General features: G+C 39.5%; 3 protein-coding genes and 2 pseudogenes across 6 annotated transcripts in view; 3 read left to right on the forward strand and 2 right to left on the reverse strand.

Moving 5' to 3' along the window:
• The first annotated feature begins 5,252 nt into the window (after window positions 1-5,252).
• Window positions 5,253-6,095, forward strand: LOC114895524 (annotated as a pseudogene).
• Window positions 6,096-19,384: 13,289 nt separating this feature from the next.
• CCNE2 (cyclin E2) lies at window positions 19,385-33,599 on the forward strand. The gene is made up of 12 exons (XM_029222777.1): window positions 19,385-19,464; window positions 20,404-20,443; window positions 20,540-20,636; window positions 20,724-20,777; window positions 21,708-21,859; window positions 23,131-23,266; window positions 25,508-25,654; window positions 26,938-27,033; window positions 28,529-28,663; window positions 30,399-30,510; window positions 31,269-31,426; window positions 32,070-33,599. The coding sequence occupies exons 2-12, from the start codon at window positions 20,430-20,432 to the stop codon at window positions 32,181-32,183; spliced, it is 1,215 nt and encodes a 404-aa protein (XP_029078610.1). The 5' UTR covers window positions 19,385-19,464; window positions 20,404-20,429; the 3' UTR covers window positions 32,184-33,599.
• Window positions 33,317-84,546, reverse strand: INTS8 (integrator complex subunit 8). Its single transcript, XM_029222776.1, has 27 exons — window positions 84,281-84,546; window positions 81,952-82,126; window positions 79,990-80,130; window positions 79,596-79,667; window positions 72,011-72,062; window positions 71,000-71,182; window positions 67,884-67,991; window positions 66,260-66,415; window positions 64,052-64,152; window positions 63,497-63,638; window positions 58,750-58,820; window positions 58,190-58,365; window positions 56,901-57,034; window positions 55,150-55,260; window positions 53,446-53,647; window positions 49,895-50,016; window positions 45,709-45,893; window positions 45,234-45,267; window positions 44,524-44,580; window positions 44,371-44,432; window positions 41,830-41,948; window positions 40,652-40,755; window positions 39,601-39,651; window positions 37,671-37,744; window positions 37,526-37,590; window positions 37,318-37,361; window positions 33,317-33,705 (listed from the first exon to the last, which is right to left on the reverse strand). Exons 1-27 carry the CDS (start codon window positions 84,408-84,410, stop codon window positions 33,589-33,591), a joined length of 2,988 nt encoding a protein of 995 aa, XP_029078609.1. The 5' UTR covers window positions 84,411-84,546; the 3' UTR covers window positions 33,317-33,588.
• A 28,242-nt stretch (window positions 84,547-112,788) lies between these two features.
• On the forward strand, window positions 112,789-118,662 carry LOC114895327 (annotated as a pseudogene).
• A 7,072-nt stretch (window positions 118,663-125,734) lies between these two features.
• The window catches only part of DPY19L4 (dpy-19 like 4), a 59,631-nt gene continuing 41,186 nt past the window's right edge, over window positions 125,735-144,179 (reverse strand). For all 4 annotated transcript variants that reach the window (XM_029222722.1, XM_029222721.1, XM_029222724.1 and 1 more), the window contains 7 exons: window positions 143,525-143,644; window positions 138,292-138,412; window positions 135,924-135,980; window positions 135,142-135,224; window positions 132,449-132,581; window positions 128,953-129,111; window positions 125,735-127,107 (listed from right to left, as the gene is read on the reverse strand). In XM_029222722.1, the coding sequence (XP_029078555.1) occupies window positions 126,943-127,107; window positions 128,953-129,111; window positions 132,449-132,581; window positions 135,142-135,224; window positions 135,924-135,980; window positions 138,292-138,412; window positions 143,525-143,644 (838 nt within the window). In that variant the 3' untranslated portion in view covers window positions 125,735-126,942. The remainder of the gene's footprint in view (window positions 127,108-128,952; window positions 129,112-132,448; window positions 132,582-135,141; window positions 135,225-135,923; window positions 135,981-138,291; window positions 138,413-143,524; window positions 143,645-144,179) is intronic.

Genomic DNA, 144,179 nt, shown 5'->3' on the forward strand with positions numbered 1-144,179 from the left:
TTTTCTCTGGTCCTTCCTCTCTCTTCTCCTTCTGGGACCCCTATAATGTGAATGTTGTTGTGTTTAATGTTGTCCCAGAGGTCTCTTAGGCTGTCTTCATTTCTTTTCATTCTTTTTTCTTTATTCTTTTCTGCAGCAGTGAATTCCACCATTCTGTCTTCCAGGTCACTTATCTGTTCTTCTGCCTCAGTTATTCTGCTATTGATTCCTTCTAGTGTAGTTTTCATTTCAGTTATTGTATTGTTCATCTCTGTTTGTTCTTTAATTCTTCTAAGTCTTTGTTAAACATTTCTTGCATCTTCTCAATCTTTGCTTCCATTCTTTTTCCGAGGTCCTGGATCATCTTCACTACCATTATTCTGAATTCTTTTTCTGGAAGGTTACCTATCTCCACTTCATCTAGTTGTTTTTCTGGGGTTTCATCTTTTTTTTTTTTAATTAATTAATTTATTTATTTTTGGCTGTGTTGGGTCTTCATTTCTGTGCGAGGGCTTTCTCTAGTTGTGGCAAGTGGGGGCCCCTCTTCATCGCGGTGCGCGGGCCTCTCACTATCGCGGCCTCTCCCGTTGCGGAGCACAGGCTCCAGACGCGCAGGCTCAGTAATTGTGTCTCACGGGCCCAGCCGCTCCGCGGCACGTGGGATCTTCCCAGACCAGGGCTCGAACCCATGTCCCCTGCATTGGCAGGCAGACTCTCAACCACTGCGCCACCAGGGAAGCCCTGGGGTTTCATCTTGCTCCTTCATCTGGTACGTAGCCCTCTGCCATTTCATCTTGTCTATCTTTCTGTGAATGTCGTTGTTTGGGGGTTTTTTGATAGTAGTTATCCTAATGGGTGTGTGAAATGATTTTAAATATAGTTAATCATGAGGATAACAGTGATGATTGAGACGCATTTGTAAACACAGGTGGTAAAAAAAAGTCCCTACATGAGATGGTGAAAATGTGTGATCAGTCAGTGGCTAGCTTTGAACCATGAACATTTATCAATGAACATGAGCTTATGGTGGTTTTCATAATTTAGGAGGGACTGCTTAGATGGAAACCTAAATTAATGAAGCATTTGACCTGGGAAAAAGTGCTTAAAATGGCCCTTAGGGGCTTCCCTGGTGGCGCAGTGGTTGAGAGTCCGCCTGCCGATGCAGGGGATGCGGGTTCGTTCCCCGGTCCGGGAAGATCCCACATGCCGCGGAGCGGCTGGGCCCGTGAGCCATGGCTGCTGAGCCTGTGCATCCGGAGCCTGTGCTCCACAATGGGAGAGGCCACAACAGTGAGAAGCCCGCGTAGCGCAAAAAAAAAAAAAAAAAAAATGGCCCTTAGTCCTGCTCCTGCAATCACAGGTGCCACTCCAGCTGCTGCTGGTGACAGGCACTGAGGTTCCTCTAAGATGCTCAAGCAACCAGAGGAGATGGATGTTCATGGTTTGTGTATGCACCAGCACATTTAGCTGAAATCGAACCTGCATAAATTTAAAGATTTATAAAATGTTTTCTTAGAAATGAGGTTACTAGAGTATTTATATTCTATATTTATCCCACTATTTCATTTAGTGGTTTGTTATTTAAATAAACTATACACTATTTGTCCTAATAAATACTTCACTACAGAAATATTAATATGTTTGACTATCGTGTGCTGCCTCAGACCCTGTTAGGGCTACTACATTACATTACATACTACTTCTCAAGAAATCTGAAAATTTCTGAATTCCAAAACTCACCAGGTCCCAGGGATTCTGGATTATAGATTGTGGACCTTCTTTTAGTCAAAAAGCAAACAACGCACTTGTGAGACATCATTCCACTGTTCCAGTTTAAAATCCTTTTTGAACAATTTCTAACATCTGCCACACTTGGCTGTCCAGATTTCTAACTATAGGCATCTACTCTATCTTTCCCTCATAGGATAAAGACCTCTGTTATATTCTGGCACTAATACAAAAACAAAACTTACTTTTTACACAATGAAACTGAAAATTTTAACCATCTTTGGTGGTAATACTTCTAGACTGTATCATACTCTAATTAGGGGCCTTTACAAGATTATATGAAGCATGAATTAATTTCTCCCTAATAATCCAGCAGCATCATTATGAAGATCAGTTATTAATTGTGAAAACAGGGCCTGGCCCCAGACCATCCGACTTCCTGAATACTTGTGTTTGTATTTTAGTCTTCCGTGCACCCCTGGGCTCAGACCCTCCTGGCTGCTCTCTGGGTAACTGCCATAGCATCATCACTGGAAAAGCTTGTTTGGGTTACCTAAAATAAGAATAAATGATCCAGCAGGAGCTTGAACTTCAGACATCAGTTTTGGCTACTCAGAGGCCCTCTTCCCTCCTCCCTACTTTGCAGCTGGATTACTAATAACTGAGGTACCAGGTAAATAACCCCGGAGGGCCAAGGCACCATTGTACATTATTCTACATCTCTATAAGGATTAAGGGAGCAAATAAGAGTCACTAAATCACCCCTTTGGTAGGCCAATGCCACACTTTGCACATCAGGATAACACACACTGGTAGCACAGCGAACACATTTTGCATGTGTTTTAATATTCTACTCCAAATTGCTTGTGTAGAGGGGAAAACATTTTAGATGGATTACAATGTGCTACATGCTTTGTATACTTTACTTCCTTTAATCAAACACAGTGATGTAGATATTATTCCCCTTTTACAGATGAGGACGGAGGTTAAGTACTTTACCAAACCTCTCACAACTATTAATAGACGGAAAATAGATTATAACCCATCTATGTCTCAAACCCTCAAATTTTTTTCACTTTATTAAAAAAAAAATCACAAAATCAATGCATGCTCGTTATAACAAGACAAACAACACAGATATGCTGATGTCTGTTTCCCAAACCTAATTCTACCCCCGAGGCATACATTTTATTAGCTGTGAGCAGGGATGGAACCTGGGCCTCCACAGTGAAAGTGCTGAATCCCTAACCATTAAGCCACTAGGGAACTCCCTGACTCACTTTTTTTTTTTTTTTTTTTTTTGCGGTACGCGGGCCTCTCACTGCTGTGGCCTCTCCCGTTGCGGAGCACAGGCCCCGGACGCACAGGCTCAGCGGCCATGGCTCACGGGCCCAGCCGCTCTGCAGCATGTGGGATCTTCCCGGACTGGGGCACGAACCCGTGTCCCCTGCATCGGCAGGCGGACTCTCAACCACTGCGCCACCAGGGAAGCCCCCGACTCACTATTTTTTGACTTTACTATAGTTCAAAAGTGACACGCAGTCAGTGAAACTGTACTCGAATTTTGAATGTTGATCTCTTCCCAGGTTAGCGATATGTGGTCTGATACTCTCGAGATGCTGGGCAGTGGCAGCAAACCACAGCTGCCAGTCAGCCACACCATCACAAGGGGAAACAGCCAATATTCTGACAACCGTTCTGTACCCTGACAACTATTCTGATGCTCACTTTCAATAAAGTATTCAATAAATGACATGAGATATTCAACATTTTATTATAAGCTAGGCTTTGTGTTCAAAGATTTTGCCCAACTCTAGGCTAATAGAGTGTTCTGAGCACGTTTAAGGTAGGCAAGGCTAAGCTATGAAGTTCGGAAAGTTAGGTGTATTAAATGCATTTTCAACTTACAATGGGTTTATTGGGATGTAATCCCATCGTAAGTCCAGGAAGATCTGTAATCACGTATACACACATATGAAGATTTTCTTGCTTTTTCCAAAAGTAATTCCATGAATGTTACTCTGTGACTTTATGACTATATGATATACTCTGTATTACAGATAAACCATAATTTATAAAACATTTCCTGACAGAAATTCAAGGGGTTTTTAGGTTTTTGCAATTACAAACAGAGCTTTAATAAACTTTCTTGAACATATAACCTTACAAACTGGAACCTTGATTTCCACAGGCTAAATGAACAAAAATGACAGTACTGAATGTAATCTCTGTATTTTTTAATAGATAGCTGGCCTCATTCCCAAAAGGTACAGCAATTCATATTTACAGCAGCAACATACGAGCGCTCGTTTTCTCACCCTCTTGCCAGCACAAAATATCAATCTCTCTACTTTTTGCCTATTTGATAGTCGAAAGGGTATTTCATTGCCTTTCCTTGATTACTGGTAAAATTTAGATTTGTGCTCTTCTGTTATCAGATTTGACTCATAAAAAAAAAGTGTGACGTGCAAAGCCGAACAATGGAATCTATCTTCTCTAAGCCCTGGTAGTTATTCTTACAAGACAGGGGCAAGATTCTGTTGGATTCTGTGCAAAGCGCACCGTCAGTTAGCCAGCAGGGTCTATACCCAGGGCATCATAGAAAGAAAGGAAAACAAAATTGGACTCTGAGGTGTAGACAGTTCAGAAACAATAAATAAATGAAGAGGTCAGTGGCATTATTTTTGTTAACTTTCAAACTTGGAAACCTTTATCAAAACCAGGTCTTACAGGGGAGGGAGTAGGGAACCTTGAAGACTGGATGGCTCTTTTACAACCCTTGCCCCTCACCTGCTAGGTAAATAAGAAAGAGGAAAAAGCAATGACACAAAGGGGGAGAGAGAAGAACCCTGTTTCCTTCAGCGAGGGCCAGGCTCCTGTCAGAAAGGGCCGGGTACCCGGGGCCTCTGATGCAGGAAAGCAGAGGGGAGCTTGGTCTCCCACAAGCTCAGTCCACAATCTCCAACTGAGAGTGAGATCTGAGGACAAGCCAGAAGTAGTCAGTGGAAGAGCCAGCTTCGGTGTAATGGCTTCTCAAATCGGAGGTGTGCCTTTAGACACGTCATAGAAATTCTCCAAACCTTCGTTTCCTATTTTGAAAAATGAGAGAGGGGTTTGGAATTTGTGATGTGTAAGGCCACTTCCACCTCTAAGATTCTGTAATTCCAATGATACAATGTTGACAGTGTTCTAATAATTCCACCTCATCTTCAACTGGTATCCATGAAAAAGTTGAAAGATCATACAATTTGGAGTCAAGTCTAGGGTCCAAGTCCCAATCTGCCAACTATGTAACATTAGAGAAGCCCTGTAATTCCTCTGAGTCTTTTTCCTCATCTATAAAACTGACAAAATAAATCTCATAGGGTTGTGGTAAGATTCAAGTGAGGGGATATTTGTGAGGGTACTTATAAACTGTAGAGGTTAGAACAAACATAGCAGAACATTCTTACTAAGTCTGATCCCCTTCTGCACTACCCAGACAGGGGTCCGTCCATACGGCGTTGTTCTGGATTCCCATTGTAACTTAAAGGGAAACTTTCACAATGTCCGGAGCCCTTGACCTCCTGCAAATGAAGGAGGAGGATGTACTCAAATTTCTTGCAGCAGGAACCCACTTAGGTGGCACCAACCTAGACTTCCAAATGGAACAGTACATCTGCGTCTACAACATAAATCTGAAGAGAACCTGCGAGAAGCTTCTGCTGGCAGCTCGTGCCATTGTTGCCATTGAAAACCCAGCAGATGTCAGTGTCATATCCTCTAGAAATACTGGCCAGCGAGCTGTGCTGAAGTTTGCTGCTGTCACTGGAGCCACTCCTATTGCTGGCTGCTTCTCTCCTGGAATCTTCACTAACCAGATCCAGGAAGCCTTCCGGGAGCCAAGACTTCCAGTGGTTACTGATCCCAGGGCTGACCACTAGCCTCTCACAGAGGCCTCTTACGCTAACCTGCCTACCATTGCTCTGTGTAACACAGACTCTCGTCTGTGTTATGTGGATACTGCCATCCCATGCAACAACAAGGGAACTCACTCGGGGGGTCTGATGTAGTGGATGCTCGTCCGGGAAGTTTTGTGCATGCGTGGCACCATCTCCCACGAACACCCATGGGAGGTCACACCTGATCTCTGCTTCTACAGAGATCCTGAAGAGATTGAAAAGGAAGAGCAGGCAGCAGCTGAGAAGGCTGTGACCATGCAGGAATTTCAGGGTGAATGGACCGCTCCAGCTCCTGAGTTCACTGCTCCTCAGCCTGAGGTGGTGGACTGGTCCGAAGGTGTGCAGGTGCCCTCTGTGCCTGTTCAGCAGTTCCCCACTGAAGACTGGTCTGCAGCTCCCACCGCTCAGGCCACTGAATGGGTAGGAACAACCACTGAGTGGTCTTAAGCTGTTCTTCCGCAAACTCATAAAATGGAAGTAGGTTGACAGAAAATAAACAGTTTCCAAAAAAAAAACCCCAAAAAGTCAGTTTCCAAAAAAAAAACCCCAAAAGTCTGGGCCAATCATTTCCATTTTTTAGCTCAATTTAAAATTCACTAATCAAATACTTAAATCATTCATTCCATAAGTACTGACAGAATGTCCCCTGTTTTAGGCACTAGAGATACTTTAGTGAATAAGACACTGGAGGTCACTGATATCATGGAACTTGAAGATGTTCTTTTAACATCTGCATCAGAAAAGGAAATCTGGACATATAAATATTTTAGCAAGATACATAAAAGGTAAACAAGCTGTGTCCGGTATTGTAGAGATATGAATTCAACAAATATGTATGGAGCTCCTACTATGGTCCCAGACATAAGGCCTAGGCACTGTTCTAGGTGTTGGGAGACTCAGCATTGAACAAGACAGACCAAGTCCCTGGCCTTTTGGAGCTTACATTCCACCAGAAGAATTGAATCAATCAGACTATCACTAATTATATATGGAAGACACAGCCAAAAAAAAGTATGAGGCCGATGTGAGAGGTATGAACATAGTTCTGGAGCCAGAGCTTCAGGCTCCTTTTCCTAGCCACACTCAGTTTCCCCTTATCGAAACGGAAGGCACAATAAACTCTAACTTGCCCTCCTCATGCCTCATTTCTCCTTCCAACTATTCAGCTTGGACAAGTTAACAGCCTTTACCAAGTAATGAGACGTTAGGGCGTAGAAAATAACCACGACTATTTTTCAGCTGTGGTCAGTTGTTATGGCTTAATTAGGTTTTCAAACAGCATTCATGCACTCTGCAAAAGTGTGATTCAGCTCGATCCTCTTCAGGTTCCTTTGAATCTACCCGTGACTCACTTAACATAAGGACTCCCACAGCCAATAACAGACTACCGGTTTCCATTTAACCTCTAAAGTATTGATCATTGTGCTGTATATTCAGCTGTATATTCAACAACTGTGGATTCTTTTATATGAGGCACTGTACTAGGTCCTTGCTTCTGGCATTTACAATCACATTTGAAAGCTTACGTTAGTTATAAGTCATTTGCATTTCTCTTTTAAGACAGTATGAGTAGATACCATTTGATTAAATGAGATATAGGAGCTCCCACGAGGGAGACATCACTTCTGACTCAAGCAACTAGGGACGAGGAGGTTGCAGCTCTGATGAGAGCCTGCTTTACCCTGGACATTTTATGTAGATTCTTCAACTTGATGTGGAATGCTTCACAAAGAACTTGGAATCTAAGACCTTGAGTGATGGGAAGAATTAGGAAAGGCAGAAATGAAGTTTCAACTGAATACTAAATGACAGCCCAGTGCTGGCCAGGCACAATGCAAGGTACCAGGCACCCAATGGTGAACAGTGTGGACCTTGTGGTAAAGGGCTTTCAGTGGGGGATACAAACAAATAAACAGGCAATTACAATCACTATATGGTGTGATGTGTGTTACACTAGGTAAAAACACCAAGGTGATGGGAGAACACAGTAAGGTGTATTTGTTAGGAGTCTTTCAGCTGCACTTAATCTAAACTGTGATCGACTGGCTTATGTCACCGGGAACCTCAGGGTGGATCCAGGACTTAAACAAGGAAACTCTCTCTCTCTCTCTCTCTCTCTCTGTATCACCATATCCTTTAATTTTGCAGATGGTGTGTTCTTCCAGATGAATATTCCTTGACACAGTGACACCAGAGGCAAGAGGCAGGCTTCCCAGCTAGCTTTAGTGGAAGGAAGTCAGGGAGGGACTCTGGCCCTACTTGGACCATTCAGCTTTCCCTGAAACTGTTGCCCAGGGAAGGGGCACCATGATTAATAAGCTGGGTTTATGCATCTAACCCTGTTGATGGGCGGTAGAGAAAGGGAGAAATACATGCTGGGTCACCAAAAACAATGACTACCATAAAGAAGCCCCTGAAGGGAACACTGCAATTGTGGAAAACAGCTAGAACACAGAGGAAGGAACGTGCATGGTGAGTTCCCTGGGATGGTGGGAGATTAGTCTGGCTGGAGCCGTGGTCACATCTAAGAGCAGGGAGAAAAACCAAGGTCAGCCTGTGGAAGGCTTCGAATGCCTGGCTAAGGACTCTAGGTCAGCCTGATGGGTACGTGGTGACAACTTTGTTCAGAATCTTTCCAATTTTCCTGAAAATCACTCAGGGCAATGAGAACAAAGGTATGAAACGCCTACATGCTTACATCTTCAGTAAAACAAGGAAGTGAGAAATTTCACAAACTTCATATGGTGTGTAGCATCACCCTCCCTCCCCGAACCAGCACAGGAAACCATACGTGCGGTTTAGCAGGTGCCTCAGGGAAGACCAGAAATGGCACAAGAGTCCAGAGGGTGGAGGTACAGCGATTCTCAGCAAAAATTCAACTCAGGAGAGTGCTCAGCCTGGGTGGGAATAGATGTGAGCAGGATTAAGAAGGAAGAGGGCAGGAATACGGGGAGAGGAAGAAATTAATCCGTAAGTGCCTGGAGGACCCACGGGTGCAGCTTAGGAAAAAGAGGAGAGCAGGCTGGCAGGAAGGGGCAGAATGCCTGGAAACCAGTGGCTGGGGGAGCAACCAGGGGAGCTCCAGACTAGTTGTAGGAGCTCAGCTGAGTCAGGTTAGAATCCTAAACTGAGAGGAGGTCCCGTTACAGGTAGGTGCCATAAAGTAAAGTACACATCCCCATACCGACAGAAGGAAGCCTTGAGCTGAGAAATGAGGAAAGCTCCCTTGCTCCTATCATGGGATTCTCTTGCCAATAGTTGTTTTGGAAAAATCTAACTCATTCCAAAATGATAAAAACTTATAACTCGGGCTTCCCTGGTGGCGCAGTGGTCGAGAGTCCGCCTGACGATGCAGGGGACACGGGTTCGTGCCCCGGTCTGGGAAGATCCCACATGCCGCGGAGCGGCTGGGCCCGTGAGCCAAGGCCGCTGAGCCTGCGCGTCCAGAGCCTGTGCTCCGCAACGGGAGAGGCCACAACAGCGAGAGGCCCGCGTACAGCAGAAAAAACAAAAAAAAACCTTATAACTCAACATCCAATCCAAGGTATTGTAAGAAAAACATCCGTACAAAGGTACCGTCAGAAGAAAATCTGAAAAGGGGTAACAAAACCTCCCTGCAGACTAAGAGAACTCATCAGAGAAATGTGGCCACAAAGCAGAAGAAAATTTTAACCCAACATCCTATTATGAATTTTCGAAAATGTAACGAGGCAGTGGCAGCTATGCAGGGAGCTAACAAAGCAGAAATAACTCAAGGAAGGGACAGTCAGGTCAAGGAACGGAAGGTGACAGACAAGAGGAGGACAGGGAACAGAAATGGGTAGATTGACTAAATAAGTGTAAGAAAAATAAATACAAAACATTTCAGATACAAAAACCAAATTAGAAGAAACACAAGAGAGAGGACACACCACTCTAAGGGACACCATGGAAGATAAAAAGAATAGAAATAAAAGTGAAGAAGATAAAATGGGAATGAATAAAAGTCATTAGAGAGGGAGTGATAGGGAAGACAGGCAAAGGAAATAACACAAATGTAAAGTCAGAGCTCCTGAAGAAAAAACCCCAAAACAATGGAACAGAACAGATATTTTAAAATAAACTCAATTTTAAGTAGGGTTTGGAACTGGGATTGGAGGGAGAGCTAGGTCCAGGTCACAGACCTAAATTTAGGAGCGAGGTGGGGAAGGCAGGTCTGGAAGTCATGTGCAAGGCTGTGGTAACCGGGAGCAGGTCAGGGTGCTGTCTGCCCGGCCGTCCTACCTGGGGTCTCTGGGGAGCTTCCCCTGAACCGTGGCAGCCGCGTGAGTGAGACAGAGTGGGAGTGAGCAGCTCTGCTCCCACAACCGGGCTCAGCCCAGTCTCCACCACCTGCAGAAGCAGAGGGCAGGGGCAGCACCTTAGATAAGGTGAACCAAAAACTACAGAGATTAATATAAGGAACATGTATCTAGCACCCAACTTTATAAAATCTTAACCTTTTACCATATTTGCTTCAGATGTTTGTTTTTTTTTTTTGCTTCAGATGTTTTTAAGGAAATACAACTTTACAGATATAGTTGAAGCTAATCATGAACCCCTCTGATCCCATTCATCTCTCCAACCCCCACCTGAGATACCACTATCCTGAAATTGATTATTTTTGCAAAGCTTGCTTTTATGCTATTACTGCATAAGTATCCATAACTATATATAATATTTCTTTCACAAGCTTTCAAATTTTATATAAAGGTATCATACTGAATGTTTTGATCTAAAATATGCCCCCCCCAAAAAAAATTATGTTTTTGAAATTTATCCATGTTGATACATGTGGCTCTACTTGATTTTAACCATAGCACAGCATTCCATAATATGAATACACCACAATGTATTTATGCATTCTTTTGTTGCTGGGCCTTTGGAAAAGGTCTGACAGTTATCTTATAAAACTAAAGCATATACCTACCCTAATGACCCAGCAATTCCCCTCTTAGGTATTACCCAAAAGAAATGAATATGCTTGTCCACAAAAAAGAAAGAAGCCAGACACAAAAGAGTGTATATGTGAGATTCCATTTATCCATATATATTTATATATATGTATATATATAAATATTCCCTAGTACAGAACTAGTAAAACCAATCTATGGTGGAAAAAATCAGAATAGTGGCTGCCTCTAGGAAGATGGAAATGGGAATTAACAGGGAAAGGAAACTTTCTGGAAGTGACAGTAATGTTCTATAATTTGTCAGGAGTTTGGGTTACACAAGTGTATCTGTTAAGAATGTATACTTAGTGAGAGGGAGGGAGACGCAAGAGGGAAGAGATATGGGAACATATGTATATATATAACTGATTCATTTTGTTGTAAAGCAGAAACTAACACACCATTGTAAAGCAATTATACTCCAATAAAGATGTTAAAAAAAAAGAATGTATACTTAATATTTGTACTTGTCATTGAAATTTTACCTCAAAGGAAAAAAAAACTAAACAAATACTGAACAATAGAGAAAAGACAGTCTCTTCAATAAATGGTGCTGGGAAAACTGAACGGCCACATGTAAAAGAACGAAATTAGAACATTTTCTCACACTGTATACAAAAATAAACTCAAAATGGACTAAAGACCTAAATGTAAGACCTGAAACCGTAAAACTCCTAGAACAGAACATAGGCAGAACACTCTTTAACAGTAAACTGCAGCATTCTTTTTTTGACCTCTCTCTTAAGGCAAAAAATAAATAAAGCAAAAATATACAAAAGAGACCTAATTAAGCTTAAAAACTTTTGCACAGCAAAGGAAACCATCAATAAAATGAAAAGACAACCTACTGAATGGGAGAAAATATTTGCAAATGACGTGACCGATAAGCAGTTAATATCCAAAATATATAAATAGCTCTTACAACTCAATATCAAAAAAAAAAAAATTTAAAAAATGGGCAGAAGGCTGAAAAGACACTTTTCCAAAGAAGATAGACAGATGGCCAACAGGCACATGAAAAGATGTTCAACATCGCTAATCATCAGAGAAATGCAAATCAAAATCACAATGAGATATCACCTCACACCTGTCAGAATAGCTGTCATCAAAAAGTCTACAAATGACAAATGTTGGTGAGGATGTGGAGAAAAGGGAACCCTCCTACACTGCTGGTGGGAATGTAAACTGGTGCAGCCACTATGGAAAACAGCGTGGAGTTTCCTTAAAAAACTGAAAATAGAACTACTATATGATCTGGCAATTCCACTGCTGGGTACACACCCAAAGAAAATGAAAACACTAATTCAAAAAGGTACATGCAACCCAACGTTCATAGCAGCGTTATTTACAATAGCCAAGATATGGAAGCAACCTAAGTGCCCATCAACAGATGAATGGATGAAGAAGATGTGTATATATATACACAATGGAATACTACTCAGCCATAAAAATAATGAAATTGTGCCATTTGCAACAATGTGGATAGACCTAGAGGGTATTATGCTTAGTGAAATAAGTCAGAGAAAGACAAATACTGCATTTTATCACTTATATGTGGAATCTAAAAAATAAAACAAATGAATATAACAAGATAGAAATGGACTCACAGATACAGAGAACAAATTAGTAGTTACCTGTGGGGAGAGAGAAGAGGAGAGGAAACTACTATGTATGAAATAAATAAATACAGGGATATATTGTACAGTACAGGGAATATAACCAAGACTTTATAATAACTTTAAATAAGCTATACAAATATTGAATCACTATGTTGTATACCTGAAACTAATATTAGAAATCAACTCTACTTCAATTAAAAAAAACAAAACAAATATTGAAGTCTGTTAATGGGTAAGTGTATTGATAACCCCAACTTCTTTTTTTTTTTTTGTAAATGCATCAAAAAATAAAATGGAATGATGGCTGGAAGAGGGATGAATAGATGGAGAGATCAAGCATAGCAAAATGTTGATGAAATTTAGGTAGTGAGTATATGGGTGCCCATGATAAAATCCTTTCAATTTTGCTGAACATTTAAAATTTTTATAATAAAAATTTCCTCCTACATTTTTACATTTAACTTGTCAAAAACCAACTCTTGACTTCATCCTGCCCTAAAGCCACTTTTCCCTTCATGTTCCCCATTCCAATAAGTGACAAACGTTCATCTAGGTGCTCACCTTTGGGTTGTCTCCATCCCACACATCTAATCCATCACTACATCCTTTCAGCTCTACCTCCAACATATGTCCTGAATGCAACCCTGCAACCACGCCCTGTTCCAAGCTACCACAGTCTTCCACCTGGACCGACTGGTCTACTAAGTGGTCTCCGTGCTTCTACCATCCCGTTAGAATTTATTCTCCATACAGCAGTCACGCTGATCATTTTAAAACGCTTCCTCCTGCTGCCTCTTCTCCCACTCTGTCCCTTGCACACTCCATTCCAGCCATCCTGACCTCCTTGTTGTCCATTAACTATGCCAAGCTTCCCCTGCTTGGAATGTTCTTCCTCCGCATCCGCACGGCTTGTTCTCTCACTGCACAGCCTCTCTGCTCAGCTGTCACACCAGAGAGGTCCCTGAACATCTATCTAATATAGTACTTCGCATCACTTCCCTTACGCTGCCTGTATTTTTCCTCTGAGTTCTTATTACTATCTGACATGTTTGTTTTCTATGCCCCGCCCCCCCCATACTAGAATTAAGCTCCGAAGGGACAGGAATTTTTGTTTACCTTATTACATATTATGTCCTAGTGTTTGCTAAATTAATGAATGCACCAGGTAAAATAGCGCCTCCTCTTCGAGTCCATCCCATATCCCTCCCTACCTCCTACAGCTTAAGTAGTCCCCTCTCTCCTGTTAGAATATTTTACCTTTTCCATAGTGCTCATTGATAGTTATTTGTTACACATCTGTTCTCCGTCCCCCACACCAATAGAATGTAAGCTCTTGTGGACTGTCCACGCCCTGCAGTTAACGACAACAGCGCCTGGCCCAGAGCAGGCTGAGCCAACCAGCATCCCCCCTGCCTGTTTCAACCTCCACCCGGAGCTTCTGGATTTCCAACGCTGCCGTTTATCCCTGTTCTTTCTTCGCACGGTGGACTGTCATGAACCCTGTGGGGGGGCTGGACCAATCGTCGTTAGGGTGCCCTCTAGCTCTCACACCCTACGATGCCTTCCTTCTCAAGGGCCTCCCTCTGAGATGGCGGTCAAGGGCAGCTGCCGCAGAGCCAGCGCTCTCGGCCTAGTCTCCGTGGTGCTTCTGCAGCCTCCGAGGCCGGGAACAGTTCCGCCTCTAGAGGGCAGAGCTCAGCCGCGGCCCTGCTGGCCCGCCAAGGTGCCAGCTGCAAAGCTATCAAGGGAGCGGTTACTGGAGTCTAGTTAGGAGGGCCGCCCCCTGTGAGCACACCTCTACTGCCCCCGCCATTCATCCCACAAAGGGCGCTGTGGTCAGCCAGGCCCCAGGCCCGGCGTGAGGGTCCCAGCGACGGAGGCGGCCCCCGCCCCCAGTAGCTCCCAGCAGCTTTGGAAGGGCAGTGGTAGCGGCAAGAACGAGAGGGGCGCGTTGGAAAAGGTGTAGAGAAGAGCCCTCCCTCGTGCAGGGCAGGACAGCTTCTACAGAAGGCATATTTGCATATTAACAGATACCTGGGAGTTAGCTAGGGAAGACAGTGGAGGTGGGGAGGAGAGGTACAGGTGCAAAGGCCAGAAGTGAGAAGGCAGGGATGTGCAGAACAGCACCCAGGTGGACTTCCTGGGATCGAGAGGCTCTGTGTGTTAAGTTAGGGTCTTTGGCCTTTAACCCAAAGTGATCCATAACAGGCCGGTGGCTGCGTGGGCAGATCTGTGCTTTAGAAAGAGAGCTTGGGAGATACACTGTAAGGCAGAACTGAAGGGGCAACACACGTCAGGAAAACCAGTTAGGAGATTACTGCACTAGTTGAGAGAATGGAGTCCTGAACTAAGGCAGAGGAAAAAAAGAGAATTTGGGAATGATGTGATGGTAACTGGGGGCAGCACAGCGAGGGGGGGGTGGGGGGCTGGAGCCAGACTCTACTATGGGACTCGGGCAAATTACGTTTGTGCCTTGGCTTCCTCATCTGTAAAGTGGGAGTGACAGTAACAGTCCCTGGTTCACAGTGGTGAAGGATTACAGGAGTCGATACAATGTAAAAGCTCAGAGTAGAGCTTCACAACATCTTACTCAGGAAGTGCTAACTGTAATTATGGAGCTCAGAAAAAAGAAGAAAGGAATGCCTAAGATGACTCCCAGCACTCTGGTTTGGAAACTAGGTCTGCAGTTCTCAAAGTGTGTTCCATGGATGTCTGGGGGTCTCAAAGACCCTTTCAGGGGGATCAAAAGGTCACAACTATTTTCACAATAAAATTAAGACATTTGTGTTTTTCACTGTGTTAATGTTTGCTCTGATGACGAAAGTGCAATGGTATATAAAACTGTTGGTGCCCTAGCACAAATCAAGGCAGCGGCACCAAACTACACTGGGAGTCATTGTACCACCACTTGCCATGTAAATCATGAAGCCAGTTTACTGAAAAATGTCCTTGATGAGGCAATAAAAGGAACAGTCTGATGGGCAATCCAGTATTAAAATTTGGAAGGATTTTTCTCCTATAGTTGTGTTTTGGCTAATAGGGATAATAAGCAAGTCTAATCAAATGGGGGAAAAAGTTTTATTCCTCTCCTATTACGTGAGAAATGCTGATTATCATTTAGCCACATTCATTTTCAACTTCAAATCAGCCCTATAACAATAAACAGGTATTACCCTGACCAAAGGTAGAACAACTTGAGCAACAAGATGAAAATATAAATAAATCATTGAATGACTTAATAAACGGGGGAGAAGAGACAAATCTCACACACAGAAGAATTCCAAATAAATTATGTTCACCCTAAAGGAGGGTGAACATAGCATTCCACTCATTAGGAGTGGGCTGCACCCAGTGACTTCCTTCCAAAGAGTAGGTATAGTATGGAAAGGGTAGGGGATGGGGGGCAACTTTACAATGGAGAAACCTGACAAACACTACCAGGTGATCAAGGTCAACGTCAGCAGCCATAAACCATGACGATCGCATGGACCTTTGATATGATGTGATGAAAATGACACTTTACCTCTGTGATCTTCTTCCTCCAAACCCATAACCATCTAACCATGAGAAAGTCTAACCATGAGAAAAACTTCGGATAAATTCCCCTAGAAAGGTATCCTACAAAATATTAATATTTGACCAGTACTCCTCAAAACTGTCAGTATCATCAAAAACAAGGAGAGTCTGAGTGAGAAACTGTCACAGCCAAGAGGAACCTTAAGGAGACATGACTTCTAAATGTGGTATCTGTATCCTGCCACAGTAAAAAGACATTAGGGTAAAACTAAGGAAATCTGAATGATATATGGACTTTAATAATTATTATTAGCTTTGCATTATAATAATATAATGCATAGACATTGGTTCATATGGTAACAAATGCACCCCACTAATATGTCAATAATGGGGGAACTGTGCTGTGGTGGGGAAGGGTAGAGGACTACATAGAAGCTCTGTTCTACCTGCTCAATTTTTCTGTAAATCTAAAACTTTTCTAAAAAACAGTTTATTAATTTTAAAAATCCTAATATTAATTGGGAATAATTTTCATCTATCACTCTAACCTTACAGAATTAAAGTTCTATAATGGGATATCTTATCCATAATTCAATTCAGTATTTACCAAGGTCCTATTATGTATGCATGCCTCTGAACTGGTGGGTACTGGCTATAAAAAAAAAATGAACAAAACAAGGTCCAAGGCCTAGTTGGAGATAAAAGACATTTTATTTGGTAATTATTGTCCTGGGAGGTGAGCATGACTGAAAAGCACAGAGAAAGAGGTCTGGGAAGGCTTCACAGAGAAGGTAAGGCACAGAAAAGGTGCAGAAACAAGAAATAACTGGGCTGGGCCTGATTTATTTTTTAAAAAATCTGTCCTTCTAAGAATCTTTTTTTTTTCTTTTTCCTGAAAATGAGAGCACTGTAGAGGCCAATACTTTATTTACCATGGTGTTTTAACTTTGCATCTTCAATGGAGAAAGTATACTTTAGAAAATGCCAAAGTTTCTAAAATTATTACAAGTATAAAGGGATTTCATACATTTCAAAGTAAGTGAATTTTAAAACTGGGATGAGTAAAAGAAGAGGGAGCTAAAAATGAACATATACAAATATGAAACAAAGAAAACATATTGAAAGATGAAACCTAAAATAGGTACCCAGAAGGACAACTACAAGAACAAAACTCTGGGAAACAGCAATTTCATAATTCAGCTTCCTGTTTTATTCAGGATCCTTAAAACTACTTCTTAATCTCTATGGGTATAAATGAGTAAGGGGGGTGGATAAGAGAGTGAAGATAGCACTTGGCATCTGCTCTATGACAGGTACACATGCAAGAGAGGGTCTCTATACACAGTATAAAATTTAATCTTTGAAACAACCCTTGAAACGAGCGTCTTATCTTTTCTAGAGGAAACGCATGCTCAGAGGGATCCAATAACTTACAGCCAGAGCAAGATGGGAAGTTCCCTCCATCTGAAAGGTAAGCACATGCTCTTTTTAGTCCCAGTTGACCAGTGACCAGGTACCTGTAATACGGCAGAATTCACTCTGTCCGTTTCCACACAAAGCAGTCTTAGGATTGTTTTTAATTTCTCCTTTACTAGGATTGCACCCTGTTCATTTCATAGTCAACGGCATTGTCCAAAGAACACTTCTAATCACGGTGTCTCAGTTACACGTAATCTACTAGTCGGCCCAGTGATGGGCGTCAACACTGTAAGCTTGGTTTTCGGTTTGACTACCAAATTCATTCATGGAGGCCACCAGTTTTGCTTATGTTCAGGTCACCCGCGCTTGCTGGAAAGCCTCCCATTTCTTATTATCACGCTGTTAGCTCTCTAAGCTTTACACCGGAACAGCACGGCGTTTTGAGGTGACTACAAAAGAGAGCCAATTCACCCCTCCGAGAAAGCCGTCAAAGCATCATAAATAGTATGACGTTTCTTGGGACTGACAAGATTCTGGGTCTTTTCTGATTCCATGTCACCTTGAGCAAGACTCTTATTTCCTCATGCGTAAATTTGGGAGAAAAACAATTACTTTGCCGGTGCCTCGAGACTGTGGAGGGAAAATCTTGAAAGAGGACTTTGCCCAAAGAGCACTCGTTATTTCTAGGCTCTGAGCCCCGCACGGGCGGAGCGACACAAAAGCGCAGGGCGGGGACCCCAAGACGGTCCCCCCCGCCGCCTCCTGGTGCATCTCGGGAAGGGCTCCCGCCTGGGCCGCAACGCCGGGTCGGCGCAGGCGGCCCGGTTTCCCCGGCCTCTCCCAGCGGCTCACTCGAGTCAGGACAGAGAGACAAACACGGCCTGCCCGCTTCCGGCCCGAGCTGCCGCGGGTTCAAGGAAGCCTTCGCAAGGCTCCTCCGCCCCGGGGGTCTTTGTTCCCGCCGACGTCCCCCAGCCCCACTGCTCCCGCCGCAAACCCAGTTTGCGGAGTATCAACGGCATGGAGATGTCCAACCTTGGTGTGCACTGGAGCGGGGCGTTAGTAGAGGCAGCGAGGGAACCCAAATTTTGGATACGGGGGAAGAGGAGGGAAACGCGTCGGACCGCCTCCTCCCATTACAGCTCGGAGGCGGTCGGCTCCCTCCCGCGCTGACGGCTCGCGCGGGCTCTGCAGGGCGCGCTGGCGGCGGCGGCGGCGGGGCGGGATCCGAGCCTGCACGTGGTGGAACCGTTCTCCCCGCCCGGCGTGACCCCCGGAGAGCCACTGTTCTCTGGCGGAAGGGGCAGTGCCGCCCTCGGCCCCGCTCCGGAGAGGTGTTTACCCTTGGGGGCCCCAGAATTGGAGGTTGAGAGGAGAGAGGGAGCGCGCGGCTTGGCGCGAGCGTTTCCTGCGCTGGAACTGCTGAGTGGGAAGCCGCCAGGCAGTGGCAGGGCGGCGGGGTGCGGATGACCCACCCACGGGGAGGGTAACCGGCTCGGCGGAGAAGAGAGCGGGAAAACAGGGTTTGATACGTACCTCGGTCCGCGGGCTGGAGCAAAGTGCACGACAGGCATCCCTGAGCATGGCTGCCCTGGGGTGCCACAGCCGGCTGCCGGTGGTCCCAGGGGACTAGGTGGCGCGCGGGAACACACGTGGCCAGCCGCGCGCCCGGCTGTGTTTACGTTCTGCAGCCGCTCCACGTTGTGCTGCAGTCCTCGCCTCCCATTGGCCAGCTCGCCAGCCAACGCTGCGCTCCTCCCGCAGGGGCGGTGGTCCCCGAGTCTCTTCAGAAAACCCGGGTTCTTGGAGGCCTAGGCGGGACAGCTAGGGTGCGCTAAGGCATGGCCACTTCCTAGCCACGCTATGCTCGCCCGAGCCGCCTCCACCTGGCCGTACGCCGGGGCCGGGCCGCGGCCTGACACCCGCGGCGTCCGAGAGTTGAAAAAGGGAGGGGACAGAAACGTACTGGCGGGAGATGAAGCCGAGCGGCGGGGAGCCGGGCTGCGGAGGAGGAGCCTCTGAGAGACTCCCTCCCGCCGCACAGGCAGGTGAAGTTCAGGTGACCGCGGACCGAGGGCTTAGGCGAGCCGGCTGTGCGGCCCCTCGAGGTGGGCGGGCGCGGACTCACGGCAGGGTGCGCCGCGCGGGCCTGCGGACTGGCGCGCGGGGGAGGGGAGCGCACTGTCCGGAGGTGTCAGTCTGAGGCGCATGCGTGCGGGGCGGGCCTGGCCCGGCCTATATATTGGGTTGGCGCCGGCGCCAGCTGAGAGCCGAGCGGTAGCGGGTCTGGCGGTGAGGAGGTGCTTGGGCGTAGGGCGGGATGCGGGAGGAGAGAAAGCCCCCCCCTCTGGGCCGATCCGTCCCGCGGGCGGGAGCCAAGGGGAGGAAAAGTGGGAGGGCTGAGAACTAGGCATCTGGGGGCGATGGGTCCCCGCGATCCGTCCCTGTCAGGACCCTTGGCAGGGGGCCTGGGAGGCGGCGGTGGATGGAGGGCTGCCCCTAAGTGGGAGGCCACGGAAAAGCCCCTCATTCTAGGGGCTTCTCTCTGCCATCCCCATTTGGGGAGCTATCCCGCAGGAGAGAGGATGGGGGTCTGGGTCTCCTTCACGGGGAGAAAAGTTCCCCCACAAGCCCAGTTTTCCTCTTTATTAATTGAACTCCCTTTCCATCACTCCCATCCCCCATCTGTAGTCGGGGTCCCGGTGCCCCTCCAAGCGATGGGCAGGGTCCGGTGGGGCTGGGAAGGAGGGAAAGGAGACTGAAGGACGTGACACAAGTTCCCTCCGCCCCCTGCTTCCCCGCCACCGCCACTCTCCAAATTGGCGCGGAACCGGCTTCTCCACAGTGTTTCGCCTCCACAACCCCCTCTCCCCGCGGCTCGGGCAGGATGGGAGGGGGGAAGTAGGGGCGCTGCCCAAGCCCCACTCGGGCTGTCCGGGGGAGAGACTGCAGGACGCAGAAGAGACCCATCTGCCTCCCTGCGCTTTCCGGGCGCTGAGGGTGGTTTGCAAATTTCTGAAGACGCTCTCATCCGGGCTGTTCATTTCGTTGAGGAAATGCAGGCATGTGTCCAAAAGCATGAGTCCGAAATCATGCACTAATATACTGCATAAGTCATCGTGGTAAGACGGCTCAGGTCATCTCCTGAGGGACTTAGTTATAACCTCTGAATGGCACTTGGAGAGTATGGATGACAATGTATTTGACTCTGGTTTTTCCTCTCACCTCCAGAGGTTTCATACACCTGAAAGAAGAGAATGTCAAGACGCAGGTAACGTTATTTGTCTTGGAAATATGTTTCAGAGTTGGCTGCTGCCTTTGAAATGCGTCACTTACTAATTAAGCTTCCTTTTTAAAAACTCTATAGTAGCCGTTTACAAGCTAAACAGCAGCCCCAGCCCAGTCAGACGGATTCCCCACAAGAAACCCAGATAATTCAGGCCAAGAAGAGAAAAACGGCCCAGGTGAGTTAAGGGGGGGAAGAGAGAGAGGAGAAAGAGGAAATTCCTTGCAGGGACTTTAGTTTAACAATGGCCTTTTCTATTTTCCAGGATGTCAAAAAAAGAAAAGAGGAGGTCATCAAGAAACATCAGTATGAGATTAGGGTAATGCAGAACTGGGCTAGGTTTGGGGGAAACAAATGTAGGACAAAACAGAATAGAATTGTGTTATTGCTTTGTGATAGGAAGGTTCCTCTGACACTTTTAATGCCCTTCGAGGTCAGCAGGAAGGCGCTTGTCTTTGGGTGGTTTTTATGTCCCTGAATCCTACTACAGCTACAGAGTAAGCCTTGACGCAGCTGGTTCCTCTTTGTAAATCCCTCCCTCTAGGAGCTGCCTGGTGCACCAGGGCCCGCCTAATCTGTCCAATGGACTGCTCTTTGTTCCCTCTCTGACTATAGTGGAGAGTCCTGATGGTTGCTCCTAGGGCATAAATAGGATGTGAGGTCACTGACAGACTGGCACCCAGCCCTTTGCCACCTATTCTTCCTATGTGTTGTACAGAAGACACTTTGGAAACAGTGGTTCTCTTTGAAACCAGCATTGACTGGCGAAAGTGTCCTTTAAGTATTTAAGTAATTGTTTCCACTTTAAAGGTCTTGTCTTCCTGTATTTGAAAGTAGTGGAAAAGGCCTTAACGAGTATGGGGCGGGGGTAGCTGTCTATAAAACAAGGTGCCCTGGCCACTATTGCTAAATACAGAGGGAAAATTTTATAATCTTGAAAGTGATTAATATTTGACTACACACGTGTTTTGTTGTTTCTCCTCTCCCTCAGTACCTAACGTCTTGTATTTCCAGAATTGTATTTTGTATAAAACATCCTACCTGTTACTCTTTATGAAGATTGAAATGAGCTATATGGTTTATTTATAAAATATGTATGTCAGCTTAGTCAGCAATGTTAGCTAATGACGGTGTTTGGGGAAAAATGTAGACTGTTTAGAAGTATTAGCTTTCATTTATAAAAGATCCAAGACAAAAGCTGGTTTGTCTATTTCACAAAGATATTCTTTTTATTTTTTTTAAATGACAGAATTGTTGGCCACCTGTATTATCTGGGGGGATCAGTCCTTGCATTATCATTGAAACACCCCACAAAGAAATAGGAACAAGCGACTTCTCCAGATTTACAAATTACAGATTTAAAAATCTTTTCATTAATCCTTCACCTTTGCCTGATTTAAGGTAAGAAAAATTTCAGTAATTTAATGTCAAAGATTAAAATTTACTGATGTAATATATGGTGCTATTTTGAGGTATTTTTTGCTTTCATTATTAGAAAAACTTGTAGAAAAACTGTTTTTTTTACTAGTCTTTAAGCATATATTATTTTAGCTGACAGTAATGCCATTTGCAAATGACATGGGTATTTAAAACATTGATTCTATAACATTATTTTCACTTGCTTGCTGAAGACTGTAAGCCTTATCAGAAGAACTCAATCACCTTATTTATTTATGATTTATTTATTTATTTATTTTTGGCTGCGTTGGGTCTTCATTGCTGTGCGCGGGCTTTCTCTAGTTGCGGTGAGCGGGGGCTACTCTTCATTGCTGTGCACAGGCTTCTCATTGTGGTGGCTTCTCTTTGTTGCGGAGCATGGGCTCTAGGGCACACAGGCTCAGTAGTTGTGGCTCACGGGCTCTAGAGCGCAGGCTCAGTAATTGTGGCGCACGGGCTTAGTTGCTCCGCAGCATGTGGGATCTTCCCGGACCAGGGATCGAACCCGTGTCCCCTGCATTGGCAGGCGGATTCTTAACCACTGTGCCACCAGGGAAACCCTGAATCACATTTTTAATGGAGTTTAAATAATTTATCTAAATTGTTAACATGGAAGTATTTTAACATGTACAGCATTTTCATTTGATAGATCAGCTATTTTTCTTTCTTACCAAGCCTACTTACTAAGGTCTATACTTTTTCTAGTTAATGAATGACTAAGAGGTACAACTTATATAAAATGTGTAGTGTAATAATTTATATTTGGCTTTAATAAGCAAATTAATGGACTCATACATTTAAACTCACCAGTCTTCCTCTTCTCCATACTGTCCCACCTTAACCCCACTGTAATGTAGTGATGATCTATTTGGAGGTGATTGAGACTGTCTCTGCTGGGATCATATGCTTTAAATATTTACTTTTTTAGTGTTGCTCTTGAGAAAACATCGTTATCTTAAACAGGTGCCTTTGTAAATTATAAATAGATGGGGACTAAAAAGCACTCTTGAAATCTGTCAATTTAGATTCTCATAGTCCAAGTTCTTGCTGTATAATTTCATGCTAAAGAAATGGTTTCTAAAAGTAGCAATTTTTCCTGATTTACTTTAAGAGGTTGTCCTTTCAAATTCTAATTCAAAGTTGGATTTCAGTGTTTGAAAGTTGAGTTTACTCTATGTGAAACAGGTAGCTTGTATATTATGTAGGTCACACAATTATTTTGCCCCTTTCCATAGCTGGGGATGTTCACAGGATGTTTGGCTAAACATGTTAAAAAAAGAGACCAGATATGTTCATGACAAACATTTTGAAGTTCTGCATTCTGAATTGGAACCACAGATGAGGTCAATACTTCTAGACTGGCTTTTAGAGGTATGTTCCAGCAATACAAATTTCCTTTTTTGTCTGTATGATGGAAAAACATTTAGACATAAATATGCTTTCCATGTGCCTTCATGGTATATTACCTATTGCCAGGAGCCATTCTGGGGGGCTACTCACTGTAGTTGAGGATACCAAAATGGAAAATGACTGCTTGATAAGAGTAAAATCATGAGGACACAGCCACTAGGTCCCATACAACCCAAACCCAATTCAGAAATTGTGGTATCTGAGTATCGCTGTGTACTAGGCACTGTGCCTGGTGCCAAGGATACTCAAGAGGAACAGAATTTGACAAGGTTTTGAATTCTGCTATGCAATGTAAAGAACCAGGACTAGGCTTCAGGACCCTCAGAAGTCCTCTTCTTCATCACCAAAATCAAATTATGATTTGAAATCCTAATTTCTATATCCTAAATGATAAGGAGGCCTTGAATATCCAGTAGCCCTAAGCCCTCGAGGCTCCATGTACCTTGCTTTTGTTATATCCCTCTATTCCTTTCAGAAATGAGCTGTACCATTAATCTAAAGGAATAATAGTGATCCAGAAGTCCCTAAATGCCTGTGCCCTAAATATCTGTGCCCTCTCTTGTTTAGGCCCATTCCCTTTCTCTGGATAATAATTCTGAAAGGATCTCTAAAATTACTGAAATGATTATTTATATTGATAACAAACTAATTTTACCCCAACCCCTGGATATTTGCTCTGTAGTTTCCCTGTCTTTAATATAGATAGAGACAATGAACTCCAAGGGGGAACTACCACAGGCTTTTTGGTGGAGAAACACACGGCAGAATAGATCTCAGAAGCTATCAGAAAAGTTCGTTAAGACTGCAAACTGTTGTCCTTTTGAGTCAGGTCATCTTATTCCTTATTCTGACTAGAAGGGAAGATTATGTTTCAATCGTGTGTACAAGAATGTAGTTGGATTTTGACTTTTCTAAATATCTAATGATCATAGATGCAACTTAAGCACAATTATGTTGATGTTATTTTATTTTGCCTTTTTATGTTACATTGATTTTTATTCAGTGGTTGTCTATCAAATTTATCCCTATTTTCCCTTAAATATATGATTATATATACAAAACCAAATATAATAAATCAAATCCAGCAGAGCATTAAACTCTACTTTGTCTTAATATTTCTTTCAACCTAGGAATGCAAAAATGGTCCAACATTTGAAAATCTATTAATAGTTTAAGGGAGAAAAATCATAAGGTTATATATCATAGATGTAAAAGATATTTTTTGAAATTCAGTATACATTCCTGATTTTTGAATATGCAATAAACTAGGGATAGATTTCCTTAACACATTAAGTGTTTATTAGAAACTCATGTATGTCTGTCCCTCTGTTTCCTCCCTACTTCATGAAGTTATTTTGAGAATTAAAAGCTTTCCCTATATTAAATGTGGAAATGACAGATACTACTTATTATTAATAACAATAGTGAAACATTAGGGGAATCCCATTATAGTCAGAAACAAGGAATAAGATAAAAATTTTGAAAAAAAAAAAAAAAAAGATAAAAATTTTGTCAATCACCATTGTTATTCATTCAGTTTTCTTCTATAATTCTTAAATGATGTAAGAACATTGAAAGGAACAGAGTTGTCATTTTGTAGTTAAATGTATATCTAGAATGATGAAGAGAATCAGTTGGAACTATTAGAGTATAAACTAAGCATAAAAACTTACCCATTTGGCATCAATAAAAATTAGATGACATATATACACTATTGACACTATGAATAAGATAGATAACTAATGAGAACCTACTGTATAGCCAAGGGAACTCTACTCAATGCTCTGTGGTGACCTAAATGGGAAGAAAATCCAAAAAAGAGGGGATATATGTATACGTAAAGCTGATTCACTTTGCTGTACAGTAGAAACTAACACAACATTGTAAAGCAACTATACGCCAATAAAAATTAATTTAAAAAACATTAGAAGCTTAATAGGAAAAAAGTACTCAGCCATAGTCAGCAAGTGTAAATGTATCTGGGAATAAACACAGTAAGTCTATGTGAAAAAAACCTATAAAACTAAGAGGACTGTAATAGGTTTATCCTATTAGCACATGTTAATTTTTCCCCCATTTTAGCTTTGGTATCCTAAAAAGCAAGTTGGACTTCAGAAAGTGTTCTGAAATCTGGTATGCTAAGAGGTAACTTTCTAATTTGGAGAAATTAATGGAATAATATTTAAATGGATTCTTCTCTAGGTGTGTGAAGTATACACACTTCATAGGGAAACATTTTATCTTGCGCAAGACTTTTTTGATAGATTTATGTTGACACAAAAGGATATAAATAAAAACATGCTTCAACTCATTGGAATTACCTCATTATTCATTGCTTCCAAACTTGAGGTAAGTTCTCAAAGTTTATCCATGGATATATTTACCGCAAACTTTTTTTGTCTTAACCAATTCATTAATCCCAGAGAATACTATGTACCACTTTTGATATGTTAATCCTTAGGAAAGATGAGTGAGTTTTTTCCAATACATTTTCTGAACACTATGATTTGGGTGGAAGGATAATTATCATGGTCCCCTTCAAAGTATCTGAGCCTATTATAAGTCCCTGGTTTAATTCTAGAACTAGTATCTAGGTGAAATGTTCCATGGCTAACTGTGCCAAACAAAATGACCAACGCTGTCTCTCTATACCTAGTTATAGCACTTGGATTCAATAAAATGGTCTCTGAAACCTAATTAACCAATCAAATGCAATAAATGCTATGTTAGGTTAGAATAATGGTCTATATCCAGCCTAGTATTTTTATATCTGATGATGGTGCTAGGATAGAAGGAAACACCTTTCCTGCCTGAGATTTTCCTTCACACGATCTCAATTTACTTTTCTTAAATTCAACACATAAGGATATCGTTAGTACCTTCATCTGAAATTTTTGAAGCCTGTATTGTTTTGAGGGTAGGAGAGGGACTGTGAATCATGCATTAATTTCCTTAAGTGTATTTTTCTCCTCTTCCACATTTTTCTTTTGAGCCTTAAGGGCTATCCCCAAATTCTGCCAAATTTGATGAATAAGTTTGTATTCAGTATATCCTTACCTGAAATCACATGGTGTGTTTCAGATACCTTTCTAGACTGAAATCTTGATCTTTAGCCTGTTCTCATCTGTGGCAACATCTCTTCTACTCCTCTGGTCATTCTAGTTGTTATTCTCTGAACTGTTAAGACAGACCTGTCATCAACGAAACTGCACAAATTATTGTTTGAATAACCATACTTTTGTACTAGGATAAAGTTAATGTTTTCAATTTCTAGACCTTATTTGTTGAGTATCTTGTTTTAGTCTGATATACTAGGCAATCCTAAAACAAGTTTGGCTTTTCGTTTTAACCAGTCACTGAAATGACTGGTTAAAATAGTCTAATTGTTTATTAACTAAGATTCAAACTCAGTTCTATAAAAATGTTTCAATCAATATAGTTGGCTAATTTAGATACCCAGGTATGAAAAATATCTTTAAAGGTAAGGTTGCTTTGGCTATCATAGAATTATTTTATTAAGATTTATAATCATTTTGTCCTTTAAAAATGAAGCCTAGATTGGTTTGTATATAATTCTTTTGTTTTAATCTCACTCTCAACTGTGCTTGATACTAATTAAATCTATTTTAAAGGAAATCTACGCTCCTAAGCTGCAAGAGTTTGCTTACGTCACTGATGGTGCTTGCAGTGAAGAGGATATCTTAAGGATGGAACTCATTATATTAAAGGTAATAATGTATCTTTATTATTTCTAGTTGCAATTTAATAACTGTAATTTACTAAACTCAAAGACTACAATGTTAAGTAGTCAAAACTGAGATTTTAGTATTAGGATCCAGTTCTAAGACGGGAGGGGAATTTGCTTAACCTGTAAACTCTATTTTTCTGTATCTTTCAATTCTCCTTTATTGAGAATATTATTTCTTAATTTAAAAGTGTTTAACAACACTTTCGAAACTTATAGGTAGTTAGCATATCATGTGTATATAAATGAATTCCAACAGTGATTCTCAAATCTTAGTTCTGATTTTCCACTTCTTCCAGCAGGTGGAGAATGAGAATTATTTCACTGCCTTTTTTCTTTTCTATATGCATGGGAAAGGCTTTTAATAGAAGGGTAAAGAAGCATTAAGATGTTTAATTGGAATTATACTCCAATAAAGATGTTAAAAAACAAACAAAAAAAAGAAAGTAAAGAGCTAGTTGAAAAAAAAAAAGATGTTTAATTGGGCCTTGAATTAGAGATTAAAGGGTGAATGTTAGCTACTAGAAAGTATGTTATGAAATTTGAGCATCTTGGTTTTATAAATAGGACACAAGAAAACACAATCAATATGACTTTCATTTACAAGATTATCTGTAAACTGTATACATTATAATATAAATTTGTTATGTTTATAAACATTCAGATTGATAGCTCTGTAAGAATGGGATCTTGTTGGCATGCTGATATTCTTTTCAAAAGAAATTTTTTTATTGAAATATACTTGATTTTCAATGTTGTGTTAGTTTTAGGTGTACAGCAAAGTGATTCAGTTTTATATATATATATTTTTTCAGATTCTTTTCCATTATAGGGTATTATAAGACACTGAATATAGTTCTAATATGTTCTAGTAACAAAGTTATCCAGATTCAGACCTGAAGTATAGTATGAGGATATATAATGGGAAGATGGAATCCTCTGGGTGGTCCTACAGGCATTAAGACTCTCTGTTCTCTCCTAATTATTTTTGACTTCTTATAAATGGTAAAGTCCCAGGGCTTCATGGAGAGAATCATAAATTAGGATTTGTCTTTTTTTTAGCTTTTACATGTTGAACAGAAGCCATTATAGATCACATAAAGAAAAAGTGTAGAATCAGTTCTTTGGAGATCTGAATGGAATTAGCTGTGGAGTTATTGAATAAAATTAAAAGGGCAGTTTCAATAAAGAATACGTTTGGAAGATGAGGGGCTGCAAGAAATGAGAAAAGTAGGAATGAAAAATAGGTCCAAGGAACTTTGTCAATAAAGATAACTAGAGAAGAATAAAGGGGTCTGTATCAATAATAGACTAAAACACAAGCAGCTTTAGATTGTGAGGTATCTATAAATAGTTATGAAAATAGGAAGAAATATGCCCAAAGCAAAAAGTTTCTTAAATGACTATTTAAGGAAGTACCTATATAATGTGGTATATATACCTACACTTATTAACAGGCATTTTAATTTCATTAACAGGCTTTAAAATGGGAACTTTGTCCTGTAACAGTCATCTCCTGGCTAAATCTCTTCCTCCAAGTTGATGCTCTTAAAGATGCTCCTAAAGTTCTTCTACCTCAGTATTCTCAGGAAAAGTTCATTCAAATAGCTCAGGTATTGATATTTTTATTGAATATTTGCTAATGTTTTTAATTACAGGTTTTGTTTAGGGTATTTATAGTGCTAAATAGGCAACACAACAAAATGACAGCATACTGAATTAAATTCATTCCTTAATTGACTAGAACAAAACTTCTGATGCATAAAATTCTGTCCCCAATATTTACATTGCTTACTGAAAATTCTAGAAAACAAAGTTTTAAAACTTGCATGTAAATATATTATGAGCACTTTTTACTCTTTAGGAGTATGAGGTAGAGAGTTAAATACCTCTTTTTGATGTAACATGGGGAAAGGTATTTTTCAGCCAGTTGTTTTAGGTTTTATAATAGTATGAAATTATTCTGTAAAATTATCTTACACTCGTATTTGAATATACAGGGAACCTATTTTATGTGTTAAAATTAAAATCACCTAATTTAGTTATAACATTATTTAAAACTTTAAGTTTAAATTAAACTTTCCTAGGCCAGTGTATAACAAATATTCTAAGAAAGTAATTACAGGAGGAGGGTACCATTCTTTCCTGCCTGCTTCTCATAAGTAGGACCTTAAGGCTGCTGTACCTGCCATATATAAGTGAAGAACACCCAGATTCTTATTCTGTGTAGGATGTGAAAATCTTACACATGGAACTGAAGAAACTGTGGTACTCTGGATGGGTTTAAGTAACCTACGTTGAAATTCAACTTGTGTTTTAGTAAACTCATTATGAACACTAAAACTGGAGAACCAGTAAATATATTAGAATTGGTTCATTTTGTAGAACTTTCTAATGAAGTCATATTAATTTTTTCCCTCAGATTTCCTAGCATCCCAGATTATCCTAGGCAGCTAAACGCTTTTGATAGGGCAAACCTTTGATAAGCTGATAAACAGTGTGGAAAGCTTCTAGAGGTATATAATAGTAATAATTCATTTCCAACTCCTCTACTCGTGTTTCTGTCTTCTGGACCCATGGGGACAAAAATAAGTTTTATTTCACTGGACAGGTATCACCTCAGGCCTCTGAAATCTAACCTTTTTACATAATTTCACTGATCGTTGTTCAGATCTCTTACTGCCTGGATTGTACTACCTCTCAACTCATCTGTTTAGAAACATGTTCCCTTCTTGTGTTTCTGCTTCACCACAGTCTAAGGGATTGTTCTTAAAATGTAATTTCCCTGATTTAAAATCTTCTAGTAACTTCAATAATCAGTCAGAACTTTAAAGTTCTGACTTCTTAAAGACCCTTTATGATCTAACCTAGGCCATGCCTCTCCAGCAACCCCCTTTTTTTAAAATAATGAAGGAAAGATATTCCTTATGTCATATTTTTTACCTTACGTGTTCTGACTTGAGTTCCAAAGAAAAGTAATCCTTTCTCATTTATCTTTGTAAATTCTGTTTCCTATATCTAGAACACTCTCTACCTCCCAGTCTTCCTGGCTACCTTGTATTTTAAGACTCATTTAAGCAGAAGTCTTCCCTGTCTTCCCCACTCTGGATCAGGTGCGCTTCCTAATAGTACACATCATGCTATATCGTAACAATCCTTTACTTGTTTATTAACAAGATTGAACTTCCTGCAGGGTGGCAGCTTATTTCTCTTTGGATCCCTGTAGTTTTAGCACTTCTTGGCATATGGTCCACATGATAAGCAATCTAAAATGCTAGCTGATGATGTTTAGTAGCGACATGTAGTACTCATCCTTCTCCTAAATTCTTATACTTTTTCCTCTGTTAGCTTTTAGATCTGTGTATTCTTGCCATCGATTCATTAGAATTCCAGTACAGAATACTCGCTGCTGCTGCCTTGTGCCATTTTACCTCTCGTGAAGTGGTTAAGAAAGCCTCAGGTAAGACAGTGTATTTTGTTCTCTTCTTACCCATTCACAAATTTTAAAGGGACTATTTTGAACTTAGCATCCTGCTAAACAAGAATTTAAAATTTTAATGGAAAAAAGTCAGCAGTTTAGCGATTATCTTCCCTTCTATTAGAAGTACTTTCTAATCCTCAATATATATCCACAAACAAAAAATAAGGTCAAATGGAATTTAAATCCAGTTGAAGTTAGTCAATATAATTATAGCTCCGCATTAAAGAGTTCTTTGGGTTTTGACAATTTCAATTTCCTATGTAGCAGGTACTGGCTAAGAAGCTCTAAGTCTTTTTCTCCCTCAAAATAGTCACATTATAAACATATTTGAGAGTGATAGTCTGTTTTGACTTGCTAAACTTGTTTTATTTTAATTTTTTTAAAGTACAGTTGATTTACAACGTTGTGCCAATCTCTGCTGTGCAGCAAAGTGACTCAGTTATACATATAGAGACATGCTTTTTTTATATTCTTTTCCATTATGGTTTATCACAGGATGTTGAATATAGTTCTCTGCGCTATACAGTAGGACCTTGTTTATCCATCCTATATACAGTAGTTTACAGCTGCTAATCCCACATAAACTCATTGATTTTGGTTTATATTATGTGCTTGTTTTGGTTTCCTTTTTTACATGAATTTTAAATTAACTATCTTTAAATTCTGAAGCACAAGCAAATAAGTAGGCATATGTTTCTGATGTAACCTTCACATTTTTCTAACTTTTCTTTATCTAGGTTTGGAATGGGACAACATTTCTGAATGTGTAGACTGGATGGTGCCTTTTGTCAGCATAGTAAAAAGTACTAGCCCAGTGAAGCTGAAGGTTTTTAAGAAGATTTCTATGGAAGACAGACACAATATACAGACACATACAAATTATCTGGCTATGCTGGTATGTTTCTTTCTTGTAGTTTTTTGGTCTTACTATTTGGTAAGTCACTGAAACTGATAGTAAGGCTACTACGGAATAATATTTCAAGCAGTTATATAAGATGGTAGGGGATAGAAAGTTCCAGTGGGCACACTGATTTCAAAATGTAGAAAAGCTGGGCTTCCCTGGTGGCGCAGTGGTTGGAAGTCCGCCTGCCGATGCAGGGGACACGGGTTCGTGCCCCGGTCCGGAAAGATCCCACGTGCCGCGGAGCGGCTGGGCCCGTGAACCATGGCCGCTGAGCCTGCACGTCCGGAGCCTGTGCTCCGCAACGGTAGAGGCCACAACAGTGAGAGGCCCGCGTACTGCAAAAAAAAAAAAAAAATGTAGAAAAGCTAATAAAATAACTTTGAAGTCAAAGCAAGATTTATGAAGTGTCTCAAGATTAATGCCAATAGTCCAGGTAAGAGTTTTTAAAAATACAAGTTGCAGGCAGTTGAACCTCTAAAATATGACTAATCACAGTTGCAAACACATAAAGAGAGGATTATATTAGGCCTACGTAGTCTCAAATTAGTACACAGAAGCCTTGTTTGACTTTGTTTTACCATATCAATGCTTTATCTTAGCTGTTAACCTCTGCATGATTTCTTCACATGTACAGGATGAAGTAAATTATATAAACACCTTCAGAAAGGGGGGACAGTTGTCACCAGTTTGCAATGGAGGCATTATGACACCACCGAAGAGCACTGAAAAACCACCAGGAAAACACTAAAGTTAACTGAGCAAACAAGTTGGAAGTGATGAAGTGCTGTGTAGCATTTCATAGAACTTAACTACTTAAGTCTTACAGGAAAATAGTGCTGTGGCTGTCCTGGCCGATTCAGAAGTTTCACTGGCATTCTCTGATTTAAAAAAACCACTTAAAATTGGCACTAAGGAGGAAATTTAACTCCTATATTCGCTGTTTAAAGAAACAGCAGGACTTGTTTACAAAGATGACTTCATTCCCAACATTGACTGGATAGAAGCCAGCCATGATTCATGACAAGAATTTCTTTGATACGGTGTTACTATGTTTATCTTGATAAACTAGGAATTTCATCATTGGAGTTTTTGACTAGATAAGTGCTACCTTACAGGGTACATTAAGTGATACAGTACTTTGAATCTAGTTTTTAGATTCTCAAAATTTATGAACTCTTAACTAGTGCAATTTGGTTCTTGAAAATAAAATTTAAACTTGTTTACAAAGGTTTAGTTTTGTAATAAGGTGACTAATTTATCTATAGCTGCTGTAGCAAGCTATTATAAAACTTGAATTTTTAAAAATGGTGAACTTTAATCTGTTTGACTATGTTTATTTGCCTTGCCATAACATTTTTAACCAGTAAATCTTAGATGAACATGGTGTTTAAACTGTGCTCTAAACAGTGGGAATGCCAAAGAAATTATAAACAAGATAAATGCTGTGGCTCCTACATGGGGCTTTGACGTATAAGTTGCTTTATAATAACTTTTTCGTACATCACAATTTGGGCGAAAAACTTAAGTACCCTTTCAAACTATTTATATGAGAAAGTCACTTTATTACTCTAAAAAAAAAAATCTTTAGGGTTATCTCAATTTAGTGTGACTAAGGCTTTATTTATGTTTGCAAAACTGCTAAGGTCCTTTTTAAATTCCTACATTATGAGTTAAGGACAGTGTCAAAGTGATAAAGCTTAACACTTGACCTAAACTTGTATTTTCTTAAGGCAGAAAAGCAGTAAATGTATACGACTCCTAGAAATCTATTTATTTAAAAAACAAAACAAAACCTTGACATAAGAACTTGCTGTATATAGCTACTTCTACGTAAATATTTTAGTTTTTTAAAAATGAAATTTCAGCCTCAAAAGTGGATTTGATTAGAAAAATTATACTAGATTACTAGTTTATTCTATTACTGGACATGTGAATCTCTTCTTCCTTTGAAGAAATTATAAATTTAAGCTATTGTTATGGTGTGAAGTCTTCTGTAGAGTTTTTGTTTTTAAACTAATATGTTTCAGTATTTTGTCTGAAAAGAAAACGCCACTAAGTATGTAAATATGTATTATATAAACTTAATCTTTTAATACTGTTTATTTTTAGCCCATTGTTTAAAAAATAAAAGTTAAAAAATTTTAACTAACTGCTTAAAAGTAAAGTTTTGCCATTGCTTGAAGAAACTTTTTTTTCCTTCTCTGCGCTGCCAGCTGTAACACTTCTTCTGGGTTGCTTGCGTTCAATTCTGTCTGGCCGATGGCTTTGATCTTCCAAAACAGAAAAGTGATGTTATTAGAGGTCTGGTCAAAAACAAAGTTTTGCTAGTATACAAAATATAAAACTACCTACTTGCTAACAATGATAAACTGAACCTCTAATTGTAGATGCTAAGAGGTGTAGAAGAAATTAACAAAGACTGACTGGAGCCACTCAAGGAAAAGATCAATTACTGAACCATAGTTTGTGGAATTATCTTCAGTAACATTAAGTAAATTCATGTAAATTTATTTGACTAAAAATACCAGTAAAGGGACTTCCCTGGTGGTCCAGTGGCTAAGACTCCATGCTCCCAGTGCAGGGGGCCCGGGTTCGATTCCCTGGTCAGGGAACTAGATCCCACATGCTGCACCTAAGACCTGGTGCAGCCAGATAAATAAATAAAGTATCTTAAAAAAAACAGTAAATAAACTCTACATGTAATCTGACACATTTTTACAATTAAGGCTCCTACAAAATAACTTGAAATATCAAAATTCATGTTTCAGGGCTTCACTTTTTTAATACGTAAAATATATCTAGTTTGCTCAGCACTATAATACATAATGACCCTTCTCTTTCATGATTAGAAATACTTGAGCCTGATAAAAATCCATAATAGTATTCTGCCATGGAGTGTTTTGTGAGAGCATGTTTTAGGACCTTAAAATTACCTTTTGTTTAAAGAAGTTCCTATATATATATATATATATATTTTTTTTTAAACAAAAACTATTCTGATAGGTAGCCTGAAGGGAGCTAAGACTATCCAGAAATGGTCATCAGTTAGGTTAGTGGGTAGGAGGAACTGTGGATGATGCCATTTCCACATGAAAGAATACATGTGGAAAAACCTAGTAGTGGGGTATAACTAAAGAGTTATTTCAGACAAAGTATCCTGAAGACGACTGGCTATAAAAGTTCAAAGTATAAGACAGAAATTGAAATAGGAGCCAGATATTTGAGAGAAATAACACGTCCTAGATGGGTAGTGGTCAAAACCATGAGGGGATGAGGTTACCTAGGGAGAATGCAGGGCAATCAGAAAATACCCAAGGACTAACTTCTTGGGAAAACCAAGTTTAAGGGGTAGACAGAGGGAAATACCCACAAAGAAGAAAAGGCAGAAGAGTCAGGGAGAAGAAATGAGTAAAAATGCCGGGGAAGCCAAAGGAATAAAGAATTTCAAGAAGGAAGGAGTGTAAACAACAGGATAAAGACCGAAAAGTATTCACTGGCTTTGGCATTTGGTGACCCTTGAGAACAGTTAGAGTGGGGACGGCAGAAGTCAAATTGTATTGGATCAAGGAGCTTTAAAAAACTAGGCAGAGGGCTTCCCTGGTGGCGCAGTGGTTGAGAGTCCGCCTGCCGATGCAGGGGACGTGGGTTCGTGCCCCGGTCTGGGAAGATCCCACATGCCGCGGAGCGGCTGGGCCCGTGAGCCATGGCCGCTGAGCCTGCGCGTCCAGAGCCTGTGCTCCGCAACGGGAGAGGCCACGACAGTGAGAGGCCCACGTACCGCAAAAAAAAAAAACTAGGCAGAGAAGGGATGAGAGAGAGGTGGAGTACAGTCAAGAGAAGTTTCTATTAAGGATGAAATAGTTTATAGGTATGGGAGTGGTTGACAATATAGGAGAGGAGATAACTAACTGAAAGGGACAATCACTGAAAGGATAGAATCAAAAGCATAAAAACTTGTCTTCATCAAGGAGTAGCATAAGCTTTTACTGACTAAAAGCGTGGACTTAACAATGAATACAGTTGTCAATTATTTTGAAGGTGGAAAGCAGGGACCTGAAACAGGAATGTGAAGCTGCCACTCATGGGGCCACAACTCCCAAGACTATATAACTTTCACAAGGACAGGGGCTGGTCAGTCTTTTTTCTGGTCTACTCCAAACAGACAAGGAAGTTACTGAAAATGGAAAAGGGAGAGAGGACAGGGGCTTAATAGGGTGAAAGTCTACAATATTCCCTAAAAAAGAATGCAGACCACTGACCACTGGCAGGTAAACAAAAGAAATGAGCGGCCAGCTAAGGTTGGAGGCCATGGTTTGGTAGTGGCACAAGTTTATACAGCTGTAGGATTTTTTCCAACAGAACTCAGTGGCTCAGGGGAAAAAAAGCATAAATTTTTGAACTGATTCAGGGTTGGGACTTTTCCAGATGAAGCAAAAGACAAAAAAGCAAAGATGCTGAAAATATTAATCAGAGTAGTCCCGACAGTCAATCATAGATAGAAGGGGTTCCCAAATCTGGTTTATAATCAGAACTACCTGGGAAAACTTAAAAATTGGATCCCAGGGTCTCATCTCAGATCAAATGAATCAGTATCTCTGAGAGTACACAGGCCAGTATTTGCTGTACTCAAGGTCAGTAGGGAAGGAACAGAAGTTGGAAAAGGGCTGACAGACTGGGGAAAACCTGGTCATGAACCTGAACATCTCACTGATGATGAGGAACATGGGAGCCCGGAAGTAAGAAAGGGATCGATTACTGGCACAGAGATCTTATGTAGAGCAATTCTGACAAAAAGGTCTGGCCATAGGTGGCTGATGAAGAGTAAAGGTGATAATGGAACCCGGAGTGCCAGGGGTGTTGGATAAGTTGATCACATGTCTTTTGATGCATGCACAGGAACATCCAGGTAGTTGTTTAGATGAGCTAGTAAGGAGGTAGGTGTAAGCTTCCAAGGAGAAAGGGCTTAAAAAATGATACAAGTAGAGATAGTCTAGAAATGCCATCAGGGAACTGGGAAATTTTCAGCATTGCCTTCCAGCCCTGGATAAGTTGGAAATGGGAGAATGAGTAGTCTCCAATTAAGTGGAACTGGACCATGTTCTTTTTCCTCTTTTTTTTTTTTTTGAAAGATGCTGTTGTTATTCTGTTTCCTCTAAATAATGGCCATACAATTTAGTCCAAGTAAAAAGCTTTAAAGGACACTTAATAAACGGCATATACTTTTATTAATGAGTGAAAGAGCAAAGAGAAAACATATATGGTAATAGTGACACAGCAAATGTTAGGCTTGTAAAAATGACCATGAATTTGTAATGTTTTGGTTTATAAGTCAAATTTAAATAAATAATTCATCCATCAAGTAACTACTGAGCATCTATTATTTGCCAGGCACCATTCTAGGTATCAACTGTGACAAAACCAATTCCTACCTCATGGGGAAACAGCCAATAAATAAGTAAATATACAGTATGTCAGTTGTAGATAAGTGCTATGGAGAAAAGTTTTAAAAGGGAAATGAGAATAAGAGTATTGGAGGGAAAGGGGGAGAGACATTGCTATTTTATAAGATGGTCAGGAAAGGACAATTACTTCTTAAGAAGGTGACATTTGAGAAGAGACCTGAGGGGAGTTAAAAGAATGTTCCTGCAAGAGAAAATTTCACAGGCCATTCGGTAGTGAACGTTCTTGGCATGTTCAAAGAACAGTAGGGGTACTGGTGTAGGAGAAGTTAGCAAGGGAGAGTTGAATGAATAGCTAGAGGTCAAGTCACATGTGGCCTTGCAGGCCACTGTAAGGACTTTGATGCTGTATGAGACAGGAAATCGTTTACTATTAGGGAAATTAAGCACATCATTGAAGAATCAAGGCATAAAATAACTTACCGCAATTTGTCTTTTATCTGTTTCTCCTCTTTTGTGATGAAGATCTAAATGAATTAGTTAAGAATAATAAATTTGATACTATTAAATATCACGATAGATTCTCAACTGTTCTTTGTTTTTTATTTAGAAAATACACAATATTAAATACTTCTTTAATTTACAGAAATGAATTGTTCTAACATCACACACATATGTTGATGAAGGATACAAGTCAAGTATTCCAAAATGGTAACATCCCATATGTAGTCATAGTAGGAGTCCATAGCATCATGACTGAAAAACAGAACTCAGTTACTTCCTCTTTCTTAAGCAGAAAAATTTCAACTTCATTTTATTTCAAAAACCATTCATACCTGTTTTGTTCCTGCAGTGATTTAAAGGCTGTTTTGTAGTCAATCTCTCTGAGGAACTGACATAAAATTGCCACCTACATAAAAAAAGAATTGAAAATGGTTTCATGTAACTAGTATCAACAATGACTACTGGTTCTGGAGGGGTAATTTTTAATGATTTTCATGTCAAGAGTATATTATTTAATTTAAGAGGCCTCGCAGATCAGGCTGAGTGGATCAGCTGATATGTATGGAATCCATCCAATTTTAATTGTAAAAAACCCTTACACCAGGCTTCCCTAGTGGCGCAGTGGTTGAGAGTCCACCTGCCGATACAGGGGACACGGGTTCGTGCCCCGGTCCGGGAAGATCCCACATGCCGCGGAGTGGCTGGGCCCGTGAGCCATGGCCGGGCCCGTGAGCCATGGCCGCTGAGCCTGCACGTCCGGAGCCTGTGCTCCGCAACAGGAGAGGCCACAGCAGTGAGAGGCCCGTGTACCGCAAAAAAAAAAAAAACCTTATACAAGTGTCTGTCTGCCCAATATTTTCTTCCCCTGTGACCTAAATCATAAATTTTTAGAGCTTTATCTGAATGAGAAGCCGGCAAAAAGCCAGTTTAGAAAACTGAAGGGAATGGAAAACTGCCAAACAAAGTGTCAAACATTCAAGGACATATAAAACATCCAATTAAACCTTTCACAGCTGGCAAGTACAGAAGCTCATTTTGGCAAAATGTAGGCCAGTCTGCTTAACATTGAAAACAGATCTATTTCAGTCATGTATGTAGGTCATAATGCTGATCTCTTTTTTAAATATTTAAAGATTTTTAAATTGATTATTATTCACATATCATAATGTAAACCCTTTCAGAGTAAAAAATTCAGTGGTTTTTAGAATATTCACCAAATTGTACAACCATCACCGCTTTTAAGTCTATAGCATTTCATTACCTGCCTCCCGCAAAAAAACAAAAAGCTCCATACCCATTAGTAGTCAGTCTCCATTCCTCCCCTACCTCTCCACCCCGCAGTCTCTGGCAACCACTAATCTACATTCTGACTCTATAGATTTCCCTATTCTGGACATTCCAAATGAATGAAATCATACAATACAAAGCCTTTTGTATCTGGCTTTTTTTTACTCAACATAAAACTTCCAGGATTCGTCCCTGTTGTAGCATGTATCAGTACTTCACTCTTTTTTATGGCTGAATAATATTCCATTGTGTGTGTGTGTGTGTGTGTGTGTGTGTGTGTGTGTGTGTGTGTGTATACACATATATATACACACACACACACACCAAATCTCATTTATCTGTTCATCAGCTGATGAACATTTGGGTTGTTTCCACTTTTTGGCTATTATGAATAATGCTGCTATAAACATTTCACGTATAAATTCTTCTGTGGACATATGTTTTCAGTTTTCTTGGTTATATACCCAGGAGTGAAACTGCTGGGTCATATGGTAGGTAATTCAATGTTTAACTTCTTGAGCAAGCACCAAGTTGTTTTCCAAAGAGGTTGCCCCATTTTATATTCCTACCAGCAATATATGAGGGTTCTAATTTCTCCACATCTTCACCAATACTTGTTACTATCTTTCAGTTACGGCCTCCTTGTGAGTGTGAAGTGACATCTCATTGTGGTGCTTACATTTCCCTAATGATTAATGTACATATCTACTTTTAAATATAAGAAAACATACTTGAGAATGCTTTTTCCATTTATAAAGTTCAAAGACCAATGCCTTCTAACTCACACTTTCATTATAGTTAAAATTCTGTAAACTATTTTTAAAAAATTTAAAGAACATGCAAATTCTTAAATACCATAAATTTAAGCAATTATGATACGGAAAATAAAAGCTACCTCCCAGTCCAATGCCTTATATTTATTATAAACTCTAATATTCATGAAAACAGACCAGCATCATAATATTATAAACTAACCTGTGTGTGGCAATTCAGCAAAGAACAGCACTTTATCATTCGTTTTATTACCTACAAAAACAAAATTCTGGTTATTTTCAAAAACTAGTTAATGGCAATTGTAACAAATGTACCACTCTGATGTGGGATGTCAATCGTGAGGTAGGTTGTACATGTATGGGGACAGGAGGTACGTGAAAACTGTATTTTTCACTCAATTTTGCTATGAATCTAAAACTGCTCCAAAAAATAGAACTTTTAAGTTAAAAAAATCTAAATCTAAATTTTAAATCTTATTTCAAAAGCCATTATTGTAAATATTAAAAAATGCCATTTATTAAATTATGATATTGGTGGCCTAAACCAGAGGAAAGGGTAATGCATATTGAGAGAAAATTAACAAAATTTGAGATTTAGGAGGCAGAATCAATATGCCTTGAAGGCTGAATGGATGTTGGTGGGAGGGATAGTAAAGAAAAGAGTATGACACTCAGGATTTATGCTTGGTCAACTCAAAGGGCTAAACAAAGGTGACTGCTATTTTGGTGGGGTCTTCTGTTTTTGTTTTTGTTTTGGTGTGGGAAGGTCATCAGGAGGAGAGACTGGTAGAGTAAGACGCTGAATCAGGGGACTTCTCTGGTGGTCCAGTGGGTAAGACTCCGCGTTCCCAATACAGGGGGCCCAGGTTCGATCCCTGGTCAGGGAACTAGATCCCACACGCATGCTGCCAACTAAGAAGGAGTACGCATGCCTCAACTAAGAGCCTGTATGCTGCAGCGAAGAGCCTGCAAGCCGCAACTAAGACCCGGAGTAGCCAAAGTAAATAAATAAATAATACTAAAACAAAGATGCTGAATCAGTTTTGGACAGGTTGAGTTTGAGGTGTTTTGGGGAAATCAAAGCAGCAATAGCTGTGGGCACTGGAAATATGGAGAGCAATCTGGTCTAGAGCAATCAATTTGGGAGTTACCACCATATACATGGAAATGAATAAGCTCATGCAAAAAGAGGCCCAGGAAGAAGAACATTTAAAGCCAGACAAGAAGCAAGCAAGCCTGCAAAAACAACCTACCTGGTCTGTATAAACATCTGGGGGCACAGCCTTATTAAAGAAATCAGAACACACAGCTCCTGCCTGGAGGTAATAGTGAAGAGCTGCCGAATACTGATTTGTTGCTTGAAGTAGAAAACAGAGATAAAGAATTACCTGCCATTAAATACACAGCTGGAAAAATAGGGTCTCTTTTGTGAAGAGTCAGGTATTATTACTTCATGTTTGACAAAAGCAGATTCAAACCACAGACCTAGGTATAACACTTAGCCAGGCCAACAATGAGAAAAATTGGCTTTATTTTTTCAACCACTTTAAAGTAGTTGTATAATAGAGTCTTTCCTTCTCAAACTGATTAGCCAAATATTCAGCTCAGGTTCCTTGTCAAACTTACTGGTACAGAATTTAGTATTTGGAGGTACAGCCAGTATTTTGTAGTGACTATCAATGGAATATAACCTTTAAAAATTGTGAACCACTATGTTGTAAACCTGTAACTTATGTAATACTGCACATCAACTACACGTCAATTTAAAAAATGAAAAAAATAAAAATGACTTAAGGCTGCTTGCAATAAGTCACTTAAAAAATAAAAAGCTGGGTGGCAGACACAGGAGATACATGGGGATTCATTATACTATTCTCTCTACTCTTAATTTTGAACTTTCTCTTTAAAAAAATCAACTCCTAAAAAAGTGACCCAGAAATGACACCAGTCAGAACTATAATTTGATCTGTATAGTAATAGAAATATTAGAAATTCCCTATCAAGTTGGAAAATCTATCACATACACCGGGGGGAAAAATTAGGAATCTATTTTCAAGAACACAAATAATTATCAAGAGTGCCTGGACATATTTTAGAACATTTAAAGAGCAATTTTGTAAACTAAACTTTAACCTCTTTCCTTAAGAATGTTTTACCAACTTTTTAGATGACCATTTACTATTAAAAAAAAAACAACACAGAGAAAAAGTAGTCAACATAAAACTAAAAGCATCTGAATCAAAGGCTCAGAAAAATGCATACATATAACAATAATAGTTACTTTCAATTTTATCTAGGAAGAAGAGTTAGACAATGTCAAAAACAAGACTTAAGTTTAATAAAGTATTGTAATAACAAGTGTAATGTATTTATTTTCACTTCTAAAACTGCTACGAAAACAAAACACAAAGCAACCATACATCTCACTTACCAAAATAAATGTCTGCCTGAATAATTAACCAGGAATGGTTGTTTGGGTTTATACTGAGGGAATACCGAACTAGCTCTTTCACTGTGATAGCCACGGCTTCAAAGTCCACGGACTGGAGGCTATATGAAAGACAATAAACATAATCTCTATTTTAAGAGTCAACTTCAAATGCCATACACACATTTATTAAAAACAAAAAGGCTCAGTCAAAATTTAGGTGATCATAAATACAATGCTAAATATTACTAGGAGTAAATATTTTAAAACTATCAAAACAACTAAATCTGAGGAAGTGTGATCAGCTAACTTTTTATAAGGGGCTGAAAACAATCTGATTTTTGTTTCCTTTATTTTCCCAAAATGCCAAAGAAGGCCACTCTAAAAAGTATCTTTAAATATTCGACAATATAAAGCACAAAAAAGGTCATAGGATAAAATCCTGTCTCCACTTTTTATGCACAATTTACAGGCAACAAAATTATAAGAGACAGACTCATAAAAATTTTCCAAATGATTTTTAAGTTCTGTTATCTAGAGGAAGCTACGGAAAACAAGGGCTCAAACACTAACAATACTGCTACATGGCCTTAAATTCACCTTGTGGCTTCTTGTAAGGGTTAACTAACTCCTCTGGATTAGATGTTTCACCGGGTTGGGGCAAGCCATGGCAAGGGTATCACTGCAGCTCATTTGCAAGCAATGAAGAATCCACAAAAGAGTACGGAAGGGGGCCAGCTGCTCTGAGCCTAGTTAAGCCTGGAAGTCCTGAGATGCAGAATTAGGAGGTGGAACTGTGAGGATAAAGCCAAGCGAGCACCCAAGAAACACGCTGACAGCCCCTACAGCGAGACCCAGCGGGGGAGAACAAGCTTCGGCTTCAGAAACACACCGAGGTTCAAGTCCTGGCTCTATCATCTAACAACGTTGGACAAAGTACTCCTGTTGCCCTGAAGGGTTAGATTTTACCATAACTCACCACTGTTCCCAGTACAGTGGGAAAGTCTTGTGGTGCCATTAGTAAATACCCAACTGTTGATTTACAACTAATTTATTTACAATTATTTAAATGAGTTACACTGGTTTATGTTTCCTAGAAATTACAAAATGTTAAGTCTAAGAATTCTATCTACATATCAAACAATCAATTTTAAAATAGTAACACTTAATCCATGCCATCCTCACACTATTCTTGGAGTCAATAAAGACGACTCCTCTGCTCAAGAGAAATATCTTTTCTGGTCAAACATTTAGTCACATTTTATTTTCTCTGGGTTAATTTACATTAAAGTAATTTTATCATGAAAATAATAGTTAAGCCTACTACGTGGCAGCCCTTATTCTAAACACCTAGCTTAGAAAGTTTATTATTTAATCCTCACAAGGTAGGTACTATTCTTATACCCGTTTTACAGATGAGGAAACTGGCACAGAAAGCAACTAACCCAAGGTCATATACCTGAGAAGTGGAGAGGCTGGGACTCAGTCTCTCTGAGTCTGGTTCAGAACCTCTATGATAAACCATTCTTTTGCCCCATTTATAAACACACACTGAAAAAAATCAATCATTAGTTTACAGTCTAAACTTAGGCCAAAGAAGTAACACCAAAGAGGTATTACAACCATCAATTAAAAAGGCAAAATGACCTCTACCTGATTCTTGGATTGCTATCTAATATACCAAATTTTATGTAAAAATCTGCAGTTATTTGCTTCAGGAAGCACAGTGCTTCTGTGGGAACTAAGGCTCATAAGCGGAGGGAAGGGTCACTCACCCACTTTAGACTCTCCGAATCCCTGTCAGAGAGAGAACGGCTTCCAATCTCTAAGACTGAGACGGAAGCAAATTGCTCTCATTCTACTGCCTGCTTACCTACCTACTACAATCTTTTCTTCTTCAAAAATGCCACTAAAAGCAATAAAATAAGGCTTAGATCTGCCCTTCAGGCACAAAGAAGATGACTGGCGGGGAAGGGAGAAAAGGAAAAGTAACTTTTGTGAGGAAACAAATGGACTCTCCCGAATGAGAAGTTGCTACGTGTGGGAAGAGAAAAATATAAATGGTTTCTTCTTCCAGAAAAAGAACCTTTTCTTCTCCCCCCCCCCCAAAATTCCCCCATCCGCTTACTGTGATTCTCAGGTGATGAAAGTTAAGAGAGAAGATTTCTTAAATTACTTAAAGAACTTCTTAAGGCAACTAAAAAGGGTTGGGAACCTCTGACAATCACTGTTAGAAAAACCTGATAGAAAGTCATTCTTTAATTAGCCTCAATTTTCTAATTCTACCACTGACAAGGAATCAGGACTACTGAGAGACTGTCTAGGTTCTACTTAAGGCTAGTATACCTTAGCTCTTAACTTAGTTATGCCTTATCCATAATTTTTAGGAAGATTATTACTGTTAATGGAGAAACATGAAGTTGGCTATAGAGTCCTAACAAATTGCAGCCTTTTGATCAAATTATTCAAGGTTATCTATATCAGTCAGGATGGTTTCTAAATATATAAACAGTTTAATAAAATGTAAGCTATAATACTTCTTACTTGGGGATGGAGGATGGCCAGATAGAAATGTGTTCAGCTGTAATATCATTCACAATGTCCTCCTTATTTAAAAAAAAAAAAAAAAAAAAAAAAGCATGATTTAAAAGGAAATTTCTTCCAAAGATTTTTTAGATGAAATTATAAAATACTTACCCGAACATTGTGAAGTTTCACAAAGAGTGATAAAATAATAGTCAAAACCAACGGTTCCTATGAGAAAGAAAACACAGAATCCTTAAATATTATATATATTTTAGTATCTCTGCCATCAACCTCAAGGATACCAAGTATTTTCCTTCAAAAGATTCTTACGGGTTTGAAATTACCACCTGCTTTAGTTTACAGCACACTAAAGATCAACTTTATTTTTAATCTCATGAAAGAAATGACAACACACAATTTACACAGAAATGACCAAATTTAGGTGTCTGTCCTCACGTCTTTTGAAATTGAGTAAACAGACCTCTTTCCAACTAGTACTTCCAGCTACCTCTAGAAAAAAATTGACTTTTTATTCCTTAAAATAATAAAGGATGGAATTTAAAGAGTGGAATCTATGTCCAATAAATAAATATGACGTTAATCCTATCAAGAAAAATTAAAGTTAGGCTTCACCTATCTAGCCCTATTATGAAGAATTCTTTACAGTTTAAAAAACACCCGTTCTATTCGCTAAAACATGGTAAGGTAAATGCAAAACAAACTTCTCCATTCAGACTATCCCATCCTCAAAAAAATGATCACTGAAGATAAAAAGCACACTAACAGATTACTTAAATAATCAGCATTTAAACACTCAATATTTTTTGTCATATTCTACAGAAATCAGCAATAGTAATTAGATCAATTTTTATAAAGCTTACCCGTAATTTTTTGATAAAAGAAAGCAGTTCACTCCTACAAAAAACACAAATTGTGTATATGCATTTAATATTAGAAATTAAAAATAAAAACAAGAAAGTAAATTATATGTGAAGGTTTATTCCTAACTTTCCAGTCCTGCATGTATAAAAGAGTATAATATTCTACTGTCGTACTAACCTAATAAAATGTCTTTCCTGCTTTAATCACATGTGACATCTTTAGCACCATCCAACCAAAACTGTTGACTTTGAACTCAGGTTTGATTATATTAAATGATTAATAAGTAGTCTCTTAAAGTAACATATAAGCAAGGTATTTCCTAAGGTGGCCATATCAGACAAGTCCATCGGAGATCAGCACCACAGAATTCTTACATTGCCCATCTTTATGATACACAAGGATAATGGTAGGTGTTCTTACAACAGTACAAATAGTATAAATAAATAACTAAAAAAACAAACTGATAGAACATACCGATACATTATACCTAATGTAGACTCCCTCTGCTTTATTAAACTAATTCTGCCATCATTTCCTCGTTTGTGTTGACTGGACACACTACAGATCTGAACAACAACTTCCCAAAGGTCTTTAGCAGTCCGTCTACTTTCTTTAGGGCCTGGAAGTTCTTTGCATGTAGCTGCTAAAAGCTGTCCAAGCTATAACATGAAAAACAGACAGAAAATACACAAAAGGTAATCTGTAATGTCATACCTGCTATTTCTATTATTGAGGAACATTTGAAGAAAGATAAATAACTGCCCACACATACGAAGCACAGGTATCTTATGCTGTGCCTTCTATCCAACCGCTGAAGAATTGAGAGCTCACTGTCTACTGACAGATCTGAATCCGATCTGGGAAGGGAATCCTCTGGTCCCACCACATTATAAACCTCCTTGTTTCTAAACAATTATAGTCTAATGAGAAGAAAATGAGACAATGCAAAGAGGTATGTGAACTATTCAGTGGGAAAAAACAAAACTGCTAAATACACATAGTATGATCCCACCTTAAAAAAAAAAAAGCCCATAATGGAACATATACACTACAATGTTAACTGTAAAAGCCCAGAGATGAGACTAAAATAGGGGTTAAATTTCACTCACACACACAATTTTTTTTTAATTTTAATGGAAAAAATGAGGAAAAAATATGGACATTGAAGTTGGCAGAATAAAGGAACAAGATCTAGAGCAACTTTTCTCTAAGAAAAATGACAGCAACTGGGGATGGACCTACTGCTGATGTGAGGAGGTAGAATTAAGGAAGGACAGATTACTGAAAGTGACTGATCTGAATAAAGGCAGCCTTCAGGACCAAAGGTGTAGGAAGGACCCAGAAATAAAGAATGGAAGGGCTGAAAGCAAAAGGCACAGAAAAGACAGGCCCAAAATGTAGAGAAAGAAATAGGCTTATATGCCAAATCCAGCATGTCTTTCCCTCTATAATTTAAGCAAGAGAGAGCCCCTCTATCCTTTGTTTTTAGTAATTCTTATACATCATTTCTCTTTAGAGGGTAAAGTAGCCAGGGATAATTCACGTCCATCAAGAATCCCCAGTTCCCTGACTGGACCTAGAAAAGGTTCATAATGGGGTCCCACTGCTTAAAGAAAGAGGCAGGATTATGACAAAGGTGAAAATAGTGCTTTTCCCCCAAATTTCAAACACAGAAAAGTTGAAAGTACAGTTCAATAAATACCTGAACACTTGACTTAATTTACAAGAATTCTGGTGCTTCCTAAAGCTAGTGAAAATGGTGTTAAAAACCCTAGCTATGCTATGTGAATGGAAATCAAGGGTCCCTGATCTAGAAGAACATTTCATCCTGCGTGCCTACTGCACGTACTCTTCTCTAACAACTAGAATCACAATATACACAAGTTATTTACTGCAGTTCTCAATTTCATTTTCTGTTGTCAGAGGTCACATGCTTGGCTGAAGGTTACTACATTAAGCAAGTAAATTCACTTAAAAGTAAGAATTTTCAGAGGTATTAGGCCCCAAGTCAATTGAATTCCACAAACACTCTTGAGCATCTCCTATGTGCTGGGTATCAAGCAAAGCACTGAAAATATCAAAATTAACTGTCCTCAAGAAGCTCACTGTTTTACAGGGAAGACAGACAGGTGAACAAATAATTTACTATACAGTATAAGTGCAACAAAAGAAATATGTCCACAGTACAACAGTACAGAAGTAACAAGAACAGCAAGTTTGCGAAGAAAAGAATTATGGAAAGCTTCCAAGAAACTACACAAACCGGCAAAAGTGGGAAGAGCATCTCGGCCAAATGAACACACAGAAGTGCGGAAGCCTGAGAAAGCACTGTGTGTACAAGGGCCGTGAGCACTCTGGCACCACAGACAGAGCTGGCATGACAGGGAGGGAGAAGGAGAAGCTCCCACACCTTAAAAGGCCTTGCAGGCCACGGCAAAAGCCATGGTCTTTGTCTTATACCATCATGACTGTTAGCGCCAACCTCTCCTCCTCCCACTAGCTAGTCTCTTATAATCCAAGCGCCCATAAATGCTATACATTTTCCAATATACTACACTACCTCCCATACTGATCCAAGGGAGAGGCTGGACTGTTTTTCTTATTTCAAAAGGTCATATTTTGTCACATGCGTAAGACTATTCCCTTTCCTTTTTCCATTCCTAAGAGAATGGAAAATAAAATTGATTAAAAATCACTTAAGGGCTTCCCTGGTGGCGCAGTGGTTGAGAGTCCACCTGCCGATGCAGGGGACACGGGTTCGTGCCCCAGTCCGGGAAGATCCCACATGCCGCGGAACGGCTGGGCCCGTAAGCCATGGCCACTGAGCCTGCGCATCCGGAGCCTGTGCTCCGCAACGGGAGAGGCCACGACAGTGAGAGGCCCGCGTACCGCAAAAAAAAAAAAAAATCACTTAATATTTCACTACCCAGGGATAATGACTATTAATATCCTTCCAGACTCTTCCTTATGCATCTGTATATATATTCCACATCAAATTCAAAGTTTGAAAGCGGCTCTAAATTGTCTAATTTTTAATACCTGATCCCTTACTCTAGACTTCTTAATCTGATTACTTTCTCCTCTACGTTAACAAGGGAACAAGGGGCCAACTAGGGAAGGAGACACACAAAACCCTAATCCAGATGAGACGATGAGATGCCTCAGTGGCCCCTGCAGCAAGGTCACCTCATACCCTTCCTCCTCTGTGGCCAGATCAAGGGGAAGTGCAGGAAGCAGTGAGCTAACCTAGCCCAAGGTTAGGCAACCTACAACACAATACCCCGTGCCCTTCCACACTGCGGGCCCTCAAACATGCGGCCAGCCTTCCTGGTGCACACAGCTCCACAGGACTCACAGCTAAGAGAAGCAAAGAGAAAAGCCACCGCACTGTCACAATACTAAGCAACGAGCTGCCGTTCTAAGTGGAAATGATAATCGCGAAACAAAACGGTCGTCTCATCTGACAGTTTACTACAGACGAGAGACTGCGGGGCATAATCAGACAAATACCCTAGATATTAGGAACTCCCATCTCAGAAAGTTCACTAGAAAAACAAATATAATCCAATGTCTGAAATTCCAAAGAGAAGGACGACTTAAGTATGACAATAAATTTTTATGAACGACCATAAAGAAAACAAAAAGGAGGAAAAAACCAAAAGAAATCAGTAAGTCTTCAAAGGGTTGAAGTGAAATGAGCTCAGTTTTTTAAAGGCCATACATGAAATAAGGAGGAAACAAATAACCAAAGGCAAACGTAAAAACTGGTCCAGTGTTGCAAGGTTTCCAGATAACCGTCCATTTAAGGGGCTGTGTACTGAAGATGAGATGACGGCAGGTAAGAACAAAAGGTAACACAAGCATTAAGAAAAGAGTAAGGAAATCTGAAGGATGAAACATATATTAAAAAAGTGGTAAATCATGAAATGTTTTGTTTGTTTTTTTTTAACTACAAGACCAGAAAGGGAGAAAAGTTCACTGCTTATTCAGGGTAAACGTAATATTAACACATGAAAGAAAGAATCTTAGGGAAGACCTCCTGTCTCTATTTTTGATGTTTTCTCCACCCAGAAGCATTTCCAGTCGTGCAGGGTAGGTGTAATTAAGAAAGGAGAATAAACAAACAACATACCATCAATTCACTGAATGAACAGTTTCATATGGAAATAATCACTAATAACAAACATGTACCCTAATAAGAATCAGGTATCAACTTAGAGAGTTTAATAGGCTTTGAAGAAGGGTAAGGTGCTCAAACGGAAAATGGGTGCAGCTCATCCCTAGCGCCCCCCCCCAGTTCAACCCAGCTAGACCCAGGTATTCCAGAGCTGAACCCGGGGTTTGACTACATCAATCAAAGCAAGAAAAGCTGACTAACTTCTCACTACTTTAGGATTATACCAAAATGTTGTCTATTAACGAAATAATTTTTGCTTGCATTCTCGTAACTATAGGGTAGAAGAAAAAATATTAGAGAGGGCAAACTCAAGTGCCTGAATTATCAAAAACTATACTTTTACCTACAAACCAACAAGCATTTGTGCAAACTTAGACTGAATCTTAGAAACTGGACAAGCTCCCTTAAGTAGTACAGATCTAAAGAAACTGGTCCAATAATCCCACCCTAATAATCCTTTTATTTAGAATGAACATGAATTACCTTTACATATGGATTACTCTGAAGCAGAAATGCAGGAACTTGCAGGGTAAGGTATTCATTTTCCCTCCAGTTTAACATAAAAGCAACACACTCCTCGGCAATAACTTGACGAAGAGGAATATCTAAAAAGCAAAGAAGAAAGTAGTTGGAGTTACCATCATAACATTAAAAGAACAAAGCATGGGACTTCCCTGGCAGTCCAGTGGTTACCATGCTGTGCTATCACTGCAGAGGCTGCAGGTTTGATCCCTGGTAAGGGAACTGAGATCCTGCAAGCCGCGCAGTGCGGTGTGGCAATCAATCAATCAATCAATAACAAAGCAAATAGTTGCTCAGATTCCAGCTGAACAAATCAAAAACAAGTTACAGATGAAAAAATAGAAAAACACTAATATTTTATACTTTTCTCTGGAAAGTTTAAGGTTTCCCAATAATAGGCTGCCACAGTCCCCACTATTAATCAACAAAATTCTCTACTAAGAACACCTTAAGATGCCTAACACTCTACTGTGGAAGTCTAGGAGCTGGTACCCAGCCTCTACAAATTTATAGTTTAAATGAGCAGAGAGGGATTTCCCTGGTGGTCCAGTGGTTAAGAATCCGCCTTCCAATGCAGGGGACGCAGGTTCGATCCCTGGTCAGGGAACTAAGGTCCCACATGCCATGGGGGCAACTAAGCCCACATGCCGCAACTACTACTGAGCACACAGGCCACAACTAGAGAGCCCGCGTGCTGCAACTACAGTGCCCACGAGCTCTGGAGCTCACACGCCACAACTAGAGAGAAGCCTACGGGCTGCAACTAAGACCCGACGCAGCCAAAAATAAATAAATAAATGAGCAGAGAAGAACCACACAAACAAAACAAATATATAATGGTATGGTATAAACTTCTAGCTATTTATAGAGCACAGAAATAGGTAAACCATGTTTAAAGCTGTAATAAATCCATGTTAATATGTTTTTCATTTTTTAAATAATTTTTCCTGATTAAAACATGATAAATATTCATAAGAGACAAATCATTCACTCATTCAAAAAATACGTACTATACCTGTAACAATTTTAAATAAAAAGATATGAGGGAAAAAAATCACTCAGAATTGTTTGACCATTATTTCCTTTGAAATAAATAATTATTAAATATACCTTAATATTAAATACATTGTGAATTTTTGTAGCTCAAAGTATATAATACTCAGGTTTTAATGTATTTCAAGAAAGAGGAAAAGAAACCCAATGAATACTAAATAACAACGTTAAAACTTAAAATGGGGAGAGCTATTAAACTTCTTAAGTACCTATATTTTTCAGCCATTCTAAAAAGTCTTTGCCTGTGGCTATTTATATCTCACTTCATCCCAAAAAGCGACTGGAGACAACAAAAAAGAGGCACAGGAACACACCAAAATTAAGTAAAAATACATTATTTGCACCATCTTCTTAAAGAAGGAGTGAAGATGGAAGTAAATTTAATATCCCAGTGTACAACATGTCACTGTGCATCGTGCACCATACACTTTGCCAAAGGAAGCCCAGACAGCATTTGGCTCCAAGACGTCCTTTATTCACTGGGCATCTCTCATTATTAGTGAGTCCACAATGGTTCTTAAAGAAGAATCAGCATCTAGAGAGTGGGGTTCAAACGTTTTCTTTCTTGTTCTTCCTAAGAGTACATCCTTTCCTTCTCATTTCAAACACTGCTTATAACACAAACTATGGGACAAATAGATGAACATTCAGTAAGTTAGGGGAGAGAAGGAAGAAGGGAGGGAGGGAGGGAGGGAGGGAGGGAGGAAAAAGTGAACTCCAAACTACTCAAATGCCAAAAAGGTAGTACAAAGAGACTATAATTACTTGAAGGCATTTCCAACGATTTCAAAGAGTAAAAGCACAGGCTTAAGTTGGCCTGATGAGTTCAAAACACAGTTCCGTCTCTTACTTCATGACTTCGGCCAAATTCTTTAAACTTAGTTTCTTGCTTTACAAAACGGGGATAATTAAATAAGAAGCTACTTCATGAAGCTGCTGCGAGGACTAAATCAGTTATGCACCTAAGCTCCGAGAAGAATGTCTGACATGTAGTTAGCACTCAATAAATGTTAGGGTTTTTTAAATTCTTTTTGCTTTTCATTTTAGAGAACCAATCTTCAACCTTTAAAAAGAAAACACTCTGGGGAATTCCCTGGCAGTCCAATGGTTAGGGCTCTGTGCTTTTGCTGCCGAGGGCCCGGGTTCAATCCCTGGTAGGGGAACTAAGATCCCACAAGCCGCGCAGCATGGCCCGAAAAGAAAAAGGAAAAAAAAAAGAGCTTTAGAAAACACTCTGTTGACAGTTAGTATATATTAATTAGATCAATTTTTATTGTGATACTGAAGGGCAATGATGCATTAAAACTCAAAGGTATTCTATCTATAGAGTGCTAAAAAGTTGTAATTTTTTCAAGAAATCACAATGTTATAACAATTAAATTAATTCAAAAGACCCCAGAGGGCCAGCAGCCATTTGTTTGGGCACATTATTAGGACCTTGCTTTATACTTTAATTTTACTATTTATAGTATTAAATGTGTACAGTATGATTGAAATGCTCTAAATATTATTAAATCATGTAAAAGTAAGAAACTGCTTTAACTAAGCAAGATTATATGTAACAGATAATTCTTATGATTAAAAAAACTTATGATAAGCTTCTTTTCATAATAAGATCTTTACATTTAGAACTGGACAGTCAAAATCTGTTCCTAAAGTGACCACAGTGACTTCCTGACCCACAGGCAATCATGCTGAGGGCTGTCTATGGCAGCTATGAGGAAATAAACCTTCAACATGCAGCTTCAAGGACATTTTGAATCTTTTAACATAATACCTTAAAATTGCAATATAGTTTTTGTAGTGTGTTGAATGCTGTCCCCTCAAAATTCATGTACACCTGAAACCTCAGAAGGTGATCTTACTTGGAAACAGGGTCTTTGCAGATGTGGTTAGTTAAAATGAGGTCATACTGAATTAGGGTAGACCCTAAATCCAATGACTGGTGCCCTTACAAGAGGAGAAGACATGGACACATGGACACACACACAGAAGGCCACGTGAAACAGGTAAAGACTGGAGTGATGCAGCTGCAAGCCCAGGAACACCAAAGGCTGCTGGGAGCCACCAGAGGCTAGGGAGAAGCAAGGAAGGATCCTTCTCTAGAGCCTTCAAAGGGAGTGTAGGCCTGCAGACCCCTTGATTTCAGACATCTCATCTCCAAAACCATGAAAAAATTAATTTCTGCAGCAAAAAGACCCAAAGCAGCCAAAAACAAATAAATAAATTTTAAATAAATAAATAAATTTCTGTTACTTATTTATGGCAATCCTAGGAAATTAATAATTTCCTACATTTTCCCCAATGTTTTCAAGTGAACTCCACATCTGAATTCTGTTTTAAAAGACAAATAATTTTTTCATAGATGGTAGAAAGTCCAGTAAATACTCTTTTAGGATATTCCCCACAGTTACTTGAGTACTGAATTTCTGAAATCTGGCTTTGTGAAAAAGTCTTACCAGGAAGCCTCATTTCCAGATATCCTCGCACCCTACTAATAAGATCAGAAGGCGGTCTCTCTCCAGATTGCCCTGTTCCAGCTTCATGTGTATGAATATCCAAAAGCAGCATCTCATTCAGCATGACCTGACGAAGTTTTGGTGAGAATTCTGTCACCAACTCCAAACAAGCAGCAAATAGCTGTTTAGCATGGGTAAAGTCCTATAAAAAAAAACAGCAGAATAGCCTGGATCACCTTTCCTCTGGAGTCAAAAAATACGTCTTTAAAAGTACAGAACAAAGAGGAGAAGAATTAATTTAAATGGTTAACACTGGTTATCTTGAGGAGTGAGGCTAGACTATCATCTTTTTATCATCTCTGCATTGTTGATTTATTCCAATAAATACTTAATTCTTTTGTAAATTTTTTTTTTTTTTTTTTTTGGCTGCACCACACGGCATGCAGGATCTTAGTTCCTCAACCAGGGATTGAACCCGTGCCCCCTGCAGTGGAAGCACAGAGTCCTGACCACTGAACCGCCAGGGAATTACCTGTAATTTTTAAAAAACATCCAATAAACAATCAATATAATATACATGCTATATTACTAAACAAGTTTTACATAAGTTATAAAATAACAAAACTAGGGGACTTCCTTGGCAGTCGAGGGGTTAAGACCCCACGCTTCCACTGCAGGGGGCACAGGTTCAATCCCTGGTCTGGGAACTAAGATCCTACATGCCACACAGCGTGGCCAAAAAATAAATAAATAAAATAACAAAACTAGAAGTTTTATATAAATATTACATACATATATCATACAGGTATAAAATTCCATGATTAAACACCCTTCTCCCCCTAAGATAGTCAGAATTAGGCCTTACCCCCTTCAACAAGGTTCCACATTCTAAAATTTTGCACACAACCCTATTAGCCTATATAATTGACTAATAAATAAATCAAATCAGCTATGATCCAAGCCCTTTCCTACACATCTCTTTCTAATTTTTCCAAAGAGTAGCCTTCGCCTACTCTCTCCACATGATTCTTTCACTCATACAATGTGGCTTCTATCCCCCACATCATGAAAAAGAAATAGCTCTTACTAAACAAAGATCTTCTAATGGCACAATCTACTCAATACCTTTCAGTTACCTTACTGGACTTAGGGGCTGCAACCCAGTGCTGTCCATTCCCTTTTCTTGACAACCTCTATCCCCTTAGCTATTATGACCCCACAAGTCTGGTCTCCATACCAGACTCTTTCTCACGCCACTCTTTTTGGACCTGTGCTGGATCCCCTAGGTTCTGAATATTCTGCCAGGGTGATCTTTGATGATTCCCAAATCTGTATTTCCATCCCAGACTACTTCACAAATAGATCCTTATGTAAAATCTACAAAAGTAATTTTAAGGATTTTTGTTTTTGTTTTCTTTAGCTTGGAATACAATCTTCACTAACTGAACCCTAAATACAAAAGAACTACTCATGTTCTCTAATTTTTTAAAAGACATAGAGTAGTAGCCATATGTCCAAGACCATTTTCGTATAGCTATGAGGGTAAAAGGAAAAAGAATAAACCAAAACGCCTTTTCAAATATCCTCCTAGGCCTACGACTATGATTTTAAGATCAGGAAAACACAACTGATTCTGATTCCTGGCTTCATGCTAAATTTACAAAGCATATTCTTAACCAGACGTCAATGTATGCTTTTACTCACCTTAACAGTACTGCAGTGTAAACCTTTGGCCATTAGAATGTAAACCAAATCTCTTGTTAAATTGTCTTTGATTCCCAGGATAACACCACTATAGACAGAAGGTATTTCCCACTAGAAGAAATAAAAATACACAAATACACACACATGAAGCCAAATCTAGATAAGAATCTTTCAGTAACAGTCAATCCCATTTAAAAAATCATTCAAAAGTCATTTTTGAAAGAGAAAGGAAAATGACAGCTGTATTGAAATGCTAATCAAAATGAACATAATCACTATAATGAGCTAGTAATAAATAATTAAATGGATCGGAACTTTCTGAAGGATAGACTATAGAAATAAAGAAGGAAAAAAAATTCTAGGAGTTTAATACGTATTGACTCATATGATCCTCACAACAGTATTACGTAGGTACTATCATCTCCATTTCACAGATGAGAAAACAGAGACACACAGAAGTCAAATAACTTGCCGAAGACTATAAAGCTAATTAAGTAGAGAGCTGGCATTCAAACTCAGGCAGTTAGTACCAGAACTCCCGCTCTTAACTATTATGCTATATACTTCCTCTCTATATAAATGAACACAAATAACAATGTCAATGCTAAGAAGCCCAACTAAGGTTCAGACCAATTTTTCATTTCACTGCACTTTTACGTTCAAACCCCACAAAATATACAGCAACTTCTTGCTTCTTTTTATTACATATTCAGCAGAGGAGGAGTATGCAGTTAAATTAGAAGCACTACCACAGTACTTTAATTTCTCCTGTATCTGTGGACTGCTTCCCTTGTATCTCAAGCTACATTCCACTGAAATGTTTAAAAAGCTATTTTCATTTGCAATTTCCACACGGGAAAACTTAAACAGACAACTTCAGAAACATTAGCTTGGCATTTTAAAAAGAATATCTAAAGCCAAAAATGTTCTAAAAGAAATTTTAATGAAGTGGTTCTAAACTGTAGGCTTTAGACTTCAGGAAGATAGGAAAAAACTAAACCAAAAATACTCTGTAAGCACACAGCAAGTATTAGCTCCAGACTGCATAAATATTATACCTTACACACATATTAACAGCTATACTGAAAATGCATGTAGGTGTTATGACAACAAATGAAATATAAACTCATTTTTTGTTGTTACTGATTTAATAGTGTCGATTTAATAACCTTTTTTGGATATTTCTCTGTCAATGGATGTTCAAAGTGCAATTACTCTCATGTGCAGGTACTTCACATTGTTGATGAATTGTTGACAAATAAAAGGGGTTCTTATTCCCAAAAAGGTCAGGGAACAGCTCTTCTATGAAATTACATCAGAAAACAAGGGTAAAAAAAAAAAAAAAAAAAAAAAAAGAAAACAAGGGTAATTTTCTTATCTGTTCTTTTTTTTTTCCTGGCTGCACTGGGTCTTCTTGCTGCAGGCAGGCTTTCTCTAGTTGTGGTGAGCGGGGGCTACTCTTCGTTGCGGTGCGTGGGCTTCTCATTGCGGTGGCTTCTCTTGCTGCAGAGCACGGGCTCTAGGCACGCAGGCTTCAGTAGTTGTGGCACGCAGGCTCAGTAGTTGTGGCTTGCGGGCTCTAGAGCACAGGCTCAGTAGTTGTGGCGCACGGGCTTAGCTGCTCTGTGGCATGTGGGATCTTCCTGGACCAGGGATCAAACCCATGTCCCCTGAATTGGCGGGTGGATTCTTAACCACTGCACCACCAGGGAAGTCCCTTCTTATCTGCGCTTAAGAGAGGGCCTTCTTACCTTATTAGACACTGTCCAGAATTGGCGCTCTGAAGTCATACCATGTAATTCAATTAAAATCTGTCGAATCCTCCAGGGATCTACTGATAATATCAGCTGATGCTCCAACTGGCCAATGTTGACACTTGCTGAGGCTAAGAAAGGAAGGAGAGGTTTCCATTCAAATAATGATTTGATTCAAAGGTATACATTATCCTATAAATATGAGAATGGTAATTTACTGAGAGAAATTGTGCATGTTTATAAGTATTATAAGTTAAAAGCATCTCTCATCTTGAAAACTTATTTATTCAACTTAATGCAAATTATGTTTTAACTTCACTCTCATATAGAAAGCCTAACACAATTTTTATTATGTCTTCATTTAATAAATGAATGCATTTAATAAAGATAATGAAAATAAAAACATAAAAATCAGTAGCTGGTACATGGGAAGAATTATGTGGGATATATGGAAAAATTTAACTTATATAGACAGTCTCCTACTTTGGAACATACTGTGTTATTTAAAAGCACATATAAAATGTTTTGAGCAATAAACATTAAGAATGTGTTTTCTGAAGGGGAGAAAGAGGAGGTGGAGGCATTGCCTTCCCCAGAAAACCAAGAATTGATCATTAAAATCCCTCACTACAACTCGGCTTTCAGATGTAGTCTTCAATAATGCATTTCCAGCATTTCATCTGTGTTAATATTATTCTTTCCCTTTACACCTGGACTGTTAACGCAGTTTAAATCTAATGAGGGTCAAAGCAGCTAAAAGTTCGTTCAGCCAGCTGAATTCTGTGTCCCCTATATTAAGTGTTGAAGCTTGTATTTCTTATTAATGAGCAGCACTATATTTTCTACTTATATTTATAAAATAAGAGAAAAAAATGGAAGAAAATCATCAAATAAATAAGGCAAAAATGGCAATGGTGCCAAAGCTGAATGTTTAGCTAGAAGACAGTATCACGATGATATACAGGCTGAAATGCATGCAAGCCTGTACCTTTTATCGTTCTCAACCGCTCCCCTCCCCTCCTGTTTTTTACCTTCAAGAACACAGCAGCAGAGTTACGCGGGTCTACTCCCACAGCTAAAATCTTTTATGTATCTAGGCCTATATCTCCGTGAATCAGAGACTCAGCAGAGTCCCAAGACTTAACTGCTTAGACAGAAATATGACTACAAAAGACAGGTAAATGTCTATTAATTACCAGCATTCGTGTAATCTGAAACAAATTAAGAGGATATCCTAAATATACTGAGGGGCAGAATGTGCCAACATTTTAGCTAGCAGAGCTAACCTGGGATATCATAAAATGAAGTTACTGGTTTAATGCACAGATTTACTCTAGGGGATCTCTTCCTCATCTGATCAACAAGTAGCTTTCGTTCTTCATCTTTCAACAATGTAATGAAAAGCTCATGTGAAGAAATCATGAAAACATACTGCAGGTCTTCCAACCCCAGACACACATTCCTAGATCAGTAAGAAATATTATAAAACAAAAAAGTGTATAATTTTAGTTTGGGGAAAACAATCATATTAACCAATTTTTATTAATAAACTGTTTAAAAAACCACCATTCAATAACTGCACAACAACCATTTGAAACAGCTTTTAAAATTTCTTTTTGGTCCTTATTGAAAGTTTGTGATTTCAATGCTACAATATACAAAAGGAGTAACTGACAGAATCCTAAGTTTTATGTGGTTACACGAATCCAAACCATAACTGTTCTTAAATACCAATTATTGCCTGGTTATAAGATAGGCAGGGCAAATCCAAAACGATAAGGAATAAAAGATATTTTTCTCACAGGACTAAGTTCAAAATTAAGAAAAAGAAAAGAAAGGCACTTACTTTAGAAAAGCAGCCATGTTTCCTTTCAAAGAATCTGAAGCTTTTTCTAAATTTATTGATCTTGAACATACCTAGGAATTTGAGTAATTTTTATTTGAATATGGGTACTTTAAAATAATTATACTACAGTCTGAAAAGTTTAGATTTAAAAACAACTGAATTTTCCTTTCAAACATTATCAGTCACAGATCTGGTTAAGAAATTTAAGAGATGAGACCAAAGAATATGCAGTAAAGAATAATCTATATAGCATACGAAGAAGTCCTGCCGAAATTTACAAAGTACGTTGCCAAATTAAATGGAGTGATAACTTTAAGAATCAGTAGTTCCTGTCAGAAAAGTGAGAAAAGGGTCATCTTAGATAGTTGAAAAGAATGATCGATAATAGTTAAAGTATATAGAACCAATGGTTAAGAAGATAACCAAGGTTTAAAAACTAAACAATGAAAATAAAGAGTAACAGAAACTATGAAAATATTAGTTATCTAAAAATAATACCCTTATAATATTATTCTGAGTTTATTAGATTACGTTTCCTCCGCACATATTATTTACAAGAAGTCAAAAAGAATCTATTTGCGTAAAAGCTCCCTAACCTTAAGAAATTGTCAAATATTCTCTAATATGTTGCCACAAAAATTAAATTATATAATGTTTATAGCAGCATTATTCATAAAAGCTAAAAAGCGTAAACAACCCTAAAGCCCATCAACTGATGAATGAACACTCAAAATAGACAGTGAAGAGCATATCCAGTCAATGGGATACTATTCAGCTATAAAAAAGAATGAAGTACTGATACACACTCCAACATGGATCAAATTTTTCAGGTTTTCAACATTAAGTGAAAGAAGTCAGTTATTTATATGACATGTCCAGAACAGGCAAATCTACAGAGACAAAAAGTAGATTAATAGTTGCCTAGGGTTGAAGAGATTGAGGGAAAATGGGAAATGACTGCTAATGGATAAGAAGTTCTGTTGCAGATGGGCAGAGAGGAATGAAATGTTGTCAAACTGGCTGAGGCGATGGCTGCCCAACTCTATGAACATACTAAAAATCACTGAACTGTGCATTTTAAATGGGTGAATTGTATGGCATGCGAATTACATCCCAATGAAGCTATTAAAAGAAAAAAAAGAAGAATAGTATTTTTAATTACCATGCTCAGAAACAGTATCTTGAAAGTACTTTGCTCAGATGAACAGGTTACGCTACCAGTATATAACACATCTGAGCATCTGGGAGTATGTACAATATATTTACATTCTAATAATTCTGCCCCACTGTATACATAAATTAAGTTTGCTACCATATGTAAGATCTTATGATAAATAATATTTTAGTGTACTTTCATGAGATTGTTTATTCAAATATAGAGATGCATTGTATATGTGTCGTCATGTGTTCGGGAATATGTGGTAACTCCTGATAAGCAACGTAACAGAGATGTTATGTGAATTCACCTCAACTTTTTAAAAATGAAAAATATGAAATAGGTGACATCTCTACAGATGCTATAAACACTGAAAAGATAACTAAAAACATTAATATTAATCAACTTAAAAATTTAGATAAAGTGGACAAATTCTTAGAAAAGAACTTCTCAAAACTAATCAAGAAAAAAAGAACAGCAGATGAAATCACTGAAATTGAATCAATACCAAAGATCTTCCCCCCCAAAAAATCTCCAGGCCCAAATACATCATTGGTATGTATGAAAGAAAGCAATGAGTCCATTTTCTTTTCCAGGCAAAAAGAAATGATCCACACCTCAATTTATTTATGAGGCACACATGACCTTAGTAACAAAATCAAAGACAGGACAAGAAAGAAAAAAAACTGATGCATCAATCTCACACACGAATGTAAAAAAATCTTAAAGTATTAGCAAGCCAAATCCAGCAATATATATGAAAAACAATCATCACATGACCTAAAACTAATACAATGTTACATGTCAATTATATCTCAGTTTAAAAAAAAGATCACAACCTAGTTGGGTTTATCCAGACAAGGTACTTCAACACTTAAAAATTAATATACTTCACTACATTAACCAATTAGAAGAGAAAAATTATGTGCTTATCATCATAGACATAGAAAAAGCACTTAATAAAATCTAAAAATAATTCATGATTTTTTAAAAATAAGAGCCTTCAGTGAATTAAGGATAAACAGAAACTTCCTTAATCAGATACGGAGTAACGGTAAGAAAAACCTATAATAAACATCACTCTAAACAGTAAAAGGGTACAAGCTTTTGAGACTAAGAATGAGACCAGGAAGCCCATCATAGCCCTTTCTACCAAACATTATACTGGAGATCATTGTCAGCACAGTAAGAACAAGTACACAGAAATAAAAATGAAAAGGCTAGAAAATGAAGACAACAAAATGCATTATTTACAGATAAAGACTATTTAGAAAAACAAATGAACCTACAGATAAACAGAATGTTTAAGAGTTTAGCAAAGCAGCTGGAAACGAAATCATATACGGAGTTCAACTATACCTCTATACCAATGCATAAACTATTTTCAGGTTCATAAAAAAAATAAAATAAAAAGACTTCTATGGAAAAATTAAAAGCTTTAAAGGGCATTAAAGAACGCCTAAATAAATCAAAACCTATACCAGTTCACAGATTAGAACACTCAATATTGTAAAGATACTAATTTTTCACAAATTGACTTTTAAAGGTAATATAGTTCCAAACAAAAATCCAACAGGCTTGTTTGTGAAACTTGACAATCTGAGTCAACTGTCTACAAGAAAACGCAAAAAGACAAGCATAACCAACACAACTTTGAAAAACAAGGTATGTACTTCAGATGATATCAAGACAGGGATACTGATGTATGGGTAAACAAACAGAAAAGTGGTACAGAACACAGCCCAGAGACAGGCCCACACACGTATGGATACTTGGCATTCAAGAGAGGTAGCACTGGAGATTGGCAGAAAAAAGATGGAACTTTCAATAAATGGTACTGGAACAAGTGAGGAAAAAAATGACATCAGACCCCCTACTTCATGTTAATACACAAAAATCAATCATAGGTGGATTAAAGACCTAAATGTGAAAAGAAGGCTAAGCTCTATAGAGCTTTTGAAGGTAAAATATAGGACAATTTTCACGACTACAGGATATGAAAAGCTTTCTTGAACAAGACACAGAAATCCACTCATCTTTTCCTTTATGGAAAAGATTGATAAATTTTATTATATTAAAATTAAGAACTTTTAAAATAATAAAAAGTTAAAAGAGAAGTGAAACGCAGAAAAGATACCTGCAGTATTTAAAACTAGTAAAGGACAGAATATATAAAAAATTCCTGCAAAAGAAAAAAAAAAAGACAATTCAACAGAAAAATGAGGCATACCACTTGGAATGGGTACCTCAAAAGACAAAATCTAGGGCTTCCCTGGTGGCGCAGTGGTTGAGAGTCCGCCTGCCGATGCAGGGGACACGGGTTCGTGCTCCGGTCCGGGAAGATCCTACATGCCACGGAGCGGCTGGGCCTGTGAGCCATGGCCACTGAACCTGCGCGTCCAGAGCCTGTGCTCCGCCACGGGAGAGGCCACAACAGTGAGAGGCCCACGTACCGCCAAAAAAAAAAAAAAAAAAGACAAAATCTATATGTGCAAAAAATAAATGAAAAGCTGCTAAATTCCTCAGTAATAAAGGAAATGGACGTTAAAACCTCAAATGAGATACCATCATACCAGGACTCTGACAGGAAATCTGACAATACCAAATGCTGACAAAGATCCTGACCAATGAGAACCCTCATGCATGCTAGTGGCAAAAACACTTGGAAATTATATAGTAATATTGCAGATAAACCTTCTCCAGGAATGTAACAGATAAATCGTATGTGGGTGCACCAGGATATGTGTACAGTATTTTCCAAGAAGCACAACAGCCACAAATTGTAAGTAACACAAATGTCCATCATCTTAAGAATAAATAAATTGTGACATGGTCATATAATGTTGTAACACCTTACAGCAATGGAAAAAAAAAAAACTGTACTTGCATACAACTTGAAAAGACATCTCAAGTATGTTCACTGAGAGACAAAGAATTTATTTTGTATGATTTCATTTATGTAAAGTTTGAAACAGGCAAATTAAAGAATATTCTTTAAGGGTACATACAAAGGTGATACAACTGTAATGAAAAGCAAGGAAATGATTATCACAAAACACAAGACAGTGGTTTCCTCAAGGAGAGGCAGAGAGGGTTTGGTAAGGAGCATAAGGACTTCTAGAGCATTGGCAGTGTTGTATGTTTAGAACTAAATGGTACTAATTGTACTCTATGTACTCCTCTCAAGGTTTATTACATTAAGACTATTAAAGAAAGAGAAAGATCCAGCAGAAACACAGATTCTGGAGCTCACATGAGAGGCAAGAAGTATGATCCAAGGGTTTTTAGTGAGCAGGTGATTGAGGTTTTGGATGAGAATAAAAAGTGATATGAGAAGTTGAGTGAGCCAAGGACAAAACGTTTGTAAATAAACATTAAAGGGAGAGCAAAAGAGAAGTCAATGGAGGACTATGGAGAACCCAGTGATGGAGGAGAACAGGGTTGGAGATCGTGGTCTATCAGTAGTAACAACTATCAGCCAGAGAGGCAAGTCAGACGAAGACAGAAAAGAGGGCACTGGATTTGGTAGCTAAGAGATCATTGGCAAACTTAAAGCAAAATTATAAATCAAAAGGGGAAAAAACGTCTTACCTCAAGAAGAAAGTCTATTTTCTCTTTATTAGGTCTAAGAAATAGCTGGTTAAATTGAACACCAATCGCTCTACCTTCCAATATATCACGGACTGTGTTACAGGCACAGACTTTAAAACAGATTTCATCTAGAGCTTCATTTCTGTAGAATACAAAAGCAGATACACTAATTTTTTTTAATAAAAAGGAATATATTGCAAAACTAAAATCACAAGAATAAGCCATTTATTCTTGAGAGGCAAGATCTTACGATATTCCGGCACGTTAGTAAATACCAAAGTCATGGGAAGGTCTTGAATTTGTCAAGGGACAATTTAGCTATACAGATTAGGTAACAGAATCAAATTCTGCTATGTAAATTTTTTTCCCCAAGCACTTTTAAAATGGATTAGATGAACATTAAAGTGGCTCCTCTGGCCATGGTAACTTCCCATATACTAAAAAAAAGTGAAAGTATTGTGTCAGACATACAGGTAGTTTGGAGGGATATTTTTGATAAATCTGAAATGCACTTACCCTTTTATTCAAAAATCAAAAAGTAATTCACTTCCTTACCCCTGTTGAGCTTTCTGAAAGAGCTCTCTTAGGACTGACTGCCGGAACTGCACAGGTAAACTGAAGGTTAAATTGTCTTCAGCGAAAATCTTTGTTACCTCCTAGAACACAGACACAAAATTGCATCCATTTCAAAAATCATGAAAGAATCTTTCCAAAAAAAAATTTTTTAAATAAAATTTTAAAAGTCTTCCTATAATAGAAATTACACAGTGAAGAAAATCATTAAAACATCTTGCTAGGAAAAAAAAAATCTTGCTAGGAAAATCTTCTCTTTCTAAAATTTTAAAATTACGTTACAGATACAAATAGCGCCCCCTCACCCTTTTTCAAAATTGAAGATCAGAAGTGAGAGGTGAGAGAAGAATCAATGAATAAGAAGTAATTCAGCTATGTTATTAGAGAGAAAGTTTTAAAATTCTTCTCATCCACTTTAAATATGGGTTCAGGGACTTCCCTGGCGGTCCAGCGGTTAAGACTTTGGGCTTCCACTGCAGGGGGACTAAAATCCCACAGGCCGCGCAGTGCCGCCAAAAAAAAGGGGAGGGGTTCATATAACAAACTTTTTAAAACACTGAAATAATTAATTAAAAATAATTCATCTAAATATAACATGTTAAGAAACTATTCTAATCAATTTAAATGGTTTAAAATATATTATTTAGTGAATTACAGAAACACCCACATTATTAGAGTCTTTTTCTGTTCTTTATCAACTCTTTATCTCGATAGTGTGGGGATTTCTTGAAACAGCTAAAGCTACTCAGCTCTACCACAAAAGCACTGACAAAAATGGCTTCAAAACTATAAAGCAACCACTGTTTCACCTCCATAGCAAAACACAGGCTACACAGGGGAAAGTAAGCCACTTCCTAAATGTGAGAAGACATATTTGTTCCAACTGTTCAATAACTACTTCATCAGCACAAAACAGAAATATATAGTTAATACAAACAGAATCTTATTCCAAAAAAACAAAAAAAGGTAAACATGATTTCTAAGATACTCCTGCATACATAACTGAAGTGATAAATTTCAGAGGTGCAACAAAATTGCTCTTTCCCCTTTCCTAGCTACCCATTACACTACTTTCTGAGTGACACATTTTGGCACTTTATTGTATTCACAGTAATATGTGCCTATTTATGACTAATATTTCCAAGGTCTTCTTTGCACAGGTCTTACCATTCCAGGGACCGTTTTAAAGATTCCATATCTTATCATAATTGATCCCCACCCTCCACAAGCCTGTACTAGGAATACGTAACTGAAAGATCTCTAGTGTTTAATAACTTCATCTGTATCTGAAATCTATCTTCAAGAAAGTTTAATTTTCTTCCCTAGGGCAAAGCAGCATTTGCAAAAAAGAGGCCAGAGGGAGGGAGAGGAAGTACGGTATCCCCTCTCTTCTATTTTCTCTGAAAAAAAATAAACTCTAGTTGAGAAGACTGAACTAAAAACCTAGGCTAAAAGTCCGTTTGGAGACACAAAACTAAAGGTATGCTATAGCTTTGTCATTTCATAATTTCTGTTTTGAATTAAATAACATGAAGGCACTGTTCACTTCCTAGAATGAAGGCTTTCCAAAAAAGATTTTAAAAGCACAAATTCTAACTCCCAGTGATTTTCATTACAAAACTAAAGATATATACACAGAGGGTGCAATAAAAATCTCAACAGACTAATTTAAGCCCTTTTCATGATTAAAACTGAGACGATGACCAGACTCCCTGGCCAAATGGGCTATGTAATACACTACCCAAACCTACCAAAACCACTCTGCTCACTTTCTCCTTCAGTCTTAATGTTTGCAGTGGCTAATAAGGCAGGGTTACAAGGCCATACTTTCAGATCAGACACAAGACTTTAGGCTCCATAAAACTAAAAGTCCTCTACCTGTAATTTTAAAAGTTCTACCTACAGAGTTTCTTACAGAATGCACTTAAAATGGGCAAATTCTATACCTTCAAGAAAGGAGAATATCAATGAGTCAACATCTGTCCAGTGCTTTGCCTTAGAGTTTATAAACTATAACTTCTCATTTGATTCTCATAAGAAGCTTAATTATTAAAACTATTTTATAGGCCAATCTGACAGTCTGGCTTGCCCTAAATGGCACAACTGTAAATGGTGTGTCAGGATATGAACTCAGCTGTCTGGATTCCAGTGCTTTTCAATTACACTATTGTATCCCATCACACATCTTACCTGATAGTTGCCAGATCTCAAACAAATATGGACTTGACTATATGGAGTCAATTGCTGAGATGCACTGTCAGAAGAAGGTACAAGAACACCACACGCTTGACAGTAGCCAGCTAACCGCTTCTCATCTATGGTACAATGAAGAGATAATGAACCTATCTGTAAAGTAAGAGGTATATATCATTATTCATCAGTGTAATAGAAACAATAGTCTAGCACCCATTTAGTACATTTTAACAGTACAAGAAAATGCTAATGGAAAATTCAGGGCTGGAGGAACCATAAAAAATTAAAAGGTTTAGAGCAGGGGTCAGCAAAATATTGCTCACAGGCCAAATCCAGCCCATGGCTTGTTTTTATAGATTTCTTGACCTAAGAACAATTCTTAGGGTTGTAAAGGGGGGGGAAAAAACCATAACAACAAATTAGACTATACCACAGAAACTGTATATGGCCCACAAAGCCTAATATCTATTATTTAGCCCTTTACAAAAAAGTTTGCTGATTCCTGGTTTAGAGTTTTCAGGCCAACATAAAGGTAGACATTATTATTACTCTATGTAAGTATGAAAATTAAGATACTAACAAAGAGTGAACACTGTTAAAAACAAGCTTAAAATATTTTAAAATACATATACTTGCAGAGATTTAAAGGGGGCAGCAAAGAAAACTCAATCTTCACTCAAGTGGAATAAACAGAAATGCTTCCACCAAAACAGAAAAAAATTTTTAAAAGACACATTTTTTTAAAAAATTAAAGTTTTAAACTACTATACCTGAAATGCCATAAAATTAGAAATCTGATGAGTGCCCCAGGCAAAGTAAAATGGGGATTCCCAATAAAGTAAATCTCTAGTACATTTAATCAATGTCTCTGGTGAAGAAAGGAAAGATTGAAGTGGGAATTTTTCTGGGCACCAGGCATACAAAAACCTAGTTATATACTTTAAAATTAAGTTTTCTGAATCACAAAAAGAAAAATGCAAACAACAAACACATGAAAATGTTTACCCTACTAGGAACCAAGGAAATGCAAATTTTTTAAAGATATTCTAGATCACATCAAATTAGCAATTTAAAAAAATTCACTGCTGATGGGAGTGCCTTCGGAGAAATGTACCTAGCAAACAATTTGGCTTTACATATTACATCCTTTAAAAAAATAATGACCATTGACATGGTAATTCTACTTGCAGGAATTTAACTTGAAAGTATCTAAAGTCCAAACAAAAATTTATGCTTGGAGATATAAATTTTGCAACTTTATAATAAATAAAAACAGTAAACAATCCAAATGCCCAAACATTAGGAAAATGAAATCACAGCACAACTATATAATAGAATGCATTTTAAATATCTATTCAAATATTTAAGCAAGATACAAAATAGTATATTACAGCATGAGCTTAACTGTATAAAAACATAAAGAATAAAAACTGGAAAAAAATAAGCTAAAACCACAAAAGGGGTATTACAGATTTTTTTTGATGTTTTCACTACTTTTTTGAACTACCAAATTTACAATGAACACTTACTGGGTTTTTTTATCATCAGAAAAATTAAAGCCAAAAAACATATAGATGTTTTAAAGGACTGAAAATCATATGCCTGTTATGACTGTATTTACCTCTGCAATTAGTTCTTTGGTTCTAAAAAATTTTTCTCTGGCATTTTCATAGACAGCTGGATTTGTAGAGCCTTGCTGGAAGTATGCTGCACCCAAATCATAACACACCTAAAATGGTAATGAATACCAATTTGCTCAGTAATTTTTCATGAACTTAAGAGCTGGCAAAACTCAAAGGCAAAACACAGGTACACATACAGCAAAAAAGAAAAAACCATTTCAATGAGCAGTGAAACAATCAATGTTCTTAGTCACGAGCAACAGAAGTCAACTCTGACTGAATTAAGCAGAAAACAGATTTACCCTCAGGATGTCAGGTGGCCTACAGAGTTATTGGGAAAGCCAAAGAATCAGGCTTGGAAAACAAACAGGGGAAGGGAAGCAAGCAGCCAGAACAAGAGCCAAAACTGATGCAGTGAAACACCACTGCAGCCCCCCTCAACACTAGACTCCACAGATCATGTCACCTGCAGCCACCAGCAATAGACACTGAGAGCAGCAGCTCCACTTCTGCCAGGGCTGCCCCTGGAAACTAGATTTTACTGTCACTGTTGCTCTTGGCCCACCATCACAACGGATTATCTACCCTCTCCACTTCACTGACTTATTAGCTAGCTCCTAATTCAGTCTAAACTAAATGTATCTGTCTGTCACACCTATGTGACACACTTGCCCTGGAGCAGGATAAGGGCTAGAGAATGCTAGTGTCTGGAGTTTTCAGTTTTATTATAGGAAACAGGCCCTGCCTCCCATCAAGTCTCAGAAGGTACGGGGTTCTTCTAACATAGAATAGGGGGACAGCCACCAGGGTGTCTCTCCAAAAGGGACAGAAGGGGCAAATGTCTACTATCACAGAACTGGCCAGAATAAAATATTGAGAAGTTTGAATTAATGACTATAAAACGATAGTGCATTTCCAATTGTCTTTTTCTAATAGAACCTGTATATTTTTCCAAGAACGTTCATAAATTGATACCTAGATTTACTAAATGCAGAACTCAAAGACTGAGTTCAACTTGGCCATTTTATGAACAAGAACACTAAGGCCCAGAAAGTAACATCTCTGCTTAAGAGCATATAACCAAACACTGGCAGAGCCCAGACTTGAAGCCAGATCTCTAGGTTCCTAATACTCTACCTCAAATTTACTCTACAGAAGGCTGGCTGATCGGTCTTCTCAATATGACTTTCTTAAAAAGCCTTCAAATTATTCCCCCAGGTAAGAGAAAGTTCAAACCTCAAGGCCTGATATTCAAGGGTCTCAGAATCTGGACTAATTTCTCTCTTCAAACCTCTCTATTCTCCTCTATTTCAATCACACCAGTTTTCTCAATTCCCCATTCACATCAGATCTACAAATGAACTTCATTCCACACCCCGTATTTCCATTTACACCAAACCAACCTTAGCCAACAGATACTCATTCCCCCTCTGAACTCCTAAGCTGTAATAGTCTCTGGTGTTCATGACTGATCTACTCTTTACTGATATGCATTACAGATACTATTCTGCCCTGTTCAACAAATCAAGATTAATTCTTCTCAGCCTCTAGAATACTGCTTTGCACTATTTAATCCACATTTAATGTTGGGCTGATTTTCATTCTAGAGCACTTCCTTCCATCTAGGGTAAAAGAGTGCTAAAGCAATTTTTAAAAATAGTATGTGTGTGTATACGTAATAGAGAAAGATTTAAACACACATAAACACACATACATATGCATACATATTATAGTTACATATAATTTCCCTTTCCAGGCAGAGTACAACATACCAAAAAGATACTTTCAAGTATAATTATACTGACTGACTAGCCATTAAAACGAGTTTAAATTCTACAGTTAAGATGTGGTCAATAGATGAAAACAAAACGAAAAAAAACCCAAATCTGATAATGAAGCTGCCCTGAAGGACAGTAATACTTATGGTTTAACTAAGGAAAAATTTAAGATTTTTCTTTTGAGTCAGGTAAATTTTAGTAACATAAAGACTGCAAATGCACTTTAAACATTAACATGCCAGGAAATGAGTATTAGTACTAATTTGCTATTCAAAAAACAGAAATTATGGCTCAGCTATGTAATTAAAAGAATATTTGATAGGGTTTACCTAGCACATTGATGTAAGAGTTCTGTTTTTTTAGGTCATATCATCCACTACCTTGTGAAAATCAGACATGTTACCAAGACTTTTAAACAGACTCAGTGAGTATAAGATATGACAGTACCAGAAACCTCCTCCATGGAAGTTTAATTGACCATTTAAAGTGGTTGCCAACTATCAATGCCTCTTGACTCCTCCTCCTACTGTACAAGACTCCATCTTAACAAGTCTTGAAAAGGGATTATTTTCACCTCCAGAACCAGCTAATCTGAAAAGGTACCTCCAAACCCTTTAAAGTCAGAGCTACTTCTGCCATTTCAGGATTGGGAAATAGTGATTAAAGAAGTCATGCCAACTCACACAATGAACATAAAATGTAAAAAGAACACAGAATGTAAAAGGCTAGCGGCCCTCTCTAGGCAATCATCAAATATTTTAAAATTTTTATTATACTCAAGATTCTGTGCTGGAAAGTGAGAAAGAGGCAAATGTATTTAAAAAAAGAGACCTCAAAGAGTTTACAATCCAGCAGGGAAAAAGAAGACATCAATACAAAAAATATCTAACAACAAACAACAACTGAAAGCAACAAAGGAACTACAGCAGAGTTACAGAAAGCAGGCAACCTTAAGATCTTTGAAAAACTAGGTGTTTCTCTAGTAGCCCACATTTTTCAAAGTCTAGTACAATATTAGTTTTGTTTTGTTTTTTTGGTATGATTAGATTTCTAATAATATGAATGAACTGTAAATTAGTTACATACTCATGCATCGTCAGTCTCCTAAATACAACTGGGAAACCAGTTCAGAGACAAAAGATCAAATGAAATTTTCCTTGCATTTCTTTTAGAAAAATTTCAAGTGAGGTCTTATAAAATTCACAAATTAAATGCAATGCAAAGTCTTAATAGCATCTGAAGTCAAAATCAAAGGGACAAGGGCAGAAATAAATTCTAATTAAAAATAAGATTTTCCAAAAATTTGCCATGCATTGATTAAATACTGAAATAAATACCTGGCACTGCATCTCCTCGGTTTTGATTTTCAGTCCAACAGTGGAACTCTCAGTCTCTCCATTTACCACGCCTGGCTCCATGGCCAATAAATCTAGCGTTCTCATCGTGTGGACATAAAGATCCTTGTTTAATTTAAGGGCTGCCTCTAGTACCAAGATAGAATCAGAAGCTTGTTCTTTTAGCTACAAAAGTTCAATAAACAAATTATTAAAATACAAAAATGGCAGCACTGGACTATATTAACCAAAAAATATTTACAGGATACTTAGTAGCTTAGTGTATTAATCTATTTTTAAAATGTTTCTAACATAGCAGGAGTGCAATTATATTTGTTAAAATTACCTTAAAAAAAAAAAAGAGGGACTTCCCTGGTGGTCCAGTGGCTAAGACTCCACGCTCCCAGTGCAGGGGGCCTGGGTTCGATCCCTGGTCAGGGAACTACATCCCACATGCCGCAACTAAGAGTTTGCATGCTGCAACTAAAGATCCTGCATGCCACAACTAAAAGATCCTGCACACAGGGGCCTTCCCCGGTGGCGCAGTGGTTAGAATCCGCCTGCCAATGCAGGGGACACGGGTTTGAGCCCTGGTCCAGGAAGATCCCACATGCCGCAGAGCAACTAAGCCCATGCGCCACAACTACTGAGCCTGCACCCTAGAGCCCACGAGCCACCACTACTGAAGCCCGTGCGCCTAGAGCCCGTGCTCTGCAACAAAGAGAAGCCACCACAATAAGAAGCCCGCACACCACAGTGAAGAGAAGCCGCTGCTCACCGCAACTAGAGAAAGCCCGGGCACAGCAACAAAGACCCAGCACAGCCAAAATTAATTAATTATTTTTTTAATGTACTATTTAGAATATTACCAAACTATGTTCTAAAAAGTAAAAATGTAAATGCCACTGCATCTAGACCTTGCCAACTCTTATATCCCTAAGATTAGAAGAAGCACCTACACATGCTCTAAATATGTCCCAGAAAGGTTAGAGTGTAACTCATGCCAATACTCACCACTTTCAAAATATTTTCTGTTAGCTCTTTCTCCTGTTGCATCTGATTCATACTAAAAGAGAAATGATTGAAGAGTATCAAACATTACTTGAAAGACTGAAAATTCAAAACTTAAAGATAATTCTTGAAAGTGAGGTTGAATTTAAATAAAAATGTTTTTAATGCTACTTTTCTTCATGCTTAAAAAACAAACAAAAACTCAATGCTGATGCTCCTTTACCATTATTTTCTCATTTGCTTTGTATTAAAAAAAACTCTCAATTTTGTTTTTTTTTTTTTACTTCTTCATTTATTCATTTCCTCAAACAGTTTTTTGGTGTTTAAAAAGTAACAAAAGATAAGCATCTGCATGGTTATACAGACATGCAAACAAACAAAAATGTAACACAAACGCTAAGCATCAAAACATTACCCAGAAAATGATTTTCTAATAATGATATATATATACTTTATTTTTATTTTTGGCTGCACTGGGTCTTCGTTGCTGCGTGTGGGCTTTTCATTGCGGTGGCTTCTCTTGTTGCGGAGCACAGGCTTCTAGGCCCACGGACTTCACTAGTTGTGGCTTGCAGACTCTAGAGCGCAGCCTCAGTAGTTGCTCAGGCTCAGGCTCAGTAGTGGCGCACGGGTTTAGCTGCTCCACGACATGTGGGATCTTCCTGGACCAGAGCTCAAACCCACGTCCCCAGCACTGGCAGGCGGATTCTTAACCACTGCGCCACCAGGGTCCCTCTACTAATGATATTTTTAGATGACATTTGTAGGTAGCATTACAAAATAATGTTGCCTAGAAATAATGATTTCTTCCACTTATTCATTTACTTATCAGATATTTCTTAGGCATTTAAACTGTGCTTGGGAGAGAGGGGAAAGATGGCAGAGGAGTAAGACCCAGAGATCACCTTCCTCCCCACAGATACATCAGAAATACATCTACACGTGGAACAACTCGTACACAACACCTACTGAACGCTGGCAGAAGACCTCAGACCTCCCAAAAGGCAAGAAACTCCCCACATACCTGGGTAGGGCAAAATAAAAAAGTAAAAACAGAGACAAAAGAATAGGGATGGGACCTGCACCAGTGGGAGAGAGCTGTGAAGGAGGAAAGGTTTCCACACACTAGGAAGCCCCTTCGCGGGCAGAGACTGCGGGTGGCAGAGGGGGGAAGCTTCGGGGCCACGGAGGAGAGCACAGCAACAGGGGTGCGGAGAGCAAAGCGGGGAGATTCCCGCACAGAGGATCGGTGCCGACCGGCACTCACCAGCCCGAGAGGCTTGTCTGCTCACCCGCCGGGGCGGGCGGGGCTGGGAGCTGAGGCTCGGGCTTTGGTCCGAGCGCAGGGAGAGGACTGGGGTTGGCGGCTTAAACACAGCCTGAAGGGGTTAGTGCACCACGGCTAGCTGGGAGGGAGTCCAGGGAAAAGTCTGCAGCTGCCGAAGAGGCAAGAGACTTTTTCTTGCCTCTTTGTTTCCTGGTGCACGAGGAGAGGGGATTAAGAGCACTGCTTTAAGGAACTCCAGAGACGGGCGCGAGCCGCGGCTAAAAGCGCGAACCCCAGAGACGGGCATGAGACGCTAACGCTGCTGCTGCCGCCACCAAGAAGCCTGTGTGCGAGCACAGGTCACTATCCACACCTCCCCCCCGGGAGCCTGTGCAGCCCGCCACCGCCAGGGTCCCATGATCCAGGGACAACTTCCCCGGGAGAACACACGGCACGCCTCAGGCTGCTGCAACGTCCCGCCGGCCTCTGCCGCCGCAGGCTCGCCCCGCATCCTCACCCCTCCCTCCCCCCGGCCTGAGTGAGCCAGAGCCCCCGAGTCAGCTGCTCCTTTAACCCCGTCCTCTCAGAGCAAAGAACAGACGCCCTCCGGTGACCTACACGCAGAGGCGGGGCCAAATCCAAAGCTGAGCCCCGGGAGCTGTGTGAACAAAGAAGAGAAAGGGAAATCTCTCCCAGCAGCCTCAGAAGCAGCGGATTAAAGCTCCACAATCAACTTGATATACCCTGCATCTGTGGAATACATGAATAGACAACGAATCATCCCAAACTGAGGAGGTGGACTTCGAGAGCAAGATTTATGATTTTTTCCCGTTTTCCTCTTTTTGTGAGTGTGTATGTGTATGCTTCTGTGTGAGATTTTGTCTGTATAGCTTTGCTTTCACCATTTGTCCTAGGGTTCTATCCGTCCTTTTTGGTTTTTTTTTTAATTTTTTTCTTAATAATTATTTTTTATTTTAATTACTTTATCTTACTTCATTTTATCTTACTTTATTCTCTTTCTTTCTTTCTTCCTTCCTTTCTACTTTTTCTCCCTTTTATTCTGAGCCATGTGGATGAAAGGCTCTTGGTGCTGCAGCCAGGAGTCAGTGCTGTGCCTCTGAGGTGGGAGAGCCAACTTCAGGACACTGGTCCACAAGAGACCTCCCAGCTCCACGTAATATCAAATGGCGAAAATCTCCCAGAGATCTCCATCTCAACACCAGAACCCAGCTTAACTCAAAAAACCAGCAAGCTACAGTGCTGGACACCCTATGCCAAACAATTAGCAAAACAGGAACACAACCCCACCCATTAGCAGAGAGGCTGCCTAAAATCATAAGTCCACAGACACCCCAAAACACACCACCAGAAAGACAAGATCCAGCCTCATCCACCAGAACACAGGCACTAGTCCCCTCCACCACGAAGCCTACACAACCCACTGAACCAACTTTAGCCACTGGAGAGAGACACCAAAAACAATGAGAACTAGGAACCTGCAGCCTGCAAAAAGGAGACCCCAAACACAGTAAGATAAGCAAAATGAGAAGACAGAAAAACACACAGCAGATGAAGGAGCAAGATAAAAACCCACCAGACCTAACAAATGAAGAGGAAACACGCAGTCTACCTGAAAAAGAATTCAGAATAATGACAGTAAAGATGATCCAAAATCTTGGAAATAGAGAAAATGCAAGAAACATTTAACAAGGACCTAGAAGAACGAAAGAGGAAACAAGCAGTGATGAACAACACAATAAATGAAATTAAAAATACTCTAGATGGGATCAATAGCAGAATAACTGAGGCAGAAGAACGGATAAGTGACCTGGAAGATAAAATAGTGGAAATAACTACTGCAGAGCAGAATAAAGAAAAAAGAATGAAAGGAACTGAGGACGGTCTCAGAGACCTCTGGGACAATATTAAACGCACCAACATTCGAATTATAGGGGTTCCAGCAGAAGAGAAAAAGAAAGGGACTGAGAAAATATTTGAAGAGGTTATAGTTGAAAATTTCTCTAATATGGGAAAGGAAATAGTTAATCAAGTCCAGGAAGAACAGAGAGTCCCATACAGGATAAATCCAAGGAGAAACACGCCAAGACACATATTAATCAAACTGTCAAAAATTAAATACAAAGAAAACATATTAAAAGTAGCAAGGGAAAAACAACAAATAACACACAAGGGAATCCCCATAAGGTTAACAGCTGATCTTTCAGCAGAAACTCTGCAAGCCAGGAGGGACTGGCAGGACACATTTAAAGTGATGAAGGAGAAAAGCCTACAACCAAGATTACTCTACCCAGCAAGGATCTCATTCAGATTTGATGGAAAAATTAAAACCTTTACAGACAAGCAAAAGCTCAGAGAGTTCGGCACCACCAAACCAGCTTTACAACAAATGCTAAAGGAACTTCTCTAGGCAAGAAACACAAGAGAAGGAAAAGACCTACAATAACAAACCCAAAACAATTAAGAAAATGGGAATAGGAACATACATATCGATAATTACTTTAAATGTAAATGGATTAAATGCTCCCACCAAAAGACACAGACTGGCTGAATGGATACAAAAACAAGACCCATATATATGCTGTCGACAAGAGACCCACTTCAGACCTAGAGACACATACAGACCGAAAGTAAGGCGATGGAAAAAGATATTCCATGCAAATGGAAACCAAAAGAAAGCTGGAGTGGAAATTCTCATATGAGACAAAATAGACTTTAAAATAAAGATTGTTAGAAAAGACAAAGAGGGACACTACATAATGATCAAGGGATCGATCCAAGAGGAAGATGTAACAATTGTAAATATTTATGCACCCAACATAGGAGCACCTCAATACATAAGGCAAATACTAACAGCCATAAAAGGGGAAATCGACAGTAACACATTCATCGTAGGGGGCTTTAACACCCCACGTTCACCAATGGACAGAAAATGAAAATAAATAAGGAAACACAAGCTTTAAATGATACATTAAACAAGATGGACTTAATTGATATTTATAGGACATTCCATCCAAAAACAACAGAATACACATTTTTCTCAAGTGCTCATGGAACATTCTCCAGGATAAATCATATCTTGGGTCATAAAGCAAGCCTTGGTAAATTTAAGAAAATTGAAATTGTATCCAGTATCTTTACCGACCACAACGCTATGAGACTACATATCAGTTACAGGAAAAGATCTGTAAAAACTACAAACACGTGGAGGCTAAAGAATACACTATTTAATAAAGCAGTGATCACTGAAGAAATCAAAGAGGAAATCAAAAAATACCTAGAAACAAATGACAATGGAGACATGACAACCCAAAACCTATGGGATGCAGCAAAAGCAGTTCTAAGAGGGAAGTTTATAGCAATACAATCCCACCTTAAGAAACAGGAAACATCTCGAATAAACAACCTAACCTTGCACCTAAAGCAATTAGAGAAAGAAGAACAAAAAAAACCCAAAGTTAGCAGAAGGAAAGAAATCATAAAAATCAGATCAGAAATAACTGAAAAAGAAATGAAGGAAATGATAGCAAAGATCAATAAAACAAAGCTGGTTCTTTGAGAAGATAAAGAAAACTGATAAACCATTAGCCAGACTCATCAAGAATAAAAGGGAGAAGACTCAAATCAACAGAATTAGAAATGAAAAAGGAGAAGTAACAACTGACACTGCAGAAATACAAAAGATCATGAGAGATTACTACAAGCAACTCTATACCAATAAAATGGACAACCTGGAAGAAATGGACAAATTCTTAGAAATGCACAACCTGCCAAGACTGAATCAGGAAGAAATAGAAAATATGAACAGACCAATCACAAGCACTGAAATTGAAACTGTGATTAAAAATCTTCCAACAAACAGAAGCCCAGGACCAGATGGCTTCACAGGCGAATTCTATCAAACATTTAGAGAAGAGCTAACACCTATCCTTCTCAAACTCTTCGAGAACATAGCAGAGGGAGGAACACTCCCAAACTCATTCTACGAGGCCACCATCACCCTGATACCAAAACCAGACAAGGATGCCACAAAGAAAGAAAATTACAAGCCAATATCACTGATGAACATAGATGCAAAAATCCTCAACAAAATACTAGCAAACAGAATCCAACAGCACATTAAAAGGATCATACACCATGATCGAGTGGGGTTTATTCCGGGAATGCAAGGATTCTTCAATATACACCAATCAATCAACGTGATACACCATATTAACAAACTGAAAGAGAAAAACCATATGATCATCTCAACAGATGCAGAGAAAGCTTTCAACATAATTCAACACCCATTTATGATAAAAACCCTTTAGAAAGTAGGCATAGAGGGAACTTTCCTCAACATAATAAAGGCCATATATGACAAACCCACAGCCAACACCATCCTCAATGGTGAAAAACTGAAAGCTTTTCCACTAAGATCAGTAACAAGACAAGGTTGCCCACTCTCACCACTCTTATTCAACACAGTTTTGGAAGATTTAGCCACAGCAATCAGAGAAGAAAAGGAAATAAAAGGAATCCAAATCGGAAAGGAAGAAGTAAAGCTGTCACTGTTTGCAGATGACATGATACTATACACAGAGAATCCTAAAGATGCTACCAGAAAACTACTAGAGCTAATCAATGAATTTGGTGAAGTAGCAGGATACAAAATTAATGCACAGAAATCTCTGGCATTCCTATACACTAATGATGAAAAATCTGAAAGTGAAATCAAGAAAACACTCCCATTTACCACTGCAACAAAAAGAATAAAATATCTAGGAATAAACCTACCTAAGGAGACAAAAGACCTGTATGCAGAAAATTATAATACACTGACGAAAGAAAGTAAAGATAATACAAATAGATGGAGAGATATACCATGTTCTTGGATTGGAAGAATCAACATTGTGAAAATGACTCTACTACCCAAAGCAATCTACAGATTCAATGCAATCCCTATGCAACTACCACTGGCATTTTTCACAGAACTAGAACAAAAAATTTCACAGTTTGTATGGAAACACAAAAGACTCCGAATAGCCAAAGCAATCTTGAGAACGAAAAACGGAGCTGGAGGAATCAGGCTCCCTGACTTCAGACTATACTACAAAGCTACAGTAATCAAGACAGTATGGTACTGGCACAAAAGCAGAAAAATAGACCAATGGAACAGGACAGAAAGCCCAGAGATAAACCCACGCACATATGGTCACCTTATCTTTGATAAAGGAGGCAGGAATGTACAGTGGAGAAAGGACAGCCTCTTCAATAAGTGGTGCTGGGAAGACTGGACAGCTACATGTAAAAGAATGAGATTAGAACACTCCCTAACACCATACACAAAAATAAGCTCAAAATGGATTAAAGACCTAAACGGTAAGGCCAGAAACTATCAAACTCTTAGAGGAAAACATAGGCAGAACACTCTATGACATAAATCACAGCAAGATCCTTTTTGACCCACCTCATAGAGAAATGGAAATAAAAACAAAAATAAAGAAATAGGACCTAATGAAAGCTTCAAAGCTTTTGCACAGCAAAGGAAGCCATACACAAGACAAAAAGACAACCCTCAGAATGGGTGAAAATATTTGCAAATGAAGCAACTGACAAAGGATTAATCTCCAAAATTTATAAGCAGCTCATGCAGCTCAATAACAAAAAAACAAACAACCCAATCCAAAAATGGGCAGAAGACCTAAACAGACATTTCTCCAAAGAAGATATACAGATTGCCAACGAACACATGAAAGAATGCTCAACATCATTAATCATTAGAGAAATGCAAATCAAAACTACAATGAGATATCATCTCACACTGGTCAGAATGGCCATCATCAAAAAATCTAGAAACAATAAATGCTGGAGAGGGTGTGGAGAAAAGGGAACACTCTTGCACTGCTGGTGGGAATGTGAATTGGTACAGCCACTATGGAGAACAGTATGGAGCTTCCTTAAAAAACTACAAATAGAACTACCAAATGACCCAGCAATCCCACTACTGGGCATATACCCTGAGAAAACCATAATTCAAAGAGTCATGTACCAAAATGTTCATTGCACCTCTATTTACAATAGCCAGGAGATGGAAACAACCTAAGTGTCCATCATCAGATGAAGGGATAAAGAAGATGTGGCACATATATACAATGGAATATTACTCAGCCATAAAAAGAAACGAAATAGAGTTATTTGTAGTGAGGTGGATGGACCCAGAGTCTGTCATACAGAGTGAAGTAAGTCAGAAAGAGGAAGACAAATACCGTATGGTAACACATATATATGGAATCTAAGAAAAAAAAAAATTGGCCAACTTACACACTTAACTGAGGAGGTCCAGGTTTTGGTTGTTTGACAGGAAAACTACTTTGAACAATTGTCCTAATTGCCCTGTAAAAAAGACCAAAAAACGAAAATTTAACACACTGTAAATATCACTTCAAGTATTTTTTCAAGTGCTCCTTAGAAAACTTAAAAACTATCTGAAATTCTAATTGATATATAATAAAAACTTTGTAAGTCATCCACATCTTTATCAGAATTCTTTTCATCTATGCAGTCATAAATTTTCTCCACCAACAGATTCACTGTTCCCAAGATCCTCTGAGAGATCCCTAGAGTAGAAGAAGTAACTTAAAAGCATATCCCTGGAAGTCAGAGTGCAATTAAAGAGAGGCTGCCCAACACATTTCAGGTTTATGAAAACATTTACCATCTATTGTAGAGAAGTATAGCCATGGCAGTGGTTGGAGGTAAAGTGGCCAGATCCATGTCTACGTGCTTTGTTCCGGGAGGAACTTTACTGATGCACAGCAGTTCATTTAGTAACATATTCAATACTGGAACAGACAAACTTAAAAAGGAAGAATCAAAAGATATATAAGCTGTGTAACCACAAAATACTCAATTCAGTATTTTCACTCAAAATAATTATACTTTTAAAGGAGTAAATCTACAGACCATTTTATTAACCTGTTTCAACAACTTATATGAAAATATACCTATCAAATTCAAAAAGATTTCTTAAGCTTTCATTATGAAAACAATTTAAACATATACAAAAGTAGACAGAATAATATAATATAGCCCAATGTGCCCATCATCCAGCTTCAACAATTATCAACTGATGGCCAATCTTGTTTCATCTCCACTCCACCCACTTCCCTCCTTCCCATATTATTGTGTAGCAAATTCCCAATATTAAATCATTTTTTCCACAAGTATTTCAGAATATATCTCAAAAAAATTACCTCCTAACATAATGACAGTATAAATTTCACATCTAAAAATATTTTAATTGCTTACCATCAAATAGCGAATCAATGCTCAATTTTCCAAGTGTAACACATACATCGTACTTTTTTGTACACATTGCTACCTGTTGATATGCTTCAAATCTATTAATGGATGTTTCCCCTTAGATTAAAGAATAAAACTTTTTTTTAATTCTAATTTTAATGCTATAGAAGATATGGTGAAAAAACAATGTTTAAATACTACTAGTGTGAGTATAAACTAATACAACTCTCTTGGAATGCAATCTGGTAACATGCATAATGTGCTTTAAAAATGTTTATACCACTTGACCAAGCAATTTAACAATCTATACTAAGGCTGTAACTCGAAATTCAGATAAAGTTTACGGACATAGACATTTAAGGCTCTGTCATTTATAAAAGTGAAAAACTAGGGCCTCCTTGGTGGCACAGTGGTTGAGAGTCCGCCTACCGATGCAGGGGACACAGGTTCGTGCCCTGGTCCGGGAAGATCCCACATGCCGCGGAGCGGCTGGGCGCACGAGCCATGGCTGCTGAGCCTGTGCTCCGCAACGGGAGAGGCCACAACAGTGAGAGGCCCGCGTACCGGTTAAAAAAAAAAAAAAAAAAAAAAAAGTGAAAAACTAGAGAAAACTGTCAATGCAGGAACAGTTAATAAATTATCTATACAATGGAATAAACTCCAAAAAACAAAATGGGAAAATGTTCATGATATCCTGCTATATGAAATAAAACAAATCAAAACAGTATATAAGATATGTTCACAACTTTGTTTAAAAATAAATCACACAAAAATGTTAAAAATACTTCTCTCCCCTCCTCTATTATTTCCTATTTTCTGAATTTTCCCAAATGTTCTATAAGGTATTTCTTTTTCAATTGTGAGAAGGGGATGAAAACAAATCATTTTATAACTACGCCTTTGAAATTATTTATTTGTAAACAAATAACCACTGATTCTAATAAGACAGCTTAATAGTTTGGGAGATAGTGATTGATTTATGCCCAGTAAAATAAACTGAATTATTCAATAAGGAATCATCCATACATTATGTACCATGCATCATTAATTTTTATTCATTTTCTTCAGATATGTAAAAGTAAACTGAACATTTAAAACTGTTTAGGCATGGACTTTCCTACTTAGCACATCAAAAAAAAGAACAATAATAAAATGGCTCATTATTGATAACACCAAGTTTATACTTTAAAAGGTTATTTAAATTCATCTAATAGTCGAATATTTTCTTACACCTTTTGAAAACTACTTGCATATTTTACCAAGAATGCAGAGAAAAATAATTTTCATTTTAAGGGCCAATATTATAAGAACACATATTGAAATAAACCAAGATATCTAACAGTACTAAAAATAAATTCATTTAAATCTTGTATACCTTTTCTCTAATATGTCTAAGTCCCACTTCAAATGTGCAGCAACTTTAAGAGCAAGAAGCTTTAAAATACGATTTCTCTTGTTATCAGGTGGAGGTTGAACTTGGTTCTGTTCATTAACTGAAGGTTTAGAAGCCTGTTCCAAAAACTGGACTATAAGTTGAACTGGTGCAGGATCTAGGATTTAAAAGAAAATAATTCTTGAACTTAAGTTCTAATTATGAAGATCCAAAGGATTCACTGTATTAGTTTTTGACCACAAAGGAATCCAAACAGGCCAACAGGCATGTGAAAAGATGCTCCATATCGCTATTAGAGAAATGCAAATCAAAACTACAATGAGGTATCACCACACACCAGTCAGAATGGCCATCACCAAAATGTCTACAAATAATAAATGCTGGAGAGGGTGTGGAAAGAAGGGAACCCTCCTACATGATTGACGGGAATGTAAACTGGTGCAGCCGCTATGGAAAACAGTATGGAGGTTCCTTAAAAAATTAAAAATAAAGTTACTATATGATCCAGCAATCCCACTCCTGGGCATATATCTGGAAAAGACGAAAACTCTAATTTGAAAAGATACATGCACCCATAAGTTCACAGCAGCACTATTCACAATAGCCAAGACATGGAAACAACCCAAGTGTCCGCTGACAGATGAATGGATAAAGATGTGGTACATATATACATTGGAATATTACTCAGCCATATAAAAGAATGAAATTATGCCACTGCAGCAACATGGATGGACCTAGAGATTATCATACTAAGAAAAGTAGGTCAGACAGAGAAAGACAAATGTCGTATGACATCATTTCATGTGGAATTTAAAAGTGATACAAATGAACTTATTTACAAAACAGAAATAGACTCACAAAGAACAAATTTATGGTTACCAAATGGGAAAGCGGGGGAGGGATAAATTAGGAATTTGGGATTGACAGATACATATAAAATAAACAAGGACCTACTGTATAGCACAGGGAACCATATTCAATATCTTATAATAACCTATAATGGAAAAGTATCTGAAAAGGAATATATATATATATATATCGTAATCACTTTGCTGTACACCTGAAACATTGTACATCAACTATACTTCAATTAAAAAGAAAGTTAAAAAAAATCCAAACAGTTGTGTAGTTAGAATAACTAAGGATTATGATTTATAAGAAGTGTGCCTGGGGATTAAAGGGAAAGATCAGGAAGGGTGTAAGGAAGAAAGGATAAGAGATTCCTGCAGAAGAAAGCACTTTACAGGGAAGAACATAATGGTTATAGATTTCCAGTTCAGCAAACAACGAATGTCAATTAGAGGAAAGAGATGTCATCTTTAGAATCACTGTTTTAACGCTTAATTAGTGGGACCTGCATAAAGTTACCTCTGCACCTGTTTGTCATGCAAAATAGAGGATAATGCCACCTACCTCACAGGATTACTATGAAGACTGATTAAATGAGATAACAGATATGAAGCATTAAGCACAGTGACTGGCACGCAGAAACACTCAACAAACGTCAGTCAAAATCAATTAATTAGAAGAACATAATATAATATAGGTGGTAAAACTGCCCAAGTACACTAACTTCTCGCACAGCAGTCTCCACCAGGAGACTAAAGCCAGTCTATTAGACTGAACAAGCCACATCTGGATTCGAACTTTATCAGCAAAATATCATTCAAGGAACTTACTTTTTCATGCCAGTACCTCTTTCCAGAAATGCCTGGGGTTTTCCACCTTCCCTGAGAGTACTCGTTAACTGGGATATTAATCATGATCATCATTATACAATAACCATCTTGCAACTGTAGTTTTTTTCTACTTTCAAAGATTTCTTCATTTTGATTTACAGCTTAACTTTGAAATATATAATTAAGAGTCGGTAAAGTCTCCTCGTTGAGCAATAAAACAGTTAAATAGGAACCTAAGATAGTTAACTAATTAGTGTCAGGATCAGCCCCCGAATCGTTGATTTCTCCCCATCTCCCCAAACTGTGCGGGGTTCTGTCAAGAGGAGGGTTCGAGCCAGCCTCCCCAATCCAAATACTCTCACAAGGCCATCTCGCAGGCGTTAAAACCCCGAACAGTAAAAGGGGGTGGATGCGGAAGCTCCTTTGTTTTGCGCCTTTCTTTGGCCTCCCACAGCAGTGCCCCCGCACTGGTGTGTTTAATACTTAGCCGGGGTCCTAGCCAGAGCTGGGCTCCGGTCCCCGCCTCCCGAGCCGCAGGTTCGTGGCCGAGAAGGCGCGGGATGATGAAAGACGGGAGGGCAGCGCCGGTGATCGGGGTCCTGCTCCGCTCGAGCTGCAGGCGCCGCGCTTACCCGGGCAGGGCTTGCGCAGATGTTTCTCCAACAGCGACTCCTCCAGCAGGAACTCGAACCAGCAGGTCTGCGGCGGGGTGCAGGGCCGGCTGGAGGTGGCCGCCTCCCGGTCCGCCGCCTCCGCGCTCATCCTGCCCCCGCCGCCGCTACCCCCTGGGACGTTTCCCGGCTCCAACCTGACACTCGGATGCGGGCCCTGGGCCTGTGATCTGCGGAACCCCCGAGACCTAGGACGCACTCGGAACGTCCCGGAAACCGACACAGTCCAAAATGGCTGCGCGGCCCAGCCAGAGCTGGGGATCCTGGATCCGCCTCCCGGCGCCACCGCCGCGCCTCCAAGCCAATCGTTATTTGAGTTGGAGAAAGAGGGCGGGACCTATCCTCAGACCACGCCTCCTCCCAGTTGCCTTGGGAGACGGCTTGCGGGTAAGCTGGGTCGCAGATTGGTTTCCCCGGTTCCCTGGGAGTTTCTCAGCGAGCAAATGAAATAGCCTCATCAATAGGCCTCATTGCCTTCGTAAAAGGCAGTGAACGCTACAGGTTCAAACTGTGATCTAGGCAAAGTTTGTTTTCGGTGCTTTAAATTTTCCCACTTCATTTCTGAGATTTCCTACTACCTAGGTCCTCTCGGCGGATGTGCCCTCGTGTCTTGGGCGCCAGCGTCCCCGCCCCCTTTCCGAGACAGCTGACGGCCCACGTGAGATCTAGCTTTTCTGCTGCTTCTCAGGACTAGCTCTCAGTGTTAGCGCCTAATTAACTCTCTTGATATCCCGGCTAGCGTTATTAAGCCCATTTTACATTTACCTTCATTCTGTAATGTTCTGGTGTTTTTTTTAACGAAGTTGAAAAAAGTGTATTCATAGATGGTGCACACGATCTATATTGAGTGCAAACTAACCTCTCTGAACCTTAGTTTTCATATTTGTAAATCAGGAATTATAATAGTGCCTAATCTTAGGGTTGATAAGAGAATTAAAGGCAGAACTTGATAATACAGGTAAGCTTTTTAAACAAGGCCTGACATCTAGAAACATGGGCAAATGTTTGCAAATATCATATAGTGCTTTCTTCATATACATGATTCTAGTTTTCTCCTATAAACGACCCTGTTACACATGTTTTAACCAATGAAAACGCTGAAGTTTCAGAGTTATCATTTGTCCAAGGTTTCCCAACAATCGAGGGGTGGGGCCAGAGCTTTAGTGATCTTTCCACTGTACTCAGGCTGCTTCCAACATTCGATAGACAGGATAAGACTGATGGCTTATGGTCTTTTCCAGAATGAAATTGTAGAGCTTTGAAAAGTTTTAGGAAAAATAAATGGAAGTAGCTCCTCCATACGTGAAAGTAAATCAGTGCTTCAGTGGCAACCATTGCCTTGTTCTCTTCCTGTGCAATCCTCTTTCTGGATTCTGCCATGCCTCTCTCCCGCTCTTTCATTCTGGTCCTTCCTGGGGTCCTGGCCTTAGTCTTCTTCTCACTGTAAAAACCATCCCTGCATCACTCCCCCCACTCCTGAAACTCTATCCTAGGCTCTAAAGAACACAGGTTGGAAATCATGTATTAGAGTAATAAAATCATGAGGACCTAAATTAATAAAATATCAATAGGAAGACAGTCTCTTCAGCAAGTGGTGTTGGAAAAGTTGGCCAGCTGCCTATAAATCAATGAAGTTTGAACACACCCTCACACCATATACAAAAGTAAACTCAAAATGGCATAAAGACTTAAATATAAGACAAGACGCCATAAAACTCCTAGAAGAGAACATAGGCAAAACATTCTCTGACATATATCATACCAATATTTTCTTAGGTCAGTCTCCCAAGGCAATAGAAATAAAAGCAAAAATAAACAAATGGGACCTAATCAAACTTATAAGCTTTTGCACAGCAAAGGAAACCATAAACAAAATGAAAAGACAACCTACAGACTGGGAGAAAATATTTGCAAATGATGAGACCAACAAAGGCTTAATTTCCAAAATACACAAATAGCTAATACAATTCAATAACAAGAAAACAAACAACCCAATTGAAAAATGGTCAGAAGACCTAAATAAACATTTCTCCAAAGAAGACATACAGATGGCCAATAGGCACATGAAAAGATGCTCGTCTTCGCTAATTATTAGAGAAATGCAAATCAAAACTACAATAAGGTACCACCTCACTCCAGTCAGAATGGTCATCATTAAAAAGTCTACAAATAATAAATGCTGGAGGGAACCCTCTTACACTCTTGGTAGGAATGTAAATTGGTGCAGCCACTGTGGAAAACAGTATGGATGTTCCTCAAAAAGCTAACAATAGAGTTGAACTATGATCCAGCAATTCCACTCCTGGGCATATACCCAGATAAAACTATAATTTGAAAAGATGCATGCACCCCTGTGTTCATAGCAGCACTATTTACGATAGCCACGACATGGAAACAACCTAAATGTCCATCAACAGAGGAATGGATAAAGAAGATGTGGTAGGGACTTCCCTGGTGGTGCACTGGTTAAGAATCCGCCTGCCAATACAGGGGACATGGGTTCAAGCCCTGGTCTGGGAAGATCCCACATGCCGCGGAGCAACCAAGCCCATGTCCCACAACTACTGAGCCTGCGTTCTACAGCCTGCGAACCACAACTGCTGAGCCCATGCGCCACAACTATTCAAGCCCTACATATCTGTATACATACAAATATGTACACATGGACTGAAGTGGCATTGTCAAAGTATAGTCTGCCATCCCCAGCGGACCTCCCAGATCCTTTCAGAGAGCCTTTGAGGTCAGAGTTATTTTCACAATACTAAGATGCAATTTGCCTTTTTCGCTGTGTTAACATTTGTGCTGATGATTCAAAAGCAATGATGGGAAGAACTTGTAGCAACTCAGCATGCATCAAAGCAGTGACATTGTTTTTCACCAACACCACTTACTGGCAGTTTTAAAAAACAACAATTTCACTTATGTCCATGGTGACACAGTAATAAGTATTAATTTTATTAACTCTTCAATATAATATATATATATATATATATATGCACCACTTTCTCGAGTTTTGGTATAGTATCAAAGGAGAAAATCCACAATTATCTGAAAAGGCTCATAAAATTCTCCTTTTTCAACTACATAGCTATATGATCATCTCAATAGATGCACAAAAAGCTTTTGACAAAATTCAACACCCATTTATGATAAAAGACTCTCCAGAAACTGGGCATAGAGGGAAGCTTCCTCAACATAATAAAGGTCATATATGACAAATCCACAGCAAACATTCTTTTTGTATTTTTGTGGTACACAGGCCTCTCACTGTTGTGGCCTCTCCCGTTGTGGAGCACAGGCTCCGGACATGCAGGCTCAGTGGCCATGGCTCATGGGCCCAGCCGCTCCACGGCATGTGGGATCTTCCCAGACCAGGGCACGAACCTGTGTCCCCTGCATCGGCAGGCGAACTCTCAACCACTGCGCCACCAGGGAAGCCCAATCATCATTCTTAATGGTGAAAAACTGAAAGCATTTCCTCAAGATCAGGAATAAGACAAGGATGTCCACTCTCACCACTCTTACTCAACATAGTATTGGAAGTCCTAGCCACAGCAATCAGAGAAGAAAAAGAAATAAAAGAAACACAAATTGGAAAAGAAGAAGTAAAACTGTCACTGTTTGCAGATGACATGATGCTATACCCGGAAAATCCTAAAGATGCCACCAGAAAACTGCTAGAACTAATCAATGAATTTGGTAAGGTTGCAGGATATGAAATTAATGCACAGAAATCTCTTGCATTCCTATACACTAACAATGAAATATCAGGAAGAGAAATTAAGGAAACAGTCCCACTTACCATCACAAAAATAAGAATAAAATACCTAGGAATAAACCTACCTAAGGAGACAAAAGACCTGTACTCAGAAAACTATAAAACACTGATGAAAGAAATCAAAGATGACATAAACAGATGGAGAGATATACCATGCTCCTGGATTGGAAGAATCAATATTGTGAAAATGACTATACTACCCAAAGCAATCTACAGGTTCAATGCAACCCCTATCAAATTACCAATGGCATTTTTCACATAATTAGAACAAAAAATTATACAATTTGTATGGAAACACAAAAGACCCTGAAAAGCCAAAGCAATCTTGAGAAAGAAAAACTGAGCTGGAGGAATCAGGCTCCCTGACTTCAGACTATACTACAAAGCTACAGTAATCCAGACACTATGGTACTGGCACAAAAACAGAAATATAGATCAACAGTACAGGATAGAAAGCCCAGAGATAAACCCACACACCTATGGTCAACTAATCTATGACAAAGAAGGCAAGAATACAGTGGAGGCAAGACAGCCTCTTCAATAAATGGTGCTGGGAAAACTGGACAGCTACATGTAAAAGAATGAAAGTAGAACACTACCTAACACCATACACAAAAATAAACTCAAAATGGATTAAAGACCTAAATGTAAGACTGGACACTATAAAACTCTTAGAGGAAAACTTAGGAAAAACACTCTGACATAAATCAAAGCAAGATCTTTTATGACCCACCTCCTAGAATAATGAAAATAAAAACAAAACTAAGTGAATGGAGCCTAATTAAACTTAAAAGCTTTTGCACAGCAAAGGAAACCATAAAAAAGATGAAAAGACAACCCTCAGAATGGGACAAAATATTTGCCAATGAAGCAACAAACAAAGGATTAATCTCCAAAATATACAAGCAGCTCATGCAGCTCAATATCAAAATAACAAACAACCCAATCCAAAAGTGGGCAGAAGACCTAAATAGACATTTCTCCAAAGAAGATATACTGATTGCCAACAAACACATGACAGGATGCTCAACATCATTAATTATTAGAGAAATGCAAATCAAAACTACAGTGAGGTATCACCTCACACAAGTTACAATGGGCATCATCAGAAAATCTACAAATAAATGCTGGAGAGGGTGTGGAGAAAAGGGAACCCTCTTGCACTGTTGGTGGGAATGTAAATTAATACAGCCACTATGGAGAACAGTATGGAGGTTCCTTAAGAAACTAAAAATAGAACTACTATATGACCCAGCAATCCAACTACTGGGCATATACCCTGAGAAAACCATGATTCAAAAAGACACATGCACCACAATGTTCATTGCAGCACTATTTACAATAGCCAGGACATGGAAACAACCTAAATGTCCATTGAGAGATGAATGGATAAAGAAGATGTGGTACATATATATAATGGAATATTATTCAGCCATAAAAAGAAATGAAATTGGGTCATTTGTAGAGATGTGGATGGTCCTAGAGTCTGTCATACAGAGTGAAGTTAAGTCAGAAAGAGAAAAACAAATATTGTATATTAACGCATATATGTGGAATCTAGAAAAATGGTACAGATGAACCTATTTGCAGGGCAGGAATAGAAAAGCAGATGTAGAGAATGGACGTGTGGACACGGGGGGAAAGGGGAGGGTGGGATGAACTGGGAGATTAGGTTCAACATAAATATACTGCCATGTGTAAAATAGATAGCTAGTGGGAACCTGCTGTATAGCACAGGGTGCTCAGCTCGGTGCTCTGTGATGGCCTAGTTGGGTGGCATGGGGGGAGGGAGGTCCAAGAGGGAGGGGATATGTGTATACACATAGCTGATTCACTTCGCTGTGCAGCAGAAACTAACACAACATTGTAAAGCATTTATACTCCAATAAAACAAAAACAAACCAAAAAAACACCACTTTCTCGAGTTTTGGTATAGTATCAAAGAAGAGAATCTACAACTATCTGAAAATGCTCATAACATTCTCCTTTTTCAACTACATAGCTATATAAGGCTGGTTTTTCATTGAAGATGAAAAGAAATTTTGATATTTCTACCAAAAGAACATATTGTAACAGTTTGAATGCTGAAGCAGATATGAGAATCCATTGTCTTCTATTAGTCATACATGAAAGAGATTTGGAAAAATATAAAACAATGCTGTTCTTCTCACTACATTTTTTAATGAAAATAAAGGGTTTTTGCATAAAAATTATATGTTAACACATAATAGGCCTGTTATTTTTAAATGAATTACATATTTAAGTTTTCCTCAGTTTTAGTTTTTAATATGGTAAATATCAATAACTATAACTTACATAAGCAAAGGCTCTTAGGAGTGCTTAATAATTTTTAAGAGTGTAATGGGGTCCTGAGACTAAAAAGTTTGAAAAACTACTTTACTGAGGCTTGCACAGCAAAGTCTTTCCACTGTTTGGCCCTGAGAGAGAGGGGAAAGGGGCTAGGACAGGAGTAGGGTAGGAAGGGGCAGGTGGGGTGGCGGAAGGGTCACAGGTACTGCAGCTTTATCTGTAATATTTATATATTTAATATTTATGTTTTATAATTAACATTTGTCAATTCTGGGTGTATAGTGAAAACGTGTAGTATATTATTTTTTGTATTTCTGTAAACGTTTTTAAATTCTCAAAATAAAAATTTAAATAAAAGATATTATTCTTAAGAAGTATAAAAATGTATTCATGTTTTTACAGTCCCCAATATCTCCTCAAAACCCATGAAAACTGTTATGGGCTTATAGAAACAAACTATTATGGAGCATTGCTTATATACCATGACTCATACCAGGTACTCTACCCTCATTTTCTCTTTCAATCCTTACAACATCCTACAAGGTAGGTATTATGACCCCATCTTACAGCTGAAGAAAGTGAGGATCAGAGAAGTTAAATAACTTTCCCAAATTCTCCCAGCAAACAATCCTGGTGAAACCAGAATTTGAGCCCTTATTTGGGCTTCAGTATAATGGACCACCTTCTACCTGATAACTCTAAATGATAATTAGGCCGTATGCTGTATTTAAATTGATTTAAATGTTCCAACTGAAACTTTTCTTGGAAATACTTCACCATGCTAAAAAACAGAAAGAGAAGCAATCTTCTGCAAGTACCAAAAAATGACAGTCTTTCTGTCATGGCCCGCTGCCTGATGACATTTTCAGTATCTATATGTGCTGAGTTTTTTGTTTCTAAAGATGAGCTGTTTTACATTAGAATCTTATTCCTCACAAATAAAATTACATGCCAGAGGAATTATACTTAAGCATAAATTCCTTCACTGCGATTCATAAGCACTAATGATAATTTTAAAAAGTGGGCTAAGTAATTGTTCTAGTTTTCTGAAATCACAGTTCATCTTCATGGGCTATTTCTATTTTCTTTCTTAACATCTGTTTAACTAACCTGCTCCTTTAAGCTTTGACAATCCTACCCATGTAGAATTATTTGCTGCTCCTAAATGTGGCAGAAGGAAATATAACCCATTTCTGCATTAAAAATAATAGTTCATATACACTTGTACACTGGTGGTGAGACTGAAAATTGGGTGCAACCACTGCGGAAAACAGTATGGAGATTTCTCAAAAAATTAAGAATAGAATTACCAAGGACTTCCCTGGTGGTCCAGTGGTTAAGCCTCTGAGCTCCCAATGCAGGGGACACGGGTTCGATCCCTGGTTGTTGAAATAAGATCCTGCATGTCACACAGTGTGGACCAAAAAAGAAAAAGGGAGTAGAACTACTATATGATCCAGCTACTCTACTTCTGGGTATTTATCCAAAGAACATGAAAATACTAACTCAGAAAGATATATGCACCCTTATGTTCATTGCAGCATTATTTATAATAGCCAAGACATGGAAACAACCTGCAAGTGTCCATTGATAAATGAATGGATGAAGAAGATTATATATATAATGGAACACTACACATCCATAAAAAAGAGTGAAATCCTACCATTTGCAACAACACGGATGGACTTGCAGGATATTATGCTAAATGAAATAAGTCAGACAGAGATAGACAAATGCCATACACTCAAATGTGAAATCTAAGACAAAATGAAACAAATGAACAAACAAAATTAAACAAAAACATAAGTACTGAGAACAGATTAGTGGTTACCAAAGGGGAAGGTGGTTGAGAGGTGGGCGAAATGGGTGAAGGGGGGGACTTCCCTGCTGGCGCAGCGGTTAAGAATCCGCCTGCCAATGCAGGGGACACTGGTTCGATCCCTGGTCGGGGAAGATCCCACATGCCGTGAAGCAACCAAACCCATGCGCCACAACTACTAAGCCTGCGTTGTAGAGCCCACAAGCCACAACTACTGAGCCTGCGTGCCACAACTACTGAAGCCCGTGAGCTCTAGGGCCTGCGTGCTGCAACTGCTGAGCCCGCATGCTGCAACTACGGAAGCCTGAGCACCTAAAGCCCGTGCTCCGCAACAAGAGAAGCCACCGCAGTGAGAAGCCACGCACCGCAACGAAGAGTAGCCCACACTAGCAGCAACTAGAGAAAGCCCGCATGCAGTAACGAAGACCCAACGCAGCCCCCCCCAAAAAAAAAATGGGTGAAGGGGGTCAACTGTATGGTGATGGATGGTAGCTAGACTTGTGGTGGTGGTCACTCTGTAGTATATACAGATGATGAATAATAATTCTGTACACCTGAAATATATAATAAAAAATAATAGCTAATATAGTATTTATCATTTATGAACAAGGCACTGTGCCAAGTATTTTACATATACCATCTCGTTTAAGCCTCATAACAGTCCTACAATAGGTAGGTACTATTAAGTGTGCCCATTTTATAGATGAGGAAATTGAGTTTCAAAGGAATTAAGTGACTTACCCAGTATCACACACCTAGTTAGTAGTAAAATAGGGATTTGAGTCTCCATTTTATTGAATCCCAGAAGCCAAACTTACCATTCTACTTCATCAGGAAGATGCCTTGCGGCACTTCCCTGGCAGTCCAGTGGTTAAGGCTCGGCGCTTTCACTGCTGGGGGCTCAGGGTTCAATCCCTGGTCAGGGAACTAAGATCCCACAGCCACACAGCATGCCCAAAAAGAAGATATTTTGCTGTTTGTTTATTTGTTTGTTTTTTAAATAGTTGTAAACCTGCAGAAAAGTTGCAAGAACTCTCACAACCCTTTCACCCAGATGTCTCAATTGTTAATATTTTACTACACTTCCTCCATCATCCTCTCTCCACAACATCTTCTCGGACCACCCTGCTTCCTTAGACACCAGTAGGGTGATGAGCTCATCCTGGTTTGGCCAGGACTGTCCCAGCTTTAAAAGTGAAAGTCCTACAACCCAATGACCCTGGCTGCCTTCAGGACAAGCCCTAACGCTAGGCAAGTCACCGTGCAACAACAACTCCTCACTTTGCCCCAACTGCTTGGATGTTGGGTGCTGACATCTCGCCTTGGAGGAGGAATACGGGAAGGAAAAGGAAGATGGGAAGGGAAACTTGTAGTAATTATTAATGGCCTGAAGGCTGACACAGGACCTGAAAGGCAATGGAGTGTGTAACTTTAGGTCAAGGAAAACTTCACAAAAGAGATGGTACCAGATTTAGTAATATCATAAGAATAAGTGGAATTCTAGCAAACACTTTTACAATGTTGGTTATGTGTCACGGAGTATCTTGCAAGGTCCATATTCTGTATGTGCTCAACGGTTATTCAAGTAGGAGCTTCTGTTTTATGTTCATAATAAACAGCAGTAGCTGGTCATAGTCACCTCATGAAGCCTTCATGTTATAAGAAGACTTCATGAGAGTTTAAAATATTTTCTTATATCCTCCCAGCATTCTTGTTCTTCCAGTAAGTCATAAATTCTTGCCTTCTGAAATCTGGCCTCCCCCACTGACTACTATAGGAAAATAGAGTTATAATGAAAAAAAAAAATGAATAGAGATATTACGACTATTGTGTACCCTAAAGATTCTTTTCATAAAGGGCCTCTGAGAATCAAATAAATATAAATAAATTTAAATGTAGTTCATTTATTTGAATTTTTTTTAAAAAGCCAGTGGAATACAATTATGAATGTGTAATTTAAACTATTCAAGTATTTTGCTAATAGTTACACTGCCATCTTGTGGCCTTTTGGGAGTGGTATTCATACCTAGCTCACCTCTGACACTTCGCAGTGTGGAAGAAGGAATATAACATGAGGCTGGTGATTGGAGGTAACCTAGTCTTTTTTTTTTAATAAATTTATTTATTTATGGCTGCGTTGGGTCTTCGTTGCCGCATGCAGGCTTTCCCTAGTTGTGGAGAGCGGGGGCTACTCTCCGTTGCAGCGCACGGGCTTCTCATTGCGGTGGCTTCTCTTGTCGCGGAGCACGGGCTCTAGGTGCGCGGGCTTCGGTAGTTGTGGCGAGCGGGCTCAATAGTTGTGGCTCACTGGCTCTAGAGCGCAGGCTCAGTAGTTGTGGCGCACGGGCTTAGTTGCTCTGCGGCATGTGGGATCTTCCTGGACCAGGGCTCAAACCCGTGCCCCCTGCATTGGCAGGCAGATTCTTAACCACTGTGCCACCAGGAAAGTCTCAGAGGTAATCTAGCTTTCCTGCTGCACCTAACTGAATCACATCTTCATAGAGACTTCCAAAAGTAGATCTTTGGAGAGATATAATAAGTGAGTCCTATAGCTATCAAACATAAATTCCTTACTCTTACATTAACTTTCTCTGCAGCCTTCTCTGAGTCCTGTTCCGTGCTGCCACAGCACTGCACATCCGCATCCTGGCATTCATCTCACCTCCTTGCAATTACTTAACAGTCCAATGTCCCTGCTAGACTCTAAGCTCTCAAGGGTAGAGTGGGAAGGAGCAGGTTAGTGGTTGCATTGTTTACCTAGTACAGTCCCTGGTACATAACAGGCACCCAATAAATATTTGTCAACTAAATAAGACGTGTTATTGAACATGTAGCACCTACATTTCACATACAGGCAAATGCGTCACTATAAACCAGAGCTGCAAACCTTTATCTCCTTTCTCTGACCTATAGCATTACTAAACTGCTCCTAAAACTTGTGATTCACTGCTAGGTTCTAGGCTTTACAACCAAGCAACGTATTTAAAGCTCTTACAAGGCAGCATTCACATTGCAAACATCTGTCTTTGTATTACCCATAAATAATTCCCAGCTGAATGGGTAACTGAATGTAGATCTTCCTTACCTAATACAAGGAACAGGCACATGCTGATCGCCACGATGGAGTCAAAGCTGCGTCCTCGAGATCTTTCTGCTCCAACCTGGCAGCCGCACCCCACCTTCCTGTATAACCCTGTCTACAGTGGCAGACAACCTTAGTCAGGGTCTGGGCCATACAGGTGCCTCCATTTCTGCATTTCCAGGTTTCACAGAAAAAGGCACAGCCCTCCTGACTAGCTGGTAGTCTGTCACATCCGGTCTATCGGCAGGGCATCTGGAGACAAGAAGTCATGGGAACTTTCATTTTAATCTCTCTTTCTGTTTTACTTCCAAGTACTATATACCTCTACACTAAAGGCTTGAAAACATAAACATTTCTCCGCATACAGATAGGCAGGACAAAAATTCAAGGTGTGCTTTCAGAATTGGACCCCAGAGCTTTACTGACATTCTCAGTAGCTAGAAGAATTTTGTTACATAACATATCACCCTGGGCACCACAGGCCATATTTACTCTCAATTTCCTCATGCTGTGGAAGAATCATAATTGACCGAGGCAGATACTCAGCTCTTAGCAAGCGCTTGACTTCATTCAATCTCATGGCATAAGTTTCCGAAGTGTTATCCAGACAAGCTCAGAATTAGCGCAGATGAGAATATGGTGGCCAACGATGTGACTGCTTCAAATCACCTGATTTCAGAACCCATACACACAAAGTCAGAGAACAGCGACGTTTAAAGTGTGGTCCACAGACTGGTGTCAGCCCGCAAACTGCCGGTTGCTGGTCCGCGTCGAGCTAAGTACTGGGATTGAAAGCATGAGTTTGGAAATGTTCGCAGTAAGTGGACATCATCCTGGCCTTCGAGCGCATTCAGCAGAGTTTGGAGGCTGGGGACCTGCGTGGCAGCTCAACATGTAGTGTGAACTGGAAAACCACACGTCAGTCTGTAACAGATTGAAACTAAAACACAAAACAAAACTCGTTCTTCACCACGGGTGGTTCGAGAAGCACTGTTCTAGAACATACATGAAAGGAATTCTCAGCCACGTTGCATAAGCCTGAAGTTCACTGTACACAACAAACAACAGAACCCTGGAAGGACCTTTATGAATGAAAAGTAATTCAGTTTGTCATTTAAGCCAAATCAGAACTGACCCCATTCCTTCACGTATTTCTCTGGGAGCCACACCCCCTTGGTCTGGAGGCAAGGTCAGCAGCGAGACAGGAAAGGAGGATGCTCTGCACACGTGCACTCACGCTTTCCCCACAAGTCCACGCAGCAAGCAGGACTGCCAGAGCTTGGTGTGGGAGCCTAAGGAGCGGCACCCGGGACAAGACCTGATCCGCCCATGGCCACCGCACACCCCACACTTGTACTGTCCAGAGGTAATGGTCTTCCGTTCAGCTGCCTGTCACGTATCCAAACTACATTGTGAGAGAACGACACAGGACTTGAGATGAAGAGCCGCGAGACTGTCACGGGCAACGAGAAACCTAGATGCTGGAATGACTCTGACCCAGCAGCACTGACTGTCACCAAGAGCCACATGCCTTTTGCAAACGTGTGGGGAACTCAGCCCTCGGCTCTAACTAGCTTCAAAGCACTTGCGCTTTTGGTGACCTCAGCTGTGCTGATAATAGAAGCAGGTCATCTCTGATACCCTGCCCTGCTCTACTCTGACAGTTCAGGTGGTGCTGCCTCCCATGAGCTCCTGGGAGAGCCAGGGACAGTCACTTACCCAAAGGCAGGCAGCCCCCTGGCTGGTCAGCAGTCTGTGACCTCTGCCACATGCCTTCGACGGATGAACTAAGGGGCCCAGAGACTAACACTGCCCGTGGCAGGCTCTGGACCTGGACAATCACGAGGCCTAGGAGCTGGAAGCAGTCGTTCGTAAGCAGAGCAAGCGGGTCTACAAAGGGATGAGAATGGAGCAGACATACGTGGAGAAGCAGAGATACGACACCAGGTTTAGCTCCAAGGAGAGAGGGAGTAACTAAACGCCTAAAGATTTTTTTAGTATCCATTTCAGGCCAGTTGCTGCAGATAGAATTAAAGAGACTTTAAGCAGTATTGTGTTTTCCCTGAGTTTCCTGTCCTCAGATTCCTTGAGATTTGTTTCTTTCCATGACCATGATGGTGTCTGTTCTTTGTAATCCCTAAAATCTCAGTATACCTCGTCGTTGCCAGTTCCCAGTTTGGGACACTGCATCACGTGAATGATCTGTCCCTGTGATATCTTAATGATCCATTGCCGCGAGGCAACCGTATTTCACAGCGCACCCCTGGACAAGGTGTCTCGACCAATAGAATGGCGTTGCCTCTAAGCACTCGCTTTTAAGAGTCTGCTTTCTCGCTGAAGGTAAGACTCATTGCCACAACGTGATTTCAGCTTCTAAATGCTGATACAATGAACGCAACGAGCTGGTGTTAGCAACTCCAACAATGAAATTCCCATAGAAATGTCCTAGAACAAAGAACTAGAGTGCTTAACTTTGGACCAAGAAAAATTCACAGTAGAATTTGTAATTCTACCACAGATAGAGAAAGATGTCTTTCCTTGTTGGTCAGTGAAGGTGTCCGGGTGCTTGAGTCTCACCAATATACCAGCAGCGATCACCTTCACCCCCAAATCCACAAGGTGAAAAAGACTGGCTCTCTAGACCACGCCTTCTCTAAGGGAGTGATATTAGGCCCAAAGAGGAGAAAATTCGTTCTTGGAGGAGTGAAAAGTTCTCTTTTTATGGATAAAGCACAACATACATTCAGGTACATAAACAGATATATAGAGTATGTCTGTGGTATTAAATTTTCATGGGGGAAACCACTGCAAAAAGAATACCTGAAAAGGCTCCCTAGGAGGCCATAAGAAAAAAGAAGAAATTGAGAAACATTTGTCTAGACTCACGCTAAATCCTGAGATTTCCACATGGAATGGTATAGAGTGGAGAATATTAGACAGAAGCCAGAAATTCAATTCTGGATTCAGTTCTGGCACAGCTGTGGGAACTTGGGGAAATCAATCCCTCTGAACCTGTTTTGTCTCTTCTAAAATGAGGATAACAATGACGCTTATAGTGCTGTCATCAGGCTCAAATAAAATGATGGATATGACTGTGTCCTGCCCTCATTCTTAAGCCCTTATCTCTACTTTTCTGACTCTCCAGGTCAAAGTCCCCCTTTTTGTTTCCTCCTGCAATTTTATGTAACATGTCACTGCTGTCAAGAGCCATAGCATGGACAGTAGCTACTAAGGTATTAGGACCAGCATCTTCTGAGAGAACTATTTTAAACCAAAGTACAGAAGAATGTTCGAATGCCATCATGAGTTTTGTTATGAGGACAGGAATCACTCAATCTTAACAATGAAACAAGCCAACTTACTATTTGCTAAGGGTAGATTCCTTTGGGCCTTTGTGATTTTTGGAAAAATTATTCTGGCTGGAATTTTACAATTTTATAAAAACGTAATCATCTTGTTTGATTACAGATGCATACACTTTCCAATGTCCATTCATTCTTTCCTCCACTTTGCTCTTAAAAGGATTTCAGGTGGCCTTATTCTCCAATGTATGTCACATAAGGGCTGCTCATTAAGTATCCTCTCATTCATGGGTTACTCAGAGTACTAATCCTTTCCACGTATTTGTGGATGAGATTCTATACCACCCAAGGATTTCTTGTGCTTGGAGAGGGGCATTCACTACTATTTGGACTTTGTTTATTGCTCACATAGTTAAATCCAATAAACACATTTTTGAGAACCAATGTTTCTTAAATATTTAAATATTAATTAAAATTTAATCTCTCAAACAATGGAGCTACAATGAACAAATTTAGCCTGGCTGATTCTGATTCAAATACTTTAAAAAGCAGTCAAAACCTAAAACAGTTACAAAATGTATTACTCTTTATACCTAAATCTATTCTAAAGTATTAACACTGTTGGTCTAATTAAATTTTGGTGAATCCAATAATTACTGCTGCTGCTGTTAGACCACTTTAGGTAATATTTATCAGTTCTCATTGATTTTCCAATTAAAATATTAGGTTGCTGATTCTACTTTTCTTAGAGAATGAGATTTAATCAATCATGAAATGTTTTCATTATTACTGATAATATTTAACCACAAGAGATCTGTGTTAGTTCCTCAGAGCTTCCCCCAACCCCCGCCAAAAAAAGACTTAATGGACACTTTCAAATAGTTATATCTGCACAAAACTGTGTCGTTTTTATTCTTCTAAAATTTTTATAATTTTTTGCCACTTTTTAAATTACAAGATCAATACATGTTTATGGAATTAGAACTAGAAAATACATATAAGCAAAAGGAAGAAATTAAAAATTGCCAATAATCCTATATCACCTTACCATTATCAACATTTTGATATATAGGCAGTCCTTGCTTTGCATAGTAGGGCTGAACCATAAAAATGACAATGGAAGCTGAAATGATGCAAAAATGATCTCAATAATCAATGGAAAACATTACTATTGTTTCATAACCTTTAAAAATTTTTGTCAGAACATTAAAAGCTCTCTGATGGTTATAAATGAACAGGGAATTGAAAAAATAGAAAAACTAATATTTATGTAGTACATTGTAATTTAAACATTAGAAATATTGGAAATTAAAATATTTTATTGCCTCATAAAAAATTTATTGGAAGTAGTGTCAACAGAGCTTGCCTTATTCTCATAATATAACTCATGAGATGGAGAGATCATCTTTTCCACACTTTGGCAAATCCCCATACTTTTTTTCTAAATTTGGATGAGCTTCCAAAATTTTATCTTTTGTGCTTTCAATGTCACGAAATATCTCTGAGAGGTCCTTTAATGTTAAGTTTTTTTTTTTGCTGATGTGACTTCCTCTGGGACATCTTCGTCTTTCTTCATTTATAGCAATACATTCACGAAATTCCTCTGGGCGCATATCTAGTCTCTGAACAGTGACAACGTTGATATACCCATGGTCAGGTATTTATTCCACAACTCCATTTACATTTGGTTCCAGTTTCATTCAAACATTATCACTTGTTCTTTCTTTCTTTCCTGTAGTTTTATTTTGGTTGGTCAACTCCCTCTTTCAATGATCCATTTCTGTAAAATGTCACTTGGGGTTCTCTCTGGGAGTGAAGGAATCAACAAGCTTTGCTGTCTGTGTGTGAACTGACTAACAGATGTGCAGTTACCAATCACAGACTTTGAAAGAAGTGACCTAATGGGTCATCGATCATGACTCATCATGTATCTGTTATTTCCATAGTGACTCAGATTGAAGGCCTGGCAGCGAAGCTTATACTTTATTTGATTCCTTACAGTTAACAGACCATGGTAACTGAAATTTGAACTGTATTGTTGAGGGACTGGTGTTATTTAACTAAACCAAGGAAAATGACATCAGTGTATACTGGAACCATGCAAAGCAAGGAAAGCCCATATACCCTTCCCAGTCCTTTTCCTACTCATCTGTATGCACAATTCTTTTTAAAAATTGCATCATCCTTGTGGCATATATGATAAACTGGCTCAGCATCACGCATCCCAATGACCCTCTAGTGGCTTCTTTTCTGTAAGGAGAGCTAAAAATCAACATTTCCCAGAATCGCATCCAGAGCTCTGCATGTGACCTAAGGTCCAAGCAGAGGCAGTAGAGATTGTTCTAGAGCAGTTCCATGGTGTGGTTGTTGTTTCTTCTGCCTATCAGTCTTCCTGAAAATTCCTTAAGTCTATAAAGCTACAGTAATCAAGACGGTTTGGTGTTGATGAAACAATAGACAAATAGATCAATGGGACAGAATAGAGACCCACATAAATAGAGTCAACTGGTCTTCTACAAAGGAGCAAATACAGTTCAGTGGAACAAAGACAGTCTCTTCAACAAATGATGCTGGAACAATTGGACATCCATATGCAAAAAAAAAAAAGAATCTAGACACAAGCTTTACATTCTTCACAAAAATTAGCCCAAAATGGATCATAGGCCTAAAATGAAAAATTATAAAATGTCTAGAAGATAACACAAAGAATCTCTACATGACTTTGGGTATGGTGATGACTTTTTAGATAAAATACCAAAGGGCATAATCCATGAAAGAAATAGTTGATAAGCTAGACTACTAAAATTAAAAACTTCAGCTCTGTGTAAGGCAATGTCAAGAGAATGAGAAGACAAGCCACAAACCGGGAGGAAATATTTGCAAAAGATATATCTGATAAAGGACTGTTATCCAGAATTGTACAAAGAACTTTGCCCTCAGGAAAAACTATTTAACCACAGCTTAACAGCTGGGGCTTTATCAGAGCCTACGTGTCCTGGGAGAAGGGAAATACCCAACCCCAGACCACTCTAGCCATCCTTTCCCACCTAAGTGGGGGAAAGTGAGAAGCACTTGTGAAGTTCACATTCCAGAGGCACAGACTCACTAAAAGACCAAGACCTAATCATAGAACTAGAGACTGCTTCCCCTTCCTCCACACCTTCCCCCACATATGCTAAAGGCATAAGTACAGCACTTCCTTTTACCCAGTAGATTATGCCTACTTATCAAGAAAAAATTACAAGAGACACTAAAAGGCAAGCAGCATAGTTTGAAGAGACATAGCAAGCATCGGAACCAGACATAGCAGGGATGTTGGAATTATCTGACCAGGAATTTAAAACAACTATGATGAATATGCTAAGGGCTCTAATGAATAAAGTAGACAGCAAGCAACAACAGATGGAAAATGTAAGCTGAGTGGTGAAAATCCTACGAAAGAACCAAAAAGAATGCTAGAGATCAAAAACGCTGTAATAGAAATGAAGGGTGTCTTTGAGTGCTTATTAGTGGACTGGACGTGGCTAAGGAAGGAATCTCTGAGCCTGAGAATATATTACTAGAAAACCCCAAAATATACAAAGAACTCTTAAAACTCAGCAGTAAGAAAACAACCTCGTTGTTCTTACAAAATGGGCCAAAGACCTTAACAGATACTTCACCAAGAAGATATACAGGTGGCAAATATATGCTCCACATCACATGTCATTGGGGAAATGCAAATGAAAACAGTGACATACCACTACATACCTATCAGAAAGGCCAAAATCTGAAACACAGACAACACCAGATTTTGGGAGGATGTGGAGCAATAAGAACTCTCATTCATCGCTGGTGGGAATGCAAAATAGGACGGCCACTTTGGAGGACAGCTTGGTAGTTTCTTACAAAACAAAATCTACTTTTACCAGGCAATCCAGCAGTTGTGCTCCTTGGCATTTACCCAAGGAGCTGAAAACGTACAAAAACCTGCACATGGATGTTTACAGCAGCTTGATTCACAATTGCCAAAACTTGGAAGCAACCAAGCTGTCCTTCAGTAAGTGAGTGGATAAATAAACTATGGTGCACCCACATGATGGAATATTATTCAGTGTTATAAAGAAATGAGCTGTCAAGCCATGAAAAGACATGGAGGAACCTTAAGGGCATATTACTAAGTGCAACAAGCCCATCTGAAAAGGCTACATACTGAATGATTCCAACTATATGACATCCTGGAAAAGGCAAAATTACGGAGACAGTAAAAAAATCAGTGGTTGCCATGTCTTTGGGGTAAGGAAGGGAGGTGCATGAATAGGCAGAGCACAGAGGATTTTTAGGGCAGTGAAACTACTCTGTATGATACTATAATGATGGATACATGTCATTATACAATTGTCCAAACCCACAGAATGTTGATTTCTTCTCCAAAATCCTCAATCCACTTAAATTTTTGCACCTTTTCTTCATGGGTTTCTCAATTTTCCTAATTTTTTTTACACTGAACATGGATTGCTTTCAGTCTATACTATCTAATTACAGAGAGAACTAGAAGACAGAGGCAGCTCCGCCATAAGGTGATGTAGGTAATCAACCAGGGCCTCCCAAAGGCCAGCGTGTTGCTAAGCCACAGACTTCAGACTTCAACCAGGGCATTCTAGCCTAACAAGAAAATGTGAAATAATCTGCCTGTTCTTGCTTCTCATCAATATTTTCCTACTTCTCCCATAAAGTGAACCTTGTATAAAGCATACAATATAAAAGTCTCCTAATTTTCAACTATTTACGAAGGAGAGACATAGAATCTTGGAGCAGTTCATTGGCACAATTTGTTGAACTACACACTGTCAAGTATTCCCTAGAATAAATAAAACTATCATTTAAATATACATAGAAGATAAAAGATTACTTTACACTTCGTTGCAAGTGCAATTATTCCAACAGTATTCTCAGTGAGTTAGGATTAAGAGAACGTCAAGTAATTCAACCCACCAAACTCAACACTAACCACCATGAGCTGGTCAGAGAATCATTTACACCAGCTGTCGGGGCTCTCCTGGTAACACATGGCAGAAGTGGATTAGCATTTCATTCGCAGCAAAAAAACAAAACTGAAAAATAAAATCACCAGTGCTCAGTGGCTACAGAACATTAAACCAATATTAGATAATAGAATTATGCACAATGCAGACATGTCTAAAAGTGGGAGAGAGAACATGACAAGGGCAGAAAATTTGAGTCGGGCTGCAGAAAAAAAGACTGAAATGGGGCACCACAGATAAACACAACTTACCTGCCTCTCGTTGACTCTGCCCAACCCCTCGGTGGCTCCAGAGCTGCCTGTGCTCACAGGAATCCCCCATCCCATGACCACCACCACGATACCACCTTGAGGACCCCTTGTGTTCAACGGGCACTGACAACCAGGGTCTGAGAGATAATCAACAATACAGAGCTCATTGATGGCATTTCCCAGGCCAATATCCCTTTCCAAAGGGGTGCTGTAAATTTCATTGACTCCTCATAGGAACCGAGTGGATTTTCTTAGGGAAGTTAGCAGGTTGCCTAGCAACAGCACACTGTCGGGAACTCACACTGCCTGAGAAAATGTGGCACTTTGTCATCCACACTGGCCTCACAGAACTGGGTGGAGGTGGTACCCATCTGTGCAGGGTGCCCCTTGTCCATCGCTAAGACAAAAAACTAAGTGCAAAGGGGCTGATTTCTGTGGTCTATAGGCCTGGGTCCCCTTGACTTTGGCTTCCAGTTGGATTCACCCAATGGGAGGCACTGGCAGGAGAGGAGAGAAGGAGGGGGAAGAGGTCAGGCATGCATTTCCGGCCCACCCCCACTGCCCTCCCTCGCTGTGGTACCTCACTTTGGGCAGTGGCTCCTATCCGGTGGCCCCTCTTCAAGGCTACGGTTCTCCCCTGATTCTAATAACACCCCTGCCTCCTTTGCCTCTTCAGGGCTGACAGTGGCAGCCCTGGGTAATTTTCCATCCTTTGTGGGCCCCTTATGGCCACCCCTACCTCTCTTCAATTAACTGTTTGAGTGTGCTGCTCATCTGTTTCCTGCTGGGATCTTGACTGCTACACTTACGGCTCCTTTGCCGGTGTATTTTCTGGAATAAGAACACTGTGAATCACATTCATAAACTGGGGAGGCCTGGAACCCACCAAGATGGAGATGGATGCAATTAGGCCTCTGCAGCCATTCTTGTCAGTGGCCTGGACGCCGACCACACAATCCAGGTTCCAGGAAAGCAGCAGCCGGCCAGTTATGACAATGGCCCTTGAGGAGCCAGTCACTTTAAATCATACTTTGCCCCCTCAAGAGGAAGTCAGACCCTGGGATAAACTATCTCCACAGACTTAACAAGGATGAGTTTAGTTGTGGAATCATAGCTGTTAATTATAACTTTCCTATTCTTCAGCAGTTTTCACAGAGATTTTTTAAAGACAAAAACATTTAATTAATATTTAGAGACAGTGCAACAGAAGAGTCTCAGGAACGCAAAATACATATATGTTTATTTTCTGTGGGTTCTTCTCAGTTACATCATGCTGATTTTTTTCCTCCAGCTTTGAGATATAATTGACAAATAAGATTGTATACATTTAAAGTGTATATGATGATTTGATACACATATTTGTGAAATGATTACCACAATAAAGTTAGTTAACACATCCATTAACTCACATAGTTACCTTTTCTGTGTGTGGGGTTTTAAAACTTACTCTCTTAGCAAATTTCAAGGACGTATATAATCCAGCATTGTTAGCTACAGTCACCACGCTGTACATTAGATCCTCAGAACTCATTCATCTTCTGACTGAAAGTTTGTAACCTTTGACCAACGTTTCCTCATTTCTTTCACCCCCTACCCCTGGCAACCACAATTCTACTCTGATTCTATGAGTGACTTTTTTAGATTCCACATATAAGTGAGATCATGCAGTATTTGTCTTTCTCTGCCTGTCTTATCTCATTCAGCCTCATGCCCTCAAGGTTGATCCATGTTGTCAAAAATGGCAGGATTTCCTTCTTTTTATGGTTGAATAGTATTCTATCGTGTATATATTTTATATATATATATATATATATATATATATATATATATATACTACATGATGGACACTTAGGTTGTTTACATGTCTTGGCTTTTGTGAATAAGGCTGCAATGAACGTAGGGGTGCAGATATCTCTTCCAGATAGCGATTTCTTTCACATTAGCTACACTGACCATGTGCTGGGCACTATATTAAGCATTTTACATCAAACACTTGTTAAAAATCAACAATGAAAAGCAAAAGAGGTTTCATAAGAAAACCCTCTCAAATATTGTAAAACAGCAAGTTTGTCTCTATTTAGAATGGTTTGAAGTTTTGTCTAAAGACAGGAAGTCAGAATGGATAAATGACATGAGTCCTTCCCAAGTTTATTCATTAGGAGTAAGTTCAGCTGTGAGTGACAGAAAATCCAAAACAACAAGAATCAATGACGACAGAAGTTCAGGGAATTCCTGAACTCAGGGCTCAGCACTTTCACTCCTGGTGCCCTGGTTTGATCTCTGGTTGGGGAACTAGGATCCCACAAGCCATAAGTCATGGCCAAAAATTAAAAAATTAAAAATAAAAATAAGAGGTTTTAAAAAAAATAAAAAGACAAAGTTCATTTAGCTCTTGTTGGAAAGAGACCCAGAGGTAATATGTCAGAAGCCCAGGCTCCTTTTGTCTTTGTAGCTCTGCTGTCCTCAAAGTGAGGTATTCACCTTGTGGTGCGGGATGGCTGCTCCACCTCCAAACATCCTGTTCACATTCTAGCTGGCAGAAAGGGGTGGGGGATTGGACATAGCAGAGGACACTCCACTTCATTTAAGGACACACTAAGAAGTTGCACACACCACTTCTGCTCACATCCCATTGGCCAGCACTTAGTCACATGGCTGCTGCGCCTAGCTGCAAGGGAGGCTGGGAAATGTAGTCATGGTTCTGGGTAACCACGTGCCCAGCTAAAGTACTTGGAGGTATAGTAGTATCCTACTCTAAAGGAAGAAGGGGAGAATGGGTGTTGGGAGACAATTAGCAGTATCTGCCACATCAAACTGGAAAGAGTTTCTTCTCTACTCTTCCTCTACTCTCGTCCCTTGTCTCCATCCTCTTTGCTGCTATCTCTGCCTCAGTTAAAGCCCTTATCATATGTGACCTAATTGCTCCAGTGACCAGCTCACTGGTCCCTCTGCCTTCATTTACACACATCCCCTGCTCTCCTTAAATCCAGCCAGCATTCTGCTGCCATAGGATCTTTCTATGACATTAATCAGATCGTTTTGAATCTCCCTAAGGATAAAACCCAAAGTCCCCAGCAGGGCATGCAAGGCCTGCCAGACCTCGTCCATCTCTTTGATCTCTGGTCTTGCCATGGTCTCAACTCCTTACACCTTGATTCAGTCACACAGACTGATCTACAGCTTCCCAATGGTGCCCCATACTCTTCTCTTCACAGTCTCTCTGCTGGAGCTCATGTAGCCTAATGCAAGGCTGACTTAGAGACTCTGCTCTGACATGGCCTCTTCTGGTCCTCTCCCCACCACTGGCCTGTCCGTGCCCCATCCTGTGCTTCCATGGCCCCCATCAGAACATTTACCACACTGCACTTAAAATGTATGTTTACTTGTCATCGCCAAATTTTGTCTCCCTAAAAGCAGGACTTATATTTAGTTCAAGAAAGTTTTCCTGGATGTCTACTACATGTTATCTGCTATGCTAATTAAGCAGCCTGCAGCACAAAGATAAAGACTGGCATAAGCATTTGCTGTTTTTCATGTCCAGAATACACTGAACTTTCTTACACCATTGCACCCAACTCTCCTCTGGAGAACCAGGGACTCAGACTTCACCCCCAGATTCAGAGCTGGGCATGTACTAGTGGAGAACACTCAAGAAGTCCTTGGAAAAGTCTCACATGGTGAGGAACTGAGGCCTCCTGCCAATAGCCATGTGTGTGAACCATTTAGGAAGAAGATTTTCCAGCCCCAATCATGCCTTAGATGACCATAGTCCCTGCCAACATCCTGATCGAAACTTCATGAGACACCCTGAGCCAGAAACACCCAGCCAAGCCACTATCAAATTCCCAATCCAGGGCTTCCCTGGTGGCGCAGTGGTTGAGAGTCCGCCTGCCGATGCAGGGGACACGGGTTCGTGTCCCAGTCCGGGAGGATCCCACATGCCGTGGAGCAGCTGGGCCCGTGAGCCATGGCCGCTGAGCCTGCGCGTCCGGAGCCTGTGCTCCGCAACGGGAGAGGCCACAACAGTGAGAGGCCCACGTACCGCAAAAAAAAAAAAAAGAAAAAAGAAATTCCCAATCCACATTAACTACGAGATAATGTTAATTTTTGTAAGACACTAATTTTGGGGTAATTCATTACATAAACATTGATGATAAATACCATCATGTTCATTTGATTTCTAGTTTTCCAGAAGAAAATGAAAACTCAATGAAATAAATTTGTGTTAAATTAAAACTACACAAAGAATGTTTCTCAGCATTATTGTATTCAACCAGAAAACTGGCTTTACACTTCCTGTTGGCCTAAAACACAACACTGGTCTTTGAGTTTTGACCCCCTAGCATTTTGAAGACCTGATGAGAAACAAATGAGTAAACTAATAAAACACACCTTAACTCCTCAACTTCATTCTCTAGCAAAAAAGTGATTTTAGATGTAAAGAGATGAGTTTTTCTCAGCACCACAGAAATGTTTCAGAGGATACTGAAATGGAGCACCATGGAATCACAGCCGTGTCACACAGAGTTGAGGAGCGCCACTGCAGTATCTCCCACTCTTACAGCCGTGGAATGTTGAAATTATGGAACGTGTTACGTAGGGCAGAAATCAGTCTCTGTTCCTTGAAGAATGCAATTTAAGAGAAATGTTTAGTAAAGCAGTGGGTGATGGAGTTGGCTCCCAGACTGACCAACTTAAAGGAAGAGAGATCTCCTTTGGCCTCACCCTCCCACTTGTCCCTGTGTTACCCATCACTTCCACTCAAGTGACGAGAAATAAATGAGAAAAAAAATTTCTCAATATCTTTCTCTAAATTTTCTCCCTGCTTTGTAACAGAGCCCTATGCATGACATAGCTTTCCTAAACTGAATGTGCTCTGCCTGGGTAGGTATAACTAAACTAAGAGAGTCATCTACTAGTTGTCAGGGGTTGGTATGGGAGGGAGAAGCAAGTGGGTAGGAAAGAAAATGCTAACTGACGTCACTCTCATACAGTGGTTCTCAAAGCATTCTTCCTGGGGCTTCCCTGGTGGCGCAGTGGTTGGGAGTCCGCCTGCCGATGTAGGGGGACACGGGTTCGTGCCCCGGTCCGGGAAGATCACACATGCCGCGGAGCGGCTGGGCCCGTGACCCACGGCCGCTGAGCCTGCGCGTCCGGAGCCTGTGGTCCGCAACGGGAGAGGCCACAGCAGTGAGGGGCCCGCGTACCGCAAAAAAAAAAAAAAAGATTAAAGTATTCTTCCTGGACCAGCATCATTAGCATCGTCAGATTACTTGCTAGAAATGCAAATTTTCAGACCCCACCACAGACCTAGTGAATCAGGAAGTCTGGGCATGGAGCCCAAAGAGCTGTGCGAGCACGAGCTCACCAGGTGATTCTGATGCATGCATTATAGCCATGGGTCTCAAACTTTGATGCACATTAGAATCACCTAGGGAGATTTAACCAATCCTAATACTCAGACCAACTTAGTCAAAATCCCAGCCTGTGGCATGGAGCCATCAGTATTCTTTTAGAGAAAAAAAATTTAGAACAGGTTTTAGGATTGCAGCAAAACGGAGAAGAAGGTAACGATTTCTCGTATACTCCCTGCCCCAAAATACGTAGCCTCCCGTATTATTAGCATCCCCCACCAGAGTGGTACATTGTTACAACTGATGAACCTGCTGTGACACATCATTATGACCTAAAGTCCATAGTTTACATTAGGATTCAATCTTTGTGTTGTACGTTCTAGGTGTTTGGACAAACATATAATGACATGTATCCATCATTACAGCATAATATAGAGGAGTTTCACTGCCCCCAAATCCTCTGTGCTCTGCCCATTCATCCTTCCCCTCAACTCCTGGCAACCACTGGTCTTTTTACTGTCTCCATAGTTTTACTTTATCCAGGATGTCATATAGTTGGAGTCACACAGTATGTAGCCTTTTCAGATGGGCTTGTTGCACTTAGTAATATGCACTAAAGATTCCTCTATGTCTCTTTATAGCTTGACAGCTCATTTCTTTATAACACTGAATAATATTCCATCATGTGGGTGCACCACAGTTTATTTATCCACTCACTTACTGAAGGACAGCTTGGTTGCTTCCAAGTTTTGGCAATTATGAATCAAGCCGCTGTAAACATCCATGTGCAGGGTTTTGTGTAGATATAAGTTTTCAACCCCTTGGGTAAATGCCAAGGGTCACAATTGCTGGGTTGCGTGGTAAAAGTAGATTTTGTTTTATAAGAAACTACCAAGCTGTCTTCCAAAGTGGCTGTCCTATTTTGCATTCCCACCGCTGATGAATGAGAGTTCCTATTGCTCCACGTCCTCACCAACATTTTGTGTTGTCTGTGTTCCACATTTTGGTCATCCTGATAGGTGTGTAGTGGTATCTCGTTGTTATTTTTATTTGCAGTTCCCTGATGACATATGACATGGAACATTATTTGCCATTTGTATACTTTCTTGGTGAGGTATCCATTAAGGTCTTTGGCCCATCGGATTGTTTTCTTATTGTTGAGTTTTAAGAGCTCTTTTTTTATTTGGGGGTGTCTATTGATATATTCTCAAGCCCAGAGATTCTTTCCTTAGCCATGTCCAGTCTACTAATAAGTCCATCAAAGACATTGTTCATTTCTGTTCCACTATTTTTTTTATCGCTAGCATTTCTCTTTGATTCTTTTTTAGGATTTTCATCTTCCTGCCTCTATTTCCCATCTGTTCTTGCATGCTGTCTACTTTGTACATTGGAGCCCTTGGCATGTTAACCATATCCTAAATGCCTAGTTGGATAATTCTAACAACCCTGCTATGTCTGGTTCTGATGCTTGCTGTGCCTCTTTAAACTGTGCTGTTTGCCTTTTTAAATGAGACATCATTTTTAATGGAAAAGGAGAACTTTCGTTTCACTTGAGCAGTGATAGTTCTTTTACAAACCAGTTCTTAGCTCCCAAAATGTCTTTTCAAGTCACATAGAAAGTTTAAAAACATGGTGTCCAACACTGAAACCCACAGGTTGGGCCAAGAGCTTGAAGAGGGCAGGACCCACACCATTTCATGGTACTGTTCCTCTGGAAGAGTTTAAATGTGTACACGTATCCAAGCCTCATTCCACGGGCACCTCAAATGCAGCTGGCCACAGTGGCCCCACACGCACCCCCATGATGCCCACCAACCCAGCACTGGCCACAGCCACGCTCTGCCCACCTCAGGGCCAAAGAAGCCACAGAAGGGCTGTTGGCACCCACTGCTGGATTCACTCACTACACCCCCTGCTCCTTGGTCTCAGCCCCCCAGAGCCCTTAGGAAGCATTAGCCTTGAGAGAAGCCTTAGCTTTGGGCCTTTTAAGACACACAAAATTAGGGCCACATGTGAAAGGAGGCTCAAAGTCTATGATTACAGGGCTGAGAGAAGACCGACCCAGCCCACGGGTGAGCCAGGAGAGAGATGGATGAGCCACCAGTTACAAGAAAACCTGTGAAGGGCCTCACGTTACAAACGGTTATGCAGTGCGATGTATTTGTTTCCCAGGGCTGCTGTAACAAAGTACCACACACTGGGTGACTAAAGCAACAGAAGTTTATTCTCTCGGATTTCTAGAGGCTAGACGTTCAAAATCAAAGTGTGGGCAGGGCTGATTCTTCCTGAGGGCTCAGAGGGAGTGTCTGTCCCATGCCTCACCTAGCTTCCTTGGGTTTCCCGGGCCTGTAGACGCGTCACTCCAATCTCTGTCTCTACATGACTTCTCCCTGTGTGCCTGTGTCTTCACATGGCATTCTCCTCTTACAAAGACACCAATCACGTTGGATGAGGGCCCACGCTAATGTCTTCATCTTAAATTGATTACATTGGCAAAGGCTATGTCCAAATAAGGTCACATTCACAGGTGAGGACTTCAACATGTCTTTTGGGGGACATAACTCAACCTATAACCTGCATCAAAGAATGGACTCCTCTCTGAGGGTGAAGGCAGGCCTCAGAGAGGAGGTAATGAAGAGCAGAGGAGACTGGCCAGGACCTTTACCTGAGGCGCTTCAAAATCGTTGACTGGTTTTTTTTTTTGTTTTTTTGTTTTTTGTTTTCGGTATGCGGGCCTCTCACTGTTGTGGCCTCTCCCGTTGCGGAGCACAGGCTCCAGACGCGCAGGCTCAGTGGCCATGGCTCACGGGCCCAGCCGCTCCGCGGCATGTGGGATCTTCCCGGACCGGGGCACGAACCCGCGTCCCCTGCATCGGCAGGCGGACTCTCAACCACTGCGCCACTAGGGAAGCCCTCGTTGACTGTTTTGATAGGTAAATGTGCAACCCAAGAGTTTCCGGGAAATTGAGAGAGGGCAGTAAGCACGGGCCTGTGTGGCAAATTCCACGACCCTCACGCCAGTTCTTCAGACACAGGCAAGTGCTCTCCTGAGTCTCCTGTTTCCTCATCTGTAAAGTACAAGAATCACTACCTACCTCACAATGTGGATGTAAGGATAAGTGTCTGGCACAAATAAGCCCCCAGAAGAATGAAGTCCTACCTCCTTCCTCCCATCCCCGGCCGCCCGCCCCCCACCCCACACAACTCCCTCAATGCTCTTTGCATGGCTCACTGTACCAGGCTTTGAACATCCTTGGAGAATACAAGCATGCCTTCTTTTACTGAGCTTCACTTCACTGTGCTTCACAAATAATGCTTTCTTTATACAAATTAGTTTGAGGCAACCGTGCGTTGAGCAAGTCTATTGGCCCCATTTTCCACAGCATTTGCTCACTTCGTGTCTCTCACATTTTGGTAATTCTCACAACATTTCAAACTTTTCCATTCTTATATTTGTTATTGGGGATCAGTTACCTTTGATGTTACTATTGTTGTTGTTTTGGGGTACCACGAAGCGTGGCCATAAGACAGTGAACTGAATTTTAAAAAAAACTAGGCTTCTTGCACCAAACAGTTAGCCAACTTGTGAATGTAAAGGAAAAGTTCTTGAAGGAAATTAAAAGTGATGCTTCAGTGAACACTCGAATGATAAGAAAGTAAACAGCCTTATTGCTGACATGGAGAAAGTTTTACTGGTGTGAATAAAAGATCAAGCCAGCCACAACATTTCCTTAAGCCAAAACCTAATTCAGAGCAAGGCCCTAACTCTCTTCAATTCTATGAAGGCCGAGAGACGTGAAGAAGCTGCAGAACAAAAGTCTGAAGCTGGTTGGTTCACGAGGTTCAAGGAAAGATGCCAGCTCCAAAACATAAAAGTACAAGGTGAAGCGGCAAGTGCTGATGTAGAAGCTGCAGCAAGTTACCCAGAAGATCTAACCGAGATAATTCATGAAGGTGGCTACACTAAACAACAGATTTTCAATGCAGATGAAAGAGCCTTCTATTGGAAGAAGATGCCACCTAGGACTTGCATAGCTCGACAGGAGAAGTCAATGCCTCGCTTAAAACTTCAAACGGCAGGCTGACTCTCTTATTAGGGGCAAATACAGCTGGTGGCTTGAAGTTCAAGCCAATGCTCACTTACCACTGGGAAGTCCTAGGGCCCTTGAGAATTATGCTAAATCTATTCTGCCTGTGCTCTGTAAATGGAATGACAAAGCCTGGATGACAGCGCATCTGTTTACAACAAGATTTACTGAGTATTTTAAGCCCACTGTTGAGAATTACAGCTTAGGAAAAAAGATTCTCTTCCAAATATTACTGCTCATTAATGCACCTGGTCACCCAAGAGGTCTGATGGAGATGTACAGTGAGATTCAAGTTGTTTTCATGCCTGCAAACACAACAGCCATTCTGTAGCCCGTCAAGGATCATCTGATCAAGGAGTCATTTTTACTTTCCAGTCTTATTATTTAAGAAACACATTTTGTAAGGCTACAGCTGCCATAGACTGTGACTCCTCTGATTGATATGGGAAAAGTAAATTGAAAATCTTTTGGAAAGGATCCACCATTCTAGATGTCATTAAGAACATTCATGATTCATGGGAAGAGGTCAAAATATCAACATTAACAGGAGTTTGGAAGAAGTTGATTCCAACCCTCATGGATGACTTTGAAGGGTTGAAGACTTAACTGCAGATGTGGTGGAAACAGCAGAACTAGTATTAGAAGTGGAGTCGGCGGGGGACTTCCCTGGTGGTCCAGTGGTTAAGAATCCGTCTTGCAATGCAGGGGACACCGGTTCCATCCCTGGTCAGGGAACTAAGGTCCCACATGACTCGGGCAAGTAAGGCTGCGTGTCATAACTACTGAGCACATGAGCCATAACTACTGAGCACATGAGCCACAACTAGAAAGCCCTCATGCCACAACTACAGAGCCCACACGCTCTAGAGCCCACGCACCACAACTAGAGAGAAGCCCGCGCTCCGCTACGAAGAGCCCGCGTGCCGCAGCTAAGACCTGACACAGCCAAGAAATAAAATAAATAAATAAAATAAATACTTTTTTTAAAAGAAGAAGTGGAGTCTGAAGATGCAACTGAATTGCTGCAATCTCATGATAAGACTTTCACGGATGAGGAGTTGCTTCTTATGGATGAGCAAAGAAAAGTGATTTCTTGAGACGGAATCTACTCTTGGTGAAGATGCTATGGTGATAGCTGAAATAACAAAGGATTCAGGATATTACATAAACTTAGTCGATAAAGCAGCACCAGGGTTTGAAAGGACTGACTCCAATTTTGAAAGCAGTCCTGCCGTTGGTAAAATAGTGTCAAACAGCATCGCACGCTACAGAGAAATCATTCGTGAAAGGAACAGTCAGTCGATGCAGCACGCTTCATGACTGTCGTATTTTAAGAAATCGCCACAGCCAACCCAGCCTTCAGCAACCACCATCCTGACCAGTCAGCTGCCGTCAACATCCAAGCAAGAGCCTCCACCTGCAAAAAGGCTACAACCCTCTGAAGACTCAGATGATGGTCAATATGTTTTAGCATTAAAGTATTTTTAAATTAAGGGACGTGTATTGATTTTTTAAGACACGCTATTGCATATGAACTTAATAGACTACAGTACCACGTAAACATAATTTTATTTGCACTAGGAAACCAAAAAACTCATGTGACACTTTACTGTGGTGGTCTGGAACTGAATACCTTCGAGGTATGCCTGTAATCTAATGAATTGAACCCAACCTTCCTTTCAAGAACAAACACCTCTCCTTTTGCTTCAGGCTGGATGGTTCGGCTTTGGCTATTTCACAGAGAGTAGAGTAGGACTTCTAAAAGGAGTTTGATATCATCCACATATTATACAAACGTCTACCCACATAACTGGTATGAATCTCACTCAGTGTTACAGCTGACTCCAGACTCCATCCCGCCAGGCTGGCAGAAAATGTAACGCAGGTCATTCCTGGGGCTCTCACTCACCTTCCTAGGGGAGTATCAAGCTTTGGGTCTTAACACGGTGCCAAAGGTTCTCTCATTCCAGCCCACACGAGCTCTTGGATCTGTGGCTTCCATGCCAAGCATGGTGTCCCCACCAGTACTCCACTCAGCCAGGCCCTGAGGGGCTCTGCCCTCCTCCACACCTGGCACAAGCAGGGGTCTCCCCGACTGGAAGGATCTGCCAGTGCCCTTCCTACCCGACCAAAGAATGCATCCCGCATCCCACCACGTGCTTGAATGGGAGACTATAAAGGGGAAAATAAGGGGTGAAAAACAAATTTCCCAAGAATCAGTCTTTCCCCCACGAAGTTTTCCCTAAACCTTACCCAAATAGAAGCATGAGAATACCAGGAAGTCAGAACCTCTAATTGCACATTTAAACAACCACCTTTAATATTCTAATAAAAATATTGGTTGTTGCTCCCTTCAAAAAAGGTGTTTTTTTTCTTTCTTTCTTTTATTAATCAAGGTTTGACAAGTTAAACTCCTTGGAAACCATTTTATTACAAGAGAAGCTAATGAGAAAGAGAAAACGTCGAAATAAAAGTGTTTGCGCTGGAGAGGAAGGCGTCTGTGCGCCTGGGAAACCATTTCCCCTCTCCTAAAACCATCCGCCTCGTAGGACGTTGGGAGGGTTCAAGGAGGGCAAGAGCATAAAACAGACAGTCCAGGCTGCACAGAACCTGATAAATCTCGTGTATGTTAATGTTGTTGTTATTACTGCATGTGGATGGCAACTAGAAACCATCAACACCTAACACAATTTTTCTTTCACTGTAAATGCACACAGGTTTAGAAGCAGCCTGACCATTTTGGCCAAAATTTTAAAAAGCCCTTTCCGGAGATTTTTAAAGGAACACCTAAACCCACAATCTGACCCCAAAGGCCAGAGCGAAGGGCACGTCATTTGACTTCCTCCCTTCAACACAGTGGATAATCCCAGTTGTGACCTCAAATTCGGGGGCTGACAGCACTGGACGCAGAGCTCCCTAAACCACAAAACCATTTCTTCTGGCCACAGTCCATGTGGAGAGGTAGGGCCGTGCATTAAGGTTAGACGTGCAGCTATAAATCTCATGCATATTTAGCATTTGGAAACTAAAAATCTGAAAAAGAACAAACAGTGAAAGTCAGACTAGGGGCGGTCCAGTGGTTAGGACTCCGCGCTTTCACTGCCGAGGGCCCACATTCAATCCCTGGTGGGGAACTAAGATCCCACAAGCCACGGGGCACGGCCAAAAAAAAAAAAAAAAGTCAGACTAGCATGTCCCCTCCCCAGAAAGAAACACAACCCTACCCTGTGCCTTCCCCAAATGGGCAACTGAGAAATTAAGCTTTCTTTTTTTTTTTGCCACAATATATTTTATTCTCTCTTCTTCCTAATCGTGTGACTCCCCACAAATATGCTGAGTTACATCCCCTATCCACCTCCTTATCTTATCAGTAGGAAAAAGATCTGATATGAAAGCGTTGAAATTAAGCTTCCTAAAGAACCAAACTATCAAGAAAGCTACACTTGAAAACTGATACTTGGCTCACGGTGTCACACTGTACCACGGTACCTCTCGAGTACAGCCAAAACGACAAGCTGAGTGTAATTCTGTTAAAGTCAGGCAAGTTTAGAAAGTTTAAAATAACAGTTGAAATAGCAACAGCTATACAAACAAGTACAACTGCTTCAATGAAACGCGGCTTGCTCATCTCTTCACTTTTTGGTTTACACCAACTGGCAGCTTATTAACTGTATGCCTGGGGGGTAAAGTAACAGCTGTAGGCACGATTCTCTTCACACACCCAGACAGGGGCTCGGGGCACATCTTGAATAATGGTCTCAGGTCCAAAGGGCGTTTGTCAATAGGCACCATGTGAGTTCTCAAGAGAGTTAATGGAAAAACAGAAGCTGAGAAAACAGAAGCGGGGGTGGGGGGGTGGGGTTGCAGTAAGAGCAGAGGGGGTAGGGAAAAGAGGAGTTCTGGAATAAAAAAAGCCATCTTTGAATGGCATACACGATAATTGAACAGTGCATATTATACTTAAGCTAACAGTACCAACTGGTAGAGCTGGAGGCAAGTAAAATTATACCAATTTTTATTTCAAGGTAGTCATATTTATTGTAGTACTTATAAATTTTGCAATCACTTAACATGTGTAAAGCTGTGTTACTGGTTTTATCTCTTTCTTTAAAGAAGTGTCACTGATGAAGCTTTTGAGGACAGTGTCCCAACCCTATTTATTCCATAAGCCCTACAGTTTTCTAAATAAAACTTTTTAAGTTGAAATAACTTACAGGAAGTTGCAAAAATAACACAAAGATTCCCCTATATCCTTCACCCAGCTTCTCCCAATGGTGACATCTCATATAGCTGTAGTACAATATCAAAACAGGAAATGGACCTTAGTACATTATTGTTAACTATAGGCCTCCTATACCTTTTCAGCATTAAAAAAAAAACTGCATTCATTCATGTGTGTGTCTGTGTGTTAAGTGACCCCTTTTGGTGTTATACACACTCTCTCACCTCTCCTCACTACTCCTCCCTTTTCCATTCTACGAGCCAAACCAACCACTTACATAACCTAACTCGTCCTTATTTCCCTATTCTGAACTCCTCCCCCAGTTATTTTCAAGTTATCTTGTGCTACTATATTGACGTAAACTATTTAAAAACCTTTTGGAATAAGCAGGGGAAATTATCTATATATATATATTAAAGCCCTTTATCTGGTTTATGCCTCAACACCTTTACAAAAAAGTCATTCCTTCTTGAGAGCTTCAAGGCTGGTGACCAAGTGGAGATTCAGGGAGAGCTGCGAGCTCAGAGAGGACACGGAAGCTCTGCACTGTTTCATTGCGCCTTGACCTGTGCATCTCTTCCATCTGGCTGTTCCTCAGTTATATCCTTTCATAATAAACTGATCATCTCAAAGAGTATTGGGGCTCTGGGCAGGCTGCCGCCAAATATGCCTAAGTGGCATATTAATTATTTTGCATTAAAGTTACTTAAGAAATAGCTGATACAAGAGGGACACTGACCCTCCTCCCTGTCCTCCTGAGAGCAGGAACTGAGTCTCCCATGCGAAAGGTTTCCTCCCTGCCTCTGGAGGTAAAAGGACACCCTTATCACCAGAGACACCCACTGCCTGGGCCGCAGGGAGAGCGCGGCCCAGGCTGAGGCCCCAGACCTTCCCGGAGCAGGGGCGCCCTCCATCCACACTCGACTGCTGCACTTTGCTTTGACTAGGTTTGCTCCTTCTTCCCATCAAGGTGCCTTGAACTCTTCACCAGGTCGTTCCCAGCTCCCAAGTAGGCGCCAAATCTTTCCCATGACCACACTTCGAAAACTTCAGAATAAGGGAATCAAAGCCTCATCACTTCCCGACCACCCCGTCCCCAACCTGCAGTTCTAAGTAGCTGTAGTGGAATTAGTCTCAGAGAAGGTCAACTCTACCAGTAGCGTCCGGGAGAGGGTAGCAATAAGTGAGCGCACCCAAGAGCCAGAGTCCCCCACCGCTCCGGCGGCGCTTCACTCCATTTGTGTTTGCAGCTGCGCCCCAAACTGCTGGCTACTTGCATCCGCCCCATAAAACCAAAACCAACGCTTGCGAACATTAGTGCCTCTGGGAGGACCCAAGAAAGGGCGCGAGCATCACCCACAGGACTCCAGAACTCTCGGGCTCCCGACTGGCCGCGGACCCCGAGGTCCCAGGCTCTCCCTCTCCGCCTCCCCGGTGCCCCGACGTCGCGCGGCAATCGGCCACCTCCATTCCCCCGGCGGCGGCGATGCAGGCGCAGCCTGGGGAATGGACCCGGGGGCCGCGGAGCTGGGACGGCGCCTCGCCGCCCGGCGCCCGCCGGTATCCACGCGGGGAGCGGCGCACCCGCTGCTCCGCCCGCCGGCGGGATTGCAGTGTCTACTGGGCAGCTGCACCTCGACGCGCACCTGGGCACGCCCCCGCCGAGGCCCGCGCGAGTCGCAACCGGGCAGCCGCTGGCCGCCTCCGAGCAGTTCAAACCGGCCGCGCCCCGGACAAGCGCGGACCTGGGGCACCGCGAACAGCTGGTCGCTAGGCTGTGCTCCCGAGGCCACCGGCACGAGGTGTGACGCCCTCCGGGGGTCCCGCGGAGGCGACAAGGAGGGGCGGGGCCCGCAACCCTGTGAAGCCGTCTGGGGGAGCGCGGGGCTCTCTGAAGCCCAGGAGGAAAGGAAGAAGCAACGGCAGACCCGGAAACCTGAGACCCAGACGCTCCGGGACGCAGGCAGGAAAGCGGCGATCTGCGACGGGGATGCCGGAGCTCCCAGACACTAGGACGTGACACCGCTCCCTGATCCTCAGCAACCAATCCGCTCCCCTCGATTGGCGGCGGGCCCCGCCCCCTCTCCATTCGCTTCCTGGGCAATTGGCCACCGAGCCTTTGCAGTTGTTTGTTGCGGGAGGGTTAGGCTTCCCTTCACTTTGTCAACTCGGTTTCCATTAATTAGTGCCAAGCAGTATTCTCTAAATACTCGTCGATTTCTGGATGCCTCGCAGCGTTAACCAACCCGAGAGACTTGGTCTCAACACAGAGCACCCACCGGGGGCGCTTCCCGGGGTCCCCATCCTTGCTGCAGTTGCCTAGATTCCAGGCAGAGGGCCCTTTGTGCACTGTGCAGCTGCACTCAGACGGCTCTAGCTAGAACTGCTACACTGAGACCTCACGTTAGCCTCTAGCACATGGTCTCTTGGCTTCTGTTTCCTTGAATAAAGCTTACGCACCTGAGAATAATCTGGGACTGATATTGAACAGGGCTCTTGGCCTTCCCCAGTCAATAGAAATTGATCAGAGGCCAGTCAAGAAATTCAGACAACGCTTTATTGGGGCCCCTGCTGCAGCAAGGAGGAGCAATAACAAGTAAGGTTCCCTTGCTCACTCCCTGAGGGCGGCGAGCTGCTTCCTTATATGGGGTGATGGTAGGGGTGTGTCCAGGGGTCGGGCCAGAGCGATGACTCAAGTGTTTTGCCCAGCCCTTTGGCGGTGGTGTGTGCAGGGGGCATGTGCAGTAGTACCCTGCTTTTGCTCCGGGTCTTCATAAGTGGCAGTTATGGGTTTTTTTTTGTCTTTTTGTATTTTTTGCCCATAATTCGTCCCAACTGTGCATGCACATAGTTATTTTTAGTCCCTTATAGCTTCTTTGTTTCAATATTTTTGTAGCTGGAGGAGACGTTTGTCCAGCAACAGGCATTGCAGCAGTGCAGCAAAGGGTCCCAGGTCCCAGCCTGTCTCAACCTCTTCGGCGGAGGTTGCTGCTCAGTTCTTTCTGCCAAAGAGGTCCCCATCTCCTAGATCTCCCATTCCCATAAATCTGAGATAAATGCCAGAAGCCAGCCAAGAGAGCAAATCTAGCTTTAAATCCCAGTTACAACATTTACTTGCTGTATGAACATTATCTGTAAAATGGACATAATAATACTAATTATTCTATAGAGTTGTTAAAGAATTAAATGAAAAAATTATGTCAAAGCATATAGTATAGTGACTAGTACAAAGTAAATGCTCAGTAAGTGTTACTAAATATGGCCAGTGGCCTAGTCCAAAAATTCAAGCTGGGCCAGATTCCCTCTCTCAGAAACTTGAAATGAATCTAATAGATCAAGGCAATTAAAAAATCGGGGTTGAAGCTGAAATGATGCCATGACCCAGATTTAGGAATGGGCCAAGCCAAAGGAATAAAAAAGTAGGAATGAGTAAGCATAGGTAACTGTTAACAGAGGAGATGCAGTGAGATGCAGATGTCTGGTGAGGGACCATGCAGCAAATGAGAGACACTGGTTACTTAGGAGGTCTTGGCTCCTCATATTTATTTCCACAATGAAACTCCTCCCTCCTTAACTTTTTTTTTTTTTTTTTTCCGGTACGCGGGCCTCTCACTGTTGTGGCCTCTCCCGTTGCAGAGCACAGGCTCCAGACGCGCAGGCTCAGCGGCCATGGCTCACGGGCCTAGCCGCTCCGCGGCATGTGGGATCTTCCCGGACCGGGGCACGAACCCGCGTCCCCTGCATCGGCAGGCGGACTCTCAACCACTGTGCCACCAGGGAAGACCCCTCCTTAACTTTTAAGGTACGTTAACTTCTGCTCTTTGCAAGTGGAAGCGTTTAACTAGAGGATTCCCCAGTTGTGATTGGAACAAAATGACATGACATCACTTTGTTTCTCTGCTTCCATCTGGATTAAGTTAGCAACTATAAAACAGGAGTTTCCAGCTGGTTCTCTGCTCCAGGAAAGCAGGTAGTGATGAAAAGAAACCAGACCCTAACTCTGGTCATATATACATGTTTCATGCGACTAAAGCAGGATTAATTTCAGAGCTGGTCCTATAAATAAAGTATGACCGTGAAAATTCTTTGCATTTCACCATTAAAGATGACTCAAAATTCAAATCCAATCTTATAAGGTAATAATAGAATGGCTGAGATTTGTTTATATTAATGCTCACTGAGTAGGGAGTAAAAAAGGATCTCAAATTTTTAAAATATTATATATGTATCACTTTTTTTGCTTATAAAAATTATAAGTCCTTAGAATCATGTAAATATATATTGCTAGTTACTTGGTCCAATATACTTATATTTTATTTAATAAGGTCATCCTTAGGGCTGTTTTTTCCTCCCCCTTAGGGCTAACTCTTGAAGAATTAATTTCTAATGCAACACTTAATGCTTTTTAAAAGACAATACTGTATAGGAGCTGTGAAAGTGCTTACATTGCTATGTATTAGGAACTGGACAAAAACTTAATGTGAGAAAATAATAGTAAATAATAATAAATTACATTTACAAAACATTAGCTATGTAGCAAGAACTTAAAATGCTTTACTTAAAATCTGATTTTTATTTCTCACCACTTACCCTACAGGGTAAACATTATCCTCATTTCATTGTACTTTGTCACTGTGGTTATGAAATCCACTAAACAGTATTATAACTGAATATTTGCATCAATTACTTGAGCCTATTTTTTCATTTATATAGGACATTTATCAGACTGACAAATAGCCATTCCCGCATTCAATAGCTCTAGCCCCAAGTTTTCAGCTAAGCAATAGTTCTATTAATTCTATTTCTTTAACAATGATACTATCAAGAGAGAGTTGATTAGTAGCTACTGTAAATGACCTGCTAAATTTTTCTCCAGTCCTTAATAGCCTTAAAGTTTACATATACACTCCCACAGTTGGAATGGCAGCGTGAGGAGCCCCCATGAAAAAACCTAACTGGTGACAATGATTTTTTAAAAAAACAACCACTTAAAAATCTCTGGAGGGCTTCCCTGGTGGCGCAGTGGTTAAGAGTTCGCCTGCTAAAGCAGGGGACACGGGTTTGATCCCTGGTCCAGGAAGATCCCACATGCCGCAGAGCAACTAAGCCTGTGTGCCACAACTACTGAGCCTGCGCTCTAGAGCCCGTGAGTCACAACTACTGAGCCCGCGTGCCACTACTGAAGCCCACGCACCTAGAGCCTGTGCTCTGCAGCAGGAGAAGCCACTTCAATGAGAAGCCTGCGCACCGCAACGAAGAGTAGCCCCCGCTCGCCGCAACTAGAGAAAAGCCCGCGCACAGCCACAAAGACCCAGTGCAGCCAAAAAAACTGCACATAAGATTATACATACCAAAATTAGAATGTTGCAAATTCTAAGAGACTTCTAAACAGAAATGATTCAGAGATGCTTTTATGTTAAATTCAGCAAATATGGTTCTAAAATGCTCCCCCTTTTTTTTAATTACGGAAAACAAATATAATGCTTAGAAACCTTAATGGATGGAAAATGGCTGAATCAAATACATTCCTTTGCAATTTTCACAACTAACTTTATTTAAAGTATTAATTTTACACATTCCAAAACTAAATAACGAGCTATTATTTCAATAAGAATTACTTGCAACTTTTCAGAGGTGTAATTTTAATACATATTGGGATCTGAAACTATTAGCAAATAGCAACAATAGAGAATGTATATTTTAAAAACTGGACAAATGAGATAATATATTGTGATGTAAATCAGGAAGTAGTTATTTGCTTTACAATAGGTTCTTGAATACACAGAATAGTTCATATTATATGCCCTTTAAATATTCATGCATTTAAAATAAATTTACCAAGAAATTGATTTACATACAACTTTTAGAAACCCCAACAATTTTATAAAGAGAGACACTACTTTTACCCACAAAAGGCAACAAAATGTTTTAACAGTTCAAAAATAGAAAGGGCCAAAACCCAACTGATTTCTCCAAAACAACAAAGTTTAATAAGATGGCTATTCACTGTTCCTTTCAAGAAATTAACAGCCTATTTTTTTAAAGCGTATTTTTCAGCCCCAACTTGTCAAAGCCCCACTTTGACCTCCATTTCTACTTTTCCTTGAATCAATCTAGACTGTACGGAAGTGTCATAACACTAGGCTTTTAGCAATTTGGGTTAATGTCCCGAAAAAACATGCTGTGTATATACTCAGAAAGTAATGAAGAAAAAAATTTAGAAGTGCAATGCATACTCCATAGGCTGTAAAACCCTACCAGTCTAACAAAAAGCACCGAGACACAGATGCCAAAGTTAGAGAAAATGTAAACCAGCAGAGTCAATATCATACACCTTATCAAGTTTTACTTATTCTATTGTTTGGCATTTGAGAAGCTAAATAAATTAATTTAGCAGGCTAGAAATCCCATCACTACCCTTAACAAAGATTTGCTTACCAATGAATTAAAGTTAATAGTGAAAATAGCATAGTGAGGATTCTTTCTCTGTGCTTAATGATGAGGAAAAAGTTACCAAACTTTTCTTATGAAAAAGTAAGCAATGGATAATTTTTTTTTGAAAATAAAAAGTAAACTTTTATTTACTTTTAACCTTCTTATTTTAACCTCCTCATTAAGGCACTTATTTCAATAGTTTTGCAACATCAAGGGCAAAGTATTTATGTTTTGTATTTCTTTGAGAAATTCCTTCTACCCCAAACCCATAAACTTTGCCCCTTTCACAGTAGATCTTTATTGTCATACCTAAGAACGGTAAGTTACCCAAATGGAATTACTTGCAGAATTCTTAATCATTTGTTACTCTACAAATAAGGAAATTAATTAAATGCTCCTGAAAGTTTTCTAGCACTATTGTTTTAACTACAGCTAAAATAGAAGCAAATAAGCTTATCTTTCATACCCAGTATTATTATTTCTATAATAAGGTTCACATTTTTCTTTTCAACTGATGCTGAGTGAAAACTTCATTATTTAAAAAATTCAATTAAAAACGGATCCAAATCTATTTAAGAAATAAGTTGACAGAAGCAAAAGCAACTTACTAATACGTCAAAAACAAAAAACATACAACAATCAAAACTAATTCAGCATATTTGATCATGAAGTAAATCAATAAAAATTCAATTAAATATCTCATGCTACATAGAAAGTAGGTTGTTCTATTTCCCTTTCAAAATATGTGAGCTGGGCTTCCCTGGTGGCACAGTGGTTGCGAGTCCACCTGCCGATGCAGGGGACACGGGTTCGTGCCCCGGTCTGGGAGGATCCCACATGCCGCGGAGCGGCTGGGCCCGTGAGCCATGGCCGCTGAGCCTGCGCGTCCGGAGCCTGTGCTCCGCAACAGGAGAGACCACAACAGTGAGAGGCCCGCGTACCAAAAAAAAAAAAAAAAAAAAAAAAAAAAATATATATATATATATACGCAAGCTTTTAAATTACATTGTTTTACATGCTCCCTCTAATTGTAAGTACTACCATGTGACTATTCACTGTTTACTTAGGTAACTATGGTAATATTTTCGTAAGGCTTGAAGCTAAATACTAGTGACTCACTATTAAGATGTACAGAGAACCTGAAATAACCTGCCTGTAGCTATCTTAATATAATTGTTAAAAGTTATATAAAAACGTGAAATGAGAACCAGTAAAACTAACGCACCAGACGTATGACACTGCCATCAAACAATTCTTAAGCTCCAAAAGAACAAAACATCTTAGAGCTAATCTAAGAATGCATGTGCTTTTGTACTTTTAAAATATATATTACAGAAAATAAAGAAAATGGAAAGATGTTCCTTTCTAACGTAGTAATTCAGAGTAATGAAATTGCAATTTTTACAGCACTCTAACAAGTGAAAAAATTTTAAATCTGTTCACTTAACAGGTGTATAAGGTAAAACTGAATATGTATCCCGTCTTATTAAAATGATACATCCATCCTGAATCTCTTTATAAGGCCAAATTAATCATTTAGAATTTCTTTTAATTAATAATTAAAAATATGAAAACATTTAACTTAAAGGAACATAACAGATTGTGGAACTGTGCTCTGAATTTTATTATAATTGTCATTTTGTTCCTAATGTTCAAGATTGTATCATCGTTTCATAAATAACAGCACTTGTGTTTTATCATAAATACACCTCTATGCAGAGGTATGTTAAACAGCACCTGCACATATCTCCAGAAATTGTTGCTCACTTTAGTTGCTCATATTCTCATTCTGATAAAGATTTAATTTTTTACTTAATACTTCAATAGAAAACATGTGAATAGATTATATACTCCATATCCATATTTTTTAAAAACCTAACCAACATACTTTTATTTTTTTCTTATTTTAAAATTTTGAACATTCTTTTAAATGTCTGTTTTAAAAAATATATAGGTGGGCTTCCCTGGTGGCGCAGTGGTTGAGAGCCCACCTGCCGATGCAGGGGACACGGGTTCGTGCCCCGGTCTGGGAAGATCCCACATGCCGCGGAGCGGCTGGGCCCGTGAGCCATGGCCGCTGAGCCTGCACGTCCGGAGCCTGTGCTCCACAACGGGAGAGGCCACAACAGTGAGAGGCCCGCGTACCGCAAAACAAACAAACAAACAAACCAAAAAAAAGAAACCATAGGTAACAAGAGTTACTGTTTTATCATGATTAAATTGGTATCAAATTTATGGGCATAAGTGAAAAAACTAACCACTTAATAGTCATAAAGTGATGAAATGCAATATCATACACCGTATATTACTAAGAAAGTGCTCATTTACATAAGCAGCAAATGAGGAGAGCAGTATCATGGAAAATCTGGATATATCTTTATGTATATCCTTAAAAATCACTTTCCTTTATATAATTTCCATTTTAATTTAAATGCCACAAATTTTCAGTGAACATTTAAATTAGTTTTTTATTGTAATATTTCAGTTCTATTATACACCATGAAATACCTTCAGAAACTTTCTTGAGGGAAAGAATAATTCTTTCCTTCTATTCTATAATTATACCACATTAATTATTTATTAAATGTTATATTTGAGATATATACTCTGACCTTGAACATATTCAAATTCAAGACTAATGTTATGATGGAATGAAGATTTATGAGGAAAATTTTACAATAGTTTAGAAGGTAAAACCTTTAAAGACCATGTAGCAGTAAGGAAGACACCTGGCTGGAATGATGCAGAGTGGCAGGTTTGACATTTTACCAAAGGACAGTAATGTTTGATCTTCTTTCCCCCACAGAATTCTAGATCCAGTTAACAGCAGGAGGGGAAAAGCAGCAGCAACATTTCAAATGTCCATACTCTGATTTCCAAAAGACACCACGTAGGTAGAAGAAAATTGCATTTTACTTCAGGTGGTATAAGTCTTTGAAATGAAGGCTCTGCTATTTTTCAAGACTGAAAGGATATCACAGTGTTGATTTTATACACAAAGTAGGATCTGTTCCAGTATACTCTAGTGAAATAATTCACATAAGGAGAATAGTTAATTTTGACCTCATGACAAAATCTTCCATGTTTTGAGTAGGTTATCTTGTCACCTTCTTCACAAACCACCTATCAAACGATATGAAACAAAATATTAAAAAGCTTATTAAGCTTACAGGAGAAATGCAATCAATGTACAAGTGATGATATTTATATGAAGAAATATATTATTGCTAAACATGGACTATCTCACATTGGTTAGCAAACATCTCATATTGTTCAGCAAATAAAAGCCTCTTCATAAGAGTTACCATGTCCACTAAATTCTTGAGCTTCCCATTGAGATTGAGAAATCAGTATAAAGTGTTTTCCAACTTTTAAAAGATTTAATCCTAAAATTTAGAAGGCTATGTCTCCATAGTCTACTATCATTCCTCTGAAGAACCTTATCATGGAGCCTGCCAAGGCTGAGAAATGGACGTATACTCTTAATGTATATTCATACTCTTCTCGTTGTGCAGGACTGATTCACATTAGTAAGCAAGTTTCTGTGACTTATCCAGTACAATCCTTTACATTTTCACCTTAATGAGGTTCACTAAGAGAGCTTAGCTGGCCTGAAGAGTTTTCTATAATAAAATACTAAATATTATTCTAATGCCTAGGAAAGATGTCAGAGAGTCAACTTTAAGAATAAAAGGATGGATTCGCTTTAAGTCCATGCCTGGCATTACACGAAAGAAGAAGTAACCTGATCTTCAAAATGGAGCAAGAGGGTAGCCAAGAGCAGAGGGTAGCCAAGAGCAGAGGATAAGGCTCTAGACAGCAGATAGCAATACAGGAGTAATTACTGAATACCTGATGTTTAATAAAATTCCATTTTGTCACCAATTAAGCCAAAGACCACAGATATCAAGTGCCAACAGAGAAAATTCAAAATACATACAGGAGAAAACAGAATAAGTTTATATTATAAGATTAAGGGGTCATGAAGAGAGGGAAAGGTGGAAATCATAAAAACTAATTTCTCGGGACTTCCCTGGAGGTCCAGTGGTTAAGACTCTTGCGTGCGCTTCCACTGCAGGGGGCGTGGGTTCAATCCCTAGTTGGGGAACCAAGATCCCACATGCTGCAGAGTGTGGCCCCCCCCCAAAAATACCCAACAAACTAATATCTCACCTCCAAACTGGTCTGGGATGATTACGACAAAGAGCTAATTAATTAGGAAGGGACAGAAAAAGTCTTGGCTGCAACCTGAATAGAATATGCACTCCAAAAAAGAATGACCTACTGAACTATGCCTAAGATCCTTCACCCCCAACTTTCCCAGGAGTAAAGGCACCCTTTCCAGTGCCTAATTATCAGATATACAAACACAAATTACCAGATGTGCAAACTCCCCTGTCAGTCTTAGTTGCCAGCTATACAGTATACACTGTAGGCTGAGAAGTAAGAAAGCTTGGTAAAATAGCTAAAATCAATGAAAACTTAAGATACAGTTAAATCCTAACAACTAAAGTAGCTCTGAATACACTAATTTTTGTGGCTAATAGGGACCCAATATACAGGACTGTGTCAATTTAGTAAGCAATTTTTCTAGATATGTATCAAATTACAAGAAATTTCTCAACATAAGAATATAACAAAACAAACGGCTGCTCTTTATAATATGTTAAAATAAAATCATCATTCAAAACAAACTATCTTTTGTTTATAAATGTTGAACATGCACAAGTACAGGCAACAAATAAGGAATCGAGATATTGGTAAACTTTTTTTTGCAAAATTGCCCAACTTTTCTTTTGTACATTGAAAAAATAGTTCAAACTACTTTTAATAAGCTCCCCCCCACTGTTATATAACTTTTAATTATATTCTTAGTTAAGTTCCAAAAATAAAGTTTGAAAATACTTTTATAAGTTTAAATAAAGTCATTTTTCTCAAAAAAATTTAATTTTCCAAATGGTTACTTACGTGGCCATTTGCAATGTCTAATAAATCTTTAACCCTACAGCCCCTCACGGTTCCCACCTCGTTGCAGATAGCATCTTCTACAATTAGGTAATTAGCCTTGTAGGATGTCAGTATTTTATAAATATCCTCAGCAGATCGCTTTGAATAGATTTGATAGATCTGAAAGAATATAATTAAAACAACAACTTTAAAAGACATTTAAAACTTCTGTTTATCAAAATTATACATTAAGCCTCTACTACGTTCTTAGTACTATCCGTGGAAAATAAAGATATTCACTAAGACTTGATTCCTTCCCTCAGGAAGCTTATATTCATCTGCTATTGGCCACTTGTGTATCTTCTTTTGAGAAATGTCCATTCAAGTCCTTTGCCCATTTTCCCCCAGTTTTATTGAGATATAATTGACATATAACATTGTGTAAGTTTAAGGTGTACAACATGTTTATTTGATATGCTCCTATGTTGCAAAATGATCAGCGCCATAGCTTTAGCTAACACCTGCATCATGTTACATAATCGCCATTTCTTTTTTTGGGGAAAACATCTAAGATCTACTCTCAGCAACTTTCGAATATACAATATGGTGTTATTAACTATAATCACCATGCTGTACATTAGATCCCTAGAGTTTATTCATCTTATAACTAGAAGTTTGTACTCTTTGACCAACATCTCATTTCTCCAACCCTCCCAACCCCTGGCAACCACAACTCTTCTGTTTCTATGAGTTCAGCCTTTTTAGATTCCATATATAAGGGATATCACAGAATATTTGTCTTTTTCTATCTGACTTACTTCACTTAGCGTAATGCCCTCAAGGTTCATCCATGTTGTTGCAAATGGCCTTTGTCCATTTTTCAAATTGGGTTGTCTTTTTATTATTGAGTTGTAATCGTTCCATTACTTTTTTTTTATTACCATGTATCATAGTATTTTATACTCATTTTATACATGAGATAAAGTCAGTGAGGTTAAAAATAATTTGACCCTTGTCACAAATACTGAAAGAACAGGGATGCATGCTTAAAACTCATGTCTTGATTACGTGGTGTTTTCCATTACAATTTTGCTGACCTTATTAGATAATAAGCTTTGGATCTTATAATACGTTTTTCAGGTTTTCTGAAACGTTAACCTTGGATAATCACAAAAGTTAGGCCAAAGGTATCATATACTGTTTGTTGTGAAAATACTGAGATTTGCAACCTAGATTGGACAAGATTCCAGTCTACCTGCAGAATATTCAGCAGGTGCTTACGACATGTTACGCCTGCTGTCTATCTAGCAACTTTAGGACCAATGTCCATTGAGGCGCTAGAGATATTCATTCTGTGGAACACAGAATGTTAATAAATCAAGAGGAAGTTTCTCACTCATTTCACTTTGTTAAATAAGTTCATGTGAATGGTTCTATCTTATCCAGCTTATACTTATCTATAGTTTTTTATATATTTTTTTTTACTTATTTTTAAGTTTGGGGAAACTGTAACATACTACTGGGGCCTATAAAAAACACCTCTATGCAATGGCAATAACATTACTGTTAGACTAGAGTGAGGTTTCTCAACCTCAACGCTATTGATATTTTGGGCCAGATAATTCTTTGTCAGGACAGAATGGAAGGCTGTTCTGTACATTGGAGGATGTTTAAGAGTATGCCTGGTCTCTACCCACTAGGTGTCTGTAGAACCCCTCCCCTAGCTGTGACAACCAAAAATGTCTCCAGACATTGTCAAATGTCCCCTGGGAGTACCATCTTCCCAGGTTTGAGAATCACTGGTCTATAATCACTGATTATAAAGATTAGTCCCATGTTATGAATTATAGACAGTGTCTAATTCAAATGGTATGGTCTCACTTATGGAGTTCAATTTGAATTTTATTTTAACAATAAATTTATTCAGTACTTGCTATGTACTAGACACTATATAGAAAGACCAAGATTTGAAAAAAAAAAATGGTTCCTATTCTCACAGCCAAGTCACATAAAACTAAAAACTCTAAAATGTTTAAATTTAATTAGAACCTAATTAGAACTCTGACCTAATTATAAGTGATTCTGAAATTCTATATTAGGACAAAGACCAATCAAAAGACAACAAAGAAAACAAAGCCATGTCAGTGTCTGTTGGTTTAAATCCACAAAAGGTAAAGTTTAGGAATATGCAGTAGTATATCTTCTAAGCAACACTACCTTTCCAACTGCAGCAAATACTAATCAGAGGCAGCTGTTGTCTCTCAGGTAAATCATTTCAAGGTAGATCTCCCCGGTCTCTGACCTCTCCCCTGCTTCAACTGTTCCCTGACCTTAATTAACTCTAAAACAGATCTAAGGTTCCACTCCTGGGCTTATGAAAGGTCTCTGATGACTCCCAAATGCCTCTAGGGTAAGTCTAAATTCTTAAGCATGACCTTCCAGGTCCTCCAGAATTTGGCCTTATTTATTTTCCAGTTTCATGGCCGAACAAATTTCAAGGCTCATGTGACTTTTTTAACCTGGAATCACTGTATTCTTTTTCCAAACAAGTTTCTAGTCATCCTTCAAAGCCCAGATCAAGCAAATGCTCTTTATGAGGACTTGGAAGTTTTGTAGGCAAAACTGACTGCTCCTGCTTTTGAACTCCTCTCTACTTTCTGTGGTTATATGTGAATGTGTGTGCGCACATACAATTATAATTTAATAGTACATATTAATACTAGCTAACACTTAAATTTTACTGTTTCAGGCATAGTGCATTATCTTATTTAATTCTCACAACTAGGAGGTAAGAATTATTATTACTTCCAGATTCAGAAACTTGCTCAAGGTCACAAAGCTTAGAGTCTAACCTTTGTATTAGAGTCTAACTTCTATATTGCTATACTTCCTCTTTAGCTTAGAGTATACTTAAAAACTATATGAAATTCTCTCCAACTGAAAAACAGAATATTTAGAACTCAGGTTCAGTTGGTCATTACCTTCAGATATGAAGTTACTATTTAAATCCATACCAAACATGCAAAATAATATATTCTCTGAAGAAGAAGCAATTAGATACCATACTAATGTTATACTAAGTTATTAATAATAGCCCATAATGAAAAATCAATCAGTGTTTTATAAGCAATAATAGAATTTTGGCTTGGAAATACAGAGTGTATAAAGACATTAACTGAGAGCCTTCCTTCAGTAATTTGATTGAGAACAATGATATTCTCAAAAGAATGCTTCCCTTTATAAAATATTACACATCAGTCCCTTGAGACCTTATGGGAAATGAAATGTTTCTCCTAGAAACATATCCATACTTTCCATAAAACAAAGAACTTCATATTCTAATGTTGGCCTCTCTTTATTAAATGTATTATACAGCTTTTTTTTTAAAACTAAAGCTAATTAACTCTTCTAAAACTGTCTGGATTTTCCTAGCTAACCAGGAACATATGCATCATTACAGAACTATACTAAGGAGTCAAATAAAAATGATCCAAATGTAGAATCTAAAATGCCTTACATTTTCATTTCTCTTGAGAAGATCATCATCATTGTAAAGAGGCAAGCTTGTCACCATCCATCCAGTGCATAATCTAATCACACCCATTAACTGTGGACTTCCTGCAAAAACAGCTGCGACTGGAGCTTGCCTTCTGCAAAGAACCATAAAGATTCACACACTGAAAAGGTAAGTATACTATTTAGATCACTGATTTATATCAATTCTGAAATACCAAGCAACTAAAAATGTATTGCACACTTAAGTTTCAGTGTCAGTTTTCATTTCATTTTGGGATTTATTAAAAAAAAAAACTGAGCACCTATTATGTGTCAGAAACTGTTCAGACTGCTAAAGATAAATAAATATTTTAAAAAGAGAGGTGGGAGGACAAGGTCCCTGCTTTCAAGAGGGAGCAGGGGGAGAGGATAAGCATATAGGTCAGGTGGTAATAATGCTATTAAAAAATAATGCAGGGTGATGGGAGTGACAATTCAATGCTGATACTGTGAATTCTCAAATTCGTCTTTGGCAAATATTAACCACCAGAACCCAACTCCTTCCAGATCCATCTATCCTCCTGCTCCTTCCCTACCTTTACCCATATGTCTATCTCCAGATAACACAGGAAGGACTTCTCTACTCTAAATCATAATCCAAAGTCCCAGATAGATGCCACTCACAAGACAGGTCCCAAAGGGCTGCTCTTATGTCCTGACTTATTTATTACCTCCCTGTATTCAACATTCAGCATCTACCTACTATGTGCTAGTGATATTGTCAAGCTCTGAAAATAGAGAGACAGCACACAGCCACTGTCCTCAAGGAGCCCTCAGTAATGGGGAAACTAAAATGAAACAGAAGAATCACAACACGGTGACATAAATGTCCAATCATTTGATGTAAAAGGTCCAATGTTCAGGCCTTTGCTGTTTTTTGAAAATATTGAGGTAAATCACACACATAGATGTGACTTTCTCTTTTGTTAATGACAACACAAGGCTATATAGTCAGTGTTCCACAAAGGTGAATACAATTCACAAAAAAGTATTAATAGGCAGTAGTTAAGGATGATCTAAAAAAATCATAATTTTTATACACACAAGAGGTGTCATTACAATAACGAGACGTTATAATAAGACCTATTATTCTCATTTCTATATACCTATTCTATAAACCTATTCCTCATTTCTAGAAACATTTTTTGCCTTTTTCCCCCTATTATCCTGGCCTTTTCTGAAAGTGTTTCATTCCTTTTTCAAGTTTTAGTTTCTTCTTCTATGTGTTTAAAAATTTTCATACTATTTCATAGTCTCTATCCATAGGGTAGACTGGTTGGAAAAATGGTTACAATGATTCTTTTCTATAGGTATGCTCTTGGAGGAAATGCTGGTCTTCGTTATGTGACTTCTTTTGGCCAATAGGACAACAGCAAACATAATTTGAGCAGAGACTTAAAACATGCTTGACCTTGCGACCTGTCCTCTCTTGCTGCTCTTGGGAACTCTACAACCACCACCTTATGAATGAGCCCAGTCTCACCTGGGCTGGATAATGAGAAGCATGTGGCTAAGTCAACTCCATGACCTCAGCTGACACCTACCCAGTCTAGACATGTGAGAAAGGCCATGCCAGACTATCCAGTCCCAGATGAGCTGGCCCAGACCAGAAGAATCCTACCAATTGCTTCTACTCAGCTGACCACTGAAATGGTGCAAAATAACAAATGTTTATTGTTTGTACGCCACTAAGTTTTGTGGTAGTCTACTGTGCGGCAAGAACTGACGCAAGCCAATTTTATTATCAGAAATTGCTAGAAGTCTACTTCTATTGCTTATCACAACCAACAACTGATGGTTGCTGTGTTGAACTGTTTCTTCATGTGTTTTGTAACTTCAGAGCTTATCTTCATGAAGCTTTATTTGTGAAATCCTGGGTAGCCTGGGTTGAGGATTATATCAGGCACTCCAGACCATTCCAGAACCACTTTTTATGCTAATCTCTTGATATAGGGTTTCCTGGATTAGACAAGTATAATTTCAAACTACAAACATGTGAATTCAGATGCATTGCTACAAATTCAGGGGAGACACTTTATTTCTGACCAAGAGCTGAAACCGAGGAAGATGTGCTTTCTTATCATCTTTCTCTACCCCTTGATGGCTATTTTGTGATAGTCCATCCTTTCACTGATAGTGTAGCCCTTTGAGGGTCCCTTAGTTACATATGTATGTTAGGGGAGGGAACGAGGTGTTTCAATTAAAATTCCCAGCTTCTATAGGCCCAAGAGCACATCTCCTGTCGTATTAAAATCTGCATGAGTGTTAAAATTTTAAATCTTGTTAACCTTGGTTATCAAGACTAGAAATCCACCGCTCATTCACCTCCAACTCCGGTTAAAAGCAGCATCTCTTGACTATCTAAATAAAAGAACATTGGTTCCTTTTTATTCCACATTTCTAGATGTTTAACAGCTAGAGTTTCATATCTAAAACTTATCAATACTGTATTTTGATGGAAATGAGTTCAATTAGAAAATTAGAATTATATGTCTAAATGAAAACTAAATATCCCTAAAAATACAGGGTAAAATCCCTGAGATTTATGAGAAGAACTTGGAAAAGGATTAATTTATTATTTCCCCTGAATCCATTAAATAGCATTCAATGATTAATTAATAGCTTAACAACAGTCTTGGGCAGTTCAGTTCTTACTTTATCCAGGTCATAAGTTCCACCGTATCTGGGTCATAAAATTCTTGTAGTTCCATTAATTCTGTCATTAATCTTGGAAAAAACTAAAATACAAAACAAAATCCCCAAAACCTGTGTGTAAGTAATTAGAAAGTTTAAAACTTCCAAAGACTAAGAGGCCAGCTTAGGACAAACAATATTACAACACTGTTCTCACAGAAAAAATGGCATGAATTGCTTTACTCTCTTTCAGTTTCTTGCTAGTTCTTCTCAGCCCAAATAATCTACTGTATGGTTAATTCACTGCCTACGCTCAATACATAATTTTATCAGCCAAACAATTAATCATCACTTGTATCTTTCATGCACATGCACACTGAATAAATAAGTAAGCCAACAAATTTCAGATCAAGTCAAATAATTCACAGGTTTACTGGCAATTAATCTCATGTTACATTACGATAAGCCAAAGAGTTTACATTATTTTATAAATATTTAAATTTGGAGATTGCCAAAGTACTTTTTACTATTTACTAATAAATACCATTTATTCAGCCATTTCCTTTGTCAGTTATAAACTGAATTAATACCAGTATTAGACTACAGAAAATTGCATCAGAGTAAAAATGTTTTACCTCTTCTATCATGCTCCTATTGGTAGAAAATTATGTATTATTAAGTATATCACGCTTTATTTTGTTAGAATACTGTTCCAATATAAGTATCCTACACACACATATAAATTTATCACTACCTTATAGATAACATATGTTTTCATCTTATGAAAAATCTAATTTTCTTACCTCTTTCCATAAGCTGAGACCTATTATGGTAGGGACAGCCATGCTCAGAATGAGAGCCTAAAATGTTAAAGCAAAAAGGGTTATGGATAAATATATTTCAGAATGTACTACAGAGGTACTAGACACTGACTCTATGACCAATCAAATATTCTTACAGTTATAACAATTTCAGTCAGAGAAATTGGAGTCAGCATGGAACCTAGTTCACAGAGTGAGATGGGTGAAGAATAATAAATTTTATATCAAGCTGGAGACAAAGTGAGAAATACATATTTGCAATATAAATTTAAGGCAGAACATAAGAAGGGTAATGTACATCGCAATATTTCAAATAGTAAGTCAATATTTGACAATTTTTCCAGGAATTTAACTTATGAAGAGCTTACAAAAAACATTGAACTGCTATGAAAATAGCTAACAACAACAAAACGACAATGAATTAACACAGGAAAAATAGCCAATATACATCAATATACTACTATGCTAAGATAAGAATGCATAAATTCCTCTGGAAAAAGACTGGCAAAATACAACATGACTATTATTAGACATAATTTATCATCTCCCTACCAAAACCTGTTCTCTTCCTATTGTCCCATGTCTGTTGGTGACCCCACAATCCAGTCACACAAACCCCAAACCTAAGAAACATCTATGATTTCTCTCTATTCTTCCTTCTCCCATACTTACTGAGGCACCAAATCTTATTACTCTTCTAACTATTTTTTCCACTTCAGTGTAGTACAGTATTAATTAAATGGGCTTTGGAGCTAGAAGAACCCGGGACTGAATCACGGTTCTTACACTTACAAGTTATGTGATCTTGGGTGAGTTATTTAACCACTTTATGCCTTAGTTTCTTTCTCTATAAAATACAGATAATAAAACTTAACTAACAGGATCTTTGTAAGCTTTGAATAGCATGTGAAATGCTTCAAACAGTACCTGACACATAGTAAGCTCTCAAAACAATTGAAGTTTTTATCGTTTCCATTCTCCATGGCCTGTACCTGGGTGACAGCCCCCTTCCTGATTCCAGTCTCTCACCCTTAAGCCCATCCTTCACAGAACTATAAGGGTGAGCTGAGAGAAAATGTAAGGCTGACTCTCTCCTGCCCTTGCATAAACATGTCAATGTCTTCCTACTGCCTGTGGGATAGCACCAAGCACGACAGGACACTCAAAGACCTCGATGACCTTACCCTCCTAGACTTCTCCAGTCTCATTTCTTGACCACTATTACCTCACATTTTATGTGCCAACAAAACTAAATATATCGTGCTTTTTCTTTACCTCTGTTTTTATTCCCTTTGAATACATCAAAGGGAATCCCTAAAAAAACTGAATTAATTAGCCCTTCTCTGTTCCAACAGCACCCTATCAACACTTCTTATCTGTTTTTATGACTGGGAGACTATAATCCACCTGATGAAATTAATCTCTTTGTTTTCTTTTTTTTTGGCCACACCGAAGGGCATGCAGGATCTTAGTTCCCCAACCAGGGATCGAACCTGTGCCCCCTGCAGTGGAAGTGTGGAGTCCCAACCACTGGACTGCCAAGGAATTCCCCTAATTATGTTTTATTTATCTTTTTACTGCAAGCACATTACACATAGCAGGCACAGTGTAAATGTTGCATTCTCACTGAAAACATTCCATAGTTCTAAATCAAACTGAGAAAAATATTATCAAAATTAATTTTTGAAAGCCTCTCACATTGATTCACGTATATCTTTACCTTCTATTTTTTAAGTAGTCTGCATTGAAAACACCCTACTTTTATAATCAGAAATTATCAAAAAATGTTTGCCATAGAATCTTTTTCTTTTTTTCTACCTGTAAATCATAATGTGATTTACTCATGCTATTATTTTTTATAAATTTATTTATTTTATTTATTTATTTTTGGCTGCGTTGGGTCTTCATTGGTGCACGCAGGCTTTCTCTTTCTCTCACGCGGGCGAGTGGGGGCTACTCTTCGTTGCGGTGTGCGGGCTTCTCATTGCAGTGGCTTCTCCAGTCACGGAGCACGGGCTCTAGGTGCTCAGCCTTCAGTAGTTGCAGCAGGCGGGCTCAGTAGTTGTGGCTGTGTGCTTCAGTAGTTGTGGCATGCGGGCTCAGTAGTTGTGGCTCATGGGCTCTAGAGTACAGGCTTAATAGTTGTGGTGCACGGGCTTAGTTGCTCCACAGCATGTGGAATCTTCCTGGACCAGGGCTCAAACCCGTGCCCCCTGCATTGGCAGGAGGATTCTTAACCACTGCACCACCAGGGAAGCCCTACTCATGCTATTTTAATTGTATTCATGTGGTTCCCATTTATATAATTGAAAGAGAAACAAGAACTTAACACAAAATAACAATGACTCACCAACAATACTGGGTGTACAGTTCGTAATCGAAGCCACTTGAAAAGTGTCATCCAAAGTTCAGGAGAACATACACCAAATGCTGCTAACATGCACACATAAGGAGTCCAGAGGTATTTCAAGCTGGAAAAGACAGAGTCATACATGAGCTATCCTATAAACATCATTATTATGTGATTTCTCTTTTCTGAGTTCTTTCCTAATACTCATGAAAATACCACAATGTTGAAGGACAATGAAAAAGCTTAGCCTCTAATTTTCAGCAACATATTGTTACTCACTTCTTAAATAATCAAGAGACATGTGGGTTACTAAAATGAGGATGAAATAAGACATTAATATAGGTGAGGTGTAGTAAAATTGTACTCTTGGAGAGAACATAAACTGTTATACTTTTTCAGAAGGCAATTTGGCAGAACCTATAAAAATTCTAAATACAAGACAATCCCATTTCTAGTAAACTAGCCTACAGATATATTAGCATAAATGTATAAAGATATACATGTGGGGTTTTAACTGCAGTATGTTGTTTTAATTGCAAAAAAAAAAAAGAAACCTAACTATCCTTCAACAGGTACTGATTAAATAATAAATCCTTATGAAAAACAAAAAAGCAAACTGCAAAATTTTATGTATACTGTTACCCTGTTTTTTGGTGATTTTTTTTCTAATGTACATATATGCAGTATAGCCAAAAAATAACATCTGAAAAGATATTGCTGACAGTTGTGACCTCTGAGGACTGGGACAGAAGGATTTTCATTTTTTACTTCATACATATCTATATTATTTGGGTCTGTTACACAATCTGCATTATTACTTTTGAGATTAATTTTTTAAAAACAGGATTGAAAAATTAGGGCCCTTAAAAAGATTAAAAATCCAGGTGTACAGAAAAATGAACTTGTGCAAATAAAAGGCAGTACCTTACTTTAAGTTGTAACTTGTACAGGAAACAGAAGAAACCCATCACCCTAGGTGATGGTAAATGCTGAAGACAGAAGAGGAAGAGTTTAGAAAACTTTGTGGATGTCATTGCTTCACACAGATGATCAAGGAAAAATAACATCTCAGAAGATAACTTTTGTAGTTAAGACTAAGGAAACAATAAGATCCTTCTAAGATATATTCTTTGATGACAAACTCAAAAGAGACTAGAAGAATATGAGGCCAGAGTATAAATGTGAACTATTTTGGTTTTATAAAACAGCAAAGCTATGAAATGGGGAAAACGAAGTAACATTCATCTAATAAAAATTTATTGATCATACACTTCAGGGTGACCAAAGTACTAGAGAGAAGAAAAGAAAAACAAGACATGGCTACAGCCCTCAAGGAGGGCTTTATTAAGATGGAATAAAACTGAACACACGGGAAACAATTAGAAAATAAGTATAAAAAATTTATATAAGGTCTAGGGTGATATGAAAGCAAAAGGACCAATTTGAGAATGTACTTAAGGTTTAAAACAATGCATACTGAATCAGGCTTTGAGAGAAGTAGCTGGATGTATATAGAATACATGTTGCTAAGACAGAGGAATTGCATTCGTTTCCTCTGGTTAACCAGTAACTCCTCCAGCCATTAACTTCCCCATTTCAGAAAATACCAAACCTATTTTTCCAGTCAGCCAGAATCAATGCTAGAGTCTGGTTTATAACTCCAGGAGAGACTACTCACATTGAATTACATGTATATGACCTCCCTTGGAACACAAACTCTCTGCTCTAGACATTGGACCATTGTGCCAATCCACTGATTTCTTCGTATACAACCTCTCCTTACCATTTTATTTCAATAGCCAGCTAATTAACATCTCAACTTTTAAATTCTCTTCCAATTCAACCAAATGCCAGATGAATCCTTTTCAAACATAACTATGAGAACACATGTTCTGTTCAAAAATCTTTAGTTTCCCAATACCTACAGAAATAAATGAAAACTCACCCAAATGGTTTTCAGGGCCGTCTAAAATATGGTCCCGACATACCTTTTCAGTTTTTTCTACTACTTCCCTAAACGATTAGAGTTCCAGCCAGAGTTTGCAGAACAATCTCAGTGTTTCCATCCCATAATGCACACAAGTTTCTCCCTCCTGGTAAAACTGCACCCCTCTCTAGTTGCTGCCTTAGCCTCTGATTCCCTTTACAGCCAGACTTCTTGAAGTCTACACTCATCTCTCTTTCCTCACCTTCTTTTCTCTCTGATCATATCCTTTAAAAACTCTTCCTTTGGCTTCTGAATTGCAACTCTTCCTAGGATCCCTCCACCGCAGTCCCTGCAACTCCTTATTTAGTTTCCAATTCCCAAATATCTTAGTTTTGGCCCCTTTACTCCATCTCCATTGCTACTCACTTCTAGATTCTACTATGATACCTTGTTAACTGGTTTATCTTCCTCTAATCTTGTTTTCCTCAAATCTTTCTCAATCATCGCTGCCAGAGAGATTTTCCCTAAAAGAGTAAAGGTGATCGTGTCAAATTTCTGCTTAAAACACTTGACCTGTTCCCTGCTTATTTTTCCGGATATATCTCGCTATTTCCCTCACATTCATCCCATAGTATTGGTTCCCAAAGAATACTTCTTTTTCCCAGATTATTATACACACACGCAACACGCACACACACACACATACACACACACGCACGTGAGAAAACTGACAGCCTGGCCAATCTCTATCTCTCAAGACTGTGGCCCTGTTTAGAAAATCTCCCTTAAGCTGATTTCCCCTACCTACCTTCCACAAGTGAGTTAGTACCTCTCCTCTGGATGACCAGAGCACCCTCTGTATACCTTTCTCATAGTATTTTACTTTGTTCTAGCTCTTGGTTTACTTATCTAGAATAGGAACTCTTTGAAAAGATTCAAAAAGACTAGATTTCATATCTCTCTAATCCCTACTGCCCTACCTGGTAGAGTGCCTGGCACCTCCTAGGGGACCATGCAAGTTACCTGCATGAATAGATGATCATGTCTTAGAGGTCTAGTGAGTAAATTAGAGAATTAAGGACCAATGATAGAATAATGCAGATTACATGTTCAAAAAAGGGATCTTGAACTTAAAATGACCGATCCAACAATGAAGAATGGTGGGAATAACAAAAAGTTCTTTTTCAGAGAGAAATAAAACTGAGGAAGGAGGGGAAGGAGGGGAAAAAGGTAAACCATGCTCCAAATTCTAGTACTACTAGGCAACAAGATGAGAATCAAACCCTGAATCACTTAAAATATTCATGGATTAATACACTTCTTCATCCTATTTAGGTACTATGGATTGCTAACTGTTACAGTGAACTTTATTCTCACTTCAAGTTTCCATAGATATACCCCCTAGTCATGGGTTTGGCAGTCTGTGGACCCCTTATAAGAAAACATTTCTAAATGCATAAAATACATAGGCTTACAAAGGAAACCAATTATACTGAAATACTGATATTAAATAATAAAATTTGTATTTGTAATACAGCAATATTTGTACTTGTTTATTAATACATTAAATGCAGGTCTAATAATTACTATAATTTTGAAGTAGTGATGTATATAAACAATATTCAAGATACCTGTAAAAAAACAGTACAATGAGAAAATAACTATGCTTTCTGTTGGTGAAAGCACCACGGGTACTGCTAAAATGACTGTGATTCTGTATCTGTATTCATAATTAAAGGAAACTTAAATCTTATACTGTATCAATATTCTTCACCTCTCCCTGCTTTTATTCCCCTCCCTATACTTCAGAACCCTAACTGCTCCTCCTCGTGGCAGCAAGTTATCTGATTTGTGAGTGTGAGGTGACAATACTCAACAAACACTTATGGGCTTTTACAGTTTGGATCTTCCTTTTGCAGCACGGGTGTGTATAGGTGCAGCAGGCTTACCAAGGCTCTGGCCATTCAAGAGGGAAGGCCTGAAATTTAAGGACTAAACTCAGTTTGGGGTGGAAGATATTCAAAGGCCTTTTGGTCACACATGAAAAAGAGTTCTCCAATGCAACTTTTATCAGAATCAGAATCATTCAGATGACCAAAATATATTCCTCATACATATTTGGTTTTTGACCACGGGTTTCTGGCTCACAACTCCCCAAACCCTTGGAATTTCCTAAGCGCTGAGAGCTTAAATGTATCTTTTATTATGTTAATGAGGTGACTTTTGGAAAGCAGCTAAGGATGGGGACTGGTTGCCAGTGGAGCCAACCAGGTGATGAGAGGGTTGGAAGTTTCAGTCCTACCCCCCAGACCTCTGGGGAGGGGAGAGGCTGGAGGCTGAGTTCAGTCACCAATGGCCAATGATTTAATCAATCGTGCCTATGTAATAAAGCCTCCATAAAAACCCAAAAGTACAGGGTTCAGGAGCTTCCGGGTTGGTGAACATGTAGGGATTTCTCTCTCCTGGAGAGAGCATGGGAGCTCCAGCCCTTTCCCCATACCTTGCCCTATGAACCTCTTCCATGTGGCTGTTCCTGATTTATATCCTTTGAAAATAAACCAGTAAGTAAAATGTTTCTCTGAGTTCTGTGAGCTGCTCTACCAAATTAATCAAACCTGAGGAGGGGGTCTTGGGAACCTCTGATCTATAGCCAGTTCACCAGAAACACAGGTGACAACCTGGACTTGTAACTGGTGTCTGAAGAGGTAGCAGGGGAGTCTTGTTGGACTGAACCCAAGCCTGTAGATTCTGATGGTACTCCTGGCAGATAGTCAAAATTGAGTTGAATTGTAGGATACCCAGCTGGTGTCCAGAGAATTGTTTGTTGGTATGAAGAAACCTCCTCCCCACTTTGAAATTGGGTGCTCAGAACCATTTCATACTCCTATGTCTTATTTCTCATCTGAGTCAAACTTCAAAGAAAAGGCTATATTGAACCCTCACCCTCATAACACCATTTACCTCTCCTTCGCTTATCAAAGTTATAATTTTATTTTTGTGTGGTTAGCATCTGTCACCTTCAATAGACCATGAGTCACATAAGGTTAGAGAATCTTGTCCACCACTGTACCCCCAGCACCTAGCACAATGCCTGGCCCTTGGAAAACATTCAATAGTTTTTGAACAAATAAATTACTAAGTAAATATCGGTTCACTGTACTATAAACACCTCTCTAAACTCCAGTTAGATTAAGGTTTTTTTGAGTTTTTATAGTGTTCTTATAAATGTGTTCTTGAAAGTATCCATTAACTACCATTAGAAAGGACAATTCTTTGTAAAAACAAATGGCTCAAATATACACTTACCCTTCTATAATCATTGCAAGAGAGCCCAATAAAATAGTGTGAATCACGTGATAAATTATTTCTGGCCTTTCTCCAATTTGTCCATCTTCAAGCGTAATAGTTTCTTTCAGGGACTTACCACTAATGAAAGAAATGTGTTTCTTTACTACTTTGAAAATATTTATTTGAAAAATCAAAGATCTTTAATATCTTCATTAAAAAAATATAGGTAGTTCTTAAAATTTGAAAGTATATTCTGCTGGTCAAATACCTAACTTAGGTATCTCCAAGTCTTTGAAAATGGCTATTGAAGCTTGAAGACAACTGCCTCAGTAAAGACTAAACAAGAAAGTTCAGGAAATATAATAAAAAAGATACATAGGTTCCTTTTCCAAGATGAATTATCACTAAACTAATGATTGTTAAATCAATATAGTTAAATAATAATTTGAATTACTAAGTTCTCAAAATTAAGTTACTACACACAGCCTCCTTTCAAGTTTGATAAAAATATTTTTACATAGTCAAACTTTATAATTTAAAATCACTTATACTACTAGTTTCAAGTAATTAGAAAAAATTATGCTTACAGTAAATAAAAAATCTGAGTAAATTAGTCTGTAAAAGTTTAACTGATTATTTAAATATTATTCCTGCATTAAAAATGGACATTACA

This window comes from Monodon monoceros, unplaced genomic scaffold (genome assembly GCF_005190385.1).
Source record: "Monodon monoceros isolate NGI ecotype Baffin Bay Population unplaced genomic scaffold, NGI_Narwhal_1 Super_Scaffold_14, whole genome shotgun sequence".
In the NCBI taxonomy this organism is placed as follows: Eukaryota; Metazoa; Chordata; class Mammalia; order Artiodactyla; family Monodontidae; genus Monodon; species Monodon monoceros.

What these genes read in the sequence shown, in the direction of transcription:
- CCNE2 (XM_029222777.1), top strand. An exon ending in TCACCTTTGCCTGATTTAAG is followed by an intron (nt 21,860 to 23,130) that starts GTAAGAAAAATT and finishes CCCTTTCCATAG; the next exon opens with CTGGGGATGTTCACAGGATG. An exon ending in CAAATTATCTGGCTATGCTG is followed by an intron (nt 31,427 to 32,069) that starts GTATGTTTCTTT and finishes TCACATGTACAG; the next exon opens with GATGAAGTAAATTATATAAA.
- INTS8 (XM_029222776.1), bottom strand. Translation starts at nt 84,410, where the DNA reads ATGAGCGCGGAGGCGGCGGACCGGGAGGCGGCCACCTCCAGCCGGCCC. An exon ending in TTCATTTTATGATATCCCAG is followed by an intron (nt 57,035 to 58,189) that starts GTTAGCTCTGCT and finishes TTCCTTTCTTAG; the next exon opens with CCTCAGCAAGTGTCAACATT. An exon ending in TCACTGCAGGAACAAAACAG is followed by an intron (nt 37,591 to 37,670) that starts GTATGAATGGTT and finishes TCTGTTTTTCAG; the next exon opens with TCATGATGCTATGGACTCCT.